General features: G+C 40.4%; 1 protein-coding gene across 4 annotated transcripts; it reads right to left on the minus strand.

The window, feature by feature from the left end:
• Window positions 1-31,681: 31,681 nt before the first annotated feature.
• LOC148037718 (synaptotagmin-5-like) lies at window positions 31,682-116,753 on the minus strand. Of its 4 annotated transcripts, none has more exons than XM_087676668.1 (14): window positions 116,324-116,753; window positions 115,828-116,181; window positions 100,463-100,567; window positions 100,127-100,177; window positions 99,385-99,505; window positions 99,134-99,255; window positions 75,216-75,317; window positions 75,014-75,088; window positions 74,380-74,459; window positions 74,187-74,295; window positions 73,671-73,907; window positions 73,162-73,458; window positions 72,970-73,083; window positions 31,682-31,989 (listed from the first exon to the last, which is right to left on the minus strand). In XM_087676668.1, the coding sequence occupies exons 2-14, from the start codon at window positions 115,954-115,956 to the stop codon at window positions 31,840-31,842; spliced, it is 1,692 nt and encodes a 563-aa protein (XP_087532794.1). In that variant the 5' UTR covers window positions 115,957-116,181; window positions 116,324-116,753; the 3' UTR covers window positions 31,682-31,839. The 4 variants fall into 4 exon arrangements, with proteins under 4 accessions (XP_087532794.1, XP_087532793.1, XP_087532792.1 ...); XM_087676667.1 differs by having other exon boundaries at window positions 74,145-74,295; window positions 116,486-116,751; XM_087676666.1 differs by having other exon boundaries at window positions 74,145-74,295; window positions 116,324-116,751.
• Between the last annotated feature and the right edge of the window lie 27,426 nt (window positions 116,754-144,179).

Here is a 144,179-nt window from a genome sequence, read left to right on the forward strand (position 1 = left end):
AGTGTAGTCTTCAGATATATAGAGGAATCAGATGAAGATGAAGACCTAGAACCTACAACACCTCTTCAGGACGATTAGAAATCCTAGAAATTTTGTCAACATGAAATACAACTTGTATTGGAATAAACTTTACTCTTGTAACTACAGTTAACTTGAGTAATATGAGTTGCATCTATTTTGAGTCTAGAACTTGCAAATGATTAGAGATACTCTGGCAAGGAATGACAATTACAACTTGCAATGAATTCCTCTTAAGTTGTTTCTTCTCAACTAATATGGATTGGGTCTTACCAGAATGTCAAAGCTTGGAAGTATTCTTTAGTATTACAAGCAAAGCCGATTGTCCATGGAGCTCAGTCCCAAACTAAGGAAAGGAAAATTTGGGAACAAAGTTTCCAAGATAAAGGACCACTTCAAACCACTAAAAGGATCCTAAGGCAATTTGGTCTAATGAAGAAAATCCTGCCCAGGACGACTAGGAATCTTGTGACCGCGGGTGATAAAGCTCCACACTATTTTTATTGCAGGGAGTTAGGTCATTTCAAAAGGGAATGTCCAAAGCACCCTAAACACTGATGCTCTGAGTGCCACACCATTGGATATAGCTACATCAATTGTCCCAACAGAACTCAAAGAGAACTTGAACTTACAAGGAATGAAATTGTACAAGCTCCAGTGATCCAAAATACACAATGTAATTAGGAAAAACCTAAAAGATATCCATGAGATGTAGCTACAATAAACTCTTCTCTTGTATTCTAGACTCGGATAGGGCTAATACAATAAGTTGTTATTTCAAAAGACCGCATGCTTATGAGTGATCAGACTAGCGCAGCAGACGCATGGTGGGTCCTAAGCCACTTGCCCTAAGCCCCATTAACACTTGTCTTTCCCAGTTCTTTCGAGATGAGGACATCTCAAGTTCTCTAAGGGGGAGAGGATGTAATGTTTCTCCATAAAATTCTCTCTCCCCCCCCCCCCCCCACCGCCATCATCAACATGTGTGGCAGAGGGGGGGGGGGGGGGAAGAGGAAGTGGCGTCAACATGAAGAAGGAAAATGATGATGACGGTGGTAGGAGAGACATTGCGATGATGTGGAGGCCGTCGACGATGCGGAGGCCGGGAGGAAGGACACAATGAGGGTGTCAACTAAAGCGCTGCTATGTAGATGGCGACAGGTCACCACTCCACAATAATAAACACCCCCCGGTGTAGAAAAGAAAAGGGAATTACCACCTTAATCTTCCCCCCCTGCCGTTGAGTAATCTTTCCCCCCTTTCCATTGAGAGAGAGAGAGGGAAAGGAAGGGAGAGGTGAGAAGAGAGAAAGAAAGAGAGAGAGAGAGGAGAAGAATAAGAGAGAGAGAGAGAGAGAGAGAGAGAGAGAGAGAGAGAGAGAGAGAGAGAGAGAGAGAGAGAGAGAGAGAGAGAGAGAGAGAGAGAGAGAGAGAGAGAGAGAGAGAGAGAGAGAGAGAGAGAGAGAGGAGGGAGAGGGAGAGGGAGAGGGAGAGGGAGAGGGAGAGGGAGAGGGAGAGGGAGAGGGAGAGAGAGAGAGAGAGAGAGAGAGAGAGAGAGAGAGAGAGAGAGAGAGAGAGAGAGAGAGAGAGACTTTGAAGGATCCCATTCCCCTCCTTAGAGGGTTATCACACACGAGTGCCCTTCTCGTTGTTCCTATAAGGGTATTTTCTCCCCCTGCCTCCTGGTTCTTGTTGAGTTTGAGGATCAAAGCACTCATAGTCAACGCACGGGAAGAAGGACAAGCATGGAACCCAAGAGAAGCACTCCAAACCCAAAGCATCGAATTGCAAGTGCAACGTCTATTCCACCCACACTGCAAGATTTCCAGGTACTATCTAAATCATTAGGTGGGTTATCACATTAATAAGCTAGTTGAGACTGGGCGCCAAAGTGGCAAGATCGCAATGACTTCTTGGAACCAATTGATAAACCCATATTATAGTTATTATATGGTAACCCTATGCCCTTGTCATAGAGATCCATTTGCATTGGGATCAAGAGACCCAAGAAGGATAAACCCCAACATAGGTCCCTAAAGCAAGTTACTATGCAACCTTAGTCAGTCTCAGTAAGGAGCCTTAGAAGTCGAACCTAATATTGGGAGATAAACTTGGTCTAGCATCAACGCTAAGGAGAAAAATTAGAACCAAACCCCTAGGAAAACATCTAAATTTTGTGAGAATTCCTTAAGTTAATCAAGCTCAAGGTACTACTCTAACTTAATAGCTGAGTATGAATCCCTTGTTGATGGCCAATTATAGTGTTTTTTTAAAATTCCTACTGAGTGCTTATAAAGATGTACTATTATGAAAAGACTATCTCTATGAGATTGTGAGGAACCTAGAAAAACGGTTCCTACATATGTGCTTATTTGTTCAATATATTAAGATATTGTTTCTCATAAATTCCCTTTCAATGTATGGACTGTACAAATTAACCTAAGTAGGTTCACAAGTATAATTTGTGGTTATCTAACACGGGTGTACCAATAACCTATGTATTAATCCCTAAGGAAATTACACTCCTTGGGAGATAAGGGCTATGAACTATATCATTCCTTAAAAGCATTCAAATGAAATCGTTTTGGTTTATGTCAAAATATCTTGGGATATACTTGGTTGATAGTTAAAAGTAGATTGTTTGCCTTAACTCTCGATTGAAATGGGAGAACTCCTTGAGGGGGGAAAGTTTGCTTGATCCGAGGCTTAACAAGCATACAAGGGTTGAGGACTTAAGCTAGGACACCTTGAGATTCATTCGATAAATACTATGTTTATCAAACTTACTCAGGAATTGGGCTAGGTACAAACTACAAGTCCAAGCCTCAAAGGCAAGTAGAGAGCTCAAGGGGTATAGGGAAACCCGAGGCAAAGGAAAGACCGATGCTTTTGTACTTGCTGAGAAGAGGATTGGGTTATTGATCAATAGAATTTACATTCTTGCATAGTTGTATAAGACCTTGGCATGTGTCTTAGCCGAAGTATTAAGTAAAATTTGCTTGGAATCGCTTAGATCCCAAGGGAGAGAGCAAATATGTGATGGAAAGGTTATCGCGACTATTCCTACAATGTTTGGAAAAGTATACCATTGTTTTGTTGATTGATCAAATAACGTCCTAAATGCTTTTGCATTTAAACTGATTGTTGGATGTGATTTGGATGATTATTCCAAGTGCTTGTGCTTGATGGTAAATGCATGGCAGGGGTCTGTGACGACAAGTTGCTATGGGAAATAAAGGAATGTTTTTCTTAGATGATGATACCAAGCTGATTGCGTTGATTGTGCTTGATTCTTAATTGGATTAATTAAGGAAGGACGTTTTGCATGGGTGGATCATCTCCAAGGTCACGTCGTGTTTCAATCCAAGAGGGTACTGCTCAATTCATAGGCCAAAGGTCGAGTGGTGAAAAGGCCATCCACTGAAATTGTGTCTCACTCCTAGATTGCTTGGGGTCAGTGGAGTTTTGGACACCCCTTCCGGAGCTGGAGACTGCTATGAGACCAATGTCTAGGGCGTTGGAAGATCCTATTCTAGATAAATGATGGAAATTATGGCGCCATGTGATTTGGACTGGGTACTTTTGTTGGACAGAAGGGATACATAATTTCTCTTGTATGGGCAGGAGACAAAGATTAACTTGAAGATAAGTTAAGGAACTTGTTTGTCAAAAGGACTGCTTGCTCTATTTTCGTGTATGTGCTATAAATTACACGAACGAAGCCTATTCCCTAAAGGCTTAATTAAGGAAGCCCGATTTTAAATGTCATACATAAATGTGATAGGACCCAATTAGATAACTAAAGAATGCCCATTGCGGGAAGCGGGTGGGCGAAACCCCAACGGGCCCGTCCTATGGTCGGGTGGTCCCAAAGAAATGGGAGGCTTCTCACAAGGTTTTACCATCATTTGACCTTTAAGTATTGATAGGTTAGAACCCGATTCATGCCATTTTAGGGGACCGAAATGGAACTATGTCGTGCGGGTAGAGAGGTTGAGCGGCGCATCCTTCTCGTTTCCCATTCTCTTTGAATCAAGTGTGGCATGGGTCTGCTTCGAATTGGGTATCTCTACGTAAAGTGGGATGTCCAGAATCCAATGCTAGAATACTATCAAGAGAACTTGATCCTAGGAGCCCAAATTTTGGGTCGATCCTAGTGGTTTCGGCCGTGAACATTTTGTTGCAAGGTGGACTCGAGAAACCCTAGGCAAAAAATCTCGAAACATTCCATGGGAGTGCTGAGCAGCGACACTTAGATTTGTTTCTCGTTGGACCACTTAAAACGGGTTTGGACAGCCAATAGGCGGTTACGTTACAATGTGGTTCTATACCTATCCTTCTATGATAAGTTCTACGAGACTCAGAGATGATCATGTCTATGACATTGTTAGCATTGGGGATGTTCATTTGTAGTTTTCCCACTAGTACTTCATTTCTGTTGCATGATGTACACTATGTGCCAGCTTTGATTACAAGCCTTATCTTTGTAGGATAGTTAGAAGGTGATCGGTATTACGTTTCCTTTGGTGATTCTACATGGAAAATCACTCTTTTGGCTATGATTGATGTTTCACATATATCTCTTTGGCATTGCCGCCTTGGGTATATATCTTTGAAAGGAATGAAAGTATTGACTCATTTGCAATATCTCCCATCATTGGATTTTTTATATTTGATTCATGTGATCATTATTTATATGGTAGACAAACTCGAAATACACAAAAAAAATTTGACACTATGCGTGTAGGTGAGCCTTTGGCTCTTGTTCAGTCAAATGTTTGTCATCCCATGCCCTGTCAGTCCTTGGGTTGTGCAAAGTATTTTGTTACATTCATTGATGATTATTTGTATAAGGTATGGACCTATCCCATGAAGCAAAAGCTAGAAGCAAAAGCCATGCCCTATCAGTCCTTGGGTTGTGCAAAGTATTTTGTTACATTCATTGATGATTATTTGTATAAGGTATGGACCTATCCCATGAAGCAAAAGCCAGAAGTTTTACCTATATTTTAGTGCTTTCCTGCTATGGTTGAGAAGCAGTTTTTAGGTATAGGCAAAAATAGCTATGACGTAATAATGTGGATGAATATATCTCTAAGCCATTTGAGCAGTTTTATGATGAGAGGAGTATGCATAGTTAGGCAAGCTTACCATATACTTTTGGATAGAAGCGGTTACTACTGCCATTCAATTGATTAATAGATTCCAATGGATTGCTCTTGGTGATAGAGTTGTAGAGAAGGTATGATCTAGAAAACCTATCTGAAGTCCGTCAAAAGTATCTTTCTTAGTTATGGTGATGGAGGTGTCTTTGGGATCTATAGGTTTGAAAGGTTATCCGTAGCCATAATGTTATCTTTTACAAGGGCAAGATGCATAAGTAGCTAGAGCTAGTGATTGAAGTGTGCCATGTGATTTTTCAGGAGCAGCCTCCTATTACAATACAACTAGCCCTAGTTAGATAGCATGCAATTGATGATGATGATGTAACGGTCAATGATCTGCCTATTATGCAGGATCATGATGTTGGATAGAGAGGTTCATGATATTGGATATAGAGGATTGGATGTATAGGCCCTTGATCCAACTTTGAGATGCTCTACTAGAGCCTCACATTCTCCTTATGGTTATGAGCCCTCTACACATTACACCATGGTGATAGATTCTAGAGATTTTCTTACTTATGAGAAGACTGTGCACAAAAGTGATAGTCATTCTTGGGAGAGGGCCATGCAGTCTGAGTTTGATTCACTGCATAAGAATCATATATGGGATTTGGTTCCATTGCCCAGTGGTTCACATACATTTACCATGCAAGTGAGTATATAAGTTGAAGAGCACCCCTAGTCACCCTAAGCCAACATACAATGCATGTTTGGTTGATTTTAATAAGATATTATCCCTTATGGTCAAAATGACTACCCTTTGTTTGATTTTGGCCTTGGTTGCATAGATGGATTTGGACATGTACTAGATGGATATGACGATGAGCTTTTTACATGGGGACCTGCATGAGGAGATTTATATGTAGCATCCTAAGGGCTTTGAGAAAAAGGGTAAGAAACACCTAGTGTGTAAGTTGAGAAAGAGTCTTTATGGACTTAAGTAGGCACTTGGGGAATGATATCACAAATTTGATGCCTTTATGCCTTCATAGGTCTATTTTCGTAGTAATACAGATTTGCATCTTTACAGAAGAAGGCATGTGATGGAGGAAGGGCAAGAAGCGAGTTTTTTGAGTGAGCTTTTGAGTGAGTTTTTTTTGGCAACCCCTCTATTCTTATTCCATATAGTTCACTTATTCCAGCCTTGGATGTACCTACCTCAACTTTCACTTCCACCACCACCGCCACCGCCACTAGTTCTACCGCCATCATTGCCTTCACCACCACCCTCTCTCTCTCTCTCTCTCTACATGTAATTCATTGTCTCTGTGTCTCTTTCTTTTCCTTCTCTCACACATCACACAATCTCTCTCTCTCTCTCTCTCTCTCTCTCTCTCAAATTATGTTATGTATCTCACCATCACCACCACCACCGTCTCTCTCTCTCTCTCTCTCTCTCTCTCTCTCTCTCTCTCTCTCTCTCTCTCTCAACCCAAAAATAATTTGTGCTAGCACTCTCAAGTGATAGAACCTATATTATATTGCATTATGAAAGGTGTTTCAACAAATAGTTCACACACACACACAAACACAAACACAAACACACACACACACACACACACACACACACTCTCTCTCTCTCTCTCTCTCTCTCTCTCTCTCTCTCTCTCATATTTGCAATATGGAAGTATTTGTATAGGCATTCTAAATCAACAAAACTTGTATTACAATGGATTGTGATATGTGTTGCAAAGAATAGTTCTCTCTTTATTGATATATAGCTCTCTCTCTCTCTCTCTCTCTCACACACACACACACACACACACACATTTGCAACAAAAAAGTATTTGTACAAGTACTTAAGGTTTGACATAACTTATTTTACATTGGATTATGACGTGTATCACAACAAATAGTTCGGCCTTTACTTGTAAATAGTTCACACACACACACACACACACACACACACACACACACAGATTTATAATACAAAATAATTTTTGCAAGCAATCCAGATCTAGATTTGTATTACATCGACCTCTAGCAAGTGTACTATTGTTCCACGAGCTGACAGACAATGATAATAAAAGATTATCATAATTTTGATCATAGCCAACCAATCGAGATATGTCTCTATTTTCTCAATAAAATAAAATGCATTTGCTCTAAGGATTAGCAGAGTATTTGCTTTGTTAGTCACACTATGGATGACGTTGAAAAAGTTATTCTCTTTCCAAATGTGAGATGTATATTCTCTTCGTAATTATGGGTTGGTGTATAAACATGTCTACATTTGCACCAAATACTCACTAAATATTTTTCTTTATATATGGCTCTAACAACCTCATTAAATATTGGTTAAAAAATAAAAACTCATTATTAAAGCTTTGTTGTGGCAAAGAAAGGATATTGATTGGTGAAAATAAGTATAAATTCCATGCTAAATTAATATGCTTAATGAGAGAGAGAGAGAGAGAGAGAGAGAGAGAGAGAGAGAGAGAGAGAGAGAGAGAGAGAGAGAGAGAGAGAGAGAGAGAGAGAGACTATCATCTTGATATCTCATTGTGCATGTCTTTGCTAACTTGACATCATGTAGTCGTAATATTAATATTCATAGGCTATAAAATATAGTTATACTTCTTTAAACTAATCATATGTGTATACATGTGTGTATGTGCACGTTAGAACTTCCAATATACATACATAAATACATGCACACATACATATGTATACATATCTATGTGTGCATGTATTTTATGTATGTATATTAATATTCATAGGCTATAAAATATAGTTATACTTTTTTGAACTAATCATATGTGTGTACATGTGTGTGTGCATGTACATGTTAAAACTTCCAGTATACCCACATAAATACATGCATACATATATATGTATATAAATTAATGTGAGAGAGGGAGAGAAAGAGAGTTTTTTAGTGACAATAGTTTTTGAATAAGAGAGAGATATATAAACAAGTTGTTAATGAGACACACACACACACACACACACACACACACACACACACATGCATCAATGCACACACACACACATAGAGAGACAAATCAAGGTAGGTTTGTCTAGTGTATTTTATATAATTAGAGACATAGCTTTAAATGTTATTGCTCATACAAACTCTAATCCACCTTAACTACATAATTCATCAATGGTTTGCCTAGTCTTTAAAATCAAAGATATATCCTAGATACTTTGAATGTAAGGAATTTCAATTGGAAGGATATTAGGACTCAATTTAGGAGAGAGAGATAAAAAAAACTTTTGGATGAGAGAGAGAGAGAGAGGATAAAAACAATTATTGATGAGAGACAAGAAAGAGATGTCTTTTTAAAAATAATTTATAAGAGAAGATAAAGAAATGTGAAAAGTACTATAGATAGAGAGGTACCTTTTTCAAATTAATGTAGGAGAGGGTCCAAGGTAGTATTGTAGTATTATAGGTGAGAGTGCTAGAAATTTTTGAAGCCAAAGAAGGGGGCTTTGACTTTTTCTTTTGTTGAGAAGGGGGTTGCTCTAGCAACTCATTGAGAAGAGGGTTGCTTGCAATCCTTTTTCTAGATTATTATTTTTTGTTTTCACAAGTCTCCTCCATCATTTCTTTGAGGGAACTTGTGATTTTTTTTTTGTCAAATCCCTTCTTAGCATTTTTTTTTTCACAAATCCTCTCTAAAAATTTTGCACTAAACATGGAGTTGTCAGCAACCCCTTCCCAACCTTTTTTTTTTTCATAATTCCCATCACAGAGATGCAGGTAACTTGTAAATTTTTTTCGTCGAGAAGGGGTTGCCAGCAAGTACTGCATGGCAACAAAAATTTCACATCCCCTTAGAGAGATGATGGAGGGAAGTTGTGGTTCAAAGCTCTCTCTCTCTCTCTCTCTCTATTGCTGAGAAGGGGTTGCCAATAACCCCTGTTCAACAAAAAAAAATTCACATCCCCTTAGAGAAATGATTATAAAGTCATATAATCTCTCTCTCTCTCTCTCTCTCTCTCTCTCTCTCTTAATGAGGAAACTACTATAATATTCAAGTGGACAAAGATTTGTTCTTTTAGTTCACATAGGAGATAAAGAGAATTTCAAACCAGATGATAATATTGAGTCTCAGAAGTCATGCAAGTTAGGAGTATGGAGACTTCTCTATAGGCATAACTTGGTATCCTTCTATATAAGTATATTTGCAATGGTATCTTTTTTATGTGTTCTCTATATGTAATAGAACTATGAATGGTAAGTTCATGTGTGAGCACTTGAAGAAGGGGATGTTGCATTCTTTACTAGGAAAATGTACAAATTAGGTGCACTTGAAGGAGAAGTAGCTCATATATAAGGATCACTAGATTGAACAACAATTAAATGAGGAGGTGTACCAAATATGTTCTATCTTCCTCGACTACCTAAAGATGCATTTCCCTCTAACAAGAATGTATTATACCAAAGATACTCGAAGAAAAAAATGTGCAAGAGACATAAGGATCTAGATTCTGGTAAATAATTTCACATGTATTCTTTAGAATACATCACACTTTTATGTCTTCTTCTAAAGAGAATATGGTTGATCATAGGAAAGTGATACCTCGTGTGCATTTGTTCTCGTAACTTATTCTTTGGTAAGGAGTCAGGGTGAAGGCACAATTTCTAAAATGTTTTGATGATATTGATTGGCCACACTTCAGCCCTACAATGATACTATTTGTGGATGATAGCATAAAGAAGATGCAAGGTAACCCACCTAACTCGTTTACATATCCATTTACATTTCTAGAAAATCCCATGGATACCATCCTCTTCAAACACATGCTTCCCTATTTGATTGAGAAAAATCCCTTCAATACTATGCTCTTGGAATATATGCTTCCATGCTTGATTAAGCTAGCAGGTTTTTATAGGGGAGTCTAAGAGTTTGTTAGGGAACATCCATTTCACCCTCCACCAATGGACAATTGGATTGATATTTAATGTTTGTAATAAATACATTCATTTTCTTTGTGTGTAGTAGTTCACTAACTTTCAAATATATTTGTGGATTTAGTTTTTTTTTTGTTGTAATTTTTGTAGTAAGTTTATGCAGTACAATGTGAAATATTTTTTATTGTTGAAGTTTGGAGTTTAAAATGAAGAATTCTTGAAAGTAATAACAATTATAAGTAATAAACCAATATGAAGCTATATCTTATGGAGATTGTGAATCGATTGTGTGCAAGGGTCTATTGAAATCAAATACATAACTTCAATCCATATGTAAGCCTTATCAAATGAGGAAGAGGGAGAGCAATATGCAAGCATAAGTGGATGTGTCTATAGTTTGCTAGTGTGTGCATAATTAAAGTACTAACATATCAATATGTAATTATAAAATAGTACAAAGAAGGGAGAGAGGGGGGGATGTGAATGTATATGTAGTGTAATATCTCATGTGTATGCATAATTGAACCATTAACCTTGTGATAATATTATCAAAGATAAGTATATAAGCTTAATCTAATGATTGTAAATAAGTTAAGGAGAGAAAATGACTAATTTATTGTTAGAGAGAGAGAGAGAGAGAGAGAGAGAGAGAGAGAGAGAGAGAGAGAGAGAGAGAGAGAGAGAGAGAGAGAGAGAGAGAGAGGTTATTAAAGGGAGTGAGATGTCGGTGGTTGGCCTCCAATATATGAGAGAGAGAGAGAGAGAGAGAGAGAGAGAGAGAGAGAGAGAGAGAGAGAGAGAGAGAGAGAGAGAGAGAGAGAGAGAGGAATCCATTGTGGTTCTGATGAGGAGGAGAGCAAGATATGGTGGTGTAGTAGTGGTGCTAGTGCTAGTAATGTTATTGAGGGGAGTGAGATGTCGGTGTTGGTCCCCAACATATGAGGAGAGAGAGAGGAGAATTGGTTGTAGTTCTAATGGGGAGGGGAAGAGTAAGATGTTGTGGTGGTGGTGGCAATGGAGGAGCAACATTGGTGCTTGACATATACAAAAAAAAAAAGAGGACTAAGTGGACTATGTGGAATAAAACTTAAGGTTACCAAAAAAATCTCACTCCAAAAGCTCACTCCTTGTATGCACTCCATGTGATGGTAGTCTTCTCATTTTAGGAATATATATTGATTGCTAGAAGTGCTCATGCTGAGCTGGATGCTTTGAAGACTCAGCTCAAGAAGATTTTTGAGATAAGGACATGGGCCATGCCTTTCACATACTTGGTATGTTCATTATGTGCAATCGCTATAAGGGACCCCTTTACTTATCATAGAAAAAGTACATTCATAAAGTACTTGAGCAGTTTCATATGCATAATCGTAAGCCAATTGGCATCCCTTTACCATCCCATGTGAAGGTTAGTCAGGACAATTGCACCTAGTCAGATAATGAGAGGGCCAAGATGGCCAAGATTATGTATGCACATAGAGTGGGTAGCTTGATGTATGCCATGATAGCCACTAGATCGGACGTAGCATTTATAGTGGGAGTTGTGGCTTATTATATGGATACACCTAGCAAGCAACATTAGGATACCGTGAAGGATATCATGAGATAATATCTTAAGGGCACTGCAAACTTGTGTATTTGCAATGGCAGCTAGGACACTTGAGTCATGGGTTACACAAACTCTAATTATATAGGATATGCATATAGTAGGAAGTTCACCTTTGGCTATGTCTTCACCTTTGTTGGAGGTACTATTTCTTGCCATGTCAAGGGTGAAAAAATGTGCTACCTTGTCTACTACAAAGGTTGATTACATTGTAGCCACCCAACTGAGACTTGCAAGTAGGCTCTATGGTTAGGCCACTTGATTACATACCTTGACATCAAAGATATGACTTCTACATTACATTCAGACTCTATTACTACCATCTAGTTGGCATGTATTCCGGTCTTTCAAGTGAAGACCAAGAATATTGAGGTTCACTATCACTTTATTAGAGAGATGGTTGAGGGCAAGAAGATAGAGCTTGTCAAGATCTTTGCAAATGTGAGAATCCTGCAAATATGCTCACTAAAAGTCTCTGAGTGGAATGTTATGCCTTCCTTAAGAAGATGATGGGTGTAGGATAATATGGCATTCATTTCTCATCCACTTGTAGTTATATGTACACATTGTACTCTGTCACTTTTTTCTTGTTTTCTCCTCACTTAGGCACATTCACCTTGAAGTAGGAGGTTGTTGGGGGTTAAAGGCCATGTATGTCTAGTCACCTACATTTATCTTGTACTTATTGCCAATATACCTATATATTGTAGGTGGTGACCTCCCATTACTATCACTTAATTCTTTACTCTTACTATGACAATAGAATAAGGGGAGGCATGTCACACATTGTGACTATTGGATTTTCCACGTACTCACACACACACACACTCTCTCTCTCTCCAACTTCCATAGCTCTTGCTTGCTTCCACTTGAGCTCTCACTCTTGCTTAGTCCTTCTACCTTTTACATTTGCAATAATCAAAGTTTTTGCTTATGCATATCCTCTATTCATCACTTGCTTACTTTCTTATACTCTGTTGCATTCGATTTTCTCACAAGAACCCAATGATAATACTTGCTAAGCTTGGTGGCCCTTGCTTAAGAACCTTGTGCATTGATTAGACCATTTAGCTTGATGACTGGGGGGCATCTTGCATATTAACTCAAGGAAATAGGTATAACCATGAGGCTACAAGAAGATGGTTTATCTCAAGTGGGGAAGAAAAAAGTTAGCATTTCAATCCTACCATCTTAACATCCAAACCTTGAAGGTGGCATCTCCCATGGGCCATGCATAGTCTTATGTAGACTTTGGCTTGGTTTTTGCTTCTCTCTTGATGCATTTGAAGCCTGTAGAATACCTAGATCCTAAAGGGAAGTACCTTGAGGCAATATATTTCTCTTCATCCTTAAGTATTTAAATGACTAGCTCTTGAATATATGTCTACTACAACTAGGACATAGTCTAGGCATTGTGATTACAATACAATTCCCATTTGCTTGTGTCAAACTTACACCTCTTGTGCACCTAGAAGCTTTCATTGAGGTATTATTGCTTGAGGTTGATTCCTTGTCCCTAGGGATCCTTTATTCTTTATTTTGAGCACTCCTTAAAAGCGTTGGTGGCATGATAAGAGTTGGCCTTATAGAGGGGGCCTAAGAGTATCCACCTTGGAGTTGTTTTGTAACATTAGTATAATACCTTCTACAAAATCACCATGGGGCACAACATCTAGAAGGGAAGCAACTTGAAGTTATTTTGAATATTGACATAATACCTTCAAGGGAAGCATACTACCTCAAGCATGTGTATATATTATCTCAAGCATTTGTAGATCTTACCTTGGGCCTATGTAGATATTATCTTGAATCTGGATCTTCAGTGCTTGATATATCTCCTACATACCTAGGCTTGAGAAGGCACAACACTTACCTCGCATTGCTTATTTTGGATGTCTTGCTTCGAAGCTTGTTAGAGATGTGAAGTTTCTTAACACCTTGAGCTTGTAAGATGTGTAATCCTCTCGAATATGGAATGACATTTATATCAATCTTGTCACATGGGTAAAGAGGATATTAGATGTGTCTTAGTGATGGCATGCACAAGTTGATGAGCCCCAATAGTTTCTTAATCTAGTTAATCTCAGTCTTGTGATAAGGTGGCTCACCCTTCAAGCTATGCAATGCTCAAATTTTCTCAGTGGTCTCACATTCAATCACTTTGTCCAATGTGATGGTGGAAGTAGAGCTTCTGCTCAGCTTTTTGTTGCCTCTTTTACCCACTTCTGGTCTTCTATCACATTCTCCTAATGGCCAACATTGGACATCACTATACCTACCACTCCACACCACGTCTTACATACATGTAACCTCTTGTGATGATCTTGTGGTATTTCTAGTACACACATACACACATTGTAGGAGAAAAGCAGAAAGCCTCAATATACCTAGTTCACATGCAATTAGAGCTAGATGGACTCTTTGTGAATCCAAATTACCATACAATATTTGAGTCGTATGAAATGACCTAATTCCATGGCCCATTTGCGTAAAGTTCAATCCTCAACGCAAGAAGAGGATGCCAAATAGAGGAGCAAAAATTGTCTAAAAAAGTGAAAATGCAAAAAATTAGGCTAACATTTTTGCAATTTTGTAGGGCTAGCTAGAATGTTTGGGGGATCCAAATTACTGTGCATCCTAAGTTGGAGTTTTACAAACGTACTAACTCCATGAGCCAGTTCCATGAACTACTATGCTTTGATGCAAGAAGAACAAACGAAATGGAATAGTGAGAATTGGGTGAGAAAGTGGCATGCAAGAAAATGAGCCAACAATCCATTTCTATAGAGATATAAAGAACCAATTTTAAAAAAAGATACAAATTTTGAAAGGGAGTATTACATATCTTTGAAGGTGGTATCCTTTCGATAGACAAATAATCTTAGATCATTTAGTTAGCTGCTTGAAATCTAAATCAATAGTTAAGTTGCAACCATATTGAGAGGTACATTAGACTTGAGCTACAAACCCTTATCGTGAGCTATAGAGAAGGACAATGGATGAATAGATCAACACCATACTATAAAGATACTTTGGACAGGAACTACCTTCAGCTATGGCAACTCCACTCTTGCAATCAATTCATCCTCTTCTCCGCCATGGTGTCACAGATCTCTCCTCTTCCAGCCATTGTCAACACACACACACACACACGCTCTCTCAATCAGACTCTCTCTCCTGCCTTTGCAGGCCGCCACCCTCACAGACATGGCAAGTCCACACATGTAGGGGCTGATTGTATGCAACCTGTTCCGATCTGAGTTTTGTTTCTTTCATTTTCCGTCCATGATCTCCTTCTCTCTCTGTGCTCTTTCTTGCTTCCTTGCTGTGCGCGCACATGGTATATCCACTCAGTATGTCACACCGTGCTGCGCCTTTCACTGTTAGTCTGTTTTTTCGCTGTTCCACCTTCTTGGCCTGATCGCAGCCTCCACCACTGGATGTGTGACTGCCCTCAGACCAGATTTAACACACTCGTTTTGGGGCGCGAAGGATAGTGCGCACATTCAAGAGGTTTTATATGAATTTTAGAGTGATTGGGTTCCTCTATAAGTAGAAGACTTAGTAGTAGAATTAACCAACCTTCCTTGCGGGCCTTCTAATGGGACACTGGATTTCCCGGTCTCCTGTCTTTCTCTTGGGCAGCGAGAGCAATGGCGGTTGGGGATGCACGAGTGTAAATATTAAATAATAATATAATAGTTATTTTACTCCCATCAAGAAGGGTCATCTAGCTCCCATAGCACAGTGGTAGTGCATCCGCCTTTTAAGCGAATTGTCGTGGGTTCGAAACCCACTGGGGGCAAGAAAACATAGAGTATGACATTGCCTGTGTTCCTTTTGAAGCAATCGCCGGAGCGGTGTTCACAAGCTCATCACGATTCGCCACCATACGCCCTCTTATAAATCAACGACATCACATGCACCACATTTATCATTGGCTCTTTGAAATGCTTCACTGCCATTTAGCAGAGTACGAGGAATTTCTGACTGAAAGGCTGTGAGGCCTAACGCCATGACGCCGCATGCCAAGCCAATTGGTCGGCGTTCCCAGCAACTTAACAAAGTGAGGGGAGGACGAGGTAGGCCATTAAGGTCGCAACCCCCAAAAACCTTTCCCACTCCCCACTAAAATCTTAAATATAATCGACATCGATCTCATATGGCAAGCACTCAGAACTCCCTTGGCCATACTTTTAAAAATAGGAAAGAGCTTCCCAGGCCATGGAATGAATTTTAAAAATAGAAAAGTTTTTTTTGACAAAAATCATACTCTTAAGAAAAGGATTATAAAATTATATCATCTTGGGCGAAATCATTATTAATGGATAATACAAAATTTGATTGTTTCAATAAGACTTGAGAGTACAATGTCCTTTAAAGAAAGAGAGGGATATGCATTCTCATTTTTTTATATTTACTTTAAAAAATCTAAGAATTTTAGGTAAGCTTGACTAATTTCATTCCCCACCCACCTATGACATTTTGAGACTATGCCACTATCATTGACTTGCCTTTTCATTACAGCTCTACTCAGCTACAGTGAAGAAAGTCACTACAATTAGTAATATTTCTATTACTTTCAACTTTCTTCTAGGTTAGTCCCTTATTTCTACGATATAAAGAGATCAATTAGTTTTAAAGTAGTACCCTTAAAGTTTAACATACTCCAAGTGAAGAAACCTAGACTTTAGGTAAAGCCCAAAAAGGATGAGAGCTCGCATGCAATCTAAATGCATGCTCTTGCTTGAGTGGGAGCATGCATGCCTCCAACGTGGTGAGAGTATTCATGACTTCTTAGAGGTGAGAGTGTACATTCTTGATAGATTTATGCAAGAGAGAGAGGAAAAGAGACATGGAAGAGGTGTAGGCAAATATGCCCTTTGTATTCTTCATGGGTTTTTGCAAGAGAGAGAAAGAGAGACAAGGAAGAGGTCATGGATGAATATGCCCTCTTTACATTCTTGATGGGTTGTAGAAACCCTTAACCCCCCCTGTGATGCATCTGCACCGTTCACTCACTCAACATGGCACAGAATGGTAACACGATATATGAGAGCAAGGTATACTCTTGTATTATTCAATGAAAGAAGTGGTACAACATAGGCACATCCCAGGACTACACCCACATGACGCCGCACATATGAGGGTTCACCACCATTGGATATAGGGAATTACACGTAGAGTGGAAACCAAGCAGAGCTCAGAGTCACTACTACTTCCTATATAGGTGTTTCTGGTAGCAATGCCATGGTATAGCTACAAAGCCCTTACACTCACCCCCGCTTACTGGATTGCTATCCTTAGCAATCTAAGGGTAGAGGTTATTTGACTCATTCGAGCTCTTAAAACAGCTTCTTCTAACAAGCTGGCCAGTGTCTGTCGGTCTAGGACTTGACATATTAGCGGGGTCTTAACATAGCCTTTACTATCAGACTGGTGAGTGTCTACAACACTAGGAGTTGGGGGTCTTAACACAGCTTTTTCTATCAAGCCGGTTTGTGTTTGTCCATCTAGACTAGTTGGGTGCTTTGGTTTATTCTGGCTACCATTCAAATCCACCATCGCTTCAATTACATTTGACAAGTGGAGGTGTTACTAGGCCTATGGTAAGTCCCGTGATAACTCAAGGGGCATTAGAAGAATTGTTGGGATTGTCCTTGAGCTAGGTGGCGAATGCATCATTGTCACGTTCGCAAGCGTCTGCTTCCAAAATCCAAGTGGCTGCTTTGAGAGGGCATCCTTTCCACTTGGTGAGGTACTCAGGGTACCATTTGTGTTCCTGGCATCAAAGGAATGCTTCTACTTCGAAGGGGCCATTAGAGTGAAGCAATGGAATGTGCTGCCCCCATTGGTTGTCGGGATAGAACTTGCATAGAAGATGGGCATGAAATGCATTATGGACACAAATGCTTTCTAGTAGGTTGAGCTTGTATGATACTTTGTTCAACACTTGAGTAAAATGCTGTAAGGCCCATAATAGCGATGATTGAATTTGGGGCTCATATTCTTTGGGAGGGACATATGCTTGGAGTTGACGAGGACCATGTCTCTCTTGGTAAAGAGTACTGCCTTTTGATTCTTATTGGCCTATTCTGTAATGGTGATTTTTCTCTGTTCTAGACTTTGCTTAGCTGCTGTGTTGCGATCTCTCCATTTCTTCAAAAATTCTTCCGCATCCTAATCTTCGGCTTTAATAGCTCTTGAGGCTAAGGCAAGGGGTGTGACAACTTCTTTTCCTATTGCTAACTCAAAGGGCGTGTAGCCTGTGGTGGAGTGGATTGAGTTGTTGTAGCAAAACTCGAGCACATCAAGGTACAAGGCCCAATCTTTTTGGTCCACCTAGGCATCACTCTTGAGATAGTCTTCAATGCCTTAGTTGACTCTTTCTGTTTGCCCAGCTATCTTGGGGTGGAAGGAGGATGAGAATCTCAACTGTGTTTCTAGAGTCTTAAAGAGTTCCTTCCACATGTCACTCATGAATCTACCATCTCTATCTGAAACTATGGCTAAGGGTAAACCATGCAGCTTGAAAACATGCGTAAAGAAGATGTGGGCTACCTCCTTGGCATTCAACGGTGGCTTAGCAGGTATGAAGTGAGCTTGCTTTAAGAAATAGTCCACCACTACAAAGATAATGGTGTAACCATGGGATTCTGGGAGCTCCACAATAAAATCCATGCTAATGGCATCCCATGGCAGGCTATGTACTCGTATTGGTTGAAGAAATCCTGCTAGCTGAGAGCATGGTGCCTTCATAGTAGGGCACATCTTGATGTAGTCTATGACTTCTTCCTTCATGTTTGACCAAAAGAACTGCTTTTTGAGTGTTTCAAATGTCTTGCTTTGTCCCTTATGACCACCTAATTTTCCATCATGCACTTCATATAAAATGACCTTCTTCAGTTCCATGCTATTGGGGATGTATAATATCTTGCCTACAAACATAATTTCCTCCTCTAGGGTATACATGCCATGCAGTGTCTTGTCAGCTTTCACCTCTTCTATAATCTTGTGTATGAATCAGCTTTGTGACTTAGAGCATTTGCTATCTTGTTGGTGGACCATGGCTTGTGTTTGATCTCCAAGTTAAATTCTGCTAGAAAGTCGAGCCATCGGGCTTGTTTGGCAAACAACTTTGGTTGGGATTAGAAGTATGTGAGGGATATGTTGTCTGTGAAGACCACTGTGCTAGCATCTCCTTCTCATGTGTGCTCCATTTTGTTTTGGCATCTCTGCACTTCTTGGATTCATAAGATATGGGGTGGCCATCTTGCACCAACACTCCCCCGATACCATATCCTGATGCATATGTGGAGATCTCAAAGGGCTTTGTGAAGTTGGGAGGTGGGATAGTGGTGCAATGACTAGGCTATAATCCTTTATGAATCTTCTATAAAACACAGTGAAGGCTAGGAATTCTCAAACTTCCCTCACGGGTTCAGATCGATAACAAACTGTGATAACGGTCTTTAACACATGCCAATTCTTTACTACTGCTTTCCTAGGGTCTACGCCTCACCTACAATGAACCCTAGGAATTCTAATTCCTTCATTGCAAACTCACATTTTTTAGGCTTGGCATACAGTTTGTGTTGTCTCAGCTTCTAAAAACTAGGTGTAAGTGTCTTTTGTGTTTCTCTAGAGTTTTACTATAATAATCTATGTAGATAATGATGAAGACATCTATTTCAGGCCGAAAGATTCCATCTATTAGGCCACAAAAGGTACTCGGTCCATTACTCAATCCAAAACCTAGGAGTAGCCATTCAAAGCTTCCATATCAGGTACAAAAGCCTGTTTTGGGAATATCTTTATTTGCTATGCAAATCTGAAGGTACCTTGACCTAAGTTCTATTCGGCTAAAGTATTTGGCTCCATGTAGTTTGTTTAGGAGATCTTCAACTAAGGGCATGGAATACTTGTTCTTTATAGTGATCTTAATAAGGGCCCTATACTCTACACATAGTCAGATTTCCCCATCCTTCTTCTTGACAAGCAACACTAGGCACCAAAGGGGGATTTGCTGGGTCAGATGAAACCTTGATCTTCCAATTCATGTAATTGTTTCTTCAACTCCATGAGTTCAATGTGATTCATATGATAAGGGGCTCTAACAGGTGGAATTGCCCCTAGGATGAGCTCGATTTTGTGGTTCATGTCTCATTTGGGTGGTAGGCCCTTTGGTAGTTCTATTGGCATCACATCCTTAAACTCCTCAAGTATTGCTTCCCACAAGTATGGGACATACCTAGGAAGTTTCAACTTGCATAGTATTAGACCCAGGTCCCAATCACATTGTACAAGCACACACCACTAGTGCTTGTAGGATTAGGCATACCCTTAGGGAGAGCAAGAGGCTTTGTTTCAAGTACGACTTGACATTTTACCCATCACCATCAATATCCATCCACCCTAGTCCCTATAGCACATCCCACCCCATCCCTTCCCATCAGGATCAACATCCACCTTAGTATCTGTAACACCTCCAATCCCTTTCCTTACGTCTTCATCATTCACATTCTTGGTGTTGATGTCTTTGGTATTTGCTACCACTTCCTAGCTTAAACAAACATCCAAAGGAACTAACACTTACCTAGAAAGTGGATCATCTTAACTCCAGATGGAGAAGGCTAGAGATAGGTGTACAATTTTTGGTAAAATTCAAAAGAAAAAGGCTAATCAAAGCAATCAGATGTGTCAAAGGAGAGTATTTTGCATATTTAGAGAAGGAACCAAGGCTAGTTGTAGTTAAAAAGAGTGTTACATATGAAGATTGCACATTTATTGAGAAATAACAGAAACAATAGAGGCATCAGAAGTTTGCATGTGAAGATTCTAATCTAAATTACTAATCATGTCATGTTGTGATATACTTTGTTAAAAAGTGAGAGTCACACTCACTCTCATGCACATTTTAATATCTCCTAGAGTCATAGCTTGTAGGTTTACTTTCCATTCATATATGCACATAAGATCCGCATAAAGTAATGAAGATCTGTAGGCAAGTCTTTCCATCTAAAAGGCCATAGGCATGTAAGAAAGAGAGCAACCAACCTTTGAGGCTACCCACTTGAGAACCCCTATCTATATAATGTGTAAAATGAATAGGATATGTCATTTTTTCATGTGCAATTTGGAGCTCAAGCTTTCTTCTCTATCTTCTTCCTTCCACCATAGCCATTGCTCTTAAGAGAAAGAGAGAGTGATAGATTATGAAGGTGAGATCAATTGAGGGATCGAGTAAGAAAAGCTCTAATTTAGCCCATTCTCCTTTTCCTCTTTTTCCTTTTCCTTGTAAATATCATGTGGTATCATTTGAGGCCTTGGTCTCCATATCCTATTTGAGAGTGAGAAAGAGAGTGAGGGTAGCTTTTGTTCCACCATTTCTCTTCTCTCTACATGCAACATAAAAAAGAATGGATTAGTTTTGGCAGATCCAATGTTGGAGCAAAAGAGGAGTACATTCAAACTGTGAGGATATCAAGTTCTCCTTTGCTAACAAACTACAATAAGACACATAAGCCTAGATGAACCTATTGCAAACTTTAAGGTTTCTACCTTCTTACTTTCATGGAATTGAGAGGAGGAGGCATAGATGCCTTGGAGCTAGAGTATGAGTTGGCTATGTAAGAGATATCCTTATGCCACAATACAAGGGAATCTCTTGAAACAATAAGATTCTATCCTAAGTCCCATCATTGCATGAAAGCCCAACATGTGAGTACTTCTAGGGCTTTTTGTATTTACTCTTACTTATGGCCTACATTCTTAGAGAAGGAGGAAAGTAGGAGAAGAGTGAGGTATATTAGGAAGAATTAGAGAATTCTAAGTGAGAGGACACAAGTTGTTAATTGTTGCATTGTACCTGATACAAGGAAGAGGAACATGATTTATCTTCTCCAATCCTCTAAGCTCCATCACAAGGGTTATCCTCTAGTCCCCTCTTAAGATCCACAACTCTAAGGTGCTTAAGTGAGAAACTACAATAGAAAAACTACTCTTGCATGTTCTTCCCTTTTTTGCATAAGAGGTCCTCCTCCCATTTTATTAGCATTAAAATGGAAATATTCCTTCTAGTTAAATCCACAAGCGACAGTTCAAGTTGTTTAATTTTCCAATCTTGAAAGCGCTTCGTCAAAGCTATGGAGTCCCCTTAATTCTAGTTTCACTCTCAACATGCTAGTAGGTTTGTAATAAAAATGGATATCTCTAGCAAGTAAGAAGCAACTTCCCCTACAAAAGTTGCATTTCAAGTGCCCCAAAGAGTAGAAAATCCCTACACAAAATTGTCAACCCTCTAATTCTTCTTCTTCTTCTTCGAGGAAAGCTAATATCTTATAATATACCTCTCATTCATCCTCTACTTGTTTTAACTTCACAAGTAATGCATCTCTAACAATTTCAAAATCCATATTATTAGGAGGTTTGTCCTCTTTTAAAGGCCAGATAACAAGAAGGCTTGTCCTTTTTTAAAGGCCAGATAACCTCTCGTATGATTGTGGGCCTCTCCCTTAACCTTGCAACTAAAACGATTCGACAAATGATATATATCAATCATGTTTTCTAGACAAGAAACCTAAGAATTCTCCATAGATTATTTCATTATCTCAAATTATGAAGAAACCATTTGCTTGGTAGTAAGTCCACTTTAGTCACTAACCATAAGAGTCTCAAATGGATCTTCACTCAACCAGACCTAAAGATGAGGCAACGATGATAGATACAAGTCTTGCAGGAGTATGATTTTGTGTTCAAGTATAGGCCAAATAAGGAGAATGTTGTTGTGGATGCCCTAAGCCACAAAGCATTTCTCAATGTCCTTACCTCACACGAACCCTCTAAGGCAAGATCTCTAGCAACAATGGTGTCAATGCCCAATAATCCAATCATAGAAATGGCCAAGGAAGAAGGAGGTAAGGATCCACAATATCAACAAATGATAAAAGAGCTCCTATCCAAGGAGATAAACCCTGAGCAAAAACTCAAGTATCTAAACTTCTCTATAGAGGGAGGACTTGTCTACTTCAAGACAAGACTATGCATTCCAAGGAGTCAAGATCTCAAAAAGAAGATACTTTGGGAAGCTTGTGATTCCCCTTTCTCAGGACATCCGGGCTATGCAAATACTCTCAACACTATAAGAAGAATCTTTCATTAGGAAAAGCTCAAAGGAGATGTGCTTAAATATGTTGCTGAATGTGTGAGTTGCCAATGAATAAAGGCTGAGCGCATTAAGATGCCAAGAAAGCTCCAACCACTTGATATCCCACAAATGAAGTGGAAATTTATCAGCATGGATTTTGTAGTTGGATTAGCTTGTGTTCAAGGAGGATACAATTCGATCCTAGTAATTGTGGATATGCTAACTAAGGTTGCTCACCTTATACCAATTAAAACCAACTATAAGGCTTCAAATATTGCAATAATCTTTTTGAAGGAGATATTTAGGATTCTTGGATTGCTGAAAAGGATCATTAGCAATTGTGATTCACTTTTCACTTCTCAGCATTGGAAGAGTTTATTTGATGCCATTGGAACCAGCACTACTTATCATCCACAAAGTGAACCTTACAAGAATCTCAAGTGTTTGGGACTCAATGCTTACCAGTTACAACTTCCTGAACACTTGAAAGTTCACAATGTATTGCGTGTTAGCCTTATAAAAGGCTATGTAACCAATCCTCATTATGTTCTTGATGATCAACAAGTTGTAATGCTAAGCCAAGGAGTCCTTGAGCTTCAACAAAATACTTGATGTTAAAAAAAGTACCCTCCAATGTAGAACCATTAGGGGAAATCTCATCCAGTGGAAAGACTATCTTGAAGAGGATGTTAGTTGGATTGTTAAAGATACTCTATATAATCAACATCCCTAGTTCTTTCATGATGAAGGACTAGAGCCTACTGAAATCTTGAAGATGATTAGAAATCTTAGAAAGATCTTAATGAGATGTAATAAGCACTACACTTGTAATAATGATTACCTTGCAATGGCTATTTTACCTTGCTCTTGTCATCATTACTTTCTCTTGAACTTTCAATGTTATATGTAGTCAGCAGACTAGCATAGTAGAAGCATGATGGGTCCCAACCCACAAGCCCTACAAACTAACTGATTTCCTAACTTTGAGATGAGGACATCCCAATTCCTCTAAGGAGGAAAGGATGTAATGTCGGTCATTCAAAAGACCTCATCTGTGGTGAAGGGTCACTTAGGAGGAAGTTAATAAAGGTTTTAAAAACCTTAGAAGAATAAAAAGAGAATAAATCTAACTAACTAACAAAGTGTCATTTCACCATCGTCAAGGAACGTTATCTTCACTACCAAATCAATCATTGTAATCATAAGAATCATCAAGATCACGCATTGATAAACCCAAAGCTACTATGCCACCACTCGATCAATTTAAGAACTGTTGCAAAAGGACAAGTAATGATGATGAAGTTAGTGAAGAAATCGAGGATAAACTTTAAGGCTTAATTGATATGCCCCATGGGGGATAAGCAAGAGGTCAAGGCTTTGCAAAGGCTAGTTAGTATTTTTATTCTTATGAGTGTGCTAGTTATCTTAATGAGAACACACACACACACACACACACACACACACACACACACACACACACACACACACACACACACACACACACACACACAGAGGGAGAGAGAGAGAGAAGAAGAAGAAGAAGAAGATAGGAGGTGTAAGAGGAAGAGAAGAAAAGGAGAAGGTAAGAGAAAAGAGGAGTGAGAGCTCGAGGAAGTTACTATATGTATATCATTTACATCACGTGCATTCAAGGCCTATTTATAAATATCCTTATCTGTGATTTTTTTTAAAAATAAAACATAACCATTTTCTATTCAATTTGTAAATAACCCCTTTGTATTACACCCCTTTGTATGTAAAAAATGTATAAAAATGGTATTTTAAAAATACCTTATTTTGAACTCACATAATGCACACATATATTCATGAGTAACTTACCCAAGAGTGAGAAAGACAAGAAGAAGGAGAAGGTAGGAAGGAGGAAGAAAAAGGATCAGTAAGAAGAATAGGAGAAAAAGAAGAGCAAGAAGAGGTTATAACAATCGACAACCCCTGCATGAGAAAGCCCCACTCTAGCTTGTGGAAGCTTCATCTGCCCTCTTGCCTCTAGCACCTGTGGAACAACTCCTTCTTCCCTCTACAAAGTCTCTATCTCGCAAGAAATCCACCTAGCTACTTGAGGTTTCCAATCAAAATCGAAAAATCTTGGAAGCTCTAGCATACGAGGACTCCCTATTTGCAATGGCCCCGAAGATATAATATTCTGGTCATGAACATGGACACGCACCATTGCAGCAACACAAAACTAGATCTTTCATAGATTAATGTTTATTTAATACAAAGATTAGAAACACAAATAAAATATTTTTCAATATTTGATGAAGAATTTATATCTTTAGTCTTTAATTTTTGAAAAGAAGGATAAATTGCACAACATTGCAATGCCTTGAATTAAACTCTTCTTTAGCTGTATATAAACAAAGTATATCAAATTAAATTAAATTTCAATTTAGAAAGATCCACTAAAAAAAATCAACACTAAATTAAAAATCAAATAATTACATCATGAATGTTATTTTTCTTAGTGTTTACAAAGTATGTTATCATAGAGAAATATTTTCTTGGTATTAAAAATTATATAGACATCAAACAATATTTATGTTGACATTTGTGAGTCATATATAGTGAAGTAAGATAATCAAATTACGTCATTAAATTAATTGAATAAAATGCCCTTTTTAATAGGGAAAATTTCACAATTATTAATTAAGTCAAAAGTATTAAGTTGGGTATGTAGCCGTTAGAAATTATTGAAAGGCATATGTAGTTATTAGAACCTAGGATATTCGAATTGACTCACTTTTCCAACATGACAATGTGAGGTATGAATCCTAGTTCATGAAGTAACCAAAAATTTGATATAATTCTCTTCTGAGAAAATAGAAGATTAATTTTTTTAAGAAAAATACTCATCTCATTAGTTTATGTAGCTTCCAAGGTAAACATTAAGATAACAAGGTTTCCAACTTACCTTCCACAAATTATGACAAATCAAGTAAACTCATAACAAAACCAATCGGCCAACCTTTAACAAAGGTTTAGGTCAAGTGAGATTGTGAGTAAATGGAAAAAACAAAAAAGAAAATTTAATGATAATCAATGGAAGATCCAACAAAGAAAGACTCATTTTAGAAGTGAGATTTCAAAGGGAACTTTGTAAAATCCGAAGAAAACTAGGAGAAATCCAAGAAGGGGTTGAGATCAAGTTGGAAAGAATTGCCACTAAGTTAAAACTTGTTTTGATTGCCTCCCTATTTTGTGTAGAAATATTACTTGAAAAAGAAATGCTTGTGCTTACAAAAGATGCATACAAGTTTACTTGATGCACTTAGAAAATTGATTGAATTGGACAAAACCCTAATGTACCAAATTTATGGCAAAATAAAAGGAAAATGTGCTAAACCTTTCCCAAGGCTATTTATGGATCCTTAGGTAGAAGGAGTTGAGGGTGCCAAGGGGCTCTAGCCAGTAAACTCTTAGACTCCTAAGAACCATCTAAAACCTTGACTGACTTCTTGGGATAGACTTCTTGAGGACCGTGGTACTAGTTAGGGATGGAAATCTCGGTAAAATAAAGGCCTCAAGGTCATTCTTCCATATGGATGGAAGTTGAGCACTTGTATAAGGTTCTCTAATAAATAAAGAAGTTTTATTTCAAAGGATTATTTTCATTGTTTGTGTATTATGATTTAAGTTATGTGAATGAACATTATAGCTAAAAGAACTAATTAAGGAAGTTGATTTTATTTGTACAACATAAATGTGTTAGGTAAGTGGATAACTAAAATTACCCAACCAAGGAAAGTGAGGGTGAGATTCTTAACAAATCTCTCTAAGGCAAGGTGGTCTAGGTAAGCCAAGAGCTTCTTAACAATTTAATGCATTAGAGTATAGGAAAGATTAACCACGTAGAATCAATTAGCACATTGACTCTGTATAATTTTAGGGGAAGGGAGTGAGACTTTGCCTTATGAGTAGAGGGGTTGACAACCCCATACTTCCCCTTGTTTCTCAATCTCCTTGAACAAAAGCGCAATACGAGTCAAGTAATCTAGCACAAGCAAATGCTAAAAGAGTGAAGCTAGTTAATATGAATAGGTGACCTTAGTTTATTTAGAATCCAAAATTCAGGTCGATTCTCGTGGGATCGGCCAAGACATTTTGTTTTGCAAAGTGGAATCGAGAGAGTCTAGGTAGAAAACCTTATGTTACTTGAAAGATTACCAAGCGGTGTTGCCTAGAAAATCATCTCAATGGACCACTAAATTGTGCCGCTAAGGATGTCTCAGAGCAGGCATGTCACACAATAATCCCAAGCATTTTAATGAATTATATCAAGTATACTAAATTATTAATATAATTTCTAAGAGACTTCTTGCACCAAATCAAGTGGAACTAAATAGTGTAGCATACCTCTACTTAAACTCAATGCACTACATCAAGTTGACAAATATATTAACAAACATTCAATATAATCCATCATGTTGTCTTCAAGAAGTTAGAAGTTTCTTAGAACCTTGATGTAGTGCATCAAGCTCTCTATAATCTTAAGAAAAATCCTTGGTTGAGTGATTAAGAATTTTTATTATATTCACTATAACTTGATGCATTGCATCAAGTTTACTACTTTTATCAACCATTATTCTCAATCAAGTCATTATAAAAATTAAAAGCATATTATAAGATCTAACTACCTAGCTCATGGTGTGTACGAGTGCATGTCTGTTTTTGTGAGTGTGTGTGAGCATGATATGAATATCAAGTGCACACCAAGGTGCTCTATGCAACCAAAATGATGATTATGATGAGTCCATGATGTATCAAATAATGGATATCAAACTTCAAAGCAACAAGAGATCTAACGAAGGGTTTTAAAATTTTCAAATGCACATTTTCATGATTTTAAAAATCATTTGAAACAAAAAAAAAAACTTTCAATACAACACATAGAGGGGGGAGTCAAACTCCAAGTCAACACTACATACATGGCAAAAAGGTTGTATTGCTTGCACACTCACTACCAGTCATGTGAATTCCACCATCCCAACACACTGTCACTCTAGGACTAGTTGAAGTATAGTGGTGACTGCTTCATGCTCTCTCTCTCTCTCTCTCTCTCTCTCTCTCTCTCTCTCTCTCTCTCTCTCTCTCTCTCTCTCTCTCTCTCTCTCTCTCTCTCTCTCTCTCTCTCTCTCTCTCTCTCTCTCTACCATTGTTTGTAGCCATTGTAGCACTGAAGCACTCTACTGCTTTTTCCTTACCTCTCTTTCATTTTTTTCTTTGATGCTATTGTTGCATTACCTCTTTCTTTTTGTGAGAGCATGCAATAGAGATCATTTTGGATCAAACCTACAACATGAGGAGAGAGCACAACAAAGGCCATATTGGATTAGGCCTATAACATTAGTCAAATGGTTATGCTTTCTATACTTTTCCCTTCATACATTCATTTTTCATCCTAATTCCCACATTGGTATTCTTTCAAGATGCTAAAGTTTCCAGTTTTGCTTGCTATGGCTTCAATTGGATGATTAGTGTGGCTTGAAATGCTGTTAAGTACATTGGTATATTTGGGTGGATCAAGGTATTCTATCTATAGAGAGTTTTTGTATTTGTATCACACCTTATTCATCCTTATCATATTACCATGGCCGCCTCCATTAGAGCATCAGCCACATTGTTATTCATGGTTCTACCTACTCCATCTTTTTGCTCGATGGCCTCAAGAACCCACCCCTTCTAGAAGGACACCCATGCACATGTAGAAAGAATAGAGGGCCTATTGCAATGCATGATATTGGAAGAGAAGATCAAACAAATGACCCAAATCGAGTGTTCCATCATCAACAACTCCAACATCTTGGGCTCTTTTGTGGGTGTATTCACATGCAACTCTTGAATCAAATACTCTTGCATCCATTCCTTGAAATCTTGGTCAATTCATCCTATATCTTTACTGAGGCTCTTGAATTAAATAATTTTGAAAAGCTTCACTTGGTTGATTCGTTTTGCATCTTTATTAAGGCTCTTGAATCAAATAATGTTGAATCCATTCCTTGAAAGGTTCATTTAGTTGATTCATTTTCATAAAGATGTAGATGGAATTGCATCAATTACTCCTCATGATATTATCAATAACAAACAATCTCCTTCATCCATGTATGTTGCTTCCAATGAAACCCATTACCTATCACTTAACTTTGATTTGAGCACACCCAAGGAGTCCAAATTCATCCTTGACTTTGGTCTAAGCACACACAAAGGAGTTTTTGACATTTTCAAAAATATTTTAGAAACCTGCTCCATCTACCCACCTAGGGATTCCCTTGATGTATGACATTGATGCAATCCATGGCCATAACAATGTCTATGGAGTAAAGACCTTTCCACGTAACATTGAACTTGGATGCATGAGGCAAGCCTGCATTTCACTATTTTGTCTAGTCATAACTATTGAATCTACATCTTGAAGTGCTTCTGAGCTCTCACATAAACCATCTTGCTCATACAGATCCTAACTTGGCATGAAGGATTGGTGTAGCCAAGGCATTGGAGGTCCATGGTATAAGCATTCCTTACATGTTTGCCCCTTGCATAGTGGTATGATAGATCCTTTATCAAATTCTCCACATTTTCTTGCAAGAACAAAAGCACATATTTAACTTTCAATCTCACTTTAACTGATGTTAAACTCTAACCATCCACCCTTGCTTTCATTTGATTGCTTTCATTATACACATTGAACTTTTTAAAATGTACATCACTTTCCTAGCATACCGATATATTTAAGAATACCTTACAAAGTTTGAGATATGAATGGTTTTCCTTTTTTTAGGTGTGACGAGACCCAATCTAGGTGCTATGGGAATTGTAGTGAGAATACCATACCTAGCATAATAATTGGCTTGCAATAAATTCCACTTGTGAAAGGTTACCCCTTTGTTGGCAGCTGGTGGTAAGTCTTGCCATTATCCAAGATATAAAGTTGAATAGTACCACTACTTCTATTGGCTTTCTAGAACCACTAGGTATTGGTTAATATATATTTTCCTAATATTCCAGGTAGATTGTTGTAGGTAGCTACACCCAAACATTTTGTTGGGAATGCATGCATTGTACATGGTATTCATGAGAATAACACAATTAGTAGTTACAAGAGTTTAGTTAGGATCCACATGATAGGCTATTTTGATGCTACTATAAAGGGAGAGGCCAGCCTTATGATCTCATACAATGGTTGGAATGCATGGAGAGTGTTGCATGGCTTGCATAATTATCACTATTTAACCATCATTCTCCTCACATTAGCTTTTGATAGGCATAGCATTGCTCAATATCTAAAATTGTTGCATACAAGGGTTTGTGAACTCTAATTGGATGGGTATTGATAGGATGACAATCCATTACGACATTAACTATACATATTTAGTGAAATTTGGTATTAATGTAGACATTGACATGGTAAGGAACACCAATTTGTTGACAATGTGTCCATCATCTTGACTAATCTTTCATGCATCTAAGTCATTGTATACCTAATTTCACTTCTAGACAATAGCTCAAGTGTGAAATGACAATGTTGATGCAAAATTGAGCTAGCTTGTAAAAGTGGCCAAAGATCAGTATGGATGCCATTTTCTATAGAAAAATCTGGTTGAAGGTAAACTAGAGTATGTGTAATTTTCAAGCATTAGAGAAAAAGTGAACTTATAGATGGGTCTTTTAGTGCCATAACACATTGCGCAAAGCAATGTAATGACCCCAACATGACACGACAGGATGCGACACAACAAGACATGACGCAACGTGACATGACGCAACACCCCATGTTGCTCCCCCCAGATGTATTACCTATTGAAAATTGGAAGAGAACCTCTAGTGCCAACAAAGTTGAAAGAGAATCATGGCGTGATAAGGACATGTGGCATGCCATTCAAAAAATGACTTAGAGAGAGTTGAAGGTATAAAAGGACACCTTCTTTGAAGAGGAGGACGAGCTATGTTGCTGGCACAAAATCAAACATGCCAAACAACATTGACAATGCATTTTCATAGTTCATTTCAAAAATATCCTCAACAAGGGCTCTAAAAATATCCAAGGATGAAAGAAAAGTTGAAACATAATACCTCTTGTGGCTTTCTACTCGATCACACACCAAAAGAACAACAAAATAACCATCATAATTACATTCTTGTTGAGATGGGACTCTACTATTTGTCTCTTAGAAATACTTCTTCCATGTAACAATCTAACCCTTTTTGAGTCTCTCTCCCCCCCTTCATGTCAAGGAGAAAGTAGATGTCTATTTGAATTGATCAGAAGCAACACGTTTTGATGAAGCATTTGTTAAATAGGATATCGTAACTTGTTGAACCCATTGTCCTTCTCATTTCTCAACCACCTGGAGTAGTACTTTTGAATCAAGCTTAAAGAAACAATACTTAAAGTGTTAGTTTATTACAATATAAAAACACCAAAGAGAGATTATTATGTGAATACGTATTTTTTGTAACTTACCAAATTGTGGTTGAAGCTCCAAATAATAATATGAAGAGGAACCAAATTTGAGACTAATGATGACTAAATAGATGAAAGTGTGCGAGTAATAAATGTTACTATTGATGAAGTGACTTTTATTGGCCAACCAATCCCCAATTAGAGTAGCCAAAGAACATTAACAAAGTATACTTGTGTCTCTCTCAAAAATACCGATCCCTAGTTAAAGTACATTTATAATCACAAATGAAAGCATGTGTGAAATAAATGTTACTAATGAACTAAGTTTAATTGGCCAACCAATCCCCAATTAGAGTAAGCAAAGAGCATTAACCACATGTACTTATGTGAATTCTTAAAAAGGGACAAATCCCTACTTAAAGTAGATTTACAACCACAAATACTTTATCTTACACACAACCTAGGCAAATGCAAATATGTTTTTGAGCAAAAAATAAAATTGTTTCCTAGTGACATACCATATAGTTGTATTTTACATACATGAGTAATGACTCACTTCAAATACTTTAAATCTACATGAAGTCCAAATGATGAAAAGAAAAGCACCAATTTGTAATAGTAACTAAAACATTGGACCAAGTGTCTCAATGCATTGCCATCTCAAATGAAAGAATATTTTTCCATATTGACTTTCAAGGAGCTCCAATTGCATGGTCCTCTCCACTTCTGTTAGCAAATGTGTTAGACTTATTCCACATCTTCCAAGCATCATCTGCACAATAAAGGAAAAAATCATTTAAAGAGGGAGAACACTTGAAAAAGGGGGGCATGTTACAAGACTAATTTTAAAGTAAATAGAAGTTGGAAAACTATGCAAATGTCTATAACTCATGAAAAACAATGGCCAATTCCACCTCAAATTTAGGAAAAACCCTCTTTCACTTCTACAAATTTCCAAGCGAGAGATAATCATCACTAATCTTTCCACCTTGGGATTAGTTGAGCTATTCTTTCAACCTTAAAATTGGCCAAAAGGAAAGAAACCTACTTATTCCTTGGACACTAAAACAACCTCTCCCAAGTCCCACCTTATAAAACACGACACATCAACCCTCCACGTTTGCAGATTGAGGACCTCCAAGAATGAGGTGGAACATGAGGAGTCTATTGCATACGTTGGCGAGGACATGCACTTTATATTAACCAGTTTTGTGATGAGTGGGATATTAAGCATCACTTGACCGCCCCTTATACCCCTTTCCAGAATGGTATGGCTAAGTGTATGAATAGGACTATCCAGGAGAGGATCCACAGTATGCTTAGCCAATCAAGCTTACCATAACATTTTTGGGCTGAGGCAGTCTCTACTATTGTGCATCTCATTAAAAGGTCACCTTGTAGTGGTATTGACTTCCAGGTTGCAAAGGAGGTATGGACAGGAAAGCCTGCCTCATATGCTCATTTGCGTGTCTTTGGATGTGAGGCCTTCTGCCATGTGCCCAAGGACAAACGCAATAAGTTGGATCCTAAAAGTGTGAAATGCATTTTCCTTGGCTATGGTGATACAGGTGAGATGGGATCCGCAGGTGTGAAAAGTGGTCCACAGCCATGATGTTGTATTCTATGAGATCCGCAAGTATGAAAAGTGGTCCGCAGCCATGATGTATTCTATGAGGACAAACTGCATATGTAGCCTGAGAAAGTTATTGAGATACGCAAGGTTATCTTTCAAGAGGAGTTCCCCTGCTCCCCCACAGCTAGCTAGACAGCTTGCACCAGCAACCGATCTTCATGGCCACGATGTTAGACAGGATGTTGCACAGGTAGCACAGCCCCCATTGATGCATTCTACTAGAGATAGACGATCTCCTAACCGTTATGAGCCCTCTATAAATTGTGTCTTGGTTACAGATGCAGGAGAGCCTCTCATCTATGATGAGGCTATGCATAGGGGTGACAATCACTCTTGGGAGAGGGCTATACAATCTAAGATTGACTCGTTGCTTAAGAATCATATGTGGAATTTGGTTTTATTGCCTAGTGGCAAGAGGGCTTTGCCTTGCAAGTGGGTGTATAAGTTGAAAAGTACCCCTAGATATCCGAAGCCGGCATACAAGGCTATATTGGTAGCGAAGGATTTTAAGTAGAAGCATGGTGTTGACTTTGATGAGGTTTACTCTTCTGTGGTTAAGATGACCACCCTACGCTTAGTCTTAGCTTTGGCTGCACAACTTAACTTGGACTTGTATCAGTTGGATGTCAAAACGGCTTCTTACATGGGGACGTGCATGATGAGATACACATGGAGCAACCTAAGGGCTTTGCAGAGTCTGGCAAGGAACACCTAGTGTGCAGATTGAGGAAGAGTCTTTATGACTTGAAGCAGAAATGATACCACAAATTTGATGCATTCATGCAGTCACAGGGCTACAGCCATAGTGCTATGGACCCATGCTTGTATATGAAGAAAGTGCGTAATGGTTCATTACTAATTTCAGTATTCTATATGGATGATATGCTTTTAGCAAGGAAAGCTCATGATAAGCTAGATGCTCTTAAGGTTCGGCTCAAGAAGAGCTTTGAGATGAAAGATTTCGAACAGGCTTCTCATATACTTGGTATGTGCATTACGCGTGATAGGTCTTAGGAACTACTTTATCTATCACAAAAGGACTATATCTATAAAGTACTTGAGCGCTTCTGTATGCAAGATGTGAAGCCTATTGGATATCCATTGCTTTCTCATGTGAAGATATCACAGGCCAATTGTCCACAAACAAATGAGAAAATGACTGAGATGGCCAAGATTCCCTATACATCCGCAGTAGGCAGTCTTATGTATGCCATGATAGCCACCCGTCCAGATATTGTATTTACAGTTAGTATTGTAGCACGTTATATTGCTATATCTGGCAAGAGGCATTGGGATGCTGTGAAGGGTATCATGAGGTACTTGAAGGGCATTATTGATATGTACATATGTTATGGTAGCTAGGATACAAGAGTTGTGGAATACACTAACTCTAACTATACAGGACATGCAAATAGCAAGAAGTCCACTTGGCTATGTGTTCACTTTTACTGGAGGTGTTGTTTCATGGATGTCCAGGATGCAGAAATGCATGGCCCTTTCTACTACAAAGCCTGAGTATGTTACAACCAATGAGGCTTGCAAGGAGGCCATTTGGTTGGGTCGTTTGGTTGCTGACCTTGGAATTGTAGATGCTATCCTTACACTGCATTCGGATTCTATGAGTGCTATCCAATTAACCAAGAATCTGGTCTTTCATGCAAAAACGAAACACATTGAGATGAGGTATTTCATTCGTGAGGTCATTGAGGATATGTTTGTTGACCTTGTCAAGATCTCAACTGGCTAGAATCTTGCAGACTTACTCATGAAAAGCCTCTCCACAGAGCGCTTTGCCTTCCTTAGGAGGTTGATAGGCATTGGATGAGATGACATGTTTCCTCATCATGTTATATCTATGTATATGTTGTACTGTATTTTCTTTTTTCTTTTCACTCCTTGTTGGAGTTCCCACATTGTGTGTGTCTCTCTCTCTCTTGCTCTTGCTCCTTCCACCATAGCTCTTGCTCTCACTTGTGCTTCCACTTCAGGGCTCACCTCCCTTCAGGACTTAGGAGAAAGGGATAGGGGTATGGAAGGCTATGAAAAGCTACATGTGGAATGGATGGTGGCCACTTGGCAAAATTGTGGGGACTAGGAGACAGGACTTCATAAGCAAGGAGAGCAGGGTTTCATTCAATCTCCCAACCTCCCCTTAAAATAGCTCATGGGGAGGGGAAAGACAACCCCTTCTACCACCATACTTTTTCTTTCAATCCATTCCTCTCCCTTCCATGTTTAATCACCTTTTATGGCCCTTTGCAAGTAGTAGGGTAGGAAAAAGAAAGGGGAGGAAGGGGGAGACATAATTTAAAACGATGGAAAATGAAAAATAACACAACAATCCTTTGATTAAGTCAAGTTGGTCCTACTCCAACAATTTCCCTCAGTTTTAACATCCAAGGTACATTAAAGTGCAATGGCCTAAGATATATCATATCAAACTCTTGGCTAAACATCTCTTGCAAATGAGCAACTTGCTTTGTATGGTTATGTATAATAATCAAATCATCAATATAAAGAATGATGAACACACAAAGATAGGCCTCCAAGTGAAAGTAAAGATTGGGCTCATGGTCTGATCGCCTAAAACTATTTCGAAGGAAGCAGCAGTAATCTCCTAATACCAAGCCCTAGGTGCCTACTTCACTCCATACAGAACAACAATAATTTGACTAATTAAAGATTCCTTGTTCCTAAACTTCCCTTAACTTTGACCATCTAGGAGGGTACATCAAAGTGCAGGTATTTGCACTTCACAAAATTCAAGAAAAGTGACCGAATAATCGTATTACTTGGAGCTAAGTAAGAAGAAACATCTAGTGAACCCATTGAGGGACTAGCAAAAGTCAAAGAGGTGAACATAGTAGAACTTGGAGAAGCCCCAAAACCCGTATATATTGCTAAACACCTCAATGAAGAGGACAAATCGTGGCTTTTGGACTCGTTGAAAGAATATCAAGATGTTTTCATATGGAGCTACTCTGACTTTAAGGAAGTCCCACTGTAAGTCCTTACATCATTCCGCTTAAGCCTGATGCCAAGCCTACCAAGTAAAGACCGTACTCCATGAATCTTCACTACCCCATCATGCCAAAGAAGAGATTGAGAAATTGCAAACAGTAGGATTCATCTATGAAATTGAGCATATTGATTAGGTATCACCGATTGTTGTAGTGCTCAAAAAAAGATAGCAAAATTCCAGTATGCATTAATTATAATAAGTTGGATGCTACAACATCACAAGACCACTATCCACTCCTCTACATTGATCATATGATTGAGTGAGTGGCAAGGAAGGAGCTTTATAGCTTCTTAGATAGATTTTCAGGATATAACCAAATCCAAGTCCACCCAAAAGATAGACCAACATTGCCTTTGCCATTGAGTGGGAGTGTTTGCATGCATTGTTATGCCTTTTGGGCTAACTAATGCCCCGACAACCTTCCAATGCCTCATGTGCACTATGTTTAAGGACATGCTGCAGGAATGACTAAGGTGTTCATGAACAATTTTTACATCCATTCTTATTGGGAGGAGCACCTTGAGAAGCTCAAGCTTGTCTTTGAGAGATGTCACCAATACCACTTGTCTTTGAATCCTCTCGAATGCCAATTTTGGGTAAAGCATGGTATCATCATGGGTCGTGTTGTATCCAAAAATGGAATTGCCACTAATACAGCTAAGATTAAAGTTATCATGAGCCTCTCCGCCCACCAATCCAAAGGGGGTTCAATGTTTTCTTAGCCATACTAGCTACTATTGTCATTTTGTACTCAATTATGATGCAACTGCTCGGCTACTTTATAACCTACTAGTCACTTGGGCCTGGATTGAGGGATGCCAAGCTGCCTACGAAGCATTGAAAAAGGCTCTCATAACAACACCTATTTTAAGAGCCCCAAACTAGACGATCACATTTCATGTGCACATTGATACATCCAAGATTACAATTGGCACAATGTTGTGCCGACCCAATGAATACAATGTCGATTTCCCTATAAGCTTCACTAGCCAATAGCTCATCGAGACCGAGATGAAATACTCAACCATAGAACATAATGGCTTAGCAATGGATTATGTTGTAAAGAAGTTTCACCATTATCTTCTCGCTACACCTTTCATTTTCTTTGTGGACCATCAAGCATTGCTTTATCTTGTGAACAAACCCTATGCTACCGGTCACATTGCCCGTTGGCTTCTCTTATTGTTAGAATACCGTTTTTTTATTGTTGTGTGGATAGGAAAATGGCACTTCATGAGTGACCACATATTACGAGTGACCCAGAAGAATAGACCATAGGAGTTGATGATCAACTTCTTGATGCTCACATGTTCCATATTCATCAAGAAACTCAACTCTTTAAGAGAGGCCAATTTAAGGCCTTAGTGGGCTGACGACATAGTGCAAATCTTTGAGGTAGGTCTACTAGAATGGCCCATCAAGAAAGGACAACTCATGCGCCTCTTAATTAAAGCCTGACCTTACCAATTGATCGCTAGTCAATTGTATTGCCTAGGGTAGGATGGCCTTATGAGGAGATACATTTGCGAACAAGAGATTGATATTGAGTTGGAAGAAGCTCATGGTGGCATTGCCAAAGGACACTTGGATGTAACCTCCACAGCAAGAAAAGTACTTCAATCACAATTAATGGTGGCCCACTCTTTTTAAAGACGCTACCCAATTTTTCAACACTATGATAAGTGCCAATAGACAAAATTTACCTACAGAAAGGATAGAATGAAACTTACAATAGTAATCACATGCCAACCCTTTGAGAAATGGAGTATAGACTTCATGGGACCTATTGGCCCAACGACTCAATACTCACAAGCCTGATACATCATCGTAGCCACGGATTATATGACAAAATGGACACAGGCTAGGGCCACCCCTAAAAATAATGCAAAAACCACCGCTTGATTTCTTTGGGAGCAAGTTATCTCATATTTCAGATGCCCCATCAAGGTTGTCAGTTATCAAGGGACGCACTTCCTCAATGAGGTAATTCAACAACTCATATCCATATTCTTGACTATCCATTGAAAATCCAGCCCCTACTATCCTTAGGCCAAAATACTCTGCCATATTGCTATTAGAGCGAGCTAGGGCAACCATCCTTACAACCAACCAATGTGAAATTGAATCCCTATGGAGGACAACCTTACACATTGTTGGATCATTGTAATTTAGGGGTCACAATCGAGATTGAAAGTATCTCACTCCTCTTCTATGTTCTTCCAAACACCGAAGGAGTCAGTATTGAAATTCTCTTAGGACGCACCTTCAGGTGCTTGACCATTGTAATATCAACTACATTGACAAACACATTCATCTCCACTTAGTTGATGCCCACATAATCACCACCTTCTCCCAAGGGAAGGTACGGCTTGAGGCTGCTCAAACCAAACGAACTCTTCAACCTAGCCAACACCCCAAACTACTATCTTCTTGACCCAACTCCTCCATGACCATAGGTGTAAGTAGAAACCTATTAGCATACCCTAACAATGGCATTGGCGACCTAAAACATCCTTCCAAGCCTTCATATCTCATACATCACGAACACATAGCCCCTCACACCAACACCGTAAGCCATGCTCCCACCCGCGCACATCACGTTGGATCCTTAAAATCCTTCTAGAAGTACAAGGCTACTATGAGGTTTGTCGAAGCCTTTGGTTGCCTAAAGAGCCCATGTCTAGACCCAAACCGATCCCTTTCCCTACCTCTCCCAATCTAACTCCTATAGAGCCCAAGCAGCACATGCCTATCACTGAACAGAGTTCCCCTTTTACCTCTCCTCCACATACTCCATCCCCTCAAGAGGACCAAAACTTGTCAGCACCCACCCTACCTACACACTTGGAAAAGGATACACTACCTTGAGAAGAGGATGTTCTTTCCGATATTCATACATCTGCTCCATATCAAATTAGTAGGTATTGACCCCACCACCAAATACCCTCAAGAGACCACACCAATGCCGCTCAATCTATAAAATGTCTGAAGATTTGTCAGTAATCTCCAACAAGCCAATTACGGATTGCTTCCTTCGGTAGTTTTGCCAAACTCTTTGCTCTCATGGACCTTGGATTAGCTGACCCTAACATGCTCTTGGTAGCGTCTCAGTGGCATTCTAGATGGAAAGAACATGAACACCTCTTTCACAAAAGTCTGACAGTCCCAAATCAATTAACACAAGAGATCCCACAAAAACAATTAGAAATTTTCCGAATACTTCCATCCTATGTTATGAATACAATTCTTAAGAACCCTCTCACTATCAATAGTTTAGAACAATTATGCGGATCTACTACTCATTTCTTGAATAAATGGTATTCCTTTCGACATGAGGTTGCAACACTCAAGAAGGAAGATCGTCACCACTATTGAACATAGAAAGATTGTAAGTTTCCTAAAGTATGATCCTACCATAGTTGCACTCGTACGTAGTACGAACTGGTTCATACTGTACCGTACCGTACGAATTCGTACCGTACCGTACTGTTGTTGTTTTGGTGGTGGTGGTGATTTTGTAGCCTTGATCGATCAACCAAGAAAGGGGGTGAAAGCTTGATTAGACTCCTCATACATGTTTTGTTATGATTTATCCTAGAGCCAAAGGCTATACATAAGGTATTCAAGCAGTTCCAAACGTTTCTAATTGATGTCCCATCATTTTTCACAACATGTTAGTGTCATCAATAAATAAACTCAGCACCATTTGAGAATCATCAAGTAGCTTAATCCTATTGATTTTACCTTTGTTCACAGCTCATATTGCACCACCCAACCCAAAACAATTAGTACACATTGCTAATAAAACTAGGTCAGAGGATAGCTTGGCCTAATGTACCTTCTGAGAGTACACGAATTAGTGAATGTACCATCGGTAGCTACTTTAGCCTTAGCAATGCCAAACACAACCATAACAAAATTCATAAATCTTTTACCAAAACCTTTGGTGTTTTGTTTGGTAACTGTTGGTCTCACAGGTCATTTTGGCCTCTTATAGACGTTAATAAAGCATCTCATGTCATTTCATCTCTCTCTCTCTCTCTCTCTCTCTCTCTCTCTCTCTCTCTCTCTCTCAAGCATACATGCCTCTTATTTGTATGATCATTTATGTATGATGTATCCACTCCTATGTATGTACTTGTAAGTTGTAGTGCATGTTGCGCATGCAGCATATGCCATAAAGGTTTTGGCATCTTACCCTCAAGTATTCATATTATATACTCCAATAGCATTGCTATTTAGACTTTAAACATCTGTTCTATCATCTATAGTTCAAAATAATGAAGTTAAATTTTTTTTTCGTACTAATATCATACCATACCTTATAAAATCTTAAGGTACCATTTAGTACCGTATTTTATCGTACCGTACTGTACCGTACTTTTCGTACCTCACAACTATGGATCCTACATACTGCAAGACCATATCTCTTCGCACCATCATTGAGTCTCGTGCACTATCTCCATCCAAGGACTTGCTTCACCATCCAGTCCTTGACAAGCTACCATGTGAAGAAAAACTCCACATCACCAATCACTTCAACAAACATTTCCTTCTGGATGGCCTCACGACGTCATATCTTTGTGAGTTCCTTGTCTACCCTAACAACTTAGATGCTCTTGCTGACTTACGAGTATAATCTAGACTTCTAGGACTTTTACCCTTGAATAAATGGCTCCTACTGTATATACAAATAAAACAATCATTTTCATGACCCAAAAATCCAAAAAATAGCCGCACACACTAAACCTAAGTCCCCAAGCTTGGAAGCATGCCTTATTTCTGCATGGGAAGAAAGCTTGACAACTAACCATAATCAAGCTTGAGAAGTGCTACCCTCAATCAACCAACAAAAGAAGTCAACCAGCAAAAAACATGACCCACCCATAGTAAAATTTCTTGTTATAGGTTAACTAGGTCAAAAGTTGGTAAGTAAAATTTTATTACAATGCTTTCTATGACAAGATTTAATCTTGAATTTTCTATTTTGCATATGGCAGCCCAACATGTTCCTCCTCTTAGACCTATCCCAACCCCCATACGCATCAAGGATGCCCTCAATGAAGATAAAGTTGTGTTCTCTACTCAACAACGGCTAGACTATGATATGAATATACAAGAATGAGGAGTAGGCCACCGCAAGTTCAAAGTACCGACCAACCTCACAAGCTTGGTAACCAAGCATCAAGCTATCCGAAATCTAGTCATCCTATGGCCTGGTTGAGTATGTCGAAGGCATGGAAACACCCATTCATTTTCTGACTTGTGATGGTCCCATCAGAAACTACAACCCTGATACTCGAACTAGCCGGTTATCTACTAAGTAAGAACAAGCCAACATTATGAAGACAAAGAAGTGAGGAAACCCTAGGTAAATGTCAAAGCGCCTTGTGTGACTCAACTCAACAATTGACAAAATCAACAATAGCTACAAATGGAGTTAATTTGAAAAATATCCCAAAGGAGGAACTAAGAGTCGCAACACAGGTGCTCCATCATATGTTCACTTACTATAAAAACCACAAACTACCCATCCAAGTGCCCAAAATGGTTGATGGAATCAATCACAACTTGAATGCATTATGTCTGAGTGCATCATAGAATCTTTAGCCAAAGCCCACAAAACCCTCCAAAAGAACCCTAGTGAAAAGCTCAACTAGTCAAAAGGAAAGTATAGCCTCAACTACTACAGAGGGGTCCTTATAAAAATTCTAACCGACAGTTTAAGAGTTCTCTCAAGGATGTCCTACCTCCAAGATATGTTGATCAACCACCGCCACCCCAAGGAAGTATTGGGGGGGGAATCTGAAAGTTACAATGAGGAAAGCAAGAAAATTAAGGAAAGAGAATAAGTGGATTACTCTAAAACATTTGACGAGGAGTAGACAAGCGGGCAAGGATTTGTGATTAGGTTAGGTCTAAGAAGGATATGAAGAAGATGGAGGAGAGAATAGTACAATCTATCAAAGAGCTCCTAATCAGAAAAGAAGAAAGTACAGGGAGCAAAAAGGGCAAAGAAAAGATTGGTGAAGGCTCACAAAGTGTTGAAGCAACCACACTATAGAACCTCATAACAACTATAGGATTGCAAAGTGAGGTCACAAACTTCACAAAGGCTAAAACCATAGAAGAAACTCTTGAAAAGACCAAACAAGAGCAAGATCAAAAAGTGGAGCTCACCAAAACTATCAAATTCCAAAAGTAAGTACAAAAGAGAAATGGAAGCCTTGCAAAAACTATGCTAAGAGCTCAAGAAGGAGAAAGTAGAAGCTCTTGCGAGCACGCAAGAGCTCTAGGAGTGGTTAAATGAAACACAAGAAACATATAGGAAGTTCATTATCCAATCAGAGGAACAAGCACAAGACCTCCAAAATCAACTCCAACAGAGTAATTCCATGCTTCAAGAGAAAAACACACAACTGATGGAACTATGATAGCAATTATAGGAGATGAACCTCCAACTTACTAATGCCATGCTCCGACTATCACAAGAGGTAGCAAAAACAGACCTATAAGAAAGAGAGACACAAGAACATCAATAGATGCAAGGACAATAGAAGCTTGCATGTGCAAGCCTCCAAGAAAGTATAGCCACCTAACTAACCGGAGCTGTGAATTCAGTGGAAAATCATATTGAGAAGCTCTATGAAGAAACCCTTATGAAGATGTCCACTGACTTGGACATAGCACTATATAGTGAAAGCCAACATAAAGTGAAAATGGAAGCATATAGGCATGCTACGCAAAGCAACAATAAGTATTTAGAGAAGCTGCCTTATTGGCTCACATTCCACAAACAAAGGACAATCAAAGCCTGACTAGGCTTGTTGGCTCGTACCTTAGAAGGATCAAAGCAAATTCAAGGAATCGATCTGTTGGCTATAGCGCACACCAAAGAAGATTTAATCTATCATCTGAACCAAAAAGGGTACGGGCAGAGAGAGTTAAAAGTAATAGGCCTAACTAGAAACAAGTACCTTAGAGACTCCCCTTGTTCTCAAGCCACTAGATGTCATGACACCACCCACAAATCTGCCCAACAAGACAAACTTTGATTTTGGAGAATCAGTGGAGCAACCAATGGAGGAAACCCTAGAACAAAAAGAAGCTTATGAAGCCATAATTGAGCAGTTTAAGACACAGCAGCAGAAGGTCCTGGATTTTCCCCTTCCATCTAAAATCCTAGTTGATGCAAAGCAAGCAAACCTTGAAGAGATACCCATGCACAATGCAAGTAATCATCCAAGCAGCTAAAAGCATAGCAGAAAAATGGACAAGGCAACTTGATATAGAAGCTTTTAAGGAATCTTGTCAGGCCACAAGAAGCAAAAGCAGATACCTTACCATGAAACCATGACAAGCCTAGCCAAGACAATTGGAATGGAGATACCCTAACCTAGAAAACGACAAGATGGCTTGGCAAACCTTTGTCTACTCAAGCAACATCATGAAGGTGAACCCACTCCATTGCCCCTACCTTGTCGATATGGCAAAGAATACAAGGAAGGAGAATATGGTAGGTATAACTTTCCCAAAATTCCCAATGTAAGAGCCAATAATAAGAAAAAGGCCTACCTCTTCCAACCCCTTGACCTCATCCCATCTTTTACCATTTTTGTGAGAATATTCACTAACTGCCCTGATCCTTTTTTTATCATCACTTGCAACTATCTCGGTTTTCTCATTACATTACCGCGACAGCCAATCACTCCATATGAGGAGCGACTTCTGTCACTTTTTTTAAATGTGAATACAAGGGTTGACCGAGTGGCAATGATATGGCTTTATTTTAGAGCTGCACTATTACCTTCTTATTATATTGAGCTAAGGAAGATATGGTGAATAGTTGGTTTGCACTATGTACACCCCTCTTCTACCCTGAGTTGCACTTGCAACTACGCAATTCACTTAAAGAATGCATGGTCAACATGGGATGCCTTTAGCATGCACTTAGGCTAGTTACTAACCAGCGTGACTACTTGCCAAGATCATTGACCCAAAAACAAAAAGAGAAACAAGGTGACATGCTCTCAACACCTATGGGTCCATCCCCTAGCCCGTGCCACCGCACCACAACGCTAGAGCACACTAAGGGCACGACAGCTCGAGCATGCTTCATAGAATTGTTACCTTGGGTGTCACACCACACCTAAACCTACACCAACTAGGTCCTCAAAAGTGCGGCAACATTCCAAGTATACTTGGAACTCAACCCATCTCCGAGTTGCACAGCATGCATACTCCACATAACATTGGACAGGTAGACACACCCCTCAAGGAGTATAGAACAATATGACATGCACATAGAGTGCCTAAAGACCCCTCAACAATCGTTGACCTACATTTTCTTCTTCCTACGAACTCCTCCAACTCTCACCATCACCAACTGAGCACCCCCTCCACAGGACCATTGCATTGACCGTCCCAACACACTCTACTAGCCTCATTTTGCTCTAAGTGGAGTGAGTGCCATGGGACCGTCACTTGACTAGGAGTGGGACAAATGTTATTCGGTTGAAAAAACAAGACTTAAACAGAAAGAAAAGCATAAGAGCCACAAAAAATTTTGAAATTACTACGCTTGAAAAAGAAATCAACTATTGTAAGGGAGGGTTGGCCATGCAAATTGTAATTAAATCCAGTAGCACTTAGGATAGAAAAACGGAATTGAGTGCATGCTTAAAGAGAAGACTAGTCTTTGGCCAAAAAAGTGGGTTGAATGCCCAAGGGAGATGGAAAAACCCTAACCTTAAAAAATTGTATTAAATAATGAAAAAGAATGGAAAAGGTTATTCGTGTGTATGCTCATTCCTTGTTGTCAATTCCTTGTTTTCCACTATGACAAAGAGTGAGCAAGTGAGAGCTTGAGAGAGGGAGAGTGTGAGAGTGAGAGACCAATGGTGAAGCTCCTATCTATTCTCTTGAGTACTCTCTTATGCCTATCCTCATACTCCTTTGCATGTGAAGGCCGTAAAGGGTGAGAAGGGATAGTAGGTGCATGTGTGAGTCATGGAGCCTTCCAACAGCTACCTTCATTCTTGAAGAAAGGCCAAGGGAGCTCATGTTAACCCTCAAACAACAAGGTGGAAAAGCCGGAAAATCTAAAGCAAAAGACAAGGCCAAGGAAAAAGTGAAACAGAAGACGAAGGCACGCCAAGAAGAATCTGGAAACACAAGAAATGCAGAAAAGTCCTAAATCAAGAAAAAAAACGCACGAGAAAAAGCGTGAGTCTATACTTTTGTAAAAAAGCGCAAGGCGCACCCTGATTTATTTTACGAGTGCCACGCTCTCACCCGTGCAATTTGTTAAGGTGGTCGGGCGATAGGAAGGAAGCTAGGAAGATAGAAGAACAATGGGACAAAGGACCTAGGCAACGAGCGGCCATGTAAAAAAGAGGATAAGGGGATGACCGCCCAAAAGGGATTTAGGGTTTTGTATATAAAGTTGAAAAGTGAATGAGAAGCTCATTCTTGTGTGTGGCAAAAAACTTCTTCTTCTTCTCTTCTTCTTGCCTTCTTGCTTGTGCTTGAGAGAGAGAGTGAGTGAGTGTGAGGGAGTAAGGGAGTGAGTGGGGGATCGAGGAGAAGAAGCTCCCTATCTCCTCTCTTCATCTTATTCTCTTCTCTACTCTTCTCTTGTCTCGCGCGCCTATGGAGGATGAAGCTTGTTGGAGAGGGATTGAGCTTGATTGAGCTTGCCTCAAGGATTGTGGAGCTACCAACGTGCACGGGAGAGGAGGGTACTCGATCAGGCATCAAGGCAAGCTCACTACACCCCATAGGTAGGGAGGGCGCGTCGGCTATGTGAGAGGTAGCCATGGCCGCTCGGCTTGAAACGCTTGACCAATAAGCGGTCCGTAGGTCTCGAGGGTTGAGCTTGAAGCTCCCTTCATTTTGGTTCTGTTGCCGGGACCGACGGAATCGAGCCATGAGCGTCACGCGCTTCGAATCGAGCATAGAAGTAGGGTTTTCAGCCCGAACCGGTGCTTGAGATAGATAGGAGATTTAGATGGTTTGATCTTCGGAACAAGTAAGTATTTTGGTTTGTTGTTGAGTAGGCAAGTAGGTAAATCAACCTCAGTCACTGTTTTTGATTTTGTTGCACTAGGATAGGATTAGGACTAAGGAAACAGGGAAAACAAAAGGGTTTTCTACTGCTGAAAACAGGCTGAAAACTAGGAGAAAGGGGCATAAAATCTAGATCTTGAGTACATGGGTGCAAGAGGGGCAACCATAAGGTTGAAGGAGACTTGGGTAGGGCAATAAGAGGCTCAAAAGATCAGGGGAAGCATCATTTTGCAGTCAGACATCAAGAGAGAGAGAGAGAGAGAGAGAGAGAGAGAGACTGTGAGTGCAGGTATAGAAGGGATTCGATCCGGTCGTTTTGCTGTCGCCCAGCCATTCCAGGTATTCCTTGACCTTATTTGAGTTGTGCTTATTTAATCTGGAAAGTTAGAGCTTGTATCAGGACCCCCGCACGTAGCATTCGTCATTCGCGCCCTCACAATTGCGTCGCGGCAAACGCAATCGGACCAGGCTGCAAGTGTCCAAGTCCCAAAATCGGACACTCGGACTGTCCGATTCTCAGAGTGGAACCGTCTACCAGTTGGACTGTCTACCAGCCGGACCGTCCGACTCGAACGCACCACCTTAGAGTCGGACCACCCGGTCTGATCGGACCAACTATGCGATCGAACCGTCCGACTCTGCCAGTCGGACACTGCCACGTGGCAGGAGGACCCATTTTTAGGCTCAAAAGGTCTGATTCTGGGAATCGGACCACCAAGACAGAACATTTTAAACTGGTAAGTGAGCCACCTCCTCAGGCCAAGGTCACTTCAAACACACCCCCAAACATCCTGAGTACCTGGCCCGTCTCTCAAAAGCCAGAAATTGAAGAAGCCACACCTGGGCAGCCTAAAGTCAATCTCTAGTAGCAGGCCATAGAACAGACGAGATTTAGAGCTGAAACTGACCCTCAGATTGTTGAGATATCGAGCTCCACTCGTGATATACCAGGGTAACCGTTGTGCATTTATGTCACCGACTTGTCAGTTGCAGATGCGATTGGTACACCGCCCATGAATAATAGCTAGATGACAGCTATCCTTATCTACTCTAGTTCGTGGCTCAGTTAGTATGCCACCTTAGTTAGTTGAGTTTGGTTTGAGACCCATATATAGGGTTCTTCTATTTCTATGTACTTGAGTTTTTTTGGCTTACACAACTAAGAAGAGGAAAACTGTTTTCAGCCTCCACCCTTGTGTGTATTCCCCCATTGTGCAAGCAAGAAAGCTATAAGTGAGACTCCTTCCTTCTCTCCCACAATCTTGACATGATATCAGAGCCTTGTTCGTGATAAGGAGCTCAAGAAAGCAAACCAAGCTCGCGGTGTTCTGGTAAGAGGAGCAGTGTTGCTTTCATTTTTTGTTTTGGAAGCAGATCTCTGCAGGTAGCACAGCCGGAAATTGCAAGAGTGCATTGTCTCATATTAAGACGCCCTTCGCAGTGAAGCAAGAGACCCTGTTTTTTTTATTTAAGGCCATTTCGGGGCCTGTTTTGGAGGCGGAAGTTTTCTGCACGCACTCAGGAAAAGGCCCAATTTTATGATGTGCAGCCACTGTTCTACAGGTCGGTGATAAGTTACTGTAGAAATTGCATCATATGCATGTGTGCAGAGACATTGGGAGTTACAGAATCATCCTTGTTGCCTGTTAATGTAAAATCGTCACTAGGAAGTGACTGTGTGGTTAAATAGCACTTTCGTCAGTTTTGCAGATTTGCCCTTGTGAGGCTGAAGCTGTGTTCTCTGCAATGACAGAATTTTTTGCAGTATTCTGTAATGGCGTCTAATTCTCTTTCACAGATTGTAACTGAAAAGCTTGACAAGAACAACTTCCAAGCATGGAAGTTTAGAATGACGAATTTCCTTATGGGAAAAGGATATTGGGAATTTGTTGCAGGAAATGAAGAAGAACCAGTTCTTTCTGATGTTCCCAATCAATAGCAAATGCAAGCATTTAAAGCATAGTATGAGAGAGCCAGGAAAGTTATGTATTGACTGTCTATCAGCATTTCAGACTCTATGATTGTGCATATTCAGGATGCAAGTACGCCAAAGGAGACATGGGATACTTTGTCAAAAATGTATAGCACAAATACACAAGCCAGGAAAATACAGCTCGAGCAAGAGTTGCATAATGTGCAAAGAGAAAATATGAGCATCAATGACTACCACATGAAGATTAAGAAGATTGCAGATGCACTTGCTTCCATTGGGTCGCCAGTGGAAGATGATTTAGTTTCAGTGACCTTGAATGGTCTAGGAAAGGATTATGCACAGTTTCGAACATCCATTTCCGTCGGTGAAAGATTTCCTGATTTTAAGGAGTTGATTGCTCTTCTAATTTCTGAGCAGAGAAATAGTGGTGCATCTTCTTTAGGAGGAACTTCAAAAGAAGCCGTCTTCTACTCAAATGCTCGAAGAGCTACGTAGAGGCAGAGGTAGAGGAGGCCGATCTGGAGGCCGTGGTATAAATCAGAATATGCAACAAACTCAAGAAAACAAGTCCTATGGAGGAGGACGTGGTAACTTTAGAGGCAGGGGGAGCCAAAGAGGTCGTGGTGGATGGCAAAGAGGCCAAATGCAAACAGTAATGTTGAATGCTACTACTGTGGTAAAATGGGTCATATGGCTAAAGACTGCTATAAAAAACAGAATGACATCATGAATGGAAAATTGCAACAAGGGAATTATGCATCTTCTAATAGACAGGGTGATGACAGAAATGAGCATTTGTTTATGGTGCAGCACATGAACAATTCTGTGACAAGTGCAGAAGAAAGCAACGATGTATGGTATGTTGACTCAGGTGCCTCGAACCACATGACAGGTCATGCAGAATGGATGGAGGATGCAAGGAAAATGGAAAAACCAGGATTTGTGGAGACTGGTGATGGTACTGCACATCCTATTGTACAGATTGGAAAAATTCATGTCTATGCAGGATGGGAAAAAGAAATACATGTCCGATGTATTTCATGTCCCGAATATCACCAAGAATCTGGTTTCTGTTGGTCAAATGGTTGAGCAAGGCTTGCAGGTCAGATTTAATCCTCATGGATGCTTTGTTGAGGATATGAAAAATAAAGGTCGCTTGATAGCAAAAGGAAATAAGAATGGCAGAATGTTTACGTTGGATGCAGACATGTCTGAATTGAGTGCAGCAATGTTTGCACATGGGACCGGTGTAGTTGCAGATATTGATATCTGGCATAAACGCATTGGTCATGTTAATGTACAACGACTTAAATCAATGCAAGCCCAAAATATTGTTGCATGATTGCCTAAATTCAAGGTTGCAGAAATGCATAAGATATGTGAAGCCTGTCAGTTTGAAAAACAAGCAAGGAAACCATTTCCTAGACATGTTCAAGAGAGTAAGAAGCCATTGGAATTAATCCACTCTGATGTGTGGACTACTAAAGCTGCATCTCTTGGAGGCTGTCATTATTTTGTCACTTTTATTGATGATTATAGCAGAAAAGTTTGGGTGTATTTTATGAAAGAGAAAAGTGAAGTTTTTGGGTATTTCAAAACTCTTAAAGCTATGGTTGAAAAAGAAACAGGCCTGCAAATAAAATGCCTAAGGTTAGATGGAGGGGGAGAATACCTCTCAAATGAGTTTGCAAGGTTCCTGCAAGAGCATGGCATAAAGCAGCAATATTCATGCAGTCATACCCCACAGCAAAATGGAATTACAGAAAGGAAAAACAGGCATATTGGAGAGGCATCTCGTGCCATGCTCAACGAAAAAGACTTGCCAGATTTTTACTGGGCTGAGGCAGTTGCTACAGCAGTCTACATAATGAACAGGACTCTCACTGCAACAATACATGGGATGACTCCAGAGGAGAGGACTTGATGGACCCGAGGCGTAGATCCCATCTGGAAAAGCTAATGTATTCCCCTTCGATAAAAGAAATGACAACGAGGGATCTACTGATACATTCTTTGAAGAGATTCCTGAACTATCTCAATAATATATTCTTTTACTCCTTAGTGAAAAGTGAACTCGAGTCATGGATACTTCATAAGGAAAGCCTGGGATCCTAAAGAGACTTAGGCACTGGTGACGGTGAGACTCAGCCTACTAAAGAGTAAGACCTTGGACACTAAATTGTTTCACACAAATAGATGGATAATCATCCGTTTTTGCCATAGCAAGCTTCAGTCCCCTGTCAATACTTCCATTCTTAGGTCAGCTATGCGTTTGACATATCAAAACAATTGATACGGAATCATCGCAATGATACAAGTTCTGATAGGAAACCAGATATTTCTCATTTGAAATTTTTTTGTTGCATTACCTATGTTCATGTGCCAGATGAGTTGAGATCCAAGTTGAATCCAAAAGCTGAGAAGTGCATCTTTATTGGTTACTCTCTACAGCAGAAAGGGTATAGATGCTATAACCCTTCTACACGTAAGTTTACAGTGAGCAGAGATGTTTTTGATGAGATGAGTAGCTGGTATAAACCAGTAAATGTGATTGATGATGTAGATGCACAAAATGGAAATACTGCACAGAATTCACAGCAGCAGTCACAAAATATTAGTGGACCTGGAGTGTCCTCTAGCAGTGGTTCATATTCTTCGCCATGGACAGGCAGATTGAGATCAGGAAAATCTCCTTAAAACAATGCAGATAGTGGTATGCAGGTTTCACGAAAAGGAAAAGAGAAGGTAGATCAGTCCATGTTTGATGTGAATGCAGGTCACTCTTATGTGGATGGTGAATCCAGTGGCTCAGAACAGAGCATTGATGATGAGTTGGGTATTCCTTCTATTGTTACACCTGGAGTAAGGAAGACCAGGGATGTTTTGAGAGCACCTGGGAGTGAACCTACTTTGCGCAGGTCTACCAGAGCTAGGTATCCTGTGGATAGGCTGAAATATGATGGATTTACAGCCATTCACTATGCCTATATGGTCAAAGTGATACAGGAACCAGAACCCACTTCTTTTGAGCAAGCCATGGAAAAAGAAAGATGAGAGAAAGCCATGGATGAAGAAATGGATGCCTTGGAAGCAAATGCTACATGGGAATTGGTACATTTGCCTAAAGGTAAGAATGCAATTGGCTGTAAGTGGGTTTATAAGGTGAAGCACAATGCAAATGGTTCTGTGAACAGATACAAGGCAATATTAGTAGTCAAGGGGTATGCATAAACATATGGCATTGACTATGAAGAAACATTCAGTCCGGTTGCAAGGATGGCAACCGTAAGAGCAGTCATTGCTACGGCTGCATCAAAGGAATGGTATTTACATCAGATGGATGTAAAGAATGTCTTCTTGCATGGTGATTTGCAAGAAGAGGTATATATGGAGCAGCCACCAGGTTATGTGCATGTTGTTCATCCTGAGTTTGTTTGCAGGTTGAAGAAAGCATTGTATGGCTTGAAGCAAGCACCTAGAGCATGGTCTGACAAGATAGGACAGTATCTTGTCACTATTGGCTTTTAGATTTCCAAGGCAGATTTCTCACTTTATGTGAGAAAAACAGAGAAAGATATTATACTACTTGTCATTTATGTTGATGATTTGATTATGACAGGTGACAGTGATGAAGATATCCTTCATGTGAAAATGCTATTGAAGCAGAAGTTTGAGATGAAGGATTTGGGAGAGCTGCGTTATTTCTTGGGCATTGAGGTGATTAGATCACCAAGTGGAATACGGCTCTTGCAGAGGCAGTATGGATTGGACATGCTGTCCAAATATGGAATAACAGACTGTAAGCCTATTTCAGTTCCTTTGGAGCAGAATGTGAAGCTGAGCACAGATGCAGGTGAGACCAAGTGGGATACGACTCTTGCAGAGGCAGTATGGATTGGACATGCTGTCCAAATATGGGATGACAGGCTGTAAGCCTATTTCAATTCCTTTGGAGCAGAATGTGAAGCTGAGCACAGATGCAGGTGAGCTTCTGGAAAAGCCTGCTATGTACAAACGCATAGTAGGAAGTTTGATTTATATGACTATTACCAGGCCAGATTTGAGCTATGCTGTTGGATTGGTAAGTCAGTTTATGCAGGCTCCAAGGAAACCGCATTTGGATGCGGCTAGACGCATACTCAGATATGTAAAGTCCACATTGCAGTATGGACTATTTTATGAGACTGGGGTTCAGATATAGTTGCATGGATACACTGATGCTGATTGGGTTGGTAGTATTTCTGATAGACGATCTACCAGTGGATATGTGTTCTCTTTTGGAAGTGCTGCAGTTACTTGGAGCAGTAAGAAACAGCCTACAGTTGCCTTGTCCAGCATAGAGGCTGAGTACAGGGGTGCAGCAATGGCTGCATGTGAGGTAGCTTGGTTGCACAAGCTACTTTATGATATGCATCAGCCTACAAATGGTCCAGTTGTCATTTATTGTGACAACATGACTAGTATACACTTGGCAAATAACCCAGTCTATCATGCTAGAACAAAGCACATTGAGGTGCATTATCACTATGTGCGGAAGAGGGTTTTACTAGGTCTTATTGATCTAGTTTATGTCAGCACAGAGGATCAGGTAGCTGACATATTCACGAAGGCATTGGGCGCAGAGAAGTTGCGCAAGTTTAGAGACCTGCTTGGTGTGCAAGAATTGGGATTGAGCTCGAGGGGGAGTGTTGAGATATCGAGCTCTACTCGTGATATGCCAGGGTGACCGTTGTGCATTTATGTCACCGACTTGTCAGTTGCAGATGCGGTTGGTACACCGCCCATGAATAATAGCTAGATGACAGCTATCCTTATCTACTCTAGTTCGTGGCTCAGTTAGTATGCCACCTTAGTTAGTTGAGTTTGGTTTGAGACCCATATATAGGGTTCTTCTATTTCTATGTACTTGAGTTCTTTTGGCTTACACAACTAAGAAGAGGAAAACTGTTTTCAGCCTCCACCCTTGTGTGTATTCCCCCATTGTGCAAGCAAGAAAGCTATAAGTGAGACTCCTTCCTTCTCTCCCACAATCTTGACACAGATTTCAATCCGGCCTTGACGGAGTGTAAAGTGTGCAACATAAACCCTAGACAATACGAGAGGATAGCCAAGAAATGCACTTAGAGCCATATTAGGCTACGAAGAAAGAGAGAAAAGTGAAAACTGCATTGTTCATTTTGCATTCGCACCCCACGCTAATTTCATCATTTGAAGTGCACTAAAAGAGAGAAAGCCTGATTTGGCACTGTGGACTGGAAAACACTAAGCACAAGTGTGAATAAAATTGACAGATGCTTTCAATAACAAGGAACTCACGTAGAATCATAATAATTCAAAGAACCCACCAGTAGGAGCAGACCCTGAGACATAGCTGGGGGCTATAGAGCCTCATTAATAGAACCCCGGACCCCCGTAGAGGGGGACCCCTCCGCGAGAAAAAACGTGCGCCGTGACAGGTCCTCCAAATTAGACCCTAGTGTAGTAATGGCTCTACACAAGCATGGATTCTCACTTGCAAAGAAGCAACCGAAAGCCCATACCCGAACAAAGACAAACAGATAACCTAGAACTTCAATGGGCCAATCTAGCCAACAAGGGCAAAAAGGCCACACTGCAAAAACGTGTATGTGTTGCGTCCGGACTGTATCTAGTCAAAGCGGAATGGAACAACATCGAGCTACAACTGCGAGGATGACTAAACATGACAGTCTTAATGATAGATGCACCTTGAACGACACTGATAAACGACCCAAGAAATCAGTGGAGAATCCACATCTGGTCGTGTAATCGGAGACTCAAGGGCATGTATCAGAAGGCTTGAATTTACAAGTCAAGATCCAAAAGACGAAGACATAGTACCACCTACTTGTCTTAGGGTCAAACTCACTGCAAAAAGGAAGCATTGTGTTAACACTCTCATTGATAAAGAAGCTGATTTTAATATCTTGACCTATGAAGCATGGACCCTACTAGGCCAACCAGAGCTCACACCGACTAATGCAACTCTTAACCCTTATGGGGAACACCCACAAGCACTTATAGGGAAGTGCAGCATCCTTGTAACCATCGAAACTGAAAGCTTGCCTATCCTATTCCATGTAGCTCCAAATAGTGCTAATTGTGGAAAGGAAACCCTCCTAGGACGACCCTTCAAAAGGGCGACGAAGTGTGAGGCCGATTATGTAGCACAGAGGATACACGTGAAGCTATCGGGTGTGAGGATAATCGCAACCTTTAGCAAGGGTAGCCTCATTAAACCTCCAGGGAAAGACAAGGAATGTTCTGACATACTAGGCAAGCCTAGTAACAAGAGTAAGAACTCGTTGAAAGAGTTGATACAAGCACATGTTGAACAAAGAGAACCAGTGAGCGAGGCCATGCTTGAAACAAAAAGGTCAGGAGACAATGCCAAAGACAGGCTTTGGACTTACAAATATCGTAAAAGACCACAAAAGAAGCCCAAGCCTTACAAACAAAGGCATCCACGAAGAGCCAGCACAATGCGGCGATAGATATCCAAAGCGTTGCTATGTGCTCAAGGGTATTACACAGGTAACCGATGGATTTGGGTACCAAAGCCCACGGCTAAACCACCTCTATCAGTCGAAGGCCAGATCGTATCAAAAGCAGGGAAGCGCATGCGAAAATCTAAACGAAAAACCAAGTTTTGAGTCAAAGACATTAGAGTGACCGAGCCCCTCACGATCAAAATCAAGAAACCAAACGATCGTTGAGGTACGCAAAAGCCACTAGTGCCCAAGGAGCCTTTGATTTCCCAAGTGGATAACAAGCATCATAGGCACAACGTTACTCATGGCAAGGTTGAATGCTCAACAATGCAAATGGCAGAATCATCTAACAGCCATGAGCAAATCTCCCAACCAATGTCAAAGCCACTCAGGAGTCCCAAGTCTCCTACACCCTCTTTTCCTAAACGGGCACGGGAAGCACAACAACAGTCATCAAGTGCAGCCGCTCAATCCCAATCTTTATCTCCATCCAAGCTTCCAGATGTCCAAGAGATGGGACATCACACCACTCGTAGCTCTCAACCCAAGGATATGACTATGCAATCAAATGTGACTAGATCAACTGAGGCTCGATCTGCACAAGTGAATGCTCAAAGGGCAACAAAAGACACAACCACTTCCAATCTGCCTGAGGACCTAACACCGCAATCTACTAACAGTAGCCAGTCCACTGAACTAGCCATTACTACTTCCAATCAGGAATCACAGCAGTCACAGCCTTTGGCCGTGACGACACCTCTGGTGGAAGGTGTCCTTGGCCATTCACCTATGAAAGAGATGTCGCAACCAACATCTTTGATACCCTTGGCACTGCCAAAGCACCTGAAGCCTAGGCTTGAGGAGAGATCTCTCGAAGAGGTGGCCAAGGAGAGGGTACATCTGACCAATCAATCTAGCAAGGCTATTCAGCAGGCCGTAGCCATGCCCCATAAGGACACACTAGAGAAAGAGAATGTTGGGGCCCAACCAAACACATCAACAGTTGACCTGGTTCAGGGTCCTGAGTTCTTAAAGAATGCACCGCAATTGCCCAAGAAAAAAGAGGAGAAAACAGCCGCAGTTACTAGTAGCTGTAGACACCAAGAAGATTGAGACCAAGAGCGCTGATGAGCTGAGGAATAAAGCATCGAGTCCATCTACTAAAAAGCCCGCTGCCATCTCTCCTAACAACGGTGAAACCTCAGACACATCCGTGTGCTCTAAAAAATCAAAGCAACCATTACCATCAATGGTTGCTTACAACACTTAATCCACCGACAACAGAACCCGCACTGACCAATCAAGAGTGAATACAACACTGTCACAACAGGGTAATAAGACTATACCGGTCACATCCAAGGAGAACCATGACACAATAGCAGCAAGGCCTCAGGAGAAACATGGAAACCCCGAGAGCATAAGCAATCCTAGCATTGACTAATCTTGCTCATCTAGGCCTAAATCCCCAGCTGTGCTAAAGCCTAGGGAAACTCCTAGAACCTTGCATAAGATAGCAACTGAGCAAGCCCTCATCGAACATAGAAATGTCGCAGAATGCTTAACTGAGTTGGATGCTAAGCTCAAAGTGTTCACACGTGTCTATGTCCTTGCAAACATGGGCACATTTCCTAGGGAGCAGCTTGAAGAATACTTGCCATTTCCCCTATTCTAGGAAGAGCAAGAACATCTTGACGAGCACTATGGCAAGCTCCTGTATGAACGCATGCGACTCATTTCTAATGAGAAAGCCAACGAACTACGCTTAACTGTGGCATTCAATGATGTGCTCTGCCAACCAAATCTCTTAGAGATAGAGCAACTAAAGCGACAATCAAAGGGTCGAAGTCAATTCGAAAAGCGTTGGTTTAAAAACCGCATTACAATGGCCGAACTGAGAGCCCAAATTATGACAGTCTTAGAGGAGCGATTGGCCAAATGGCGATCTCAAAGAGATCCAATCTATGTGACGCCAACTTCCTTTCGAGTGCTGACTGCCATTCGAGGTATGGACTTAGCCGAAACTAGTGAAGAAAACTCTCTAATTGATAAGATTCTCACTGAGAAGGAGCTACATATTGCGAGTAGACTCGGACAAGGTACCATATTACTCGATGTTGCAAAATATGTATTGTTATTAAGTAAGTTGCCATGAGTACTAGATGCTTGTGCCACACTCCAATACAATCTTGAGTTCTACAATTGGTTTTTATCCTCACAAAGTGACATGGACAAATAAACAATGAGTTTTGTGACCCTATATAGATAATATCAACACACACAAGCAATAATAGTCGAGCGCAGGGAGAAGAGTTGGGTTTAACAAGCTGAGCTTTTCAAGTCCTCTCACCACACGTCTAAAAGTCGTGTGACCATTTCCGTCTCCAAGTGGAGGGACCGCCATAGGAAACCCTGACCAACATCCCTGACGGCGTAGACAGGGCGCCGTCCCCTTCTATATACATTTTCCCTTTTCGGTCTATCCTTCCAGGGACGAGCCCTGCTCCACTCCATCACAACCAGTCCACACAACTTAGCATAAGCCAAGTTCTGCTAATGGCTGGAATACACTCCGCAGTCGAAGCAGGACAAATATCATTACGGGGGCCGTCCCTCTACAACAAACGCTGCATGCCTCACCTCACCCCTCCTCCTCATAAGCACTTGATAATCCACTGTTTAATCCCTTTCGTGCAAATAATTCTATCCTGCCTCAAAGCCTAACCTTGGTTCACATTTTGCAGATTTTCCCACAGTAGCCATCATGAAGCACACAATGCAACTGGCATGCAAGGAAGCTCTCCTCCACAGAAGGGAGCATAAGGCACAAGCGCCTCCACCAGAGCGATATGTGCCTACCCTGCACCGAAAAGAGGCCCCAAGAGACACTGCCCAAGACGAAGGCCGAAAACTCCTCAAGCCAAGAGGACGAAGACTCAAGGGAGCACCTGGGATATAGCAACACCGGCCTTGCAGGCCCTCACCAAACGCTCGGACACCAGGTGCTCGAAAGAGGAGAAGGCAGCTAGAAACAAGCTGAAATTTGATGAATTATTTAAAAGCATTCTTGAAACAGCTGCGGCTAGGGACTACACAATTCGAGTCCCGGTCGATATCTTTCCTGCCCGACCTGATGGAAGCCCCTCACCAGCACAGCCCCAGTCGTCCAACCACCCAAACTCACTCCGCCTCATACAAATAGAATAGTCTCCATGTTGTATAAGCTGCTTAATAAAGGCCATCTTGCCATAACTTTTTGTCCTTAAGTGGTTAAAGGGACGGGCTCCCTAACTATACAAACCTCCCTTACCTACTACTAATGCATACCACGTCTTTAACAAGCATCGATGATATGTATCGTAGTTAGCACCATAGGATTTTGATCAAGTAATATCTTTTTGTGTTGCATCTATCATTATAATTTATGTATGTGACTTGCATATACTCTCACGAAGTGTCAAGTGGATGCAGGACGACACAAATCTAACCTCACAAAGAGCCATGACGGAAGCCTCACCGCCGAAAGCGAAAATCACCCTTGCGATCGCCCACATCTTTGAATCTTTTCACAGCCTTTGAATCTCGGCATTTTCCAATCCAATTGAAAGGCGGATAGCCTCAACGTATTGCAATGGTTGTACTCATGTTATTCTTTATGTTTTTTTTTTTAATTTAAAAAAACACTCACAATCACAATACGATACCGAGGGGTCCTCAAATTAGGTACGTCCAGTGACCTTGGTCTGCTGGCTCTGTCCCTAGTCCCCTAGCCCTTTACACATCCCCCACAATTATTCAAGGCACATCAAGGGCAGGACATACATAGGGAGCTTGTCTCGCCTATGGTTAGACTTGTCACCCTGACCCATTTGCACGATTCCTTTTTACACTCCGCCTTAATACCATTGCAATCGATCGTGGTAAGCAATGCACGAACAGCCATGGAAAGTACACCGTACTCGCCAAGCAATACAAGTAGCTACTCGCTACCGAAAGTAAGGAGTCGCTGAGCTCAACCATTGTGCTGTCACAGCACAAATGATGTCTCATGCACCTTCCTGTGTACTTCCCCTCACCATTGACAATTTTTTCTATCTCACTGAACCCTTGCTTCCTCCACACATTGCTACGAGAAACCAGACCCGCAGTCTCCTAACTATGTAATATCTAAGTATGCATGTGTACTCACATAATATTTACACCACCACAATATATATACACTTTGGGTCCTCAAGTGCAGGACAATGCTCTCAGCTTGCTAAGAGTTCGACCTGTCTCCCAAACTAATCAACACTATGTCTTGTGCATGATAAGAAGACTAGCACTAACCCCAGGGCGAGACCATATATATAAAGCTTTTCAATTGCAGGTATTGCAAACTCCAACGGAAGTACCGTTAGCTCTTCATCAGCACTCCGCTCTGAATTCGTATCCTTCATCATCCTGCAAGCCCAGCAACGAATCGCCGCCCACCCCAGCATCCCCCGAACATCAACACCTGTGCCAACCCATGCATGCAACTCCCAACAAAAACCAGTCCTATTCCCAGCTTCAACACCCCTATCACCAACCAAGCAAGCCAACAAAGTGCCACCAACCACCTTCATCCGCACAACCTCTATAACTTCTCCAACGCCCGCCATAGCAATCCCTTTCATCCACATCTTCGGTGCATGCCAAAGCTTACTACCTACGATGGTGAGTGCCATGGGATTGGCACTCGTCTAGGAGGGGGATAATGTTAACTCTCAAACAACATGGTGGAAAAGCCGAAAAATCTAAAGCAAAAGACAAGGCCAAGGAAAAAGTGAAACAGAAAACGAAGGCGCGCCAAGAAAAATCTGGAAACACAAGAAGTGCAGAAAAGTCCTAAATCAAGAAAAAAGACACACAAGAAAAAGCACTAGTCTATACTTTTGTAAAAAAGCGCAAGGCACACTATGATTTATTTTAAGAGTGCCACACTCTCACCCGTGCAATTTATAAAGGTGGTTGGGCGATAGGAAGGAAGCTAGGAAGATAGAAGAACAATGGGACAAAGGGCCTAAAAAGGGAATAAGGGGATGATTGCCCAAAAGGGATTTAGGGTTTTGTATATAAAGTTGAAAAGTGAATGAGAAGCTCATTCTTGTGTGTGGCAAAAAATTTCTTATTCTTCTCTTCTTCTTGCCTTCTTGCTTATGCTTGAGAAAGGGAGTGAGTGTGAGGGAGTGAGGGAGTGAGAGTGAGAGATTGAGGAGAAGAAGCTACCTATCTCCTCTCTTCATCTTCTTCTCTTCTCTACTCTTCTCTTGTCTCGCGCGGCTATGGAGGATGGAGCTTGTTGGAGAGGGATTGAGGTTGTTTGAGCTTGCCTCAAGGATCATGGAGCTACCGGCGTGCACAGGAGAGGAGGGTACTCGATGGGACATCAAGGTAAGCTCACTACACCCCATAGGTAGGGAGGACGCGTCGGCTATGTGAGAGGTAGCCATGGCTGCTCGGCTTGAAATGCTTGCCCAATAAGCGGTCCGTAGGTCTCGAGGGTTGAGCTTGAAGCTCCCTTCAGCTCAGTACAATGGTTTCAGATTTCTTACAATGTGTAAGAGACTAGGTGAGAGCTAGCCTAAGGATTTCGTGTATTGAAACTCTTGAAATGATAGGAGTATGTCCAATGGTCCTAAGACATTTAGCGCATGTTAGCCAACAGTGGTGGCAGACTAGCGGGGACAGTCGACAGGTGGCAAGGCAAGAGTTGAGCTGGAGAGCTCACAATAGTTCCACCTCCTTCAATAGTAGCTCCTGCTCTTACTCCTCACCAACAAAGAGTGGCGGTAACAGGGATTGAATGCTCCAATACCAAATGTGAAGAACATCAGCCAGCTATGGAGAAGACAGAAACAAAAAAAGTAGATAGTAGCCAATAGACAAAGTGTAAACTAAACGAGAGTGTACTTGCTTGCTAAACTTAAAAGATAAATGAAAGTATAACTAAGCTTTACGTCCAAGGTTGACCTAACCACACTTCCACCAACTAACAAGAGTCAGATTTATGTTCTATACAGTCTAGTGTCGCTACTTCAATATCCTAAAATACTAGGTATATTGTGAGATGCCCGCCCATACAGCTTTCCGAAATGAATCTAAGTGTCGTTGCCTGGCAATCCCAGGAAATGTTCCAATTTTTAATCGCCTAGGGTTTCCCGAATCCGCCTCGCAACGGAATGTTCACGACCGAACCTAGTAGGATCGACCTGAAATTCGGGTTCCTAGTTGTCAAGGTCTCCTGACAGCATTCTAGCATCGGGTTTTGGACATCCTACTTTACATAGAGATACCCAATCCGAAGCAAACCCATGCCGCACTTGGTTCAAAGAGAATGGAAAACGAGAGGGATGCGCTGCTCAACCTCTCTGCCCATAGGGCATAGTCCCATTCCGGTCCCCTAAAATGGCATGAATCGAGGTTCTATCCTAACAATTTCTAAGGTCGAAGACGGTAGACCTTGTGAGAAGCCTCCCAGCTTTCTGAGACCACCCTACCGTAGGACGGACCCGTCAGGGGTTCCACCCACCCGCTTCCCTTAATAGCTTTAGTTTTCTAATTAGGTCCTACTACATTTATGTGTGACACTTAAAGTCAGCTTCATTAATTAAGCCTTTTAGGGAACAGAGTTAGTTCACATAACTTATAGCACAGACACAAAAACAGAGCAAAGCAATCTATTGACAAACAAGTTCAAACAAGTTCCTTAACTTATCTTCAAGTTAATCTTTGTCTCCCGCCCATACTGGAGAAATTATGTATCGCTTCTGTCCAACAGAAGTATCCCTTCTGCCCTCCAAAAGTAATTGGTCCAATTCACATGGCACCACAAACTCAATTCTTTATCTAGAATAGGATCTCCCAACATGCCCAGATGTTGGGGGCCACGGAGGTCTTCAACTCCATTCTAGACCTAGCAAGGGGTGTCCAAAGCTCCAACTGACCCGCAGGCTGTCTAGGAGCGAAACATCATTTCCATGGTTGGCCTTTTCACCACTCGACCTTCGGCCCATGAATCAAGCAGTGCCCTCTCGAGTTAATCCGTGGTGCAATCATGGAGGTGATCCATCCGTGCAATATATCCTTCCTTAATTAAATCCTTTAAGAATCAAGCACAAACAAGGCATTCAGCCCTAATATCATTTTCCAAGAAAACATCCCTTTATTCCCATGGCGACTTGTCATCACAGACCCTTGCCATGCATTTCCCATAAATCACAAGCACTTGGAATAATCATCCAAGCAACAACTAACAACCAGTTGAATGTTAAAGCATTTACGATGTTGTTTGATCAACCAACAAAACCAATTGCATTCTTTCCAACCAATGCAAAAATAGACGATATAACATTTCCATCGTATATTTGCTCTCCCCCTTGGGATCTAAGAGCAATACTATGCAAACATGTTCTTAGCACTTCCTTCCTTCGGCTAGGTCATATGTTAAGGGTTCAAACACTTTTCATGATGTAAGTTCTATAGGTCACTTACCTTGATTGATAACCCAACCCTGAATTTGGATTGGCAAAAGTCATCGTTATTCGATGGAACTCAAGACATCTTAGTTTTAACCCTTATGATTAATTTCTTATACTAGCTCTAGGCAAGTCATGAGGCAACTAGAAAATTATCCTCATATATCAAACATGTTATAGGCATAACGTGTGAATACTTAATAAGATAAGTGCGAGATGATCTCAAGTAATTAGACTCCAACAGGCCTTGCATTGAGCTAGAATCTAGTTTTTCTTAATATTTGGAATCTTAGGCTAAGTACTTTTGAAGTATCTAAACTTTAAACTAGTACTCTCTATTCATGATTCTTAATGTCACATTCTTTTAGCAATTATGCTATTTATAACCCTTGACTATACTTTAATCTAGCACTTGTATGCCCAATCTTTTAATGTCGTTCTTTTGACGACTATACCATTCATAACCCTTGGCTAATTCTTCCTTGTAATTGCTCTACCAACAAATAAGCCATATGCAACTAGACGCAATTAACTTCCCTTGATATATACGCTTCACAAACTCCATCTTTCGAGTAGGTGAGATTAAATTTATCCTTTCCGATGGCCTATACTCGTGCATCATAGTATGGGGCCTAACGTATCTCATACGAGAATCAAAACAAGTATCTATCAATTTGAAAATACATTACTTACAACCGGAACCGCAGTTGCATTGACAGTGATGCCTTTACCCAAAGCCTTGTTGCTGGTTGCAGGATTATCATCCGCACGTGACATTCTTCGCTTGGAGGCATCGTCTGCAGGTGGACTCAAGAGATTAAGAAGGTGGAATAGATTCAAGATGGGAGAGTGTAAGAGAAGATGGTTAAGTGGAGGATCGAGATAGAGGGAATTGAGCTAATTCTCTTCCTTGCAGCCTCTCAAGGTGACTCTTCTCTCTCTCTCTCTCTCTCAAGCTCTCTTTCAAGCTCTTCCTCACAATCTCTTGGAGGGGTATCCTTCTCTCTACCTCTCTCCCGCAGCCTCTCGAGGTCTCCTTATGCTTCCTTATGCCTCTCCCATGCCTCATATTTATAGTGAATTAGAGAAGAGGGCTTGTGGTTGAGAAGTGGAGCTCTTTGTGGAGGGAGATCTTGGAAAGATCCGTGATCTGATAGTTCCATTGGCTCCGAAAGGAGGGTAAAACTCCAAGACACTTGTTAGAAAGCTCTTAGTTCACACCTTCTTCTTTTCTCTGTTTAAAGTGATGTCCACTGCCTGTATACTGCGATCACGGCGCACGCGATTTCGCAAATCCTCTTTTTATGTTTTCTTTTTATAAAATCTCCAAACTAACTAAAATATCACTTGTCTTTTCTTTTAAATGACATCCAATTCTAAAAATCTCAATATCTTTTTTTAAAAAATAATATCTAAAATATCTAAAATATACTAGTTTTGCCCAAAATCTAATATTCTTGGATCATCCAAACAATACACATTAGCCTAGTGATTAATATTACTCATAAGTCTCGTTCACGTTGTAATTTACGTGAAGGGTAGCTACGGTCCTTTTCAATCCGAGAAAAATATTGGATTTATGACTCTGATTTTTCTAAATAAAATATTTTAAATTAAATAAAAATTATTAATAATTAATGTTAGTTAGTTTTTACCTTGGTTAGTCTTTAGTTAGTAATCTTACTAACTTATTAATTGACTAACTAACTTTCAAACTAACCAACTAACTTTTATTGTGTGGAAATATTATATATATACATCCTACATTGACACTTTAATAAGTGTCCACACTGTCAAGAAATGACTGAGCAACCAGAGAGATAGTAGGGTTTGCGGGGAGAAACACAAATTATGTATGGCAAACACTAAGAAGAGAATAGAACCTCATATGAATAAGATAATGAAAAACTGAAATAATGAAGTAAATCAGATACAAGGGTATCGTAGCACGAAAGATATGCTTGAGCAAGGAGACTACCGAAGAAGCCTCTAAGTCTACAAATGCAAGGATGATGAGGTGTCTCCCAGAGTAGGGAGACTACCATTGAAGAGGAGCCTCTGAATCTATAAACGCAGGATGAAGACTATTGTCGCATGGAGTAGGGAAACTACCGTCGAGGGATGAGGAGCCTTCAAATCTACAAACGAAGGCCTAATGATGGATGACTGATGAAGCTGACCTCCCAAACAGCCCAAACGCAAATGCTAGATGCCGCCTAAGAGTGGTGCACTATTGCATCAAGTAAGGGATACTAGAAACTGCCAAACCCAAGGATAAACAACCTTTGATGATGAAAACACCAGCTGAAGAAGTGATGTGCTCTGATGGAGGATGGAGCAGCTAGAAAGCAAATGCAAGCACCAACTCCTACAGAAAACTAACATCAAGCTGATGATGAAGACGCCAGGTTCAGGAGGACCTCCAAGGCAGCCAAACACAACGAAGAGTGACGCCCAAAGGGTGGAAGCTAACGCCATGCAGATGGAAGTCAATGTTAGAAGGGGAATGAGCACCAAGCGGAGGGTGTAGGGCTCAAGGAAGCTGTCACCAATGATGGAGGAAGGCGGCCAGCTAAGGAGGAGCAAGGTTGCCACCAAAACACAGCCCAAATCATGGTGGAAGCTAGTGCCTAGAAGCAAGATATGATTATGGTGGAAGGAGAGGAGAGAGAGAGAGAAGCTGGGTGACTGACGGAATGAATCAGTGGTGATTGTGAGTAGTGGTGCCGTATATTTAGGCACAAATGGTCTCAAGTCTCACCCACTCAAGACTCTCGAGCGGTGCTTTGACTCTCTCGAAAGTTCCTAGAAAGACTCTTGGGTTTGGAAACGAAAACCAAAAAATGGAAATGAAGAAGGGAAACTATACAAAATGATGTGGTTTCTCAACACCCCCTCTCAAGCCCAAAAAGAAGCACAAAAAGAGGACTGAGGTGAAAAGAATAAGATCCATCCTAAAATTTGAGACTACCACCTAAAAGGAAACCTGTGAAGATAGTCAAGAGACTGGATGAGTAGTAGAACTTGAAACACAACCCTGGGTGAGAAGCCACTAGCTTCATTACACCATGCTGAAAGGAATATGAAGGCCTAGTCATAAAGTCGCTACTTAAAATCCAAGGGCCCCAATCGAAGATAGATCCTCTAGATGCCGGGTTCAATGGTGGTAAAACTGTTCAAAAGAGAGCCAAACCTCGAAAGTAAAGGAAGGTGTATAAAGAATATCGAAAGTAGTAGAGTCCCCCTATGAAAGTGGAGATGGGGAAGCCCCCTCTAAAGCTGAAGAAAAAGGAGATGCCCCCTTTGAGGGCGAAGGAAAAGGATCCCCCTCTAAGGGGAGAAGGACTCCAACTCAAGCATCATGGACCCCAAGGAGAGATAGGACAAGAAGTGCCTAATGGAAGACGCGTGTACTCCAGTGGGATAGGGAGCAAAGGTCGATGTTGACAATCTTCAAGGGTGTGATTATTCTTGCCGCAATAGGAGTACCTAGGAGATAGGCCATCTGTTGATGGAGATGCCATGGCACTAGAGTGGCAACCTGCAAAAGGGAGGATGGAAGGGACAAGAAGGATATCTCTCAGTGACGCAGCAAAAGTAGAGTAATAATTAGATGTTGATGTGTCTTTGCCTTCTCCGATGCAGAAGATTTTCGTCGCTCATTGAGTGCCTCTGGCTCAAATACCATGTCAAGAAATGATTGAGCAACCAGAGAGACAATAGGGTTTGCGGGGAGAAACACAATGTATGTATAGCAAACACTGAGATGAGAAGAGAAACTTAGATGAATAAGATGATAAAGACTGAAATAATGAATTGAATCTAATACAAGGGTGCCATAGCATGAAAGATGCCCTGGATTAGGGAGATTGCCGAAGAATCCTCTAAGTTTGCAAACACACGGATAAGGTGGTATTGCCTAGAGCAAGGTGACTACCGTCGAAGAGGAGCCTCTGAATCTACAAACGCGAGGATGAAGATTGGTGCCGCCTAGAGCAAGGAGACTGCCATCAAGGGGTGAGGAGCCTATGAATCTGCAAACAAAGACTTAATGATGGATTGTTGATGAAGGTGACCTCCCAAACAGCCCAAACGCAAATGCTGGATGCTACCTAGGATTGGTGCACTATCGCCTGAAGGAAGAGATACTAGAAACTACCAAACACAAGGATGAACAGCCTCCGATGATGAAAATGCCACCTAAAGAAGTGACACCTAATGGAGGATGGAGCAGCCAACAAGCAAACGCAAGCACCAAATCTGACAAAATATTGGCGCCAAGCTGATGATGAAGGCTACATGTGAATGACCTCTAGGGCAGCCAAATGCAAGGAAGAGTGATGCCCAAAGGTGGAAGCTAAAACTAGGCAGGTGGAAGCTAATGCTAGAAGGGGGTGAGCACCAAGTGCAAGGTGTGGGGCTCAAGGAAGCTGTTGCCGCCTGATGATGGAGGAAGGCCGCTAGCTGAGGAGGAAGGCTGCCACCAAAATGCAGCCCAGATGATGGTGGAGGCTGGTGCCTGGAAGCAAGAGATGATTATGTGGGAGGAGAGAGATAGGTGACTAACGGAATGAATCAGAGGTGAGTGTGAGTGGTGGTGAATGTATGGGTATGGTGCCGTATATATAGGGCACAAATAGTCTCGAGCCTCGCCCATTGGAGACTCAAGTAGTGCTTCGACTCTCTCGGAAGGCCCTAGAAAGCCTTTTTGGGGCTGGGAATGAAAACCAAAAATGGGAATGAAGAAGAGAAACTGTATGGAATGATGTGGTTTCAAAACACACTCCACACAGATTACATTGGACACTTGATTAGTTACCATACCAAAAATGCGAATGAAGAAGGGAAACTGTACAGAATGATGTGGTTTCAAAACACACACCAGACAAATCGCATTGGGCACTTGATTAGAATTGGCAAATTCTAACACTTTATTAGTCACCTTACCAAAGGGGAGGGGACTACCTAGAGCTATCCCAATGGCGGCCAATCACCTTGTTGTTAGTTGTGTGTAAGGCACTGGCCAAGATGATTAGCAAACGACTCCACCCCATTCTCTTTGACATCATTCATGACGCAGAAACGAGCTTTGTCCAAGATAGGAGCAACTTGTACAATGCATTTACTTTCTTTGAGAACACAAAGTAGGCTCAGCACAATGGTCAACTAGTGGTTATGCTCCTCCTAGACTTCGAGAAGGCCTACAATAGCATTGACTGAGACTTTCGGAGGGCATCATGGCACGGATAGGCCTACCTCAACAGTGGATTACTAGGGGGTGTGCACTTTACAGATCGGCCACCAGCAAGGTAATCATCAGGGGGCAGAGAGGGGCCAAGTTTCAGTGGAAGTGATCTGTCCATCAGGGCTGTCCATTAGGTCCATACCTCTTCCTACTTTTTGTGGACAAGAAATTCTATTTTCTATGCTTAAGAGTGGGTGGTTTGCAAGGCCTTAAGCTACCAGTGAGGGCTAAGACATAGCTCTTGTACTCAGGGTATATCAATGGCACTACTCTTTATGCAGAGGATGATGAGATGATGCTATAGAGAGTGACAGTGGCACTAGAGGCGATCTGCTTGGCAACATATACAAAAATCAACTGGCTGATTTACAGATCCAGATTCTAGTATAGAGTGGGCATCCACTTGGGTTTCAAATGGGTAAGGTCACGTTATCACATACCTTGGCTTTCAAGTGAGACATGACATTACACAAGCCCAATAACCATCCATTGAAAGCTAACCTACTAGAGTATGGTCCACCTCTCCTTGGTGAGCAAGGCCCTAGTGGTCAACCAAGTCCTTTTGGCAACAGCTTGAAACATTGCTTCATGCTAGTCTTTCTATTTGTCTTCCAAAACATCCTTCACAACTTGCTACAAGTCTGTTAAGGTCTGCATAAGGCCCTAGAGTAGCGCCCCCCAGCATGCCAGAAGGAGATTGATCGACAGTCCGTCACTTGGAACCACAAATCAAAGATCATGATAGGCTACAACTAGGAGAGCTCTCATATTCAATGGGCTGATTGGGATCTAGCCTTGCACATTCTATCAAGGCTTGAAGAGATGTCTACAGAACAGCAGATTGCGCAACTCTAACACACAAATATCACACAGAAAGAACAACTGGTGTGGAGCAAACAATATCCAGCCAGCAAGCAACAATGTCTAGAAGAACCAGATCAGCTGAAACCATGGAGGACATCTGCCATAACACTAAACCACAAACATGGGCCACATGACCATGGATGCCCGATGCCGAATCAAAAATAAAGGCATTCCGAGTACGCCAAATATGCCACAAAGCTGTCCATTGAAGGAAATGGAAGATGCAGGAATAATCTGATTGCAAGGCGGACATAGAAGGCATCCTTCCCATAATCCACAAACGAGCTAATATCCACTACTGAGTCGCTGAGGGAAACAAAATTCCAAATTTGTCGAGCAATAGGGCAAGAGACAAAGAGATGAAGCAATGTCTCATCACATGTAGTGCAAAATACACAGGAACCACGGGAGATCTTGCGAGCACGCAACACATCCCCAGTTGGAAGACCCCCAATAAGCAACCTCCACATGAACACTTTACCCTGATAAGGAACCTTAGACTTCCAGAGTTGGAGGAATCTTTCCTGCCACTTCTTTTTGCTGTCCCAAATATGCCATAATTTATTAGCCTTTCCAGTGACCCATCTCTTGGCCTTGACCATTGGCTTCGACCATCTGATAATAGATCTAATTAGTTGACCTTTTCTCGAACTCATCAGGAAGCACGAACATCCAATCTCGCCAGGGAGACAATGGCTGTAAAGTAGGCAAAGGAGAGAACCTCAGAAGCTTGTCCTGTAAGGACAACCAAATATCCTGATAGCCATGAGGCACCCAAAAGCGTTGATAAATGCACTGGAAAGAGTAAAGATGGGGCTGCTCAGGAATGACACCATCATGGATTGTCTACAACCCCAAACAAGCCATCCGATTAAACTTACCTCACTACAAGTCTTTATCAAGCAAATCCAACAACCTGGAAATAGCTAGCAGTTCTCCTTGCAGTGAATTCTCCTCCTTACGAAAATCAAGATGGCGCCAAACTACAAAACATAGCATCTCCTACCAGGATGCAATCAAATAAGAAAGGAGAAAAGACTGGGAGACCTTAATAGGCCTCGTGGAGTTAAGCACATGCCACCAACAAACTTAAATAACTATGTGACCATGAGAGATACCAATCTTTTCTATGAAAAATTTTGCAATATCTAACCAAGGATAACTCTGCACACATAGTGCCTGCAAAAGTGCTAGTCTCAAAGCAATCATATGCAAATTAACATCCAATAAAGCTGCTCCCCCTATCCTTTTAGGAGTAGTCACATGCTGCCACGAAATCCACACTAGGCCCAAATGATCCCTTTCTTTTTCCACAACATGAAGCGGATAGGCTGAACCAGTTCCAAAAGAGACTTCTTGGTCCAAGGAAGTAAGGGCATAAAAAATAAGACCATACTGATCATAACCCATTGAGCAACTTTAAGTCTGGCATGAAGAGGCCAGCCTTGAGATTACCAGTACATGAACCGATCATATATACGGGATGACATCCAATCAAGCAAGGCACAGGAAGCTACATCCACACCAATAGGATAACGTAAGTGTCAAGTAATATCTCCTTTAGAAGTCACAGCTCCTTGCCAATCTAAAGCATGCAAATCACTCTCCACACAAGAAATCAAGGTAGATTTCTAAGCATTAATATGAAGCCCCAACACTAAAGTAAAGAGATTCCACATAACCATTTCCCTATTAATATTAGTGCAATCAGCCTTAAGAAACATAAAGGAACTATCAGCCAAAGATTGACCCAAAAGTTGGACACCATTGGAAAGAGACAAACCAATAATCTCGCCTTGATCAACCAACTTATCCAACAATGAGAGCATTGGGTGAGTGACCAAAGAAAATAGCAAAGGACTGAGAGGGAAGGCTTGCCGAAGAAAAAGAGACATGACAATTTCATCTGTGATTCCCCCATTAAGTGCAATACGAGCCACAGCATCCTGACTAATGGTATCAAAAAGAGAGGTCATGCAAGAATCAAATCCCATGGTAGACATCAGCTGCTGCAAAAAAGACCAGCTAACATGATCAAATGCCTCTTCAAGATCAAGCTGAAGCATAACAACCTGTTGACCTGAGGCTTTGGCATAATCAATCCCAATTGAACATTCAAAATATTATCCATTATATTCTCTCCCTTAATGAAACCATATTGACGTGGATGAACCAAGTGCGGGAATACTTTCTGCAATCTGTTGGCAATGATTTTAGAAAAAATTTTATACAAACAACCCATATCAGAAATGGGTCTCCATTGTTTCAAAGAAGTCAGAGAAGGAACCTTAGGCAACAACCAAATCACAACAATCTTCTAGTCTGAACGCATCCTACTAGAATTCCAGACTTGCTTACACAGGCGAGTTAATGGGTCCTTAAGCTGCTCAACATGGGCTAAAAACAACTCATTAGGAAGCCCATCCCAGCCAGAGCTTTTCCTTCGTGATAAATGGGACAGCACATATACCACTTCAACGTCTAAGATATCGGCCTCCATCAAATCAACCCATTCAGGCTTAACCTAATTACTAACCAAATCACATATGTATCGACGAGCAGAGTGAACAACATCAGAAAGAATCTCCTCTGGACCCAGTAAGGATTTATAATAGTCAATGCGCATTTGAATGATGGAAGCAAGTTCAGTAACCATAACACCTTGCTCATCCAACAAACGCACAATATTTCCCGAGCGTATTTCTGACGTAAACAAGCAAAGAACTGATGAGATCAACAATTATTATCATGTAGAGATTCCGCCCGAGCCAACAATTTGTATTTAGCATATTTTTGCTCCTGAAGAGATTGAACTCTACATTTCAACCATTCAATGCATGTAAGCAAGTCATCAACTGTATCCCCTGAGTGATACAGAGACATGGAGTGAGCCAACAAAGTTTGCGAATGCTGCAATTCAGCTCGAAAAGCAGAAGCATGATGAATACCATATTGTCAGGACAACGCACGTGCATTATCCCTAAAAAAACAGCCCATGCTTCCATCCCTCCAGATAGGACCCTCATACTATTTCAACCAGGATCTATCACATACTCTACCCACCAATCCTGACTGGGTGGAACTAGATATACGAGCATTATTCAGCCACACAACTAGACATGTACTATCTCATCCTCCCATTGTACCCCTATATGAGCACTATTTGGTCTTGCACACCACCTTGGCTTCTTTCACAATATATCACTTCCAGCACATCACATTTTGATGTCCAGTGACGATCAACATTGTACATGATTTTGTCTCATAGGCTGATTTTCACCTCAGAAGACATCAATATATCTTTCTTTCTAAGGATCACTAAGTATCTCTCTTTATTGTCTCAATTTCGTTTAGTCTCTAGTCACAACTTCGAGTACCAACCACTAGCACAATCAAGCACCATCTGCACAACACTCTCTGCAAACTCCAGCATTCTGCTCACACACACAGGCTGCTTGCCTTACACATGCCTGTCTAACTATGTCGTATCATTCTCCAAGCCCTACTCTGGCAAGGCTCTGGTGGAAAAGGAGAGAGCATACTACTCGGCACGAACCAAACATACTTGAAGCGACTACTGCAGGCAGTGAAAAAGTGGCAAAAAAACACCTGGATCGAGCAATCTAGGTGTCCAATACAATGTGAGAATGTGCAAATGAAGCGGAAGTGAGTTAACTCGGAAGCGAAATGTTTGAAACAGTGGACAGTGAGCAAGAAGAACAGAAGTACTCAACAGTGAACCACAACTGTGTAATGGAATTAACGAATAAAAGTAAGAGTACCAGGGCACCAGCACAATTTGACCAGCTGTGCCTCTAGTGTCTCTCTCTCCAGATGATGTGATGTAATATGAAAGTGAAGTGATGCATATATAGGCAACACTGGGAGGGATCTGACAGGCTCAGGAACCCAATAATCAGCAGGCTGGCCATAAATGCAGCTTCCCAGCTCACTAATGTGCCCATTAACTGCCTAACCCATGATATGTAAATTGCTGACAAAGGATAGATCGCATGATAAGTTTTCTTGGAAACAAGTCTTATTAGGGGAAAAAGGAAGAATCGCTCCTACATTCCTTGATTTCTAGAGTGTGATAGGGGCTGTAGCTCTGTTTCTTATGTGGGAGGTTAGGGACAAAGTTGCCTTTAGATGATATTTTGCTTTTATGGCCAAAGCAGCTCATAACTTTATCAAGGTGGCTAAGCTGTCTATGAAGCTTATAAGATGTGTAATCTTCACTTCAAACAATCTCTTCACATTGATATACTTTCTTTAACAAAATTGGATGCACATTTAGGATCTTGTAACAGGGGCTCTTTTGATCAGAGCCTGGGACACCTGGACAAAGGATGCTCCAATTACATTGATCTCATACTGAGATGCTAACTCCATCTCAGAAAGTACATAGGTTTGTATTGGAACAAGTGTCTCTTATGTGGATGGGAAGTCAATGGATGTTCTTGCCTAGGTGTGCATGCAAGCATGTTAGAGCTGGTCCTTTGCCTAGGTGGCCATGCAAGAGGGTTAAGTTGGGTTGTAGTCACTTCATCCCAAGGCATACCGGTCTCTTTGCAATGTTTTCTTCTTCCATGACTGCTCTTGCAATCAGTGTCATCATATATGAATATTTAGATGAGGCCAGCTGTTCACACTTGATGCTCAGCTTTATTTTTGTATCAAGGTTCAAAGGTCATATGCACTGTACATAACAAAACCTCTATTAGAGATATCTCTTTTCTTTTACTTCCTTCCCCAACTTGACATTATTACTTTACCCATGGGCCACTGGACCATTTGTATTATCTTTTGGCCTCTTAAGCTTGTACTTGAAGAATGTATGATGTTTTGTTCATACACTATTGAATAGACACATCAAGAATGTGATTACATACTACATTCAAAAGACAGAAGCATACAACATAATTGTGAATAAAATGATTGCATGCATTTTAGAAAATGATATGAATTATTCATGTGGCTACCTCAGTGAAAGTTTTATGATTCCAAACTTCAGCAATCACCATCTCATGCACAGCATCATCGATCAGTATGTGGAATGTCTCATTCCACTCGGGTTTGGTAGAGTTTGAGATGACCTGACAGAATCTCTGAATATTCAGTAAGTTATTCATCGAAAGTGTACAACTGTAACACGACACAGCCATATGGATCACCTTTGTCCTGAACATAGCATGGGATTTTTTCATTTTGATTAAGACATATGCATCAAGTGGGTTTTTAGCCCCTCTTTTCCCCAAATTCTCTGCCCGTAAGACGGTTAAATGAAGTATGCCTCTAATTACTGTCACTTGTTTCATACTCCTGGTGCTCAAAAGGTTGTGTCGTTTCTCCTTCTCAGAAAAGGTTTTTTCTAAAGATGTCAACCCCAGTCTCGCACTTTTTATTGCATTCAGATCAAGTGACTGTACACTGTATTCATTGGAAGGAATATACAAGAGCTCTAAATGTACCTGAAACATAAGAGCCATGACTGATTAAGTAAAGCTTGCTGATGTAGTTATGTACCATAGAAATGCAGTTGCAGAAGTTATGAAAATGTAGAATGCACTAGATTTGTGGATTGAGATCAGTGCATTGGTGTATGAACAAAAGAACCTCTTCTGTACACACACTTTAAGACAACCAGCAGAAGAACCTTGGATGCAATAGTTTAAAAGTTTACCTCTCCTCTGTATTTCATGGAACTAGCAAACTTTATATCAAAGTGCTTGACAAGAGGAATCCATTTATCCATTAACACTCCTGGCTGCAAACTGTTAAGGTCCACTTTAGCACAGCCAAGAAATTCTGGTTCCTGCACGCCTTCCTCATCCATAACTTTAATATACAAGCTTTGTGTGGGAATATCCTCTATATCAAATTCAAATGTCTGATTCCATAATGGATTGAGATCATTGTTCTGACAATATAAAATTTTGGAATTCAGTAAAAACTTGTAATATTTTTGCTGAAATAAATTTCTTCGATGGTCATAACTTATGATACAGAAAAAATTGCATGTTGGAGCTTATGAATCAATCTATTTCTCATAAAGGACAATACAAGTGTGTGTGTGTGAGAGAGAAGGGGGGGGGTGGTGCGGGGGGGAAAGGCACAACTGCTATCAAATAAACATCATCAAAAGGATCATTCTTACTATTGTCCTGCTTTTCTTCATATACTTTGGAATAGGTCTTACGTAGAGGATTGCAAAGGGGTCAGACTTCCCAATAATATCCTTGTTCAAAAGTTTTCTTGCTTGTATCAATTTTACTTGTAATACACCAGTAACTTGTAATCCCAGGTCCCTGAAAGGTACATCTTTTAATCCCAATGCTTTCAAAAAGATCTTTGGAAAAAAAATCTCAAAGGTAGAATTGATAATAAGTTACCGATAATCGCCAGGTAAAACATTCAATACTTGACGCATTGGCCAAAGCAAAGAATCTGTAACTGCTGTTTTGATACATTCCTGCAGGATTTTGAATGAGTTTTTTGAGCAGCTTGATGCACACACAAGTTTGTGAGTTGCTTAGGCTCTCAAAAGAAAGTTGAATACTATTGATTCTCTTCAGAATGATCCTTATGTTTTTATGGATGTAACGGATTTCAAATGAGGTGACTCTCAAATTCCAAATTACACATGGATTTTGATGAAATAGACTCAGCATGGATTAGATGTGATGCATAATACTTGACTAGAGCATCTTTTGTGTTTCAAATAAGTATTATAGAGTATTAGATGTGATCAGTTGAACTTGTGTTGTAAGGCAAGAACTGTCCAAAGCTGATGCAATATTGGATCTGGAAGCAGTGCTAGCATTAGATATGCTAGTTTAATTTTTTGTCCCCAAAGGAGGAAAATGTGATTTTACAGAGTCCTACTGATGAGAAGTTAGTCTCCTTCGTTTCTCTTGAAGCATCAATCTTGATTGTTGTTGACAAAATGTAATTTATATTAAGGATGGAATCTTCTTGGTCAGAATATTCATTTTCGAATTACTGATTTTAGGTTTTCTAGCTTACCTCAACTCTGCTTTGAATTGTGGGAAGAGAGCTGACATGGCGACCAATGACCTTCAAATCAAAATCAAAAGATTTCTGTATGCAGATACACAATTTTTTTTCAGAAAAATTTCAATGATTACAAAAGTAATCTTAAAAAGGAAAAACAAAAGTTAAACTGAAGACAAAGCCTATGCTATCTACAGGTTCTTTACGCACTCACAAGCTCCCTCAAAGAGTAAATGACAGCTCCAAAACATGGGATCTCTTCCACTAAAGGTTTGAAAATGAGGCGAAAAGTCCCTGCTATATTAATGTCCTTAACCTGAAAGGAACAGCAATTTTGTTTTTTAATGTCACAAATAGGAAGTTCTATATTCTAGAGATAAGTTTTTGAAAACACAGATATTAGTATACAGGCATGCATACAACATAATACACATAAAGGTTAAAGGATCTCCATGGTGTTTTTGCAAACAGTTACTTTGAGTGTAGTCTCAAATGGCCACAGTAGAGTGAATGATGTTGCACATCCCCCCTCTCTTCCATCTCTTTTCCCCCTTCTCAAGCCCAATATGAAACACCCTCTTCAATTGAACTAGATTGCCAATAGGCTACAAATTCTGTTTATTGGTGGCATGGTAGCTTCATATGTCTCGCAAGCCTGCAGTCTGCTGTCCTGGAGTTGCTGCTTTGCTTGTGTCACTTACACCTTGTTCCATGCTGCCACCCTGCCTGCCATGTGCTGCTGCCCGTCTGCCAGCTGATTGCAAATCAACGTCCCACCCTTTATGTCATCTACTGCTGCCCGTGTGCTAGTTCATTGCCAATTGTTTTTATACCCTATGGCTTGGACCTGCCTGAGATAAGATCACCAGTGTGGACTGGGCTTTGTTGTCCAGGAATGGAGCCAACTTCCAACAGAGTTAGCCCAAGGGTTAGTGTCAGACAAGCAATTAGGGCCCTATAAAAGGGCACTCACTCCATCTTTGTTAAAACTCTCCCTTTTCTTTTGCAACTTGATGTCTGATTATATTTTGCAAAGCCAATCAAGGAAGTGCATGGGCTCAATAGCATGGCTGGAGCAAAAGAGTCTACATCACCTAGGGAAATGGGGGAAAGAAGCCAAGACAGAGGAGCGTAGCAAATATCTTGTAGCATAGGAAGAGGCTATAGTAACCAAATGTGTAAAGGGATGTTTGTTGAAACTCTGGACAGTGCTGAGAGTCTTCTTGGAGCTGGTCCAAGGGGTGTAGCAAACATCTTGTAGTGTAAGAAGAGGCTATAGTAACCAAATGTGTAAAGAGACATTTGCTGAAACTCTGGACAGTGCCGAGAGTCTCCTTGGAGCTGCTCCTAGGTGTCCTGAGTGAATGAGTGATTAAATAACGGAAGACCAGTGCTCTTTCAAAAGTGGCGTACACTAAACACCACTCACTGCCAAAGATTAGCTGGCAATGTTCCTTCAGATGTGCCACCTTACTAGAATCCCAATGAGCTCCCAAACGTCCAAATGCAGCATCCAAAACTCTGAAGGCTGGTTAATAGGCAAGGCCACCAAGGCTACAGTTGCACTATAGCCAGCCTTGATGATGAAAATCATGTGCTGCATCTTAGCCTCGTAGAGCAACTATCGACCATAGGTAATTAGCTGCCAACAGAAAGGTAACTAGCTGCTAACAAAAACCTCCCTAGGTAGTGCACCCTATGTCACAAGGATGTGAAATTTTAATGCTTTGCTAAGCATTTGATTAAATTTTAATCAAATGTGCAAAGATAACTTGCACATGTGAGGTGCAAGTTAATTATTCCATCATGTAGGACCTAGGACCCCAAGATATCAGTTGTGGTGACAAAGGCAAAACTTGTAATAAGTTATGCTTGACAACTACTAGGTGGTACTCGATGTCAAATTTGGGCCTAGACCAATTTATTGCCCACTAATGTCAATGGTGGCATTAGAGACTAGGCATTAATTAATCTAATAAGGTGGATAATGCTAGAAAATGGGATTAGAAGGCTACCATTTGGCAAAAATTGCCTATACAAGTGGAAAAAAAATTTGACGCTAGGAGAGAGAGAGAGAGGATCATTCTAGCCTTGTGCAAGTGTTGTGTGTGTGTGTGTGTATGTGTGTGTGTGTGTGTGTGTGTGTGTGTGTGTGAGAGAGAGAGAGAGAGAGAGAGAGAGAGGAAAGAAGGAAAGAAAGAATGTATATTAACATCTACAAATGGCCAAATTGGCCTATGAGACCAAAGTGTTACATTTGAAAAGTCAAGGAACTTTCCAAGTCCCAAGATAGCTATAATCTAATTCTATGACTAACTAAATGGAAAATAAACAACAAACAATACATAGCTCGTGAGTACAAAATGATGTCTACGCCAGATACAATGCCGAACTACTTAGAAGGCACTCTCATCCAAGATCCCAAGATATCTCTCATAGGTCTATCTAACATAGAGAAGCTGAAGCAGTGGGGTATGGTTCCTCAATGACCATGTAGTATCCGCTATATCTGCAGATGACGCCTCCTGCGGGGGCGTGTGTCAAAAGATGGTGTACCAACGAGGCAATAGGGTTTGCAAGGAGGAACGCGAAGTAAACTCGGAAAACATGGAGAAGAGAATAGAAGAGAAGAGAGAAGAAACTTTGATGAATGGAATGATGAAGACCTGAATCAGGGAGTGAATGTGATACAAAGAAACAAGGGTGCCGTAGCACAAGGAAGATGATGAAGACAGCCACGAACCACAATCCGCAATGTCCTTCTGAAGGGATGTGAGCGTAGTGGAGAGGCTGGAGAGAAGACGTGACGAACTGAATGAATCAGCCGTAAGGAATGAATGAGAGAGTGGCCAATAAATAGGCACAAGCAGTCTAGGATGGTGCCCCTTTTTGGGGCTGCAGACCCTAAACGCAAAACGCAGAAACACAAAAACGTAAACTGCGGGTAAAGGGTGAAGGGTTTCTCAACACCCCCTCTCAGGCCCAAAAAGGGGAACAAGAGAAGAGTAAGGTGGAGATGCAATGCTACATGCTGAAGAATGCTCATGCAGTAGGTGCCACTTGGACAGTGACCCTCGTGGGAAAATTGTTCACTTGCCCAAGCGCCCTAGTACAAATATGATGAAACATGCAATGCAAAGGAGGAATGCCGAACTTTGTTTGGTACTGAGAACCATAAGGATATGCTCGTACTCGATCTCAGGAGTTGGCTCCATGCTGACCAAGTGACCAAGGCAAGAAGAAAAGAGGAGGAAGAAGATCTAGAGGATCCCTAAGATCCAAGATTTCCACCGAAAAGGGAACCTACAGTAAAGAACAATAGACAAAGTGAACTGGAGAACCCGAAACACAACCTCGAGAGAGAAGCCACTAGCTCCGTGCATCCATGCTGGAAGGAATACAAAGGCCTCATCACCAAGTCGTGGCTGAACTGAGAACCATAAGGATATGCTCGTACTCGATCTCAGGAGTTGGCTCCATGCTGACCAAGTGACCAAGGCAAGAAGAAAAGAGAAGGAAGAAGATCTAGAGGATCCCTAAGATCCAAGATTTCCACCGAAAAGGGAACCTACAGTAAAGAACAATAGACAAAGTGAACTGGAGAACCCGAAACGCAACCTCGAGAGAGAAGCCACTAGCTCGGTGCATCCATGCTGGAAGGAATACAAAGGCCTCATCACCAAGTCGTGGCTGAACCTCAGAGGTCCCGATCTAGGTGGTACCTGAAGATCCTGGATATCAGTAGAAGAGATGACTAGTTGAAGACAACCACCCCAATAAAGTAGAGAATGGGTGAAGAACTTCATGTGGAGTAGGTTCTGCCTCTGAGGTGGAAGGTGGAGGGGCCCCCGTTAAAGTCGAGGATGAAGTAGATGCCCCCTATGAGGGCAAAGAAATAACATCCCCCTCTGAATCCCCCTCTAAAGTAGATAGGGAATCCAAAAACTCATGGATCACAGACTCCGAAATGTCTGATGACGAAGGAAGTGCCACCCGGTCGTGCGGAAGAAGGTATCTAGGGTGCCAAAGAGCTCCCAAAGGTAGCCTCTCGAACTTGAGTAGTCGAGGGTAGGGAAGGGTGGGGCTCAGAATGAGCAAGAGGTGGGCAACAGTTGTTGTCTCTCAGTGAAGGGGATTGGGTAGCGGTAGAAGAGGAAGGAGTCGAGCAACCACTCTCTCTCGAAGGAGCGGACTAAAAAGGAAATGGTATCAAACAATCACTGTCTCTCGATGGAGCAAACTGCAAATCCGTAGGTCGTGGAAGCCACTCTACCTGAAAATAAGTGGGAGAAGTTTGCTGCTGGCATTGTGACGATCTCCAAGAGAGGTCATAGCGCCAATCGATCCTCCATGTGCTCAAAAGGACTTAGTGCACATCGGATGCGGTTTATTGCCTTGAGCATAGTACTCTAATAGCTGATGCAAAACATTCTCTATGGCCCAGAAAGGAGAGGTGGCACAAGGAGTGCCTGGTGAAAGACGCATATACTCCGAGGGAGTGGGAAGCAAAGATCAAAGTTAGCAAGCATCGGTGGTGTGTCCGGTGATGCCACAGTAGAAGCACCCAGTAGTCCGGTCATCTGTTGGTAAAGAAGCCATGGATACCAGTGTGCCTTGCTGAAGAAGGAAGAGGTCAACCACCATGAACCGCAAACTACAATGTCCGCCTTAAGGGGTGTAAGGACAGTGTGGAGCACGAACCACAATGTCCGCCTCGAGGGGTGGGAGGGCAGTGGAAGGGCTAGAAGTGAGTTGCTAGTGGGAGGAGGATGCGACTAGCAGTAAGAGGTTGCAACCAGTAGAAAAACACAAGTGAGGAGAGAGAAAGACTAAAAACGCAGGAAAAAACAGCAACAGCAGTCAATATGCTGAAATCAGCTCCGAACAGTGTATGATAGGTTGGAAACAGGTGCTAGACTGTTGTAGACAGCAATGGCCAGCTTGGACCACGATGTCCTCCGTGTCCGGGGTGTGGGCAGCAAGCTGAAATACCTGAAATCACCAAAAACGAGATTGTTTTCTGAATGAAGAGTGATCAACAACAATCACTTTGCTATAAACAGCTGCAAATTGTGGGTGGAAGGCTGGAAACAGGCGCCAAACTGTAGATGACAGCAAGGGACAGCTGAGACTACGATGTCCTCTGCGAAAGGGGTGTGGGCAGCAAGCTGAAAACACCTGAAACTTGTAAAAACGAGATTATGATGCAACGGAAGAAGAAAAGAAGTGGATGCCGAACCCGCCACTGGTCTTTGCCTTCATTGGAGTGGAGAACCTTTGCCACAGTTTGAGCAGATCCAGCTCTGATACCATATCAAAAGATGACGTACCAGCGAGATAATAGAGTTTACAGAGAGGAACACAGAATGAACTCGGCAAACATGGAGAAGAGAAGAAAAGATAAGAAACTCCGATGAATGGAATGATGAAGACCTGAATTAGGAAGTGAATGTGATACAAGGAAACAAGGGTGCCGTAGCACAAGGAAGATGATGAAGACAACCACGAACCACAAACCGCAATGTCCTCCTGAAGGGGTATGAGGGTAGTGGAGAGGCTGGAGAGAAGAGGCGACGGACTGAATGAATCAGCCGTAAGGAATGAATGAGAGAGTGGCCTATAAATAGGCACAGTCAGTCTAGGATGGCGCCTCTTTTTGGGGCTACAAACCCTAAACGCAAAATACAGAAACACAAAAACACAAACTATGGGTAAAGGATGAAGGGTTTCTCAACAGCATGGACCGGCTAGGTGTGGACAACGAGATCTACATCTCTCTGTGCCTATGTCTAGGGTGATCCCCTGTGGAGGGGCTGCTAGTTGTGTTGAGCTAAAAATGCATTAGCCTGATTTAAACACCCCCAAAGTATACTTAATTAATGAAGAAACCTTATTATTTTAAAAAGAAACACGATCCTAGAGAGTTACTATATCCCACATGCCAAACCCTAATTTGGGTGTCCCAAACTTTCTATAAATAGGCATACAATCCACCACTCTTCTTCAATCTCATTTTTGCAGGTTTCAAGAGTTATATCTATGCTGCCCACATCCCATTCGCAAAGGACATCTCAATCAAAGCTTCCCATTGCAATCTACATCCATCTAACGCCTAATTCCAGCCTCTTCCACTTGTTGCCTACCTCCTGGAGCTATTGCCATCATCAAGAAGCTTGTGTTTGCTATTGTCGGGGCCTTCACACATTGTCATCGTCATGTGCATCCAGTCGCCATCAATAGGAGATGTCACCATCACCATCCTGCTTGCGTTTGCAATCAATCTCTTCTCCAATAGTCGTCATCAGCATATGCATTGTTGCCATCATTTTTCATCTATCACCCAACATCAATGAACTTGCGTTTGCTTATTTTGCATAGTTGCCATGTTTTCTCTCCACGATTTGTCTTCGCTACTTATTCTCTCTTCTACTGCTTGTTTCCATCAGATCCAGTCTTCCTTGGATGCGTTTGCTATTGTTCGATACACAGAGGATGCCTTGCTACGTTTCAAGATTCGTTTCCGAGTGCAATGCACTCTCCAACTCATAGCCTCTCCCTTGACCCCAAAGATATAAGAGTTTGAGGTTCAATATTCACTACATAGTGTGTTTCCTACATGAGTATTGTATATTCAGTAGTCATTCACTTCATTATTCATTGTGTTCACAACCTTTGAGCTACCCTAACCCTAATGTGTTCTGTGTAATCAATCTGTGCTTTGTCGTATGATTTGTTTTTTGTTTTCTGTGTTTAGAGAATTTCTTCCCATGGTATCAAAGCTAGGCTTCTCTGAGAAGCCTTGGCTTTTGACCAAAAAGCTCATCCACAAAAGTAGCAACAACGGAAGAGTCAAATGACTTCGAATGCATTCACACCATGGCTCCAGTCTACACAACCAAATATGGACAAAAATTATCAGGAGTGGGCCTTCCAGCTTGCTACTACCTAATTTGACATGGGCAGAGAACCATAGGACTACCATGGTGTCCAAAGACCATATCAGATTTTTGCTGCCGAGTATGATCTCATTCTTATGCACAAGGCTCAACATAAGGTTGAAAGTAAGCCCGAGTTATCTCCTTTAGTTCGGTGCACAAAACTAATGATCTTGTAGGACCTTCAAAATCTCCACTACGAACTAACCATCCGCAAGTAGAACTTGACTTGGATTACACTCCACTTCCACAGTATTTCTTTTCTCCAATGCCAAGTATAAACTCTATTATGTCAAAAACTACGAATTGAGATAGGAGATTATGTAGATCATGAGAGTATTGTCATGGGAGATCTTGGACATTGTGATGTTGTATTAGAAATACCTTGGCATACAAGAATAGATCCATCCATTGATTGGAATCAAAATAAGTTTAGATTCCCTTTCAAGGATAAAAATGTATATTTTGATGTGGGAATGGAAGGAAACTCTATTCCCATCTTATCCCATGTACAAATTTGTAAGCAATGAAAAATTCTATTTCCTCGTACTTGATTTTTATTAAGGATTCTAACAAAGAGTCTAGAATTGAAGAATCCATCTCAAATATGAATGAGGACCAAATGAGTTTCTTAAGGGAGTATGGAGATTGTTTTGCAACCACTTTACTTGACGAGTTACTATCAAAGAGGCTAGAAGATCATTACATTGATCTCATTCCTGGGAGCTCACCTCCAAATAGGCCACCCAATTGTGTGAGTCCAACACAACAAGAGGAGATCATGAAGCAAGTGAATGAGCTCTTGGAGAATAGTCTAATGTAATCAGCCTACCTCCTCATATAGGGTGGTAAATAACCTGGTTAAGCACTATTTATAGTAATTAACAAATTCACAAAACAGAAATGCACACTTTACCATATAATCTTGGACATTGAACAACTTGTTGGCCCTGAAACCGGCGCTCCTTTCAGTATTTTTTTAACTTAATTGAAGAAGAAGTTGATGAACAATGGAATTTTCCCAATCCCTTTAGATATTTCAACTCCCCTTGCTGTCCAAAATGACCAATAAGTCTTCAATCTGATTTGCCCCTTGATTCGGGCAATCAATTGGCCTTCGCCCGCTTTTATGGAGATGGAAAATGCCCCAAATTCAATGATTTGCTGGTCCCTCCACTTGAATGGGCTAAATACAGCTTCTGCCCTGCTGAATCCAAGTCTTGGAGCTTCCAATTTCTGGCATACTTCCCGAGGTTGCTGCTAAACCCTAATTTACCTGTAGATTAAGGCTTACAGCAGAGAAATCTGAAATTTCTCAGCCCCTGGTGATCTCAATGTTGTAATCTTCGAAGCAAGCTATAGAAAGGCTAGAAGATGAGAGAGAATGTTGAGGAGAGAGAAAATTTAGACTTTCTTCGCAAAAATCTGTCATTTACTACTGCTGCCCTGTCTCGACATCTTGTAGATGTAAAGAACTAAAAAAAATCAGTCATTTACTGCTATTGCCTTATCTCCATAGCCTGTAGATGCTGTCACCTGCTATTGATTGGTCTTCTCCTACCCCTAGCTGCCTCAAAAGGTCCTCCAATGGCTGCAAATCAAACCAGCAGTATCTCCTCCCTCTCTCTTGGAGGCTGAATGCACTAAAAATGCATCTCTCTAGCCTCTAAAGACGTTTTTCAGTCTTACATGGCATTTTTAGCAAGTGGCAACCTTCCCAAATGGTTTTTCCAACATTATCCATAATTCAATATTAATTTTCAATCTTTAAATATTGAAAATTAATCTAATAATTATTTCGATGCCCTAAAAAATAATTTGGTTGGCCAATAATTAAATTGGCTAGGTAACTTCAATTTCTGAGTGTCTTTGCACCATCTTTGACCATCAAATTGAAGTTAGGTACCATTAAACACCACTTCCCTACTGTCACCAAAATTGACACTTATGGTCAAATGAATGACCTAGGCCAACAACTAGCACCAGATACCACCAAGTACCTATGCGACATAACTTATAGCCACTTTTGTCTTTAATATCCCGTGATTTCCTCAAGTCCCGGGCTCATAAATTTACTCTAATCCCAGTTACACCTCACATGTGCAACATTTATTTAACCATGTGATTAAAAATTAATCCAGATATTAAGTGAGGTTTCAAAAATACATGTCCTCGTGACATCTAATAAGACCCAGTTTCTCACATTTTTTCTCTCCAATCCTCTTAGTGCAAAAAAAAAAAGGATCTTGGGCATATGTGTGGACTACACGGCCCTCAACAAAATTACAATTTGGAATTGGTTTCCATTCCAAGAATTGATGATATCTTGGATAGATTGGATAAATCCAAAGTATTCAGCCGGATTGACTTGAAGAGTGGCTACCATCAGATAAGGATTGCTCCTCAAGATATTCATAAAACAACATTTAGGACAACTTTTGGTTTTTATAAGTTTCTTGTGCTACCATTTGGTCTCACCAATGCTCTTGCAATCTTTAATAGAATAATAGAAAGAATCTTTATTTCACATCGAAAATTTATAGACACTTTCTTTGATGATATATTGGTTCATTCAAAAGATAAAGAAGAGCATAAGCAACACTTGAAAATAGCGTTTCAAGAACTCCACACTCAAACTTTATGTCAATGGCAAAAAGAGTGAGTTTTTCCTAGAAGAGATTCACTACTTTGGCCATATTGTATCCAAAGATGGAATTTGGATGGATCCAGAAAAAGTCAAGGCTACTGTAGAATGACCAGAATTGACCAGTGTTCATAAAGTTTGAAGTTTCTTGGGATTATGCTTTTATTACAGGAGATTAATTAAATGGTTTGCAGTGGTTGCTAGACCATTGCATGATTTAACCAAGAAAGCAGTAACGTTCCAATGGACCAAACTAGAGAAGGAAGCTTTTGAAGCTCTAAAGTTCTATATCAGCAAAGGACCTTTTTTTATTATACCTAATTTGTTGAGACATTTCTTTGTGGAATGTGATGCTTCAAGAGACTACATTGGTATAGTCTTAAACTAGGAAGAGCATGCAATTGCTTATGCAAGTAAAAGGTTGCAAAATGCAAAAAGAAATGCTACTATCTATGAAAAAGAGTTAATGGCAATCATTCAAGCTTTAAAATATTGAAGATACTATCTTTTATCTAGAGAATTTCTCATCAAGACAGTCTACGAGAATTAGAGACATTTTCTCAACCAACCAAAGATTTTTGAAAAGCATATTTGATGGGCCAATTATTTAGCTCAATTTAACTTTCAAATATTGTATTCCTGGAAAGCAATACAAGATAGCTGATGCGAAGACCTTAGATTCATGCAATGTCTATGATTCATCATACAGATTTCACTAGTACGAGAGACATGTATACTTCTGATAAAGATTTTAAAATCATTTAAAAGAATTTACAACTTGGTAAAAGAGTAAACTCTTACATTATTAAAGATAGATTTCTTATGATGGAGAATAAGTTATGTGTTACTAAAGATTTCAAGCCTAAAGTAATAAAAGAATGTCATGTGGTACCTTATATGGCTCATTGTGGTATTCTGGCCACAACCAAGGCACTTGAAATATATTTCTTTGGCCAAGTCTTGAACAAGACACTGAGCAATTTATCAAAGAATGTCTTATGTGCTAAAAGATTTAAGTTTGACCGCCAAAAGCCTACACGGCTTTTGCAACCTTTACCAATTCCAAGCCAACCTTGAAAAGACATTGCTATGGATTTTATTTTTGGCTTGCTAAAATCAGCAAACGGCAATGATGGCATATGGACTATTATTGATAGGTTTAGTAAACATGCTCATTTTATTCCAATCAAGAAGACTATCAAGTCTCAATATATAACTAGAATATTTATTCAAAAAATCTTTAAGTATCATGGGTTGCCATAATCCATTGTGGGTAATAGAGATCCACGAACCACTAGTCTCTTTTACCAAGCTTTTTTTGAAAATTTGGGTGCAAAGCTTACCTTTTATTCTTCACATCATCCTCAAATAGATGGTCAAAGTGAGATAGTCAATCTCACAATATTGGATATGCTGAAGTGTTATTGCCATAAAGCCAACCAACAATGGAAAAAATATTTGCCTTTGGTAGAGTATGCCTATAATAACACAATTCATACTTCTACAGATAAAGCATCATTTGAGATCATATATAGAAAACCACTCTTATTACCTATTCTCAAAACCAAGGAGGAGATATTTCATACTGATAAGTTTGTGTGTGATATGGATACAACATTCGCACAAGTTAAATGAGCTATCCAAAGATCTCAAGAAAAACAAAAGAAAGTGGTTGATAAGCATCAAAGGCAATTGATTTTACAAAAAAGAGATTGGGTGTTGCTGAAATTTGACAAAGCTTGTCTAAAAAGCTCTAACAAGCCTTCATCCCAAGTAACTAAAACTCGTAGCAAAAAATTATAGGTCATTTCAAGTCATTGAAAAGATTAATGATATTTGTTACAAGTTACAGCTTCCAAAGCATTGTAAAATTCACAATGCTTTTCATATCTATCTTCTAAAGCCTTATGAAGGGCCTCCACCATTGGAGATCTATAATAGAGGATCCATCTAAAGTAGATGAACAAGAAAAGATACTTCATCCAAAGCAAATAGTCTTTTATATGATTAGAAAACGAGGAATAATTATTTTTTAAAAATTCATTTTAAAATTTAAAAATTACTCTCATTTAAATTCTAAATGGATGTCAGAAGAGAATTTTAAAGACTATCCAAAAATACTTGCAACTTATGAAGAAGCTATAGGATCAAAAATACTTCAAGTAATATCTTGAGGACAAGACGAATTTCAAGAGGGAGAGATGTAACAAACCTTTTGTATATTGATTATTACCAAGATATATTGGCTTAATGATTCCAAATCAATTTAATGCTCATGTACTTTGAAAGGTGATTTGTATTATTTAAGTATTTTAAGATACGATTAAATGTTCATCTTTCTAGTTAAGGGTGGCCAATTGCCAGAACGCCCTATAATTATACTTGGCTCGTCATTGACAAGATGCCCAAGAGAAATTAAAAGTTTTAGTCGGGCGTTCAAATTGACCAAAAAGCTCAAATGACTAAGACTTTTACACTCAGATAGTCACATTGCCTAGAAGCTTATATAATGAGTGGTTTCAAAAAGTGAAACCAAATGCTCATAATCGAAGAAACAAACCGTGAACCACTGAATCTATATAATGAAGCTCTCCGAAAGGTAAATTTGACAACTCCTAAAATTTAAAAGATTACTATTTTTTAAAGTTGCTCAAATGGAAATTTTGTTCGCGTTAAAGGCTCCGAATTTCGCAAGGAACAATTTTGTCTTCAATAACTATCTCAAATTCTTCAACATTTGAGAGACTTTTAGAGTAGAAGGTTTGAAAGCTTCTTTCTCGAGAAAAATAACATGTGACATCTAGAAGAGGACATGTGTCATTTTGAAGAGAGAAGTATTCTTACACTTGTCATTTTCAACAACACTTATCATTTGTAGCCTCTACTTTTCACTTTTGAGCACCCAAGCTCCACACCTATATATTGGAGATCTCTCTCTTCATTTGAAACAAGCTCTCGTACTGAAATTTCAGCTACATACTTTGTACTCTCCTATCTATCTGTCATCCAAGAAACACTTTCTACTTACCTTGACCTAATTTAAGCACTACAAAAGAGAATCAAATTGCTACCCAAAGTTAGCATAAATTAGAGTTTCAAAACCCTAGTTTTCAAAATTGCGACAAATCAACCCTTTTGTATATGGTTACTAGTCCTAGGCCACTTAATGTTGGAACCATTAAATGTCCCATGGGGATTAGCACATTGATTGTGAATGGGCACTGTAACCGGCCTGTTCACTGGAAAGGGCGGTAGTGTACAACCAAAATACATAAATGCTTTCACCCAATTTACAGTCGTCCACTTTACTTGAACTTAAAGACACAGAAGCAAGAAGAAATACAGGAAGCTAGAATGCTCCTGTTGCATCACAGACACCCTGTTGGCCCCTAAGTTAGGCGCCCCTTGCGGTATTTCTTTATTTATTAACAAAGGGATAATCCCACAATAACCTGCCTACAAGCTGTCCCTGTACAAAGTGGAGAAGGAAACACAATTCCAACCCGATTTCGACACCATAACGGCAGTACAACTTGACCTGGTCATTATCCCTACTCAATTGGTGCCTCCATACACCTAAACACACTCAATGAAGTGCCTGGTAAGAAATTCAGCACGCTGCATTTTCTGGTTTTTGTCTTTAAACTGCTCCAAAATACATGTACAGTGTCCCTGGAGCTTCCTTGAAGCTTCTGGAGCAAATAGACACCAAAAATGTCCAAAAACCCAAACCTGCAAAAATATACAGCAGGCTGTAATTTCCTGTTTTGGGCCCTGTTTTACCTGCCAATCACTTGTGTGCGTAGCCAGCGGGCTCTCGCACCTTATGGGCCACTTGCCCTTTGAATCCTGCGAGATTTCATGCGAGAAATCTCAGGAAAACAGCGTTTTCCACACAAGTATCTGCTTGGGAATGCAGTTAGCAAACCCTGTACTTGTTCAAGAGGCTCTTGCCTCGGCAATTATGCATAACAGTACAATTATTGACCCAAAACAAGTTGACCAAGAGGGGAAACTCTGCCCAAGTCTGAAACTTCTGATTGGAGTGCAGAATTGACCATTTCAGCCTGCTGAAATTACTGGTTCAGACCTGCAACTCTGCTGTAATCACTGGTTCAGACCTGCAATTCTGCTGTAATTACTGGTTCAGACCTGTTCTGAAACCTGATTACAACTCTTACTGTTCCCTGTACTATTCACCCCTCTGTAATTACTGGTTCAGACCTGTTCTGAAACCTGTTTTCAGTTCATACTGCTCCCCGCACTGTCCTGCATCATTTGGGCCAAATGCCCCTTGATTCTGGCATCAATTGGGCTCTGAAATAGCCTCTAAACAGTCCAAAAACAGTACTGATTCAGTGCTGTTTCAAACACTTACTTGGTGAGATTACCACCCTCACCTGTCCCTGCTGGGACAGCATACAACTGCTCCTGTTCCTGGAGAAAGGAGGCTCTTGCCTCATGCAAAAACAGCATATTCCACACAGCTGTACCTGAATCACAAGAAAAGCCCTTGATTCTGCAGCATAACCATACTATCAAGGAGAGAGAGAGAGAGTAGAGAGCAGGCTCAAGCCTCTGTGCATCATTGACAAGGAAGACCAGCTCTCAAGAACTCTCCATCTGCAGCTGTCCTTCTCCAATGAGCCCCCAATCTGCCCCTCATGCATTGAAACTCGTTTTTGTGCTGCTCTCTCTCTCTCTCTTTTGGAAATTTATCCCCAAATTGTGACACATGGCATACATGTAGCAATTTCCCTGTTTAAACCTTTCGGTCTAAAATTCTCTATGATCGGTGCAAAATTTGACCTCGGCATAGACCAGAGAATTAATCCTCGTGCAAAAGCGAAGATAATGACGCGAACAGACTCTGGGGTCCAAAAATAGTAACTCCCTAAATTTTAGGAGTTGCTTCCATTGCATCCCACTAGTCTTCTGACCATCTTTGCAGACTATGGCTACATCCAAATCTGTAATGTAGCTCAACTGAAAGTGAATTTCCACCGATGACCCCACATGGACTAATCTCTTGCAAATTTGTCCATCTTCATTTTGAACTAGTCTCTTCCAAGCTAGTTTTTCAGCACACTTGTCCATGTACACTTTCACAAGTCTCTTCCAGGCTTGTCAATCTTACAGTCCCATCAGTCTTTTCCAGACTTGTACTCGACCTTAACTGTCCAGTCTTGACTCACTAGACATTCCTGTCCGTTTCACATACTGGCCATGCAACTCAAGCGTTTAGATTTCAAGAGGAATCCTTCCAAAAAGAAAAACCAAATAAAATATGTAATAAAGAAATCAACAAAAAGGTACTAGTTGTCACAGTCTTGTGACAAGCACCAACCAAGTCTTGAGTAGGGTGGCAAAATGGATAATCAATTAATTTTTGAAATATACATTTTGAAAGTAAGTTAATTAACACTGAAAATTACAATTAGAAAGCTGCTAAGTGACAAAAGAGGCTACCACTTGTCAAAATTACACGTGCAAGATGAGAGAAGACCATTTCGGGATTGGATGTGGGTCATTCCAGCATTCAAAGGCTAAGAAAGGAAAAAGCCCGTGTAGCAGAACAAGACAAGGACAATAGTTTTTCTTCTCTGCCTTAGTGAGTGAGAGGCAACGGCAAAAGAGGAGAGCTCACCAACTGCACTAGAGTTTTACCTCCCTTTTGAAGCTATTGGTGCCATCAAAGCTGTTGATCAAAAGATACTCTTTTGAGCTGATTTTCTCTCACCTACCAATTAGCCCTCAGCTGGAGAACTTAGACCCACACTACCACTGGTCAACCATCACAACCACTTTTTTCCTCAACTCCAAAGGGCATGTCTAACTAGTCCACGAGACCCCAAGCCCACCTTGCCTCTATAGAGGTATCAAAGGATACGAGCTCAGTTCATATTTGCAAGTTACCTCTCGAAGAGGTGATTGTAGAGACCTATTCTATCCAACCAAGCACTTCATCACTTGTTTGGATTGTGGATAGTGGAGCTACACATGACATGACCCCCTATTTAGGACATTTTTGCCTTTCAAGCCCTTGCAGCTCAGCAATGTCCAATGTGGGAACAACTCCTCTATCAAGATCCATGGTCTAGATTGAATTAAGTTTGATACTCATAAGGGTCAAAATCTCGCTCCATTGGACTATGTTTACTATGTCCCAAAGCTTGGGATAAATCTCTTATCTCTTCAGTAGCTTTGTTTATTCAGGCATCTTGCATTTGTAGCAAGTAGCATAAAGATATGATTCCCAACATGGCTTCATAAAGAGCAAAGGAGACCTTAGAGCTTGTTTTGAGGGACTTATGTGGACCGATGAGGACAGAGTTCGTTAAGGGAAGTTTATATTTTATGCTCACTGTTGATAATTTTAGCAAGATGACATGGGCATGTTTTTTGAAATTTAAGTTTAAAGTGTTCTCACACTTTAAGGGTTAGTTAATCTTCGAGAAGAACAAGTCTCGTAGAAAACTCAAGACTCTACGATTCGACAAAGGAGGGGAGTTTGTCTCCAATGAGCTAGCCAAGTTTTGTGCAAATCGCGGGATTCACCAAGAGTTTGCCAACACGAACACAGCTCAAGAGAATGGCATATTGGAGTGGAAGAATCGCAATGTGATCGAGATGGCACAAGCTACGATGGAGCATTGACACACACCTTAGTGTCTATGGGATGAAGCGATGGCCACCGCTGTCCATATTCTTAATCAATCTCCTACATTAGTCATGGTTGTTATGATACCTTTTAAGGCTAGCTTTGATCAAAAGCCGGTGTCTTATTTCAGGACGTTCAGATGTGATGTCTATTATTACATCCCAAAGAAACACAAGGATAAGTTTAAGTCAGCTTCCAAAAGATAGGTATTTGTGGATTATAGCTCACAGTCACAAGAATACAAGCTTTACGATCCCATTTCACGAGAGGTCTACATGAGTCGAGATGTTCGGTTCGTGGAGTTTTCAACTATAGGTCAGCGGGGGGGGAGAGGGGGCGTGTTTTGGTGGTTGTGCTGAGCATGCCATACTTGGAGATCCGGCAAGTGACAATTGGGCACCTAAGTCAATGCCTTTGGGGTCTATGCTTCTTGATACTCCACCGTTAGTGAAGGAGAAGATTGCTTCACCACTAGATTTACTTGTTGAATCGGCACTATTGAATGTTCCAGAGACTTCATCAAAGACAGAGCGACAAGGGGAGTATTGACCTCCTCCTCATTGGGCATGTGATATACTCTATAATACAGGGATTGAGGGGTTCCTGAGGAGTTGCAATTGCAGGATGGCCTGAGGTGATCTCGAAGGAACCAAGCACACTGCATTGAAAATGTTTGTACTACCTGTCATTTGAAGTCTCACGCCATACAAGATAGCTTGCCCACCTCCGTTAAAAAGACTTTGTAGTCACACCATTGGAAGAAGCCTCTGGAGCAAGAGCTAGACGCTATTGAGCAGAATGGCACTTGGATCTTATGCCATGGCCTATTCATAGAAAAGTAATTGGAGTCAAGTGGGTCTTTAAAACCAAGTACCATAGTGATGGCATTTTAGATAAGCGCAAGGCGCGGCTTGTTGCTAAAGGATTCATACAGCTGTTTGCCAGGAGTGGATTTTTATGATACCTTTGCACTTAAGCTTGGATGGCTACCATTGGGCCATTCTTGCCTTGACCAGCCGTAGGAGATGGCGAGTTCATCAACTTGATGAGAAGTCTGCAACCCTTCATAAAGATTTAGAGGAGAAGATCTATGTTGAGTAGGATCTATACTCATCTAACGGCAAAGTTTACAGGTTAAAGAAGGCCCTTTATGGCCTCAAACCGGCTCTCCATGCCTGGAATGAGAAGATAGACTCGTTCCTCCAAGGGAAGTGAGGGTATCGATGTTCCTCTATCGATTCCCAATTGTACGTCCACATCTTGACTAGAAAGCACGCATTATTCATGCTTTATGCGGATGATCTCATTCTAATAGATGACCATGTCTAGAAGTTCAGTAGACAAGGGAGGCAATACATGAGATGTTTAAGATGATGGATATGGGTCTTCTCAACTTCTTTCTAGGTCATGAGATGTGGCAAACTCCGAGGTGGATTTTTATCTCCCAACAGTAGTACGTTCAAGAGCTTCTACCACCTTTGAGATGGAGGGGTATATGGCTATTTCTATTCCCATAGATCTGAATTGGAAAGCTACAGTCCATGCAGATTCACTCGCGGCAAATGCTACCCACTACAAGCAGTTGATTGGGTCATTGATATGGCTCCTAAATCCTCAAGTTGATTTGTGTTTTCCTATAGATTTGCTTACATGGTTCATGAGTGAATGCAAATTGGTTTATTGGAAGGTTTCTATGATAATTTTGTGGTTCTTGAGAGCAACCTCTGACCTAGGTATTTATTATCCAAAAGGGATAGGAGATTTCGTCTTTATTCTATAGGGTTGGATGGATTCAAACTGGGCTGGAGATGACCATAAGCAATCAACAATAGGATATTGCTTCACTTTGGATATAAGTGCGATATCTTGGAATAGTAAGAAGTAGCCCATAGTTGCCCTATCATCTAGAGAGGCAAAGTATAGAGCAGCATCTTCTACCACATGTGAGATACCATGGCTTTGGAGGTGGTTAGGAGGACTTGGCTGTTCTCAAACATATCCTATTACACTTCATGGTGACAATGAGAGTGACATTGCTTTGGCACAAAATCCCATATTCCATGCTAGGTCAAAGCACATTGAGATACAGTACAATTCCATTCGAGAGAAGATCTTGGATGAGACTATTGATATGGTGTATTGCAAGAGGCATGATAACTTGGCAAATTTGTTTATAAAGGCTCTTCGTCAAGCCATTCTTCAATAGCACTCCAAATTCCTGAGCCTTATGCCGCATCCAAGATCTCAGAGGAGATATCAAAGATTTAGTCATCCCTTGGACGAGCACAAGCAGAGTACAGTTGTACAGTTGTTACTTTCGGGCATATTTACGCATTTCTTGGATCACGTCGAATAGTTCCATACAGTCACCAGCTGATTTTCAGCAGTTTCTGGCTGGCCAACCTGCATATTTTATTATTTTCAACCTTTATATTGCTAGCCTGCCCCTGGTCACTTCCTTTTGGGTTTTGCAAGTGGAGAGAGATCCTCAACAGAGATCTCAACAGCCTGTTGTACATATCTGCTTCCTTCATTTCATCATTCATTCACTGCAGATTTCTGCATTCTACTCTCTCTCTATCTCCCTCTTCTATCAATCTTCACTTTCTTTCAGTCCAGTCATACACTTTCACATTTTTTGTACTCTAACAATCCATGCATCATTAGTTCTTCTGAAGAGGTATTTTTGAGAGCATGAGAACTACTTTAAAGTTCTCATCTTCATTTCATCCACAAATAGTTCCACAACAAATTTTGGCGCATAAGAAGAAAAGTAAAAAGGTAAAGTGTCACATCACACTTTGGTGAAATTTGAGAATATTTGTAGATGGATGCATAATAGATGGAGGAGAATGATTTGGAAAATTCACCCCAAATTTTGCAGCTTTACTTATAGCCATCCCAACTAGAGCGGACTTCAATTGTGGCTCATTTAGGTTTAGTACAGTACATGTCTAGAGTATTACCTAATGCTCCGAGGGGTGGATAGTACTTATACCACCTCAATGCATACAAGCTTAGGTATACAAGAGTAGCTTGATGACACTTTATGTTTCATCTCGGGTATTGTTTGATGTCAATACATCAGCTTTGGGACTTCTATCACTAGTGTTCTAGACAATCAATTTTTGCAATTGCTTATGATTGCTTATTGACACGTTTGGTTTCAATTATATGTTGTGATATGTTTATGGACAACAACAATTAGAAATATATGTCACATGCCCTTCTTGAGCTCTCGAGGAGTACGATGTTGGTTAGCATAAAACACGACATGATCCTGCCCCATTTTAATGCTTTCGCTAGCAATCAACATCTCCGGTATATCATGCAAAAAGTCAACTATGGATTGCATTTTCATCCCCCTGAGCTCAGTGGCAATCAAGGGTGCAAACTCTACACCAAGCGAGAAGAAATAAAATTATGAGTAGAGCCATTATTGAGCAAAATTGTAACCTCTTGACTATTTATACGCCTAGTGACCCTTAAAAGATCATGTGGGCCAAAAATAGTTTTATTAATGGAGCTACTATTGCTATTACTAGTATTAACAAAACAATATTTGAATAAAATTTTGAAAGATATATCTAGAGCTTCAAGAGAATTTATTGAAGTCTTAGAAGTAGACTTCACCTTCTTATTCTGAGGACACTCTCAATCACCATGAAAGTGACCTTATAGTGGTGGCACGCAAAGCAACGGCCCTTCAAGCAATCCTCGCTACAAGTAACCTTACCCTTACCATCCTTCTTCTTATGCAAAATCTAAAGATGGCTAACAAGTTGCTATTGGGATAGTTAAATTCTTTAACTTAGAGACCGAGGCAACTCGATGGAAACCCCCAATCAACTGGCCGCCCTACTTAAAACCAAAGTATTATCAAAATTATTTTGAGTACCTATAGAATCCTCAAGCAAATGAAGCGGATTGTGAAGCACCTTGTCCTGGTAGTCCGGCAACAAATCCGAAAAGGTATTGCATGTAGGACAACACTTCAAGATCATCCAAGGCCTTCGTTTTGAGCAACAAATCTTTAAATTCCTATGAATATGCATCCAAACTCTTACTTCCTATATCAAGCTCAAATAATTTTCGAAAATTTTCAATCCAATTATCAATTACAAAATGTTTTCAAAAAACTGATTGAAAATCAGCCCATGTCAACAGCTTGGGGCATAGCCCCGCCCACCAAGCATACACCTTCCCTTATAGCGTGATTTGTATCTACCCAATGTACTAAGCATCATCAAATTGATATAAATCAAAATATGCGGTCCATTTGGCCAACCATAAATCGATGTTTGTCTCATCACATTCCTTCTCCCCTTAAAGAGATTGGGTTGCAACTAAAGAGACAACATCCTCATAGCTACGGACACAAATGGAAAATGGGGAGTGCATAGCTCAGCCAACTACCGCTACATTCTTTGATTTGAGCTTGGAGAATCACCATGAGAGGTGAATCTCCATCGGATTCGAAAAAAGACGAGATTTCAGGATGCTACTCGTGTGTGTATTCGGGTTTGGGAGAAGTTGGATGGACATCCTCCATGTATCGAGGTTCAATGGGAATTGGTGCGTCGAAAAGAGACATGCCATGGGAAGCCATGATGGTAAGAGAAAATGTATAAGGTGAGAGAAATAGGAAGATTGAGAGAGTGCACAAGGGTGTAAGCTACTCAGATTGAGAGAGAAACAATGTACAATAAAGTACAAAACTATAAACAAATTGCCTTTAATGCAAATCTGTTCAATCTCTTTTTTTATTTTTTAATGGAAAAAGGCAAGGTAGCTTAAATATTAAAGGGTGAAGAAGATAAAGAAGAAAAAGGAGTCTCTAGTCAAATTCCCCTTATTTTTTTAAAAAAATCACTCGGCTTTGGCCACCTAGACCATTTAATCGGCCAAGCCTCCACCTTTCTACTAGCTCACCCCTCCCCCCAATCCTTTCGAGACTAGTCAAGTCTATAGACTAGTGCACCTGTTTAACACCACACTTCAGCCACCATGGGAACTAGCAACAGCTACAATTAGCGGCCAATGCAAGACTAAGACAAGATCGGGTTTGCTTGGCAGCATGTCTACCACATGCTCATTTGCCTAGCAGCACATCAGCCTCTCTCTCTCTCTCTCTCTCTCTCTCTCTCTCTCTCTCTCTCTCTCTCTAAAGGTAATTGTATTAATTACAAAAAAAGTACAAGATTACATGTTTACAAGATATAAGATGGCTCTAGGTCATCATGCATAAAATCTAAGACATCACAGTCAAGGTACATAGGAAGCAAAGTGACTAGAGAGGGGCAAAAGAAACTACAGCATGCCAAGCAAGCAAATCCTATCTACGAAGAACATCTATCAACTCAATCAAGTCGGGCTACCAATGAAGAAGTCCTTTCAAGCGTCTAGTCCTTTCAATCAAACTATATGACTCTACACTCTAAATGAAGCATCAAAAGATGAATGCATTCCTCATGGTCCATATATGCCAACCATTCCAAAAGTGTAAGAAGGAAAAGAGCACATTCATATCAACCTGCACAAGATCCACAAACTCGAATATCCAAAGACCCAGTCTTTTAAAAGAATCTCTCTCTCTCTCTCTCTCTCTCTCTCTCTCTCTCATTTGCCTCTAGCGGGTACATCAGCCTCTGTGTGTGTGTGTGTGTGTGTGTGTGTGTGTGTGTGTGTGTGTGTGTGAGAGAGACAATTTCTCTCTCTTTTCTTGATAGACTACAACTGACAACTGCTTATACAACCTTTCAGACACCCCATCCTTCATGTCAACCTTTTTCTCTCCCTGCCATTAGAATCTCTCTCTCTCTCTCTGCCATCACAATCTCTCTCTCCCCTATGCTTAGATTTGATAATAATGTTTGGATTAAAGTCAAAAGTAACATTACGATATGCTTAGATTTGACAATAATGTTTGGATTAAAATCAATAGTAACATTACAGTAAACATTAAATGCTAATCTTGTATTAGCATTTAATGTTATATTATCATTAAAATTAACGATACTATTAATATTAAATGTCTGATCGATAAAAGTCACTGTCAAAAAACTGATGCCTATATACACTACAAGAATTCAACTTCCAATGATGGTTTCCCATAGACTTGGAGTGGCAACTCCCCCAAACTCCCATCACTAGAACCACCAAAACTCTTGTGCACAAGCATCACCACCAATACAAAACCCGAGCACGAGTACAAAATAAGAAACATACCTTGCTTTCGACCCACCACCCACAACATGTGTCCCTTGTGCATGCCCCTCCCAGTAGCAATGTCCCATACCACCCTTAATGAGATAAAGGCATATGTGTCAAGCATGAACCACCACAGTTCCATGAGCAAAAATGGTTTTGTGCATGTCATCAAATCTAGTGTCCACTTGCAAGTTGACACTTTGATACCGATGAAACATCCCCTTAGGATCCAATCTACACACGAGACACGATGCAAGCCAAACTCACAATAAAAGGGACTAGACATCAGACTCGCCTCCCAACCATAGAGCCAAACAAGCTCACCCCCAATCCTAGGAGCTAACAACACTTCGGGTCATGACCGCATTCCAAAAATTAGCGTCCTATATCATCAGCTCACACCTTCTTGGTATATGGATGTGTTAGCCAACAGGCCCAAGAGTCCAAGAGTGGTGATCACACTATGAACGTGCACAACAAGGCCTTGAGTCCTATAAATAGGACTTAGCTGCCCTAACCCCAAAGTGCCCTTAGTGCATTTGCACTAAGTCACTTCATAACCACTTAGCACCCATCCAAATGTCTAGATACATAACACTTCGCATGACTTAACATTGCATTGGTAGTGAGGAATAAAGGCACAAGACAAGAGCATGTCTGCAAAACCTTGTAAGACTTGATTTTGGATTTGGGATGAGTTTCCCACAATCTGCACTATGAAACTTTCATTAAACGGAAAGTTGAAACTTAGAAACCAAGTGTTTGGTCCATTGAGCAGCTCACTTATGACGAGCAGTCCCATCGATCAGCTTGTGGGTTTTTTAGGTTGAAAGAGCTTTTGGAATGGTAGACTTGCTATTGTTCAACTTAATCTCTCTCCTTTCAACTCTCACAAGTTGGTTGCAGCAGAAATTGGAGGTTTTGGAGACAGACTTTCTTCATTTTCAGCTGTGGAAAATGCTTGGACAGCAACCGTGTGAGGGCTGGACAGAATTGTGGCAGGTAGACGAAGTTTGTGGGAGTAGTAGATCAACCTGAATGCACAGTGATTATGCTGATTATTCTCTCTCTCTCTCTCTCTCTCTCTCTCTCTCTCTCTCTCTCTCTCTCTTTCGTGAATAAGTTTATATTAATATTTATATCCGGCCTTCGGGCCAGGCCTTCAGGCCAACCAAACAGAAAGGATACAAGTCTCACATTTTTACATCAGCAAACACAGATACAACTAAAAGTCTACCACAACTCTAACACACACACACACACACACACTCTCTCTCTCTCTCTCTCTCTCTCTCTCTCTCTCTCTCTCTCTCAGCCGTCTCTTCATCAGGAATGCTCTTCACAAGTTGTTCACAAAGAAAAGTGTGAATTTCACAGTTTTATCACGTGAAAAGCTTGGGAGTGTCTGGGAAATGCAAGGCAGGCAAGGCAGGGCCTAAGGAAATGCATCTGACAGAGACTGGAGTGTTTTCCCCTTCATTTAGGTCTGGAACTTTCTGATAGTTCATGGCATCGTGTAATCATATTTTCTCTTACTATAGGTTACAATTGCAACAATAGAAATTCCCCATGACTATACATGTTACAAGCATTTATTTTCCTTGAAGTTTTGAAACAGTATACAATCTAGAAAATAAAAGTGTATTTTCATCATGTAAAAAATATTGGTACCATTTCGTTACCTGCATAGGCAATGCTAATCCAACCCTAGTATGAATCAAGAAAATGATACTTGGATTTCCAGCCCATTGAAAATCAAATTCAACTATTATCTCATCCTTTTTGTCACTTAGAACTTCAACTCCTGCATGGTTAAAAATGTTATTTTAAGTCACTTACTTTAAAACTTCATGGGAGATATAAGAAAATCTTTGAGAGGCATACTACTTAAAATAAGATGCACAATAGCACACACTTTGAGAAGAAAGTAAACCTGAAAGTTGAAGAGAAATTGTCCCCAATGTAAACTTTTGTAACTTCCAAGAGGAGAACATGGCTGGTTTGTAGAGCTCGAAAACATGTTCAATTCTTTCTTTCAACAATCCAGAAGTAGCCTAGTTCAATGGCAAACAAATCTTTCAGAAATGGCGCAAATTTTATAAACAATATGATTTCTTTTTCTTTTTTCTTTAATGAAATTTCTATAAAGTCCAGGCAACTATACTATGTTGATCAAACTTCCCCTTCCATAGACATAGATATGCTTAACAAGTGATGAAGGCTGGTGAAATCAATGGTGGGCTTTATAATTTCCATACAGCCTGGCATCAATGCAATAACACACAGATATTTACTCTAGAGATTGTAGAAATTACAATGCTGATTTTTTATGTTGACATAGATAACTTAGAAGGAAGGAGGTCTAGTAATTTAAGTGTTGGCATAGATGTTAACATGTACTCAGCCCTTGTATTAGAATTTTTATTGTATCTTTGATGCATCACTATTAAAGTCCTATACATGGCTCATTTTGTATTTACCTCAAGAAGTGATTTTTTGGAAGGTGTTTGCTAATAGATTTTCTCTTCTTTTAGAATAAATTCTATCAATATATAACATGTCAGAGAATTGCATTTAAGGGTGAATTTTATTTTCGTGAGTGTGAATGGGACCATTACATAGAAAAGCCTCAGATAGACAGAATTTTGTAGATAACTAGAAAAGGGATGTATCACCTGGTCAAGGAATGGCCAAGCCTTAGCAAGCTCTTGATTTAGCCATTGAACCTGCAAACAAAAACAAATAAGCTTCATCAGCATATTGCTGTTTCTAGAAAGATGATTTTCAAGCAAATACAATCTGATTTCTAATAAAAACATTGATAACTTCCAACCAGCACAAATGTACCAAAATTGCCTCATTTCCTTGACGTGTTCTCATCAAGTTGCAACATTAATAGCTTCTTAAATGACATAACATATCTTGAATACATTAACATATCTCAAGTTCAGCTCTAAAACTTACAGCATTTGAATCCAAGGTGGAGAAAAAAAGGTTCCAAAATTATGTACCTTTTCACGCCTTGGGAACACAATCCAATGTGGACAGAACTGCTTTGAAAACAATCGTTTTGTGTCTGCCAATGTCAACCTTGAGAAGCTTGTTATGTAAGTTGCCTGCATACATAGCTTATGATTAAAAAGTGTGTTGAATAATTTTGATAAAAATGGAAACATAGAGAAACAATTCTATTAAATACTTCAAAGGAAAGAGATATTCACAAGGGAATGGAAAGCCAATGAGATAGAGTTCTCTAGAGTAAGGCAACTAAAATCTGGGCTGTACATAGTTTTGCCCCATAAGAGGCACCCCTGAACCCATCTTGTAAAACAATATCAATCCTACCGATTGGATCGCCCAGCTCATGTAATGTTCTGCATCATTCGTGCTATAACCATATCACCTGTATGCACCATAATAAGTACCACTTCTCGCCCCTTGGAAGTATCTTCATCCTCAACAACAAACTTAAGAAACCTCTGCTAGATAATGATTATCCCTTTTAGGTAGACCTTTCTTCAGATAATGCATATCCCTTTTAGTTAGACCTTTCTTCAAGCTGATTCTTCCATTTTCTATACAGCCAGTTCTCAGCTCCTAAAAGCCCGTGTATGCTCTATACTCTGGCTCAAGAAAAATCAATAAATCTTCATATCAATCCTCAATGTCCCATGAAAATCCCCACTTGTAAGTCCAATATCCAATCCTTTTAGGTGTTGTGAATGGACCACAATACCTTTGGAAAAATTGGACTTTTCACATCCAAAACTTTTAAGTATATTTTTCACCTTCCTCAAACTTGAGTATTCTCCTCATCACACATTTTTACAAATGCTAACATTTGTTTCATCTCCTCTAGGAAATCCTTAGCCAAATGAAACCTCTCATTTTACAATCCTACTGCAATAAAGCTATTCCAAGTTGAAATAAATGTATATCAACATAAATGGACTACAACTATAGTTGCAAATCTAAGAAACCTCTACGATTAGAAAACAATCTTCCTAATCTCACTGCATGCCTTACAGTTTGGGCATAACCAGCATACTTATATGTGACAGGCTGAGAGTGTGCATAACACCTTTCATGGGGTTCTAAAGTATAAAGGAAACAAATTGTTTCAGAAGTCTAGAGAATATTTGATGAACAAAGATGAAGCTAAGAAAACGAATATTTGCTATGTTTATTTTGAAAAGACTGAAATTTGGCAAGTTGTCCATATAGATGTGATTCTAATGCACAAAGGAAGGTAAAAGTTGTTGAAAGACGGAACAGTGTGCTCCAATACCATGTTGAGAGATGGTTGGGTTTGTGGAGAGAAATACAATGTGTACAGAAAACACTAAGACAAAGAAACTCAGAAACATTGAAGAAGATGATGGTGAAGAATAATAAACATTGAGTCATGCTAAATGAATCATGCTAACACAATGGAGCAGAGCTCGAGGATGACTGCACTGTCTGGCTTATTAGGTGACAGAACTTGAAAGGGATATGCAATGTGAAGAATGCGAAATGCAGCCCACTTGACCAAATACTCCATATAAACAGTCTGACGAGATCGGACCTAACACTTCCCCCCTTATGAATGATTGATATCCTCAACAATACCCTCAAAAACAAAGTGAGGAAAACAACTCTTCAATTAACATACCAACTCCTAAGTAGCCTCCATCATTGAGCGGTTTTTTCACTTGACCAAATAGTCGGGATAAACACTCCTACGGGATCGTTTAGTCCTATGGTCAAGAACCAATTTGAATTCAAGTAGAATATAATGAGCAATATCCTCAAGCCACAAGACTTCTTCAATCACGACAATTTGCTCACCTTGTCCTAGTCGTTCTTTCAAACGACTCACGCAGAACGTAGAGTGAACTCAAATTTCCGAAGATAAATCTAGCTCATAGGATACTCCACGTCTCTTCTTGGTAATTTGGAAAGGACTGCAATACCTCGAAGATAATTTATAGCACTTGTCGGTAGTCATTGAATCGAAGTCCTTTGGGACCTTAAGATAAACCTACATGCCTTGCTAAAGCTCCCTAGGAGCACAATGTTGGTTAGTATAAAACGTGGCACAATCCTGGGTCATTTTAATGCTTTTCCTAGCATTCGTCAACATCTCTTGCATATCATGCAAAAAATTAACTACAAACTGCATTTTCACCTCCTTGAGCTCTATGGCAATCAATGGTTTCGGCTCATAACTGTACGTAAGCATAAATGCCCTATATCCAGTAGCCGAATACTTAGCACAGTTATGAGCAAACTCAATTTGCGGAAGATAACGCTCCTAATCAGATTGTCTTCGGGAGACATATGCAGAAGCATATCCTTCATAGTTTCATTCATCAATTCGGTCCACCCATCGATTTCAAGATATTCCAAGGACGACATGGACAATCAAGTTTTCAGTTTTTGGATGACCATTTGCCAGAAATGGCAAATGAATTTAGGATCCTAGTCATTGTCTATTTTGTTGGACAAAGCATAAAATATAAAAATGTATTCGACAAAGAGACAAACCAAATTATGACTTTTCACGATCATCTTTGTAGGAATGAATCAAGCCATTTTCGTCAATCGGTCAACCATAACCCTATTTTCATCGTCACCTCGATTCATACGGGGCAATCCTACTACAAAATCCATAGAAATGCTACTCCATTTCCTATCAGGGATTTGTTAAGGATAAAATATCTCCACCTATTTGTGCCATTCAACTTTGTTAAGCTAACACTATGGGCACTCACGCACATAAGACTCAACCACAATCCTGATATGTGACCAATGAAAATAATGGGTGATCAAGGCTAAAATCCAAATGTGAGCCATGCAACCAATAAAAATAATGGGTGACCAAGGCCAAAGTCCGGTGTGAGCCAGGGTGTCCAGCACTTGGCACATCCTAACACTCGTATAAAATTTTCTTACAGATATCTTGATCATTAGACACACCCACTTTGCCTTGTTTAAAAAGAAATCCATTCCAAATAAAATATTTTTCCACCATCTTTCTCTCAGTGGCTAGCCTTTGAGCATTCGGACCACCTAAGCTTCCTGGGCTACTAGGTCCCTTTTTAACTAGTTGCTAAATCTTACCAAAATGAAAATCGTTTTGGCAATGTCCTTTGAGAGAAACATAGAAATCAATCGAGATTTTAGAGAAGGGTAAGGCATTGACTTCAAGAATTCAAGTAAGAGGATCAGCAATCAAATCAGTTGCACCCTTCCTATAGCGAATTTCGAAGTCAAACTCTTGCATAAGCTCTGCCCATCTCACCTTATGGCCATGGAGATCGAGCTGATCACATAAGTATTTCAATAAATGGTGGTCCATCCAAATAATAAACCGAGCACCATATAAATAATGATTCCATACTTTAAGCACATGGATAACCACCAATAATTCCTTCTCTTGGGTAGTATAATGTGTTTGGGCATTAGCAAGCTTACGACTCTCAAATACAATAGATCGATCATCTTGATAAATGACAACACCTAAAGTATAATTGCTCACATCCATATGAACCTTAAAAGGTTTATTCGAATCAATAACAGACCTCCCAATTGACTATTCACTCAAGCTTTGTAATAGAATTTCCCTTGTTATATAATTCTTGATATGGAAGTCCCTTACGCTGCTTTGTATTGGTTTTTAGCCTTGGGAGATGTGTTAATAGAATTTTTACTTTTCTTTGGAAAAAAAATATCAATATAGTAATAACAAGCTGTTTCAATGTTTAAAAACACTGATAGAGCTCACTAGTCCAAACAACGGACAGACTAATGTATTTCTTCTCGCTTCAAATACCCTTTAGCAAACGTATTAAGGGTTCATGACAATGAAAAGAGAGTGTGAGAGTGAAGACATGACTCCCAATGCAATAATCAAAGAGTAAAATGTGCAAGTACAAAGTACAATCCTTAAACCTTAGGGTTGCTAAGTATGTTCACACTCGAAAGGTGTAAAATACGATAAGTGCCCAAAATATGTAACATAGGCACATAAAATAAAAGAGAATAAATCCGGGGGAAAAAACCTCTCATAAGGAGAGTAAAAAGTACCCAAGTGTCCTATTGAGGATCACCAACACTTCTCTGTGAGTGTAGGCGTGAGTCAAACCCAACAAAACCCCCTGGAGTGAAGAGTGATCAATATACAAGGATCGTCCACCAAAGGAGATCAAATTTAAAGCATTGCGGAATGCTTCAAATTTGTCACAAGAAAGAGCTTTGGTGAAGATGTCTGCCACATTACTGGTGGTAGAATAGCAAACAAGGCTGATATCTCCTGCATATAGCCTCTCTCTAACAAAGTGATAGTAGATCTCTATGTGTTTCAAGCATATATGAAACACTAGGTTCCATGCCTCTATGATAGCACTCTAACTGTCAATAAACAAAGGAGTAGACTCCGTGACAGATATATCTAAATTGGCCAACAAGCGTCTCAGCCATACACATTCAACTATGATAGTGAAAGTTGCCTTATATTCAGCTTCACATGACGATGTGGCAACAGTGGATTGTTCCTTGCTAAGCCAAGAGATGCAAGATGAGCCAAGAAAGAAACAATTAACACTAGTAGAGTGACGAGAATCAAAATCACCAGCTCAATCTGAATTACTGTAAGCATATAGTTGCAATGGTCTCCCCTTGGCATAAGCAATCCAAGAGTCCTAGTACCTTCCAAGTAACAAAAAACACGCTTCACAACTTGCCAATTTGACATACGTGGGTGGTGCATATATCTGCTCAGGACTGAAACTGTGACCTGAATGTCAGGCCTTGTGTTGCATAAGTAAATGAGACATCCAACTGTTGGAGCATACATATGGATATCAAACAAATCACTGTCATCATGCAAGAAAGCTTGAGTCCAATCTCCATTGGTGTACAAACTGGCTTGCAATCCTATAAGTCAAACCTCTCAAGAAGTCTACCAATGTATCTAGACTGTGATAATCCAATGCCTCTAGCATCATGAATGAACTAAATGCCCAAATAGTAGTGCAAAGGCCCTAAGTCTAACACCTCAAAATTTTGCTACAAACTTTGTTTGAATGCTGAAATCTGATCAGCATGTGTCCTTGTGAGCAAAAGATCATCAACATAAAGACATATGACCAGTAAGGATCCCCCTCTTTATATACGTAAAGTGTAGACTCTAATGAGCTGTTAATGAACCTTTGGCTGAGTAAAAAGGCATTAATTTTCGCATACCAAGCTCGAGAAGCTTGCTTCAAACCATACAAAGCCTTTTTCAACTTGCATACCAAGTGTCCAATCCCTCAACTACAAAACCAATGGGTTGTTGTACATACACTTTTCTTGAAGTTTCCCATGCAAAAATGCAATCTTAACATCAAGCTGCCAACCATGATGGACAGCCAAAATAGACCGAATGGTAGTGTCATGCAAAATGTAGGAGCAAATGTCTCCTCATAGTCAATGCCTTTCTTTTGTGCATAGCCTTTGACCACAAGCCTGGCCTTATGTTCGTCAATGGATCCCTCTACATTCCTTTTCAGCTAATAGACCCACTTTCTACCAATGGCTTTCTTCCCAACAGGCAAGGTCACCAAATTCCATGTTTGATTCTTTATGAGATAGAGTCAAACTCTGCTTGCATTGTTGCCATACGATACACACTATGTTGTGCATCCTCAAAGCATTCACACTCCTCATCATCAAGTGTATGTGCTACCATAACAAACTCCATTGTATTTGCACCATCATGCAAACAAGCTTGTCTTCTAGTACAACCAATAATAGGAGTATCCAAATGATTATCTTTCATAGTCTACAAGTACCATCTAGGCATCTGCCTAGCTTCCTAATTGTGTACAAGCTCCTACTGAACGTCAAATTCGGCATCTTGCTGAATATTAAGATCAGTCATAGGTTGATTTTCTGCATTACTCAATGGAGCAGTTGGCTGAACATTATGTTCACTTGTTGAAGCTCCAATTGTATCACCAAATGAAATGGGTAGCAGCCCTTCAAGTACATCATTGGCAGCCTGATATGTATCAAAACCAACAAGGGATAATTATGATTTTTCATCAATAAACCACATCCCTACTGACAAATGCCTTCTTAGAGACAAGATCATACAATCTATATCCTTTGCTTTCATTGTTGTACCCCACAAAAATGCATTTAACAACCTTGTTGTCCAACTTCTTTCTTAATACATTGGGAAGCAAGACACCCAAAAGTACGAAAATGTCCAACAGAAGGTTTCCGGCTGTTCCAAGCCTCAAAAGGCATGACATTCTTTAATACCTTGGTAGGGCACCTGTTCAAAACATGGCAAGCACACATAACCACTTCCATCCAAAAACAATGTAGCAAACTCTTTGCTTTCAGTATACATCTGGCCATCTCCATGAGTAACCGATTCTTCCTCTCTACAACCCCCTTCTTTTGTGGAGTATAAGCAGTAGTGTACCGATGGACAATGTATTTCTGCTTCAAAAAATCATTCAGCATAGAAGACATGTGTTTCCCCCCTCAATCCGAATGGAGAGTCGTAATCCTGCATCCAGATTGAGTTTCAACAAGTGCTACAAAAGCCAAAAAAGCATCATACACCTCTGACTTTTTCACCAAAGAGTAGACCCAGCAAAAACGAGTAAAGTCATCAATGAAAGTGATAAAATAATAACAGTCACCCAATGACTTTTTCTGCATAGGGCCACATACGTCCGAATGCACAATCTATAATCTGGCAATTGCTCTAAAAGCAACATCACAAGGAAATGAAAAATGATGTATTTTTCCCAAAATGCATCCCTCACATATATGCTTAGGAGGTCTCTCCAAGAGAGGTAAGCCATCAAGCATCTGTGTACGTTACATAAGCATCAAGCTGCCATAGTTAACATACCCCATGCAAGCATACCATAACTCTGCCTGTGACATAGTAGAAGTAAAAGTAGATGCTAGATAGATTGATTGATCAACTAAATAAGCATTTAGTCCATGACATAAAGTGTCTATCAAAACCAAAGTCATGAGTTCTTTATCTTTGACCATACATCTGTCATTATCAAATGTAACTTGCAGACCACACTTTTCCAAAGAAGAAATGGACAACAAATTCTTCTTTATACCTGGCACAAATAATGCATCTATAAATGAAGAATAGAGCCATCAATGGTTGTCAACACAATCTCCCCAATACCTCCAACAAGGTATGATGCATTGTTGGTACACTGCACAGTCTTACCAACAAGAGCTGCAATAACAGAGGAAAACAAATCCATGCGGGATGTAATAGCCTAAAAGCACCACTATCAAAGAATCAAGTGCTAGCATCCTCAATAGAGCTAAATGCTCTATCAGCCCAAGACGAATCACAACTACAAGTATAGAAACCACCACCACGGCCTACAACATAAGACGCGGACTTAGTAGCAGTAAAAGGTGCATCAAAAACAGACATCCCTCCTCCTCCTTGGCTATGCGCTTCCTACATTCTGTGATATAGTGACCTAGCTTCTTGCAATAGTGGCACTTGCCCTTCTTGGCTCATGTGCCCCCTTGTTTCTTGTTGCTCTGCGAAGTACATGAAGTCCCAAAACTCTGCGGAGCATTTTTAGCTTGGCTTTCCTTGCTCTTCTACCTTGCCATAAAAGGCTGCTCAGAGGCTATAACATCCACCCCATTATTCTTTCTTGTTTGCTCTTCCTCTAAGAGCAAACTAACCAACTGAAGGAAAGTAAGTGGTTGTAGGGAAATCCTCATGGTGAGATTCAAAGCTGTATGAAAGGCCAAATAAGAGGGCGGCAATGAATTCAAAGTAGTAGAGATCAACTACATATCCAAATAGTACTCGTCTACATTCATAAGTTGCTCATACAAGTCCTGAATTTTATTGAGATGATCTTACATAGAATCACCTTCATCCATCTTCAATCTCAAGCTCTTTTTTCAAGAAAGAGATGCCAACAAACATTTATTCAAGGGTCAACCATGCTTCTCGTGAAGAAGCTACAGACCGTATGTGTGAGATGATGGACCACTAAACTGCCAATGCAACCAGTAACAATGCTTGAGCATCCCGTATATCCCAAGCCTTTTGTGCTACTAATCTCTAGGAAAGTGGCTGAGCTGGAGCGGACTAAGTGGGCCTTTGTCCACGTCCTCCTAGAGGAGGTGTGACAAGAGCCACAACTCTAGGCCGAACTTCTTCACCACTAACATAATCCCAAAGATTCTTTGCAATTAGCATGTTTTTAATCATAAAATACCATAGACAATAGTTGTTGCTATCCAATCTATCCTCCTTGGACACACATGTGAATACATTACTGATCAAAGAGCACAAGAGCTATAGTTCAAGCTAGACCAACTTGAAAATCTGAGAATTTCTAGAAATTACAGCAAGCACCTTGCTGTAATTAGCAAATCTGATCACACTCTATCAAAAACCATCTAATATACACACTATCCAAGGTATAATCAATGCTCAGCAGCACAAAAAACGCAAAAGCCCCAAAAAATTTTATCCCACCATGCACAAATTTAGTCTATTACAGATTGTCACTGATATACATCTGCAATGTCTGAGCTGACATTAAAAGACCCCAAATTTCCGACCCAAAATTCACAAAATCTCTCCAATAAATGTGTCCCCAACATTTGCACAAACCAAGATATGCTGCCCGGGTACAAGCCTAATCCAGAAGATTAAATCTAAATCAAAAGTTTGACAAATTTTTCTTTCACCTCCTTTACAAGTTGTCAAGCTGACAGGCTGCAAGCTTGCGGGCGAGAACCAGGGCACTGGTGGCGGTGGAGGCAAGCAGTGCAACTACAGAACCAGATGGAGGCGGCAAGCTGCAGGTGGCACTGGCTGGTGGCAGACAGGACTGCAGATGACATCTAGTAGTCGAGCTAGAGGCAGAGCCGCAGTAAGCAAGTCGACAAGAGCTGGGGCAGGCCAGGAGCTCCAGGGCTAGCAGGCGAACTCAGACTAACTGCTGTGCAGACCAAGGCCAACAGGCCACATTGATCCTATGGTGGTGGTGCTGACAAAGGCACTGCCTAGGAGCAAGCAGACAGGCAGCAGCTGGGATGGCAGGCACCTGCAGGACCAGGCGCAGGAAGCAACAGCTGCGCTGGTGGCGCTAGAAAACTGCCGGCTGCTAGAGGTGGCTCTAGTGAAGCTGAGAACAACTAGTGGCAGTGGCAGTGGAGCTACTGCCATTGGAGGTGACGGCTCAACTAGCGGCTCTGAAATCTGCTCTGATACCAAATGTGAGAGGTGAGAGGACGCACAGAGATCGAAGCTCAATTGAGAGTATAGTTGACAGTGAGAAGAGTGTGGGAGTGAAGACACGAATCCCAATGTAATAATCAAAGAGTGTAATGTGCAAGTACAAAGTACAATCCTTAAACCTTAGGGTTGCTAAAGTGTGTTCACACCTGAAAGGTGTAAAACATGATAAGTGCCCAAACTATGTAATATAAGCACATAAAACAAAAGAGAATAAATCTGGGGGGGAAAAACCTCTCATAAGGAGAGTAAACAGTGCCCTAGTGTCCTACTGAGAATCACCGACACTCCTCTGTGAGTGTAGGTGTAAGTCAAACCCAACAGTCCTTAAAATGAATTTTCAGAAAAAATCCTGTAAAACCTTAAAAAGATTTTACTTTCCTTATGGTCCCCAAAACAGGTCAATTGAGCACTACTTGTACATTTTCAGGATCAATCTGAATATTATCAATTGAGATAGCATGACCAAGGTATAACTCCTCTGTGAGAAACAATTCGCACTCAAATAGTTTAGCAAACAATTGCTCTCATCTTAAGAGACGTAAGACGATAAGCAAGTGTTTGATATGCATTTCCAATGACTTACTATAAGTAAGAATATCGTCGAGAAAAACAACTATCCACTTTCCAAGATATAGATGCAACAAATCATTTATCATCTACTAGAAAGTTACAACAGCATTGGCCAATCCAAAAGATAGAACCAAAACTTAATAATATTCATTTCGCGTTCGAAATGCAGCTTTCGACACATTCTCCGAAGCTATCCATATCTGATAGTATCTAGACCTTAGATCAATTTTGGTAAAATAGCAAGCACCACAAATTCGATCAATAAGGTCATCCATCCAATATTTATTCTTGATGGTCATCTTATTGAGACATATAGACGACACAAAAGCGCATCGTGTCATCCTTCTTTTTTATGAGGATAGATACACCCCGTGGGGATTTAGTTGACTCAATATAATCCTTAGCCCAATAATCCTAAAGTTGCCTAGCTATCTCATCCTCCTATTTCAAGCCAAACCTATAAGGTTTCCAATAGACGAAATGGATATCAGGTAAGGTTTCAATCCTATGGTCTAAGGTTCCTCGCGATGGCTATCATACAAGGTTTCAATCTTATAGTCTAAGGTTCCATGAGATAGCGGAAGTTGGTCAAATAGTCCAAATAGAAAAACATCAACGTACTCATGTAATATCAGATCCAAATACTCACGTGCATTTAAATTCATATTAAGATTATTATTAAAAGAAATCAAATTACATTGATAATCAGACAATGAAAGTTTTTCAGTGACACAAATATAAGTAGTGACAGTTGGATCGAAAAAACATTGAGTAAACTCCATTGCTGAAATCATCATATGTACATTATTTTCTATGATCCCAAAGGGTAAATAGTCCTCGATCATATGGAAATGACCATCAAGCAGCTCAAATGAAAGTATATGATTTTTATAATTAATACATAAGGAGTATTTTTAAAAGAACCATGGCATGTGTCACAAAGACGTGAAAATTTGATGCTTTACTTATGCTTAATTGACATTTGATTAAAGGATTAATCAAATGTACAATTAAAAGATGCACATGTGTTGCACATGTGAGGTGCAAGCTACTTTTTCACAGTTGAAGGCCGAAGGACCCTGTGAAAAAGATGGGTGTCAAAGGCAAAAGTTGTAACAAGTTACACTTGTTAGATTCTAGGTGAATTTTCTGAAAATTAATTAAATGGTTGGAAATTGCTGAAAATAGATTAAGAAAGCTGCCACTCGGCAAAACTTTCTCATGCAAGTGGGGGAAAGGCTAAATAGGGCTGAAGGGAGAGGGAAATCTTGTTTTTTCATTTTGGAGCTGTTGGAAAGAGATGTTGGACTGTTGCTACCAGCTTTTGGGGCCAATTCCCAGCCATTGGAGACCATTTTGGTGATGGAGATTGTATATTCTTGACCTTGGGAAGCTGGCAATTGCTACTGGTGCACTCTCCTGAAGATCATAGTCTCTGATGCTCCTATTGTTATTGGTGCATCCGTTTGGGGCTGGTACAGCAGGGCAACTGCTGATTTTGATCAGTTCTTCACGACAAATCTCAGAATTTTCTCTCTCTACAGTATTCTCTCATCTCCTTCAGCCTATGCTCAGCCATTCTCAGCAATTCTTAGCCATTCAGAAGAGATCTCAGCCCTTTTTGGTGGGCTGATCTGTAATTTCTGCAGTAAACCCTAATTTACAGCAGAAATTAGGGTTTAGCAGCCACCTTGGAATCCGTGCCAAAGATTGAAGGCTCAAGGGACTAAAATCAGCAGCTGATAATTGAAGATTATCAAGGGATTTCAGGAGCCAGCCCATCCCGAATTGATTTGGGGCAGCATTTGGCCAACCAAGGGTCAAATTGGAGAAGAAGTCCTGGGTGAATCAAGGGGCAAATGACCCAAAAGGTTTGCTGGTCATTTATGACAGCAAGAGCAATTGGTTAGCAGGAGGAGATTGAAGAATCTCAAGTTATACTCCTTCCAATTGAATGAAGTTAAAGAAATACCGCAAGGGGCACCAGTTTTGGGGCCAACAGGGAGTCTACTGTCCAAGAATATTATGGTAAAGTGTGTATTTCATTTTATGTGCATTTATTTATTGTTGTAATTAACTCTTAAATCAGGTTATCACCACCCTATCCAAGAAGGAAGGCCGGTTTCAGAATGCCAAGAATAACATCCATACTGTTAAGGCTCATAAGTCAAAAATCCATGATCTAATGGTACTATTGGATCAAAAGATCCAAGTCATCTCGCACCATTCAATCCCAATGATCCTCCGTAGGGCCCTCCGCATATTGGGCACGATAAAATCAATTAACAAGTATGGTGTGGAACCACAGTCTTTGTATCAAGCGAGAAGAAATAAAATTATGAGTAGAACCATTATCAATAAAACTGTGACCTCTTGGTCATTTAAATGCCTTGTGACCTTTAAAAGATCATGCAAGCCAAAAATAAGACTACTATTATTATTGCTAACATCAACAAAACTTTCTTTGAACAAAATTTCAAAAGAAATATCTGGAGACTCAAGAGTATTTATCGAAGCCTTGGGAGTAGACTTCGCCTTTTAATTCCAAGGACACTCGAGATCATCGCAAAAATAACACGTCTGATGGCAGAAAAAACGACCCTTCAAGTGATCCTCGCTATATGTGATCTTACACTTGCCATCCTTTTTCTTATGGAATTCCGAAGTTGGATAACAAGTTGCTGCCCGGATAGATGATATCTTTGACCTAAAATTTGAAGCAACTTGATAGGAACCCCCAATCGACTAACTACCTCTACTTGCAACCAAAGTATTGTCAAAATTTTTAGCATACCTATAAGCATCCTTAAGTGAATCAAGAGGATTGTAGAGCACCTCATTTTGGTAGTCCAGTGGCAATCCAAAACGGTATCACATATAGAGCAATGCTTGAGGATCGTCCAAGGCTTTCATTTTATACAATAAATCTTTAAATTCCTACAAGTATATATCCAAGCTCTTCTTTTTTATATCAAGCTCAAATAACTTTCAAAAATTTTCAATCCAATCATCGATTACAAAGCGTTTCTAAAAAACAAATTGAAAAACTCAACCCAAGTCGCCAAGTTAGGGTGTAAACACACCCAACAAGTATATGTGTTCCCCTATAACATGATTTATATCTGCCCAATGCATTGGGCATCATCAAACTAATACAAATTAAAACACACCATCCATTTGACTAGCCATGAATCGATATTTGTCCTTAGTGTTATGTTCCATATATACTGCAATATTAACAAAACATTAATCTCAATGTTAAAATTAAAAACAATGCTAATATTGAATCATGGTAATATTTAAAATCACATTAACATTAAAAATAATAAACCATTAATATTAAATACTAAATCATTGACATTAAATATTAAATTGACAAAAATTACTATCAATTAACCGTTTGATGCTTATTTGGACTACAAGATTTCACCTCCCAAACGACGCTTTGCTATAGTCTTAAGAGTGGCAACTCCCTAAACTCAAATCAACAAAAATCGTCGATAAATCTTGTGCACAAGCATCAACTCAATATCAAACCCGAGCACAAGTACAAAACAAAAGACATACATTGCTTCTGTACCCACCACCCGCAACACGTGCCTTCCCATACACGCCTCTTCCGCCAACAATGTCCCATACCACCCTTAATGAGATAAAGACGTACATGTCGAGCATGAACCAACACAGTTTCATGCATGAAAGTGGTTTTGTGCATGTTATCGAATCTTGCATCCACTTGCAAGTTGACACTCTAATACTAATGAAACATCCCCCTAGGATCCAACTTGCACACAAGACACGATGCAAGCCAAACTCAACACAAAAGGGACTGGACATTAACTCATCTCCTAGCCATAGAGCCAAACAGGCCCACCCTTGAGCTTGGGAGCTAGCAACACTCCGAGCCATAGCTACATCCCAAGGATTAGCATTCCATACCACTTACATAGGCAAGTTTCACCAAGTGGCAATCTTCTTATTCCATTTTCTACCACTATCCACCTTATTAAATTATTTTTTACAATATTAATGTTAAAACATTAGTTTAATAATTATTTTAATGCCCAAAAATTTTTCCACAAGCCAATAATTAAATTGGCTAGACCAATTTATCTACAAATATCTTGAGCACTTATTAGCCCTTAGACTAGCATTAATTAATTAATAATGCCTACCCTCTAATGTCACCATTGACATTAATTGCTAATAAATTGATTTGGGCCAAAATTTAACACCGAGGATCGCCTAGTACCTATCAAGCATAACTTATTACAACTTTTACCTTTGGCATCAATTGCTATCTCGAGGTCCTAAATCCCACACTGTTAAATAACTACCTTGCATTATTTCACATGTGCAAGTCACATTTGTATTAATAAAATGCTAATACTAAGCAAAGTATTAAAAGTTCACATTCTCATCACACACACACACACACACACACACACACACACACACTCTCTCTCTCTCTCTTTCTCTCTCTCTCTCTCTCTCTCTCTCTCTCTCATTCATTTGTTATTTGTTATTTGTTATGCATGTATATGTGGTGATATATACTATTTCTTTCCTTTAGAAAAGTTATCAATATATATATATATATATATATATATATATATATGTCCACTTAGACAAACTCTTATATTTCCATATTATTTAACAATATGCATGTTTATGAGCATCCATCTATGTATATATGTATGTATGATTATGAACATATATATTTAACAAAAATAAATACGTGTGGATGTGGGTGTATGTGGGTGTGCACGCTTTTTGTACATACATATGGCATGTGTCCACGCACACATATAAATCTAGTTCTTGGAGTTAAAAACTTTATTAGCTTGGTTGAACTAAGAATTAACCATATAACTTGATGTAGGAAGTTCTAAAGGGCCTTGGCATATTCATTACCATTTAATTTCAGTCATAGAACTTAAAATTGACATAGACAATCCATGTACTTTTATTTTGAAGGTTTGTCCCATAATTTTACAATGTAAACTGCTGGAGAAGTTCTAGAGGGCCTTGGTATATTTATTATTATCAAATTTCCAAGATAATCTTTTAATTAGGCCTTGCATATTTATTACCATTGAATTTCCAAGATAAAACCAAAATATGTAAAGGCAAGCAAAGAGCGTGACGCTTCTGAGCGTCAGTGACCAATCTCGAAAGAGGCACAGGAGTGCTCATACCGAGATAGCTCAAACGAATCATTTGTGTCTAAGGCTAGTCTGCGAGATTTATTTGATTATTATCCATTCATTTGCATCAAGCAAAGCTGAGAGATGTATTTTTGGCATCACAGAAATTAATTTCCGCCTATTTGGTTGAAAAACCGGATAGGTTTGATCGTTAAACGATCCAGATCAATCAGAATACCGCTTTTTGACGAATTAGGTTAGGCAGCGTGATCATGTGAAGTCGCGAATAGAGAGCAGATCATGCAAACAGTAAAATAATTGACTAATTGCAGAGGAATTATTTTGAGTGGCAAGGTTTACTTACCAGGCGCATGCGATGGAGAGCACGTTTACGGGAGAGGCGCTGGAAGAGGGCCATGCAAGCGAGGCCGAGCAAGATTCCGGTGATGGTGCCAAGGACGCCTGCGAGCATCCATGGCCGGTGCTCTGCCATCGTTGATTCTGGAACGATCTTGCTGCTTCTTGATTCTTGCTATGGAAGAAAATAACAGTAGAAACGTTGAACCATTGGGATGGAGAACCCCGTGATTCATTAGACAGCGATCTTCTTCTTCTTCTTCTTTCCTGCAGTGCTGTTGTCTTCTTCTTCTTGTATATTGTCTTGTTCACCGTCTCCCTCTTTCTTAAGCTTTCGAGCAAAATAGAAAAGCCATGGCCGCTGGAGATATTGCAGAAAAGGCAAAAACAAGAACGTAAGAGGGTCTAAATTTAGATCACATCTTTTAGGACAGGAGTTCACATCGATGACGTGGCTCATCAGGATTTTAAATGCCTGGAGGTTGGAAATTGAATGTATTAACCTCTTGGAAGAGAAGAAAAAGTTCATTCTTGAACATCCGCCCACACAGCGATGGCCGACCGGGCTTTTCTGATGCAGGTGATCTTGGCCGAACCGGCTTTTCTGATGCAGGCGATCTCTCTCTCTCTCTCATGCCTGGAGGTTGGAAATCAAATGTATTTACCTCGTGGAAGAGAAGAAGATTATTCTTGAATATCCGCGCACACAGCGATGGCCGACCGGGCTTTTCTGACGCAGGTGTGCTCTCTCTCTCTCTCCCCAACAAAAAAAAAAAGCCGGCAAACAAACATCCTTGTGTCCTTATCCGAGAAAATTCTGTAAGAAATGTCGCATGCAGATCCATGCTCAGCTGGTCAAAATACTGTTGGTTTACGAAACCCTAAAATAAATGCCGGCTCCCCATCATATCATCGTGTCGAGTGTCACCTTTCTCCAAGATATGAAGTCCTCGGGAGACTTTCCTTTCCAAAGTAGGCCGGGGAGTTCACTTGTTTCGCAAGTAAACATGTCATGTTCTCTCTAATGTGTAAAGAACTATGGATGACCAATCCCTAAATAAATGTTTCCATTGGCTAACACTTACAAAGTGGCATCCATCATTTAGTGTGTAACCAGCCTTATATGTGTTGTTGATGCCTAGCTTCAAGAGTCTCATGAAATGAGAGCTTTGATGTGAGGTACAGAAGGTGAAGAAGAAAAGAAAACAATGTTTTTGTTCCTCTTTTTTAGCCATCTTGCAAAATCTCTACCAAAAAATATGGTAGAGCCTTTTATTTCTACAATGACCCCAGTGAGTTTGGGACCATACATGATTAATTGTCATCCCTCATGTGTGACCATAGCAATGGTGGTAATTTGCAAGGATGTGGCAAGCACCAACATGGAGGCCACTAACATTGCCCATATGATCAAAATGATCAACGGGTAAAATAACCAAATTATCAAGGCCTATGTTTGGAAACGATTGTTTATAAAGCAAGTTGATAATTATTTGGAGAAAATTACATTTTCATATAGTAAGAAAATGTGCATTGTTAATATTGTTTTGTAGTATGCCAAGTTTCTGTGATGGATATGATTTTCAATTATGTTGACTCCTCCACCATGTTGGTAAAGGCAATGGGGACTATTAATTAGGATTGGTTGTAATGTACTCCAGGTACCCCTCTAGCCTTGAAGTAGGACGATTATCGAGGATGGATTGGCTGGTCACTATTGAGTGAACCATATTGAGTAAAAACTACGTGACATTGTAGACACGTAGGTGTTGAATAAATCCCAACCCTAGTGTGCAACATCCCTTAGAGAAGTAGAATGGCCTATCAACTAGCTCGTTGACATATCAGCTATCTAGGATAAGATTTGTGATCCCTTACTGACATACCCAATCAATGGACTTGAAGGCTAGATTCAAGATTACTGATTATTTATGTTGGCCAATTATGGGATTTGCTATTTTGGTATTAATGCATATACATTATTTATTAAAGAAAGAATGCTCATGTATTGAGTTGATTTGTCATCCTTAAAGAAATCGGGAAACAAACAATTCTAGAAATCATAGCTTTTGTGATGGCACGGGCCCAAAATTGGTGGATATTACATAAGCAGCTAAAATTATAAATGACACTTATGCAATGCAAATTGTTGTCAATGAACTACACAAATAAAGCCACACATATATGATGCTTGGTGTGACGTATGCAAACTAAAAAACCATTGCATAAGCAACACTTGCAAATTGTATTGCATAAGTAATGCTTCTTGATACAAATTTTGTTGTGAGCCTACAAGCTTGCAATTCATTTGTTTCAGCTCTCTCTCTCTCTCTCTCTCTCTCTCTCTCTCTCTCTCTCTCTCTCTCTCCACCAAACACACACGGGCCATGTGTGTAGCAACCAAGCAACAAGTACTTCTCTCTTTATGATATCCCATGCAAAAATTAGTTTTATTAGATCTAGCCTTTTCTTGTTTTTGATGATCTTACAAATGAAATATACCATATCATGGAAAGAATAAAGCCCCTAAGAACTATCACAATATTCCATAAGACAACAATAATCTTTCAATCAAAAACATGAGTCGCCATACTATTTTGAATAGTGATAATCAAATAGGACTATGGATAACCAAGAAGTGGCTGATAAAGTCACCATGAAGGTACCTCCAAAAGAAACCAATATTGATATGAATCATATCAATCCTTAACCACCTAGTAAAGTTTATTGAATCTCAAAACTTATTATGAACTAGCTTTATGGAAAGCACATCATAGCCATGGATTTCCTACATAGTGGCAATGTGCCAAGGGGATCACCTAATTTAAGTTTAGTTAAGGAGAAAAGACCTCTCTCTACTATCAAACCTTTCATCATGAACTTGAAATGAACACTAGCTCTAAGAGTTAAAATGAAAAGTATGTGTGCCTATCTATACCTCTCCAATTTATGTCCATAGTCTCAGCTTTCCTACTTCCATTAACATCTATGTGCATTGTGATATCCCAACTTTGATTTAAAATCTTTTCGACTTTTCGCAAAATAAACTTGAAGACTCTAAAATAATTAAATGGAGAAGATCTCAAGCAAAAAGACCCGAGGATCGCAACCTGACATTTTATCGGATTGACAAGGATTGTAGACACCCGTCACGAAAGTTATCGTGTAAACAAGAGTTATGAGCCATATTAGTCATTATGTCAGTGTCTATAGTATGGATGGTCAAAAAATACTAGATTTTTGGACAAAACTAGCATATTTTTCATATTTTGGATATTGTTTACAATAAATATCCCTAAAAACTATGAAAACTTCTAGAAGAAGGTGTCATGTAAAAAAAACAAGTGGCTTTTTCAATCAGTTTTAGAGATTTAATGCAAAAAGAATTGGCGAAATCGTGTGCGTTGCAATCATAGTTTACAAGCAACAAATAGCACTCCAAATGGGGAGAAGAATAAGGAGTGATCTAGAAGAATTTTAAACATGTATCTTGGGATTTTACCCCCTTTTCAGAGCCAACGAAACCATCAAATTTGTGATCTGAGCATCAAATTGCATATTGGAAGCTTCACGTTACTTATTTTGCCAAGATCCCCTCCATAAAGAGTTCTTCTTCTTAGCCACAACCCTTTTGCTCTAATTTAGTTATAAATAAGATGCATGGGGAGTTGTTGAGAGTAGTCAGAGCAAGAGAGGAGAGGCCCTTCTCAGTAGTATAGAGCAAGAGGGAGTGGGGCAAGAGAAGCGTGAGCATGGGAATTTCTCGTCAAAAAGACAAAGAGGATACTCTTCTCGAATTCAATTTCTCCATCCCTTCTATCATATTCTCGTGTGGAATCAAGACTCTTCTCAAATTCTCAGAATTCTTGGTGATTGCTTTCTCCCTCCCTTCCTCCCTCCCCCTCTGGTCAATCAAAAATTCTGTTAATGTAATTACCCCTAAGCTCCTTCGTCAATTTTTCATTTTTTTGTGATCTCGCAATTAGAGATCATGGCCTCAAAGAAAAAAGCTATAAAGGTCACGGAGACAAGAGTTGCCAATAATGCTGTGGACACAATTACTACAAATGGAATGGCAAGTATGAGGATTACAGATGAAGTCACAAATACCATCAACCAAGCATTTGTCATGGATCCTCGTTTACCATTTTTCTTAAATAAAAACAACTAGTATGCCTTTGTCCCATGAATAGGCAACAGAAGCTGCGTGCATAAAATAAGATTTTATTCAATTCTTGTATATAATTTCTTTGAGGAATTCTTAACCGCGAATTCCAAGGGGTAATTATACAAGATGAACCTAAGCAAGTACAAGAAATGTACTATGTCCCTAATAGATTTAATATTTTTTAGTTTTATGTTGATAAAATGAAATCTCTAATGGTGGGTAATAATGAACGCTAATCCTCGGTATATAAGAGACTTTGAGATGCAATTGCAAATTGATACTATTCGTAATCAAACTAACCAAGATTTTCTTTTATTGCGGACAAAGACCCACAAAACTCCAAGGGAGTTATCCTCAAGTATGAAATTCTTGCTTAAATACAGTCCAAACTAATCCCCAAGGAAGAGGAAGTCTATGAAGACTATTTGAAGGTATTGCCACTTATGTTGATTTGTCTCAAAGTTATTTTGCCACTTATGTTGAGCTGTCTTGAAGTTATATTGTCACTTATACTGATTTGTCTCGAAATTATTTTGTCACTTATGTTATTTTATCTCGATGTTATTATTTTTTAAAAGAAGAGATTTGTCTTAGAAATAAATTGGTTAAAAGTTTTTGTATAATGCATTCTAAATAAGATGTTTGTGATTGTAAGCTAAGTACTGATCTTTCCTAAAATCATCAGGCTAAAAGATAGATGATTGAGTACAGATCGCCAACTGAGTCAATATTTCAATGAACATATAACACTAACTAAGGTAGTGTTCTTGATGGCACTAGACCTCCCCAAGGCCAGCGTGAATAGAACCTACTCCAAGGGGTTTTTCTTTTTTTGTTTCGCATTAGTGAGTTTAGACCAATCATGATGTGAAAGGTCTTGTTGTAGGGAACTCTAGTCGGCAGGAAGAGGTGAGAATACCAGGGGGCTCTGGTCATAAACTCCTTGGGCTCTTACAAACTGCCAACTACCCTTCGTTTTCTAGACTATGTTTGGAAGTTCCAATACTCATTGTTGGGGAATGAAACTTGGAGAGAATAATAATTTCAAACAAGAAAATATTTGTAAAATGTCATTTTTTGAAAGAATTTATTAAGAAAGAATTGTTGTACTTTGTTTTTTGTGTCGTGAATTAAGGCGCGTAACGAATCTGTATTAGGACATAACTCAAAGAAACCATTTTTATATGTTGAACCTAAAGTGCTAGGTGATTAGGTAACTAAAACTACTCTCTTGAGAGAAGTGGGAGGACAAACCCCCCGTGGATCCAGACTTATGGCTGGGTGGTCTCGGTAAGCCGAGAGCTTTCCTAAGAATGAATAAAAATCACACTTGATGGACCATTAGAAACCAAAAAGACTAACTCACATCACTTTAGAATCTCCTAATATTAATTAGTCGCCATTAATAAATTTGGCAAGAAAAACTCAAGTCAATCCTTGTGGGAGCGATCGGAACTTCCACTGTGGGGTAGACTCAAACGAGCCTAGTTAGTAAACTCCGAGGGTTTTATCAAAATCTTAGATGATGCTTCCTAGGACATCTCTTGATGGGCTACTAAGAGCGTATTGCCAAGAAATAGCTTGGGTGGCATGTTACAGTTGGTATCAGAGCACAGGTTGAATGAGTTATATTTACAGCAAAAAAATATCATTTCCTTAAATAGTGAAATCTTCTCTTGTTGATATATGTTATTGATTTCTGGTGGCAAAAAGATGAACCTTGGAAACAATTCTTGATTTTCCAAGTGATGTTTATGTCAGCAATTCACTCCTCTAGCTTTAGCTGGAGAAACCAGATGATGCAGATATTAGATCAGATATACAATTCTTCACCCATGTGTTATGAAAGATGATGGATGTTAAGCGAAGGGTATTGTTACATTGACACAAACCGTCTTACTTACCTCCATAATAATTTTAAGATATTAAGGTGGATGGAATCCCTTAAGGTTGCCAAGATTTATCTCTTCTATGAGGCCAAAGCAAACTCAAACATATTCACTAGAGGGCGATAGGTTAAACTAAACCAGTACATCTATGAGGAGTTTACAAGGGTTATATCGGCTAATCGAGTCATGGTTGTAGGACACTCTAGTTGTTGCAACAAGTACAAGAAAGATGGATTACCTTATCTTCCTCTAAAATATAGATTTTCGGATATCTATTCTCACAATCCTAATTACTATGCGATGGATGTATCGCAATGCCATGCCTAGATTGTGGTAGAAAATTCTTTTCCAAGAATAATATGAGCTCTCAAACTACTTAAATAATGTATTCCCTTCTTATTGACATAAAGAATTAATTTTATCCATCCATTTATCTCCTTAATAAATAAAAAATAGTAGATAGACTTTTTTCTTTTTCTTATTAAAAATCAAAACTCTTTTTTGAAGTATAAACCCGAATCATTATTAGAAGGACAAGTAGTATGTAATTTCGTTCCTAAATTAATGAGGTAGAGTAAGCAATTAAACATTTTTTTTTTCTCTAAATATGGTTGGAAACAAAATTGATCATAAAATTGTATAATCCTCAGAATGTCACCCCGAACCTCAATACTACGAAAGCCCAAGAGAAAATTTTTCTTCTCAAGTAGTACAAGCCACCGGAGTTTGATGGTAAAGGAAGGGACTTTCCAACTAAAGCAAAAACATGGATAGAATCTATGGAAGACTATTTCACTATTGCAGGAATTGCATCATCAAATCAAGCCATGATTGCCAAACTAAAACTCACAGGAGATGCCCATCTTTGGTGGAAACAGTGGTGCAAGGACCAAAGAACACCCAAAGGCGCTATCACTTGGGAAAAAATTAAGGACACGATACGTGGGAGATATCTTGTGCCCACATATCAACCCCAAGAAGATGAACGAGTTCTTCAATCTAAAGCAGCTAAGCCTAGGCCTAGAAGCCTACTTTTCCAAATTCATAACACTTCTAAAATATGCACTAACAATGGATGTTTCACAGCAAGTATCCAAATTTGGCAATGGTCTAAATCCACGGGGGATTCACTAGTAGTAATAAGGAGACATCACTTGCGTGCAAGAAATATATAAAAATACCCCTTATCTACTTCCTATTTATGGGACCTTACCTTATAAAATGTATATTCCTTCCCTGAAATAACCCCCCTCCCTTACACTCGCGTGGTACCTTATGGTTAACCCTAGTGGACCCCTTGGGTCTAAATCTACCCCTAAATACGCGCCTTGAATCAATGAGACCATTCGATTTATAAGATGTATTGATTCAAGTAGCTCCAATAGTTCAAGAGATTGAACAAAGGACAAGAAATGTAAAAATTTGGAACAAAAACAATCAAAATAAGGGCAACATCCAAGGTTATGCAAAAAGAGCCCAATGATAGTACCAACCAAACAAGACAAAGAAGGCCAAATCAAATGCAGTGAGAAGCTTTATACCCATAGGAAGGAGCAATGAGACTCCAAGGTGTTTCTGTTGCAAGAAATTAGGATATTTCAAGAGGCAGTGCCCGAAGCTTGGCCAAGGTCAGTTTCATGGGCAACGCCAAGATGCCAAAGGAAAGGTCGTTGGAATAAACCTAAAGGAGGTCAATAATGATAAAGATTCCACGATGGAATCCGATATGGAAAGAGCCAGAATACACACTACTTTAAATAAGAAGGATCCAAATCGTCAATTCTCAGTAATTCAAACACTAGCAGATTATCAAGGTAAACCCTTTCGAATTTTAATCGATTGTGAAAGTACCCACTCTTTCATATCACCAAAATGTATAAAAAGGCTAAGCATAAATACTATTCTTGCACCTAGATTGCTTGTGGAGTTAGCAAATAACAAAGAAGTTCTATTAATATAACAAACTAGCAAGGTCGAATTTAGCTCAGGTGGCAATTCTTCCAAAATGAACTTCCGAATCATGAACCTCAAGGCTTATGAGTGTTTGCTAGGAATAGATTTGCTAATTTCAAATAATGCCCATATCCATTGCGAAAGGGGCCAAATCACATCCTAGAACTCAAAGGGGAAACAAGTAACCATTTAACGAGAAGGAGGAAACCCTAAGGTTCAGCTTGCTTAAGCCTCCCGAATAGTAAAAGGGTTGAAGAAAGGATTACTCGTCTATCTAATTAAACTCAACAAGGATGAACAAGATAGTGAAGCTAAGGATCAATCATCTTGGCTAAAAGAATATGCGGATGTTTTTCAAGAAGACTTGATAGAGCTCCCACCAGCAAGGGAAGTAGATCATGAAAGTCAACTCATTTCAGGCGATGCCCCCATGGCCAAACGACCTTACCGAATGTCAATCCTTGAAGCCATTGAGCTGAAATAACAACTCAAGAAGATATTAGACCAGGGATACATTTGGCCAAGTAATTCACCATGGGGAGCCCTTGTTTTATTTCAAAACAAGAAAGACCGAACACTCCGCCTTTGTATGATTACCGTGGATTAAACCAAGTGACAGTGAAAAATAAATATCCAATCCCCAGGATAGATGAGTCACTTGACTAACCCTAGGGAGTAAAGCTATTTTCAAAGATCGATCTTAGATCAAGATATTATCAAATAAGAATTAGGGAGGAAAATATTCCTAAAACTTCTTTTAACACAAGGTATCATCATTATGAGTTTATTGTGATGTCATTTGGGTTAACAAATGCTCTTACTACCTTCCACAGGTTGATGCAAGACATTTTCTGACCCTACCTTGACGAATTCGTCCTCCACTACAAGATATAGGCCTTATACCGACTTTAAAAGTGACGAAAATATTCATAAAGAAATTTGCCCTTGTCATTGCAAAAAGTGTCATATGATATTATACACAGTTCTCTATATGAAATAACATGAACTTTTGACAAGTCAATGGAGTTAGATAAATAAATGATTAGTGGAGTCATTTATATAATAATATAAACTATTGATAAATCAATGGAGTTGAATAAACAAGTCATTAATAGTCAAAATCTTATATGAAATCCATGATAACAGATATAATGATTCAATATCTTTTCAATATTTTTACATATAGCATTATGTGCTTTATTTGGGCCATACAAAATAGTTTCAGAAATGTGTACAATGCTCGTGTAAATAAAGAAAAAGTGTACTTAAATCATAACACTGATACATGAAATAAATACATGATCGCATAATGAAAGCGACCGGTACAATCATGGCAAGATACTACTACTACATAAGAAATGTCTACATAGATCGCGTGACCAAAAAAGAAGAGTGTGTGAGCTCCAGGGATCCAAGGGCGAGCTATACATCATCGCTATCCGAAACCTCGTCCTGTCGCAAAGGAGCATTGAATGGACTCTCCAAAAAAAGAAACAACTACACATCAGTCCACCATACAATAATACATTCTAATTAAACATGGTAACTACGAATAAGAAAGATGAGTGACTTACAAGGCCGTCGCGTCCATATAATCGGTCGATCAATGCAGTGAGATCGTGCCTCTTTGCCTATCGTGTCTCAAGGCTGGTGGGATTGCGATTTGTAATGGAGTGCTACAAAGAAAACAAAATACAATTGTTAGAAACACGATTGTTAGTACAAAGGATATTGCAAAAAAATAAGCAAGCAAAACAAAACAAAAACTTACAAAGTCCTCAAGATATGTCATGTGGCCGCTATTCCCAAGATGATAGACCACTCCGGCCTCTAGTCGTGCCCTCGTCGCCTCGCACTGTTGTCTCCAATGTCCTGGAGAATCTGTAGCCTCCTCCTTGAGTCGGTGCAAGTCGTCCGGGTCTAGCCACTCAGGCTTTGAAGCCCTACTCTTGAGTGCCTTACGTGCGTCCGATCGTCTGTGTGACATATATGCATGCATGCACTCCATCATCCATCCCGTAGAAAACCTATCTACTGCGGCTGGTACTGGAAACTCCTCATGCAAGGATGCTACTATGTAGTCCTTGCTCCCCTCCGATATGTTCTTCCAATGATTCAAGACGTTGCGCCGAAAAACTTGTTGGCACAATTCTCTCATGCGAGCCATCACCCTCCTCCCTCATCATTCATGATGATGGCTCATGACATATCATCTACAAGGTAGACATACCCCTCTGGGATATGCCTAAGATGGGTCCTCTCCCACCTGCGACCACACTCCTGGGCATATCTAGGAGACCCCTGTACATCTGGTGTATCGACCAGGGTAGTATCTATCAAAGTAGCACCCATAGGGGTGTCAAGATTGTGGGAGAGAAGGAAGGAGTCTCACTTGTAGCTTTCTCACTTACACAATGGGGGAATACACACAAAAGTGGAGGCTGAAAACAATTTTCCTCTTCTTAGTTGTGTAAGCCAAAAGAACTCTCATACAAAGAAATAGAAGAACCCTATATATGGGTCTCAAACCAAACTCTACTAACTAAGGTGGCATACTAACTAAGCCACGAACTAGAGTAGATAAGGATAGCTGTCATCTAGCTATTATTCATGGGCGGTGTACCAACCGCATCTGCAACTAACAAGTCGGTGACATAAATGCACAATGGTCACCCTGGCATATCACGAGTGGAGCTCGATATCTCAACACTCCCCCTCGAGCTCAATCCCAATTCTTGCACACCAAGCAGGGTCTCTAAACTTGCGCAGCTTCTCTGCACCCAATGCCTTCGTGAATATGTCAGCTACCTAATCCTCTGTGCTGACATAAACTAGATCAATAAGACCTAGTAAAACCCTCTCACGTACATAGTGATAATGCACCTCAATGTGCTTTGTTCTGGCATGATATATTGGGTTATTTGCCAAGTATATACTACTCATGTTGTCACAATAAATGACAACTGGCCCATCTATAGACTGATACATATCATAAAGTAGCTTATGCAACCAAGCTACCTCACATGCAGCCATTGCTGCACCCCTGTACTCGGCCTATGTGCTCGACAAGGCAACTGTAGGCTATTTCTTGCTGCTCCAAGTGACTGCAGCACTTCCAAAAGAGAACACATATCCACTGGTAGATCGTCTATCAGAAATACTACCAGCCCAATCAGCATCAGTGTATCCATGCAACTGTATCTGAATCCCAATCTCATAAAATAGTCCATACTACAATGTGGACTTCACATACCTGAGTATGCGTCTAGCCGCATCCAAATGTGGTTTCCTTGGAGCCTGCATAAAGTGACTTACCAATCCAACAGCATAGCTCAAATCTGGGTTGGTAATAGTCATATAAATCAATGTTCCTACTATGCACCTGTACATAGTAGGGTCTTCCAGAAGCTCACCTGCATCTGCGCTCAATGTCACATTCTGCTCCAAAGGAACTGAAATATGCTTACAGCCTGTCATCCCATATTTGGACAACATGTCCAATCCATAGTGTCTCTGCAAGAGCCATATTCCACTTGGTGATCTTATCACCTCAATGCCCAAGAAATAATGCAGCTCTCCCAAATCCTTCATCTCAAACTTCTGCTTCAATAGCATTTTCACATGAAGGATATCTTCATCACTATCACATGTGATAATCAAATCATCAACATAAATGATAAGCAGCATAATACCTTTCTCTATTTTTCTCACATAAAGTGAGAAATCTGCCTTGGAAATCTGAAAGCCAATAGTGACAAGATACTGTCTTATCTTGTCAGACCATGCTCTAGGTACTTGTTTCAAGCCATACAAGACTTTCTTCAACCTGCAAACAAACTCAGGATGAACAGCATGCATATAACCTGGTGGCTGCTCCATATAGACCTCTTCTTGCAAATCACCATGCAAGAATGCATTCTTTACATCCATATGATGTAAAGACCATCCCTTTGATGTAGCCATAGCAATGACTGCTCTTACGGTTGCCATCCTTGCAACTGGACTGAATGTTTCTTCATAATCAATGCCATATGTTTGTGCATACCCCTTGACTACTAATCTCGCCTTGTATCTGTTCACAGAACCATCTGCATTGTGCTTCACCTTATAAACCCACTTATAACCAATTGCATTCTTATCTTTAGGCAAAGATACCAATTCCCATGTAGCATTTGCTTCCAAAGAATCCATTTCTTCATCCATGGCTTTCTCCCATTTTTCTTTTCCCATGGCTTGCTAAAAAAAAGTGGGTTCTGGTTCCTGTATCACTTTGACTATATAGGCATAGTGAATGGCTGTAAATCCATCATATTTCAGCCTATCCATAGGATACCCAGCTCTGGTAGACATGCGCAAAGTAGGCTCACTCCCAGGTGCTCTCAAATCATCCCTGGTCTTCCTTACTCTAGGTGTAATAATAGAAGGAATACCCAACTCATCATTAATGCTCTGTTCTGAGCCACTGGATTCACCATCCACATAAGAGTGACCTGCATTCACATCAAACATGGGCTGATCTACCTTCTCTTTTCCTTTTCGTGATACCTGCATACCACTATCTGCATTGCTTTGAGAAGATTCTCCTGATCTCAATCTGCCTGTCCATGGCAAAGAATGTGAACCACTGCTAGAGGACACTCCAAGTCCACTAATATCTTGTGACTGCTGCTATGAATTCTGTGCAGCATTACCATTTTGTGCATCTACATTATCAATCACATTTACTGATTTATACCAGCTACTCATCTCATCAAAAACAACATCTTTGCTCATTGTAAACTTATGAGTAGAAGGGTTATAGCATCTATACCCTTTTTGCTGCAGAGAGTAACCAATAAAGATGCACTTCTCAGCTTTTGGATCCAACTTGGATCTCAACTCATCTGGCACATGAACATAGACAATGCAACCAAAAATTTTCAAATGAGAAATATCTGGTTTCCTACCAGTATACCTCTCCTCTGGAGTCATCCCATGTATTGCTGCAGTGGGAGTCCTATTCATTATGTAGACTGCTGTAGCAACTGCCTCAGCCCAGTAAAAATCTGGCAGGTCTTTTTCATTGAGCATGGCACGAGATACCTCTCCAATATGCCTGTTTTTTCTTTCTGCAATTCCATTTTGCTGTGGGGTATGACTACATGAATATTACTGCTTTATGCCATGCTCCTGCAAGAACCTTGCAAACTCATTTGAGAGGTACTCTCCCCCTCCATCTGCCCTTGTGCATTTTATTTGCAGGCCTGTTTCTTTTTCAACCATAGCTTTAAGAGTTGTGAAATGCCCAAAAACTTCACTTTTCTTTTTCATAAAATACACTCAAACTTTTCTGCTATAGTCATCAATAAAAGTGACAAAATAATGACAGCCTTCAGTAGATGCAGCTTTAGTAGTCCACACATCAGAGTGGATTAATTCCAATGGCTTCTTACTCTCTTGAACATGTCTAGAAAATAGTTTCCTTGCCTGTTTTCCAAATTGATAGGCTTCACATACCTTATGCATTTCTGCAACCTTGAATTTAGGCAATCCTGCAACAATATTTTGGGCATGCATTGATTTAAGTCGCTGTACATTAACATGACCAATGCGTTTATGCCATATATCAATATCTGCAACTACACCGGTCCCATGTGCAGGCATGTCTGCATCCAACGTAAACATTCTGCCCTTCTTATTTCCTTTTGCTATCAAGCGGCCTTTATTTTTCATATCCTCAACAAAGCATCCATGAGGATTAAATCTGACCTGCAAGCCCTGCTCAACCATTTGACCAACAAAAACCAGATTCTTGGAGATATTCGGGACATGAAATACATCTGACAGATATTTCTTTTTTCTATCCTGCATAGACAAATGAATTTTTCCAATCTGCACAATAGGATGTGCAGTATCATCACCAGTCTCCACAAATCTTAGTTTTTTCATTTTCCTTGCATCCTGCATCCATTCTGCATGACCTGTCATGTGGTTTGATGCACCTGAGTCAACATACTACACTTCGTTGCTTTCTTCCACACTTGTCACAGAATTATTCATGTGCTGCACCATAAACAAATGCTCATTTTTGTCATCACCCTGTCTACTAGAAGATGCATAATTCCCTTGTTGCAATTTTCCATTCATGATGTCATTCTGCTTTTTATAGCAGTCTTTAGCCATATGACCCATTTTACCACAATAGTAGCATTCAACATTGCTGTTTGCAATTTGGCCTCTTTGCCATCCACCACGACCTCTTTGGCTCCCCCTGCCTCTAGAGTTACCACGTCCTCCTCCATAGGACTGGTTTTCTTGAGTTTGTTGCATATTCTGATTTCTACCACGGCCTCCAGATCGGCCTCCTCTACCTTTGCCTCTACCTCTTCCAGCATTTGAGTAGAAGACAGTTTCTTTTGAGGTTTCTCTTGAAGAAGATGCACCATCATTTCTCTGCTCCTCAGAAATTAGAAGAGCAATCAACTCCTCAAAATCAGGAGATCTTTCATGGACGGAAATGGATGTTCGGAACTGTGCATAATCCTTTCCTAGACCATTCAAGGTCACGGAAACTAAATCATCATCTTTTATTGGCGACCCAATGAAAGCAAGTGCATCTGCAATCTTCTTCACCTTCATGTGGTAGTCATTGATGCTCATACTTTCTCTTTGCACATTGTGCAACTCTTGCTTGAGCTGCATTTTCCTGGCTTGCGTATTTGTGCTATACATTTTTGACAAAGTATCCCATGCCTCCTTTGGCGTACTTGCATCCTGAATATGCACAATCATAGAGTCTGAAATACTGAGACAGCTAGTACATAACTTTACTGGCTCTCTCATGCCATCTTTTAAATGCCTGCATTTGCTGTTGATTGGGAACATTAGGAAGAACTGGTTCTTCTTCATTTCCTACAACAAATTCCCAATATCATTTTCCCATAAGGAAATTTGTCATTCTAAACTTCCATGCTTGGAAGTTGTTCTTGTCAAGCTTTTCAGTGACAATCTGTGAAAGAGAATCAGACGCCATTACAGAACACCGCAAAGAATTCTATCACTGCAAAAAACACAGCTTCAGCCTCACAAGGGCAAATCTACAAAACTGACGAAAGTGGTATTTGACCACACAGTCACTTCCTAGTGACGATTTTGCATCAACAGGCAATAAGGATGAATCTGTACCTCCCAATGTCCCTGCGCACAGGCATACGATGCGATTTCTAAGGTAACTTTTCACCAACTTGTAGAACAGTGGTCGCACAACATAAAACATGGCCTTTTTCTGAGTGCGCGCAGAAAACTTCCGCCTCCAAAACAGGCCCCGAAATGGCCTCAAATAAAAAAAACAGGGCAACCAAGGGCTAAAGCCCTTGCCGGCAACATATACAGCCATCTTGCTACACCGCGAAGGGCGTCTCAATCTGAGACAATGCACTCTTGCACTTTCCGGTTATGTTACCTGCAGAGATTTGCTCCCAAAACAGAAAAATGAAAGCAATACTGGTCCTCTTACCAGAACACCGCGAACTTGGTTTGCTTTCTTGAGCTCCTTACCACGAACAAGGCTCTAATACCATGTCAAGATTGTGGGAGAGAAGGAAGGAGTCTCACTTGTAGCTTTCTCACTTACACAATGGGGGAATACACACAAAGGTGGAGGCTGAAAATAGTTTTCCTCTTCTTAGTTGTGTAAGCCAAAAGAACTCTCATACAAAGAAATAGAAGAACCCTATATATGGGTCTCAAACCAAACTCTATTAACTAAGGTAGCATACTAACTAAGCCACGAACTAGAGTAGATAAGGATAGCTGTCATCTAGCTATTATTCATGGGCGGTGTACCAACCGTATCTGCAACTAACAAGTCGGTGACATAAATACACAACGGTCACCCTGGCATATCACGAGTGGAGCTCGATATCTCAACAAGGGGTGCCACTTGCGGACGGCTGAGATGGAGTGAGTGGAGTAGACGTCCCCACAGGTGTGATAAATCCCGAAGGTAACGCAACTCCAACAGAACGACGAGATGGATACACTGCGTCCATGCCTCCACAGCAACCACCTGAGCCACGCTCTCTCGAACCGCCACGAGAGCGAGGTGTAGCACCTATATCCCAAGCCAACTGCGGGCTCACTGCATTCGGATCTCTGCAACATTCCCCTGAACCACTCTCTCCGTCTGGCCCAAGTCTGGAGCGTCGATCGCGTCTGCTCGAAACTGAAGCATCTGATCGCGCTGAAGTAGATTTAATAGAGCGGCCTAACGGTGTCCGAAACAGCTCTTGGTCCGCCATGTCTCTGAATCTCGCCATCTGATTTGGAGACATATGCTTGAAGATCTCCTGTAGCTCCTCATCGCTCATCCCTCGACTTATCCTGATGATCTAAATATCCATAAAGATCACCTACACAGACAAAAAATGATGTTACCATAATCAATTTGAATCATACAAAGCACGGTAATATAAATCTTTAAAAAATGATCTTACTTAAAATGCATATCCCCTATAAGAAATTCATCAACGAATTGAGTAGGTGGATACTCTAAGTATGAAGGATCTTATGGTCCCATGTCAATCTCTTGACACAACTCCGCATATACTGGAAGGTCGATAGACATGTCACTACAAAAGGATGAGTCCACCTCGTTCTTAAAGAATTCTTGGACTCTTGTATTTCCATCATTGTTATCCGATGTTGGCTCCTCTACATGCTCCAAGCTTTCGGTGGCCTCCACCCCTTGCAATATCGATCCTTCTATTTGCATATTGTCCTCATCTATGCTCGGAACATCGCTTTGATCATATACTCTCACACTTCGGGGAGCTGAAGGTATAACATACCACCATCGAGGTTGTCGGGGGTTTGGATACAAGATTACCTATTCACAATCAACAAGAGAGATTTAACTATTGTGACATGTACCATGTCGTAATACAATTAAAAAACAAATGAGTTCATGTACATGTTCACAAGGGACCGGCAACACAAAGGTGTCGCAAATCCGTCCATTTTTTTTCGGAATCTATTTCAAGAAATCCAAATGGACATCGTTGAACTGTTGCTCCAGCTCCTTCAAGTACCACTTTGAACCATTACACATCAAATAGGATCATTAAGAAGGTACGGTAATCCACCGTAATAATACTTTGCAAGTTCCCAAAATACTCCATCTCATCTATAACCATGTTTGGATCTGTTGCTCATCGTCAGCTCTCTTGCTCGAACCTTGCCATGATACCACAATCAATTGTGGAGCACATTTTGTCAATATGCTCCACATGGAAATGCCGTCCTTACGACCACGCTACACTATATATTTTGTACTGTACATTTAAACACTCAATTAGTTGTCACATATAAAATATAGGATACAACAAACCATAAATACGTCATCACCTTTGGACTACATCCCCTCCAGAATTTCCACTCGTTGGTTGAGACATCCGCCCCTTCACGAGACACTGAGGTCAAAGCTCCAAGTAACCATCGTGTTGACATAAACCGCAGCATCTCCTTCATGCCCTCGGGATATTGCAGCATCCATTCACTTTCTCTATCCCATTTCCAATCACCACATCTCCAGTCAGTCTATCATCGTCCTTCAGTGACCATAGCATACTGTTGTCTGAATCCATCGTTGGTAGCCATTGTGAAATATGCACTAGCGCCTCAGACACTAATCAACCTTCAGCCATGCTATCTTCTGGCCAAGCTCGTTGTCGCACAAAGCCTTTCAAGGTTTTCATGAAGCACTCCAAGAAGAACATCCATCGCGTATGGACAGGTCCGTCAATCTCCACTTCATCTACAAGATGCACAAGAAGGTGGATTTGTATCGTGAGTATGCTAGTAGGCACATATTTCTCAAAGAGACAGACCATCTCCACTGCTCCCCACCTTGCGGATTCAATAGAGGACGTCTTAATCTCCTTCTGTGAGATCCATTGCACTAAAGTTGACAACCTGTAAATTGCCTCACGTATTTCTGGAGTAATGCATCATGCGATCGCGATCGGTAGTACAAACTACCACAAATGAGAAAGCATTATGAGCAACGACTACACTCCAAATAGTAAAATACACATGCCACTTACAATCCATTCGTAGTATAAACCTGACATATCTTATGCCAATCATGGGATTTTAGCCCTGATAATTGGTCGTGTTTAAAAAACACAGACCTGAGAGAACGCATCATACCTCGGATAGACTTAACTATTTACTTCACAATGCACTCTTCTTTAGTGGACAAAACCCAAGGAGCGCAAGGTAGCTGTTAGCGACCATTAGCACTCGATTGCAGCCAAAGCGCCTCCATCTTACCTACCTCCTTCAAATCCATTCGTGCCCCTATAGTGTCTCTCTTTCTTGTAATGTGGTCCATAGCAAGATACCCATATTCTTGAAAATATGCATGGGATCCAACAAGTGGTTGATCTGTAAGTGGGTCCAATATGGCAACTCGTAGAAAACTGAGAACCGTCGCATTCCGTTTTGATGTGACTCTGTGTGGACCATTTTCAGCTCGTACTAGCTTTGGGCATTTATACGTGTTGGAGGTCATCCAAGATAACCTTCCCTGAGTTCATGACCCTTTGGCAAGAACGGGACGTGTCCTTGATATACCATATTCTTCATGGTTTGTGACCTTCTGAAGTCTAACTGTGGCCCGCACAATGGACATGCATGATAACTTGAGGTAACCAGACCTATCCCAACACCTCTATCTAGTGAATACAAACTTGAACGAGCTATGATAGATATTACCAACGAGAATGGAAGCCTACTTACCTGAGCACTCTTCGAATCTCGAAAATTCATGCATTGTCCATATGATAATGGCTCGAATATTGACGGACCGCCGACCATCGCGCTTGCTCATATCTTGCACGGTGACCCCCTCCTCCCACAAAATCTTAAGCTCATCGACTAATGGACGAAGATACACGTCCATATTTTTGACTTTGTAGCGGCCGGGAATGAGTAAGCTAAGGATGAGATATCCTTTCTTTGTAGAAAGCCATGGATGGATATTGTAGTTGACAAGGACTATAGGCCACACACTGTAAGAAGTTAAGCACAGACCGAATGTGTTCACGCCATCCATTGCAAGACCGAGCCGAAGATTCCTTGGCTCTCGGCCTAGGAAGGTAGAGTCAATGTGGCTCCATGCACGTGAATCCGCTGATATTCATTGAACTCCATCTGTGGACCTATTCTGCGTATGTCACGTTGTTAAGCTCGCCATGCTAGATGTACGAAACATGTGGTTCATATGGGAGATAAGTAGAAAGTGTCTAAGAACTTTTTAAGGGATAGTTTGCCCTTGCAAGTCCTATCGATACATGTGAGAACCACACTTTGGACATGTCTCCATAGTCTCGTATTCTCCTCAACACAGTATGCAATCGTTGGTACATGCATGGATGTTGTTGTAGTCCATGCCAAGCTTTCGTAAAACATATCGTGCATCATCACGAGACTCATGCATGGTATTTGCAAGTGGTAATATATGATACTTCAGTAGTCTGAAAAAAATCATAAAACACCTTGAAAAAGCACAAATGTTTTTAATGATAGTGCCGAAAAGAAATCAACGAAGCGCATGTACAAGGTACCTGATCAACTCGGTCACACTCTCATCACTCCACCCGTATTTTGCTTGCACACTTAGGAGTGCAAGCAGTGTCTTTAGGTGAGATACTCGGCACCCATCATATAATGATATGGATACTTCCTCTCTAAGCGGATCAGAAGTCTAGACATCCATGGGCATCAATGCATCGATCATTGTCTCCATCTTAGGCTCCAAGATTGTAGGTAAGTCTCGAAGGCTACTTGTCTCCTTTGGTATTGATGATTCCAAGTGGTGGATTGGCTCAGGCACTCCATCCATCACACGCCCACGAACTCTTCTAATTGGCCGCAAAGGGTGTACTCCTTGGGATGAGACATCGTCTCTCTGGATAGAAAATTTTCCAGCCATACCCAATCTTTTTATATATGGTATTCAATTAGCTTGTGAATACAATGCATGATTGATATAAACTTTTATTATCGTTTGCTCAAAATCTAAAATCTCTTGATCAATGATCTTAGATTGAAACTCGCCGAAGCGTCGTACGTATTCTATAGACAATCGACATTTTCATCTAATTGCCAACTTACATTGAGAGCAAGGACATGGGACACGCTGATTAAGATATGCCTTGCAATCTTGAACATCACGACATTCATCGTTTTTCATTTTGTCTACGTTACGACAAATAATTTATTTTTGTTATCATTCTTTTTTTCTTTCTTAAATTGATTGAGAAGGGATTTCTTCTCTTGTAACTCAGCAAAAATTAACGTATGTAAATTCTCCACCCACCCACAAATTAACATATGTCGGAGTGTTTTCTATCTCGTGGTATTGCACTGGATCTCACCAGACCTCGCCACCACTCTCTCTTTGTTTTTTATCCTTTCATTCTCTCCTCTCCTTCCATCTCTCTCTCTTTTTCTCTTTCTTTATTATGCTATATGTTTGTTCCCTCTCTCTCATTTCTTCTTCCTTTTTCTCTTCCTCACCCTCTCACATTTCCTTTAACAAAACATATATCTCTCTCTACTACCGATTTCCTTTAACAAAACATCTCTCTCTCTCTCACCACTACCACTACGACTACAATAAACAAGAAAAGAAGAAAAAACAACAACAATAAACAAGAAAACCACTACTACTACTACAATCATGACTACGACTACGTCTACTACTACGACTATGACTACGACTACGACTATGACAAACCACTACTACTACCACTACCACTATAATAAACAAGAAAAGAAAAAATAACAACAACAACAACTACTACTACAATAACAACAAACAAGAAAAGAAGAGAAAACTACTAATATTACTATTGCAACAACAACAAAAAATAAGAAAAATAAACAACAAAAAACAAGAAAAAAAAACTACTACTACTACAAAAAAAACAAGAAAACTACTATTACTACTAGTAGTAGTAGTACTACAATCACGACTATGGCGACTACAACCACAACTATGACTACCACAACAACAACAAACTAGAAGAGAAGAAATTAAACAACAACAACTACTATCACTATCAGTACCACTACTACTACTACGATTACCACAACAACAACAAACAAGAAAAATAAGAAATTAAACAACAACTACCACTACCGCTACCGCTACTACTACCACTACTACGACAACCACAAAAACAACAAACAAGAAAATAAGAAATTAAACAACAACTATCACTACTGCTACCACAACAACAACAAACAATTTAAAAAAAGAAAAAGAAATAAAACAACAACAACAATAACAACAACCTTTCCCTCCTTCTCTCTCTCCCTCCCTCTCCCTCTCTCTCTCCCTCTCTTTTTCTCTTTTCCTATTATGTTTAATGTTTTCTCCCTTTCTCTCTCTCTCGTTTCTTCTTTTCTTTTCTCTCTTCCTCTCCCTCTCTCATTTCCTTTTCCTCCCTCTCCCTCTCCCTCTCTTTCCCTATTATGTTTAATGTTTTCTCCCTTTCTCTCTCCTTCATTCTTTCCTTTTCTCTCTTCCTCTCCCTCTCTCAATACACATGATTAATAACAAAAACAAGTAAAAGAAAAAGAGAAAACACAAAAACAAAGCAAGAAGGAACAATACACTCACTGTAAAGGCTCAAGGATGGATTCGGTGGCTCCTCTTCACAATGCCGGCTCCTCTTCACAATGGCAGGTCCGTATACTTCCTCCTGTTCTTCGCGAACGGCGGCGGCGGCGGCGAGAAGCTTTCCTTCCCCCTCTTTCTCTCTTTCTCTCTTTCTCTCCCTCTCCCTCTTAAATGCAAGATGGAGTTCGCTCTCTCTTTCGCTCTCCCTTTCGTTTACTCGCGCAAAATAACACACTTGAGTTTCGGCTAGCGTTTTTTTCGTCTAAGCACCGTCGCTATTTGTGATGCTAATAGCGACGCAAATAGCAACGCCGCTATTTTGCGTCAGAAAGCACCGTTGCTATGCCTCCGTATCCTTGTAGTGCTCATCTTCTTTGATGATATCTTAATGTATTCTGAGAATGAAGAAGACCATGAACCATAGCTACAAACAGGTCTTGAAACAATTAGGGCTCACAAACTATATGCTAAAAAAAGAAATGTACTTTCTTCAATAAGCAAATTAAATATCTAGGATTCATAGTATCAACAAATGGCATTTCAGTGGATCCTGCCAAGGTCCAAGATGTATAAGACTGGCCATCCCCAACAACGGTTAAGGAAATGCAAAGCTTTGTAGGGCTAACAGGCCAGTATAGAGTCTTCATTAGAGACTATGCCTCAATCACTGCACCTCTCACCGACCTTCTCAAAAAGTAGGTCTCCATTATATGAACGTTCGTCGAACAATCTAGCCTTAAGAAGCTTTAGCAGAGTTTGGTAAAATCGCCCCTATCTTAAGGCTACCCCACCTTAGCCAAGAATTCAGAGTCATAATTGACGCAAGCTCTCTTGCTTTGGATTGTGTGCTTATGCAAGAAGGACATCTAATAGCCTATGCTTGAAGAAAATTAAAGATCCGTGAAAGAAACTATTCCACATATGATCTAGAATTACTTGTTGTAATTCATGCCCTTAAACTATGGAGACATTACTTACTTTGGTAATAGGTTTTCTCTAGTCACTAATCATAAAAGCCTAAAGTGGATTTTTACTTAGCTAGATTTCAATATGAGACAACGTCGATGGATTGAGACCTTGCAAGAATTTGAATCTAAAATCAAGTATAGACCAAGCAAGGAGAATGTGATTGTAGATGCCTCGGTAAATCATTCCTTAATGCTCTAATCCTAGAAGAACCCTCCAGGGCTGAAACTCTTGCCACAATGATTTTGATGGCTAGTAACCCTCTTATAGAAATTGCTAAAGAAGAGGCAGGAAAGGATCCAAGCTCTCAGAACTTGTTAAGAGAAATTTCCGTCAAGGATTCAAATCCAAAACTCAAGACTAAGTATCATAATTTTTTCATAAATGAGGAGCTTGCCTATTACAGGAAAAGACTATGTATTCTTGCAAGTCATGAACTCAAAAGGAAAATACCTTGGTAAGCTTACGATTCTTCATTTTCGAGTCATCGTGGTTATACTAAGACTCTTAATACAGTCAGAAGAAGCTTCGACTAGGAAAGATCAAGGGTGATGTACTCAAGTATGTCATCGAATGCCTAAACTACCAATGAATTAAAACCGAGTGTATCAAGCTGCCAAGAAAGCTCCATCCACTTGACTTCCCTAAAACAAAATGGGAGTATATCATCATGGACTTCATAGTTGGATTACCCCCCGTACAAGGAGGTTATAACTCCATAATGGTAGTCATTGATATGCTAACAAAATTTACACACCTTATTCCTATAAAAACCAATTACAAGTCTTCTGATATCGCCAGGCTTTTCATTAAGAAAATTTTCAGGTTACATAGATTACCCCAAAGAATCATCAGTGACCACGATTCCCTCCTCACCTCAAACTTTTAGAAGAGTTTGTTCAAAGCCTTAGGAACCTGACTTTGCTTTAGTACTACTTACCATCCCCAAATCGATGATCAAATAGAGAGGGTCAACCAAGTTGTTGAGGAATATTAAGGGCTTATTATAATAGGGAAACCAAACGATGGATCCAATACCTACCCTTAGTTGAATTTGCCTACAATGCATCATACCATCAAAGTATTCAAATGATTCTTAAGTGAAGGCTATAAAGTAAGATATTCAAGCCAATAAGGATCGACAGAAGGCATATGCCAATCAACGAAGGCAAGAACACATCTTTAAAGAAGGTGACAAGGTTTTCCTACGAGTTCACCCAAAGAAAAGTTCCATATTTTTGGAAAAATTCAAGAAGCTAAGTCCCAGGTATTGTGGGCCATATAAGGTGCTAAAGTGTCTAGGGCCAAATGCCTACAAGCTGCAACTTCCTAACAACTTGAAAGCACATAATGTATTTCATGTCAATTTCATTCGAGATGAGGACATCTCGATTCCTCTAAGGGAGAGAGGATGTGATATCCCGACTTTGATTTAAAATCTTCCTAACTTCTCATCGTAGAATGGACTTGAAGAACTCTTAAATCATTAAATAGAGAAGATCTCAAGTAAAAAGACCCAAGGATCGTAACCCGATATTTTTTTGGATAGACAAGGCCTGTAGCCACCCATCATGGAAGTTACCGTGTGAACAAGAGTTATGAGCCATATTAGTCATTAGTGTTAGTGTCTATATATCCAAAAATACTAGATTTTTGGACAAAACTAATATATTTTTTATATTTTAGATATTATTTGTTGTAAATATCCTAAAAAACTATGAAAACTTCTAGAACAGGGTGTCATGTAAAAAAAATGACTTTTTCAGTTAGTTTTGGAGATTTAATGCAAAACGGATTGGCGAAGTCACGTGCGTCATGATTGTAGTTTACAGACAATACATAGCACTCAGAACGCAAAAAAGAAGGAGTGATCTGGAAGAATTTTGATCAAGTATCCTAGGATTTTACCTCCTTTCGGAGCCAACGGAACCATTAGATTTGTGGTCTGAATATCAAATTGCACCTCGAAAGCTTCAAATTGTTGATTTTTTCAAGATTCCCTCCTTAAAGAGCTCTTCTTATTAGCCACAACCCTTCTTCTCTAATTTAGTTATAAATAAGGGGCATAGGGAGCTGTTGAGAGTAGTCGAAATAAGAGAGGAGAGGCCCTTCTCACAAGTATAGAGCAAGAGGGAGTGAGGCAAGAGAAGGGTGAGCATATAAATTTCTCGTCAAGAAGACAAAGAGGATACTCTACGAGCTCTCGAATTCAATTCTTTCGTCCCTTCTATCCTATTCCCCTGTGGAATCAAGACTCTTCTCGATTTCTTAGAATTCTTGGTGATTGCTTTCCCCCTCCTCTCCCCTCCCCCCCTCCCCCCCGCGGGTCAATCAAAAATTCTATCAATCTAATTATCCCCAAGCTCCTTCACCTGAAAGGGAGCGGCGCGGATCGAAGGTTGGACTCGAGAGCTATGGCGGGACTAGAAATGGGAACTCCAACAGTCACACTGTGTGACCGGGCCTTCGTTTATTCAAACTATTACTAAAAGAACAAAGAACAAAGTGATGGTGACGGGCGCCTGCCACCTGCAATGTGCAGTGGCGGTGACTGTCAGTGTAGTAATACACGGGCGGCTAGGCAGAGGCGCCTTTACCCCCAACAACCTCCCACTTAAAGCCGAATCTGCCCCAGTGAGGAGTGAAAAGAAAAAGAAAAAAAAGACAGTACAACATGTACACATGTACAATAGGATGAGAAAAGATGCCATCTCATCCCATGCCCATCAACCTCCTGAGGAAGGCAAAGCACTCTGAAGAGAGGCTTTTCATGAGCAGACCTGTAAGATTCTGGTCAGTCGAGATCTTGACAAGATCAACAAACTTGTCCTCAACGACCCCACGTATGACGTGATACCTCACCTCAATGTGTTTCGTCTTTGCATGGAAGACCGGGGATTCTTGGCTAACTGAATAGTACTCATAGAATCTGAATGCAATGTAGAGATAGCATCAATACCAAGGTCAGTAAACTAAACGACCCAACCAAATGGCCTCCTTGTAAGCCTTAGTGGCTGCAACATACTCGGCCTCTGTAGTAGAAAGGGCCATGCATTTCTGCACCCTCAACATCCAAGAAACAACACCTCCAACATAGGTGGATACATAGTCGGAAGTGGACTTCCTACTATTTGCATGTCCTGCATAATCAGAGTTAGTGTATCCCATGACTCTTGTATCCTAGCTGCCATAGCATATGCACATATCTGCAGTGTCCTTCAGGTACCTCATGATACCCTTCACGGCATCCCAATGCTTCTTGTGAAAGGTGAGAAGGATCGAAGCTTGCACGCGAGCTATGGTGGGAGAGCAAGAGCAAGAAAGAGAGAGACAAGAAATGGGAACTCCAACAGTCACAATGTGTGACCGGGCCTTCCTTTATTCAAACTGTCACTAAAAGAATAAAGAATAAAGTGACGTGACGGGTGCCCGCCACTTGCAGTGTGCAGTGGCGGGTACTCTCAGTGTAGTAATACACGGGGCGGCACGGCGGAGGCGCCTTTACCCCCAACAACCTCCCACTTAAAGGCGAATCTGCCTAGTGAGAGAGAAAAGAAAAAAAAGAAAAGACAGTACAAATGTACATAGGTACAAGGGATGAGGAAAAGCGACATCTCATCCAACGCCCATCAACCTCCTGAGGAAGGCAAAGCGCTCAGTAGTGAGGCTCTTCGTGAGCAGATCTGCAGGATTCTCGTCAGTGGAGATCTTGACAAGGTCAACAGACTTGTCCTCCACGACACCACGTATGAAGTGATACCTCACCTCAATGTGTTTCGTCTTTGTATGGAAGACCGGATTCTTAGCCAACTGAATGGCACTCATAGAATCCGAATGCAGTGTAGGTGTAGCATCAATCCCAAGGTCAGCAACTAGACGGCCTAATCATATGGCCTCCTTGCAAGCCTCAGTGGCTGCAACATACTCGGCCTCAGTGGTAGACAAAGCCGTACACTTCTGAACCCTGGACATCCAAGAGATAGCCCCTCCAGCATAGGTGAATACATAGCCAGAAGTGGACTTCCTACTATCTGCATGTCCTGCATAATCGGAGTCAGTGTACCCCACGACCCCTGTATCCTGGCTGCCATAGCAAATACACATATCTGCTGTGCCCTTCAGGTACCTCATGATACCCTTCACGGCATCCCAATGTCTGCTGCCAGGTGTAGCCATATAGCGTGCCACAACACCAACTGCATGCGCAATATCTGGACGAGTGGCTATCATGGCATACATTAAACTGCCCACGGCTGAAGCATAAGGGATCTTGGCCATCTCGGCCCTCTGCTCATCTGTCTGCGGACAATCGGCCTGTGATACCTTCACATAAGAAGGTAATGGACAGCCAATAGGCTTTACGTCCTGCATGCGGAAGCGCTCAAGGACTTTATGAATGTACTCCCGCTGTGAGAGATACAAAAGTCCCTGATGCCTATCGCGCTTAATGCGCATCCCAAGTATATGTGAGGCCTGTCCCAAATCCTTCATCTCAAAGCTCTTCTTCAGCTGAGATTTAAGAGCATCTAGCTCATCATGAGCTTTCCCTACTATCAGCATATCATCAACATAGAGTACCAAGATAAGCAAACTACCATCACGGGCTTTCTTCGTGTAAAGACACGGATCCATAGCACTCCTGCTGTAGCCCTGTGACTGCATAAAGGCATCAAACTTATGATACCATTCCCTAGGTGCCTGCTTCAAGCCATACAAGCTCTTCTTCAACTTGCACACTAGGTTCTCCCTGCCAGGTTCTGCAAAGCCCTTAGGCTGATCCATATAGATCTCATCATGCAAGTCCCCATGTAGAAAAGCCGTCTTGACATCCATCTGATATAGATCTAAGTCAAGCTGTGCAACCAAAGCCAAGACTAAGCGCAGGGTGGTCATCTTAACCACAGGAGAGAAGACCTCATCAAAGTCCACACCATGTTCCTGCTTAAAACCCTTTGCTACCAATCTAGCCTTGTATGCCGGCTTGGGGTGTCCAGGGGTACTTTTCAGCTTGTACACCCACTTGCATGGCAAAGCCTTCTTGCCCTTAGGCAAGGCAACCAAATCCCAAGTCTCATTCTTATGCAGGGAGTCTATCTCAGACTGCATAGCCCTCTCCCAGGAGTGACTGTCACCCCTGCGCATAGCCTCATCATAAGTGAAAGGCTCTCCTGCATCTGTAACCAAAACATAATGCATAGAGGGCTAAAATCTGTCAGGTGGACGTCTGTCTCTAGCAGACCGTCTCACCGCAGGCTCTGCTGCCTGTCTAACTGCATGTCCAACATCCTGGCCCTGTGGAGGAACTGCTGTAGGCTGTACTACTGGCTGTGCTGGAGCTTTAGGCTCCTCCTGAAAGATCACTCTGCGGATCTCAACCACCTTCTCAGGCTGCCTGTGCATCTTGTCTTCATGGAAGACGACATCATGGCTGCGTACTATTTTTCGCGCCTGCGGATCCCATAGGCGATAGCCCATCTCTCCTGACTCACCATAGCCAAGGAATATGCATTTAATGCTCTTTGGATCCAATTTACTCCTCTTGTCCTTGGGCACATGGCAGAATGCCTCACATCTAAAGACACGGAGATGCGCATAAGAGGGTGGCTTACCAGCCCAAACTTCCTCTGCAACCTGGAAATCCAATCCACTGGAAGGCGATCGGTTTATGACATGCACTGCCGTACTAACTGCCTCAGCCCAAAAACTCTGTGGTA

Source organism: Lygodium microphyllum, chromosome 4 (assembly GCF_053477565.2).
Source record: "Lygodium microphyllum isolate KBCC chromosome 4, Lygodium_microphyllum_v1.1.10, whole genome shotgun sequence".
NCBI lineage: Eukaryota > Viridiplantae > Streptophyta > Polypodiopsida > Schizaeales > Lygodiaceae > Lygodium > Lygodium microphyllum.

What these genes read in the sequence shown, in the direction of transcription:
- LOC148037718 (XM_087676667.1), bottom strand. Translation starts at nt 115,956, where the DNA reads ATGGCAGAGCACCGGCCATGGATGCTCGCAGGCGTCCTTGGCACCATC. An exon ending in AATTTCTCTTCAACTTTCAG is followed by an intron (nt 99,256 to 99,384) that starts GTTTACTTTCTT and finishes TTAACCATGCAG; the next exon opens with GAGTTGAAGTTCTAAGTGAC. An exon ending in GATTAGCATTGCCTATGCAG is followed by an intron (nt 75,318 to 99,133) that starts GTAACGAAATGG and finishes TGTTCCTTTCAG; the next exon opens with GTTAAGGACATTAATATAGC.